Raw genomic sequence first — 144,179 nt, 5'->3', positions numbered from 1 at the left:
TGGGGTCGCCGGGGCATCAGAATCTTGGACCAGTCAAGTTTAGCGGCTGCCTTCTCCTTTGGATGAGGAGTTGGCTGCCTGTCCTTGACCGGCCTCTTCTTCTTCCCATCATTGGGGGTCTTTTTAGCCGGCTGACTCTTGGAAGAGCCTGCCTTATTGTTAATCATCTCCTTGATTTCGCCCTTGAAGGAGTTCATGAATTTCATGAGCTCATTCCGGGTGACTGGAGCTTCTCCTCTGGTCTTCCGGGTTTCCCCGTCTGACCTCCCAGTGGGCCGGCTGCTTGGGTCCGCCTGATCTAGATTTCGCTCCAGTTAATCTCTGGAACGAATGGATTTAGAGATGAGAGAACCATCTTTGGTTATGTAGGTCTCCACATCATTGTCTTCTTCTTCTTCCTCCTCCTCTGTGAATACCTCTAGCTGAGGCTGAGGGATTTCAAACCCTACCGGCTGAATAACCGGTTGCAGGTCTTCCAGGTTACCCGTCTGAGTACCCGGACGTAGAAAGGTAGAATTGAGAATTGGAACAGAATTTTGAACCATCTTGAGGTACTCTCCCCACACACGGCGCCAAATGTTTTGGGTGTTTTTGTCCCTTGGGAGAGTTACAACTCGAAGACTGGTCCTGGTGGCTTCTGTACCTGCAAAATCAACGAAGACACCGTTTGGGTGGTGCTCCGCCTCCAACGCTCAAGTTAGTCACTTGAAGAAGAGTGAAAAGTGCGGAATTTAAGGTGGGGATCTACTTGGATTCCAAGCTCAGGAGTTCTCTGATGAGAGAGAAAGTAGGGTGCAATAAATGATTGTGAATTTCTGAATGTCCCCCATTTTGGGGGAATATCTCCTTATTTATAGGGTCCTTGGGAAAAGTGCCCCTTCCTAGGATATTTTAACCTAGAACTGATGGGCTGCGCCGCCAAATAGCGGATTTTGGGGAATTGGGCCCTTGAAGGCCGCAATTCTAAGAGAGTATCTGGAGAGGCCACGTGTCAGCTGGGGATTGGTCAAGGGGTGACCTGCCAGTCTCTGACACGTGGCACCTCCTCATTGGTCCACTTGTCATGGGTGAAAATACCCCAAACAGATGGTGTAAACAGTGTATCACAATTCGCAAGGACTTGCACCTAGGGTTAGCAATGGGTCGGGTCTGGGTTGGGTCCACTAAGACCCAGACCCACAGGATTTGAAAAAATCAGACCTAGACCCAAATCCATCGGGTCTAGCGGGTCTCGGGTCCAAAACGGGTCTAACTATAATTTTTATTATTTTTTATAATTTTGTATATATATTATAAATTTATAATCATATTACTACTTCAAAATAATCAAAAACGCATTAAAAAAATGTGTTCATATTTTTGACACACAAATAATTTAATTTATTAAAAAATAAAGACAATGCAAGAAAAAAAAACGTACGACGCAAAAACTTAAGGGCTTGTTTGGCATCATTTTTGGTTTTTAATTTTCTGTTTTTTTCAAAACTAAAAACCAAAAACAGGTTTCAAAACTAAAAACCAAAAACAGGAAACAAGAAAAAGGTGTTTCCACTTTTTTGTTGCCAGTTTTCAAAAATATTATGATTTTAATAAGTTTATATAATTTTTGATTCATTATGTGGCATATATCATACTCCCTCCGTCCCCAAATGATAGTCCCTTATGGCCTATTTTTAGTCCCAAATTGATAGTCCCATTTGCTTTTTTCAAGTACCATTAATATCAATTTTTTATCAAAATTTCCTCCAATTACAACAATATTTGTGCAAATTTAACTTTCCCATGTAAATTTTGTTTTTCAATGTACTTTTATTACTTCCTCTCTCTACTATTTTACATACCCAATGTAAATTTATCTTTTCAATGTAATATAACTACTTTTATTTAAGTTTCTTAATTCCCGTGATTTTTGCCCATAAGGGACTATCATTTGGGGACGGAGGGAGTATACTTTCATATAACAAAAAACCAAAAAACAGAAAACCATAACAATGTCAAACGAACCCTAATTTCTTGGTTGTTTGCTATTTATTTGCTCACTTTCATTAAAAGTCTATCTTCTCAACCTCTAATTATGTAGTATATTAAGTGATTTTTTAAAAATTTATTACTAATATATATTTATTATTTATAAAAAATTTTAAAAAAAATTTAAATGAGTCTATGGGTCGGATCTGGCCTCTACAAATTTTTGGACCCAGACCCATTAAGCTTAGACCCAGATCCGACCTAGGCCCTAAAATATGGGTCGGGTCCAAGCGGGTCTGGGTCGGGTCCAGGACCCATTGACATCCCTACGTTGCACCTAATTCACAACTACGGAGTACCATGGAATCATGGTTCGATTAGTCCAACCGGATGTGATCTTCAAAGCCAAAAAAACCACTAATAACGTCAATTTCAACCCATTTGTCAAACGGGAAACCACTAATCACGTCGATTTCAACAGATTTTGTCACATTAAAATTTTTGCGATCGTAGAATCTGTAAATTCCCTGTGTGCTATTGTTAATTCCAAAAAAAACTTCCTAAAAACAGCAAAATTTAAACACCAAAAAAACAAACACAATTAAAACCTTTGCCTCATCCATTTCCCACTTACCACATCACATTTCCACATCCCCACTTTCTCTCTCTACACGCAGATCTCTTTCTCTCTCCTCCATTTTTCTCTCTCCTCCATTTTCATGGCGATTATGCTCGATTCTCTCCTTCTTCCTCGAGCTTCAGCTTTTCCTTCTGCTGTGTTATCTCCGATTTCTACTTCATCTTCTTCCTCACTTTCTTCTCTCAAATTACCTGAGTTCAGAGGCTTGAAGATCAGCTCCGATTTCTCAACTCGCGCTGTTAGATCGGTGAGTTCGCTCGCTAGAATCGTTCCTCGTTCTGGTCGAATCGTTTGCGAGAGCTCTGATACTGCTTTTCAATGTGAGTATGATATAATTTCTTCTTCATTTTAGTTATTGTTTTTTGGAGTTTGGATTGATTGTTGCTAGGTTTTTGGTTTGGGCGTTTACGGTGCTTTGAATGTTCTGAAATGACCTAAAATTTCAATTTCGATTCCGAATTTAGGAAATTATGGATGAGTATTCTGTGATATATGACCTAAAAATCAGTTCTAAAATGATTTACAATTTCAATTTCAAATGTAAAAATTGATCGCTGAGCATGAATATGATAATAGTGATATATGACCTAAATTTCAGTTTCAATATGGCCTGGAATTTTATTCTGAATGTAGATATGATGTGGAGCGTATACAATGAAATGTGACCTAAATGTCAGCTCTAAAATGATCGAAAATTTTCAAAGTGAAGATTGAATGGGCGAAATTTGACTTGAGATTAGAAAATGACTCAATGTCGATAATAGATGAGAATACTATGATACAATAGATTAATTCAATGTTCATGTATGCTTTAAATTTTTATTCTGAATTAATCTTGAGTTGCTATGAAAAACAAATGTCAAAGTTATGGCTTCATATTGAATATCATGTCCGTGTTTTGTATGCAAATACCACGGAGGTATTGTGTTACATTCTAAATAATTTATATCATTATAGTTACGAGTAGAAATTGGACTTAGAGATATTGTTGTAAGCATTAGGCGTCCTTTGATAGTTAGATCATCATGAGGTAGAAGGTGAAATTATTGGACTCTGGCATAGGAAGACTGAAGTTGTTGTTCGAATTGATTTGATTGAGTATAAGCTGTACATTCCACCTGGTCTGGTTTTATGAGGTTTTGATGTGATTTTGTCAGTGACAGTGTACTATAGTGAGAAGCTAATTTCCCTATCAATATTTTGACCACTTATCCTTTTCTCTCTAATTCTGATGAAAGATTCTGCAAATGACCGATTGAACTATGTGTAGTAATAACATATGTTCCTATTATTACATTCCTGCACTAGATAGCCAATAATTTATTGGAGTGTTTGGTTAGGTGTTCAACTATGATATACAATGGAATCATTAGTGCAAAGTATACTGCTAGCAAAGACACTAGACACAACAAAAAGGGCCCACATATCATAGTAAAGTAAGATGACAAAAAGATAATATTCAAATAATCTGGAATTCAAATATGAAAGAAAGAGAGAAGTATATAGAGAATAGGATCTAAGGATAGAGATAGGAGGATGGTTTTCAGTTTAGAGGATTTCAGATTAGAGTTAGGAATCATGAATTGTTGAATTGTTACTGTGGGCAGAGGAATGGCTATAGTTGAGAAGAGTGAGTTATCTTCAAGTAGTGGAATTGGTTATCAATGTGTCTGACCAAACAGCAGAGGGAATCTGATGCCTAAATCAGTTTCTGCCCCTTAGTTTTTTCATTCCAAACATGTTCTTAAAGTGAAAACATATCCTTTGGGATTTTTTGCTGAAAGAATAAAAGTGCCAAATCTTCTCCAAACTTGAAGCTTAAGTTTTGGGCACCTGAGTAGTGTTCTTCATTATATGATCAATAGTCCACCCTTCTCCAACCTGCCAACCAAGTAATTAATTATCCATTATGATTCGAAACTGAGTAGTATTCTGCGTTGGCTGTTTTCACCTTTTCTCAGAATATATATTGTAGGTACATTGTGATTGTGACTGTGACTGTAATAACTAGTAAGCTTATTGAAGTGCAATATTCAGCAGATTCCTAGGAAAATCTATTTTGGCTTGTTTAAGGCACCTGAATAGTTTTCTTCATTAGATGATCAATAGTTGCCCACCTTCTCCAATCTGCCAACCAAGTAAAATTATTTATTTATTATAATTCGAAGTTGAGTAGTATCATGTGTTGGCTATTTACACCTTTTCTCAGAATATATATTGTAGATATATTGTGATAGTGACTGTAATAAGCTTATTGGAGTGCAATACTCAGCAAGTTCCTAGGAATATCTATGGTGACCTGTTTAAAATGTTATGTATGCAGAACTTGGATGCTTATGAATGTCACAACTTTCTTTTGTTGGGCATTATGCTTTGATTAAGGACGTGCACGTTTCGTAGAATTGTAGATATAATAGTGAATGAAAACTGATTTATGAATGTGATTTGTTAGTCATACTAGCCTACTAGGAAAACGTAGTACCATTGTACTAGAAACATGGCAAATGGATGCTATTGGGGAAAGTAAATAGCAATTTTTTGGACTTCATAAATTAGAATTGTACCAATGTTAATCTTTCTTGAGCTATATGACATAGGTCACTTGAGCTATACAAGAGTTCATTTGTTCTATTACTTAATTTTTCTCTCCCTCCCTTTCAAATTAGTAGTACTGAAGGGCTACAACTTGTCTTGATTCTTGTTCTTTTCCTGCTATCTATCTTTTGTAAGGAAATGTGATAGCTCTCAAGCCAAAAAAGATATTTTATTCTTGAGTGAAGATTCTGCTTGAGCTATGGGGTGGTAAATTTACTCTTTAGAACCATTAAATTTGGGAAGTTTGGCAGACTGCAAAATCAAATTTTAAAGTATTACCTATAATTTCAATGTAATAAATAATTACATATAAAAAAAATTTGTGCTCTTTCTTAATTTAACTATGCCATATTTTACCTACAGAATACTTTTTTTTTTTTTTCACATAATATTAATATATTTAGATATCTACAATTATGAAAAAGGCATTAATGCTAGAGACTTTATAATAATATATATTAATCTTTGGAGTTATTCATTATTATGAATGCTAGAGAGAGTTTATAATAATATAAACTTATGACATGCTTGGATTGGGAGAGATGCATTATTAAGGTAATACAAGTCGAACTAAACAAAATGCAAGTAAATATAAAGGAGGAGAGAGTGATGGTGTTATTGTAAGAGAAATTATGTAGTGATGGTGTGGCGAGAGGTGAAGGAAGAAGAACTATTACCCCCATTTTGAAGGAAATGGTTACACTAGGAGAAGGGTGGGTAACTATTACTCTCATTATGAAAATAATGATTCTTCCATGTCTCTCTTTTCCTCATGTCACAACTGCTCTATTTCATTTGTAAACACCTTATCTCCCACAACACCTCTAATCACATAATTAAGTTTTTCTTAGTTTGACTTTTATTATTCCCTTAATTCATTACTCCCAATCCAAGCATAACCTTATAGGAAATAGAAAATATGAAGTAATTCCAGCTATAGTATTCATATTACTTGTAGTTACCATTTTACTCCCTTTGTTACAAGATAATATTAACAGGCCACTTTTGACTTTGATAGTTGAATCTTTTGAAATTTAAATGTAAATATCTGTTATCATAGTTTATTATATTTATATCTATCGAGTGACAGTGTTTGAAAATTATCTATGAAAGTACGCCTAGAAATCTTCAAATTACAAAATAGGATACATCTTGGGAAATATTTTGGATAAAGTTAATGATCTTTGCCCACCAAAACAAATGCTGTTTATTCTTTTGAGTCAATGTTAGTTTTTCTTTGATCAAATAGTGTTACAATGATGTTAGTTTTATACTACATATGAATCAGACAATACTTACTAGGTAATTTTTTGTTGCTCCCTTGCTATGTCGATTTGTTTAGCATACCTTACTATTTGTTATTTTACTGCTGCTAGAAGAAGGTTGAGTAAAATATTGGTGTGGCTTTGAGCCTTTGACTAGGTGATTCTTTTTACCTGTTGTAGGTCTTTGTGGGGGGGGGGGGGGGGGGGGTCTTATGGGCTGTGTATGTTTATGTTCCTCGCTCTTGATTTAATATTATCTGACTGTTGCCAGAAATAGTTTGAGTAGAGATACGCAAAGCTTTGACTAGATGTTATTTTCTTATTTTTCTACTTGTTAGAGAGGTTTATGGGGTGATTGTATTGGCTTAAGTATGATGGAGGTATAGTGCTCTTATTTGTAATATTTCTATTTCCCACTCTAAGGTTCATTTAAGCACTCAAACACGCTTCCTAAGGTTCAAAAACTAAAACTGGTTCTAAAACTGGTTCAAAAACTAGATAAATTGAAGTCACTTAATTAGGGTTAAAAAAATTTGGAAATTTTTTGTTACTAGTCTCGTTTCTTTAAACAGGCTTGAGGTGTGGAGTATGTGGAACTAAATTGGAGTCACTTAATGGGTTGCTTTAAAAATTCTTTTAAGGTTTGCCTCTCTTTTTTGGGAAAGCAACCAGTTTAGTTGAGGGTTGATGATTATAGCCTATTGGTATCTATTTGGAAACACAACTCTTTGCTTACAACAAATATCAGTGATCGATTCTTTTTTATTGCTTTTTTCCCCATCTATGCTGTACGAATTCTCTAGTATTCCTCACTAATCAAGCAAGTAACTGTGGGGGAGGGTGTGGAGACTAAAAGCTGTTTGGAACTCATTTATCCTTTCACTTGGATCCAGCAAAATACAAAATACTGTAGATTTTCTTTTGAAAAAGACATCTTTAGCTATATTGTATTGAATGTTTGAGAGTATTGCTTAATATGCCCAAGTTTCTGAGTAAAAGATATTAAGTTTTTTTAACTTTGGTTTTAGTATATACTTAAAGAAACATCAACCTGTCTTATACTTCTTTTGGATGGAGGAATGCAGTGCCTTCTGTAAATGAAGAAACCTGGAAATCCTTAGTTCTGGAATCTGATTTGCCTGTCATGGTTGAATTCTGGGCTCCATGGTGTGGGCCTTGCAGAATTGTCCAACCTGTAATTGACGAGTTATCGAAGGAGTTTGCTGGTAAGCTGAAGGTGTTCAAAGTGAACACTGATGAGAGTGCAACCATCGCATCTGATTATGGAGTCCGAAGCATTCCCACAGTTATAATCTTCAAGAATGGCGAGAAGAAAGAAGCAATTATTGGTGCTGTTCCCAAGTCTACTTTAACCTCCAGCATAGAAAAGTTCTTGTGAACGTGATTTAGTGGATGCCTATGCGGGATTCAAACTTTTCTAGTGTTTCATTTTTGCCCTTTTTTTCATCAGGTATTATATGGTAATGCAGTGCTAGAACAATAAATTTCTGGTGATCCTGTATAGTTGATGCTATTGTATTTGGGTTCCTTGGAAGATCAAGTTAAAGTTTCCGTAGTTGTGGATACTTTTGTATCTGTTCTTATTTTTGGTCTTGCCTTGCCTTACCTATTACATGCTTGCTCACAATATACCATATATTCTTTCTTGAATCTAGAATAATGTGATTAGGCAGTTGTTTTCTGAAGATCCATGCTAGATAAATTTTACTTTGTTCGCCGTTTTAGGTTTGGTTTTGCATTTGAAGGTTTTGCAGGTTTTCTAACTTCATGCTACGACCTTAGGCTAGTTCATTCTAGATTGAACTCGATGATCAAGATATTAGTAGCTCACAATCTCTCATATACTTGGTCTTTGCATTCTTGTAAGATTTTATGCAAGTGCAGTTTGTTTACTCTTTATCATATATGGGATCCAAAAACTGTGAAAGCAAAGCAACCTCAGAGTCTTGGACCTAGGAGGCTAGGAGTGCAGCTCTATTCAGCTGTTAGTGCTGTATATTTTTTTCTTTAGTAACACAGAAGTATGTAGTTTTGGACTTTTGGTCATTGAGAAACGTCGAGGGTTGTGGACTTGTGGTTTAGTATTATATCATCGTGCCTATGTGCCTTAAATCACGCCCAAATGTCTAGCTGGTATAATGTTGTGTTTTACAGGTACCGCCAAAATATATACGAAGTTATGTACGAAGTACTACGTATATTTTTCAAAGGTTATCATGCCATTTTTTTAGCATTTAAAATTTTGGACCAATGTCCAATTATGTATTAAAATGTGAAGTTAGGGACCAGTAAAGTCATTTACGTGATGGTTAAGCAGCTTATACAAGCTAATTAATCATGAACTTTGGCTTATTATTATTCCGTGTCTGCGCCATGCACAGAATTGTAATAAACTAATAACTGAACATTGTTTAAAACCTGGTTTTAAGACATAAATCAAAGTTATGATGTGTTAATATAGTTTTGTAACTAAAAGAAAACAAGTAGTTGAAAAGAATCGATTAAAGAAGGCCAAATCACTACATCGAACCTAACATAATAATTTGTAGTAAAAAAATTTAGTTACATGCGCTGAACAAAAGAAATTCAAACTACAATTATAAAATGTGCAATATTCAATCATGGCCTCATGGGGGTGGGATATGGTATGGATCACTCCTAGATTTGTCCATGGTTTTAGAGAGAATGGACTATGAAGAGATGCATACAGCATACCTAATGTAATTTTATACTCCTGAGATTAGAATGCGGATTTAGGTTGATACTTTTTGTTTTTTTTTTTTAGTTGACAAGTATCTTTATTTATTGATAAGCAAACATTATATATAAGTGGTATTTTGAATATTATATCGTGATGAATCTTATAAGATTTCACTATATTTTTCATTCATAAACACGATCAAAGGGAAGAGAAAGTATAACACAGTTACACAATAGAGCTGGTTTAATGCTATATATTTCAAGTATCATAAAAAATTCATATTAAAATTATGATATAGATTTGCTCCTTTATCTCTATCCTAATCCTAATCCCAATCCCAATCCCAATCTCATTCCCATACAGACTCCCAACTAGTGCTGAAACCCTTCACAGACCAACCCCACGACCCGAATTAACGAACTACACAATTTGGGAGAGTAGGAGGAAGGTAAGGGAATCTCATCCCTCAAATTATCACTAGTGGTCAAAATCTCACCCTCCTAAGTCCTAATACAAGGATCAAGACTTTTTTTAAAACATCAGATTAAATAACCCATTATTACATATTGTCATGTGAATCAAAAACAAAGATTAAGATAAACCCTAAAATTAATTTAACCGACATTACTACAAATAAACCCTAACATGGTTGGTGGAATAATAAAAAAATAAAAATGTTGGTGCCCCCATTTTTAAGGGCCAAAATTTCCACGCATCTTCTTTAATTATAGAGTTTGTTGGTGGGTTTACGCGGCATAAACGGTGCTCATTACTCTTTAGATTCCTTCTTTCTCTCTCCAATCTCTTCATCCTATCTCCATTTTCCTCAATCCCCATTTATCTATATTCAGATATTTTCGTTTTCCCCAATTATTTGAAAAAAAAAAAGATATTTTTTTCTGCCCCAGTTGAAAGTTGAAACCCAATAGCCAGATTATTACAGGTACATTTTCTCTAATTGTTTTTTGAATTTATTTTCCCAGTAATTTATCTGGTGTATTACCATCTGGGTTTTTGCAATTGTTGTTGTTTTATTGGATATTTGGATGCATAATACTCATTATTTTTTTTTTAATTCGTTGTATGCTTGATTGGTTTTTATTTAAGTGAATATCAGTACTTTTGTTTGATTTGGGGTTTAGATTTTCTTTGAAAATGTTTGATTTTAGCTTTATTATATGAATACTGTCGCAAAAACAGTGATTTAGAGAACATGTGATTTCTGGGTTTGACAAATTTGAAGAGATTAACACCTTTTGTTGTTCATTTGAGTGTGTTTTGTACCTTATAGAAATTGCGAACTTTCTGAGTGATTTGTTCGTTTGCAAGTTGAATTAGACTTGTGAACGAAATTAGGCAAGTGGGTTTCATATGATATCCTCTTTCACTGGCGATAGTGCAATATAATGTGGTATTGAGGAAGTAAGTTGTTGTGCATATTTTCTTAGAGAGGCGAAATTTCTTAGGATTTAGAGGTGGGTGGAGGATATGATTGAACTTTAAAGCCGGATTCAGCTGCCCGAAGGTTAGAGAGAAACTTGTTTGGTCTTGCATTGCACTCTCTCCCTTCGTAGAATGAGGTTGAAGCTTTTATTTTGACAGGCCAATACGATATCACCCTTTATATCTCGATGAAATTTTATCGATCCTGCTATCTGCTGTTGAAAGTGTTAATTGTGGTGGCCTGTTCATGTATCATTCATTCCTAAAGAGTATGTTAGAGGAACTGGTGATGTTGTATCTGGTTGATCAATATTGAAATGATTCAGAAAATGTTTGACAGAATAGAAACAATTTGATAAGGAATTTATGGTATTGTAGAAAGCAGGTGAAAAGAGTGCAGCTACGGTTTATTTCAACTTGGAGACTGTTTAGTGTAGCGAAGGGGCATGCTAATATAATAGTCCTTGCACTTTTTTTGTCCAATTGTTACCATGCGGTTAGCTATGACTGAAGTAGTTTTCTGAGTGTGGTTAGGCATTCAAGCTTCACTAGATGTGGCTGTGATCACAATGTTGTAGTGCTATTAGACTATTAGTGAAGGTTAAGGCTGTTTTGGCTGGAGCAAAAGTTCTTTCTAGTAATATTAGTATTCCTATACATCTCTGGTTTATTAAGAAGTGAGTATATCTTCTTAAACTGAATATTGTTTTCCCTCTTAAGGATAGGGTGCTGCATTTTTTCGTGTCCCTTACCTTCCTCATTTCCTTCATTCCATCACTTGCCCGCTATTTTTTGTTTTTGTTTTTCCTCTTACTTTGTCTTATAAGGAACCAAACAATTGTAAGTGAAGCTTGAAGCCTGATTTTCATTGTGTTTAAATCTTAGTCCAGAATGTTTATATGTGAACTAAATGCCAACTAAAGGAATTCAATGGATAATGTGCTATCCGTTTGATGTGACTATGTGAGAGAATAAGATTTTTCTGATTCTCTGAAGTAGCTTTTACTTAAGTTGAGCACTTTAGATTAAATTCTTAACTTGAATGTCAAATAGAAAGGTTGAACTTGACCCCCCTAGACACTGGAATACTGCCAGCTGTAGGATCCTGTCTGTCCTGTACTATCTATTGGGTTAGGATTACTTAGGAATCAGGATGTGTTCCAAAGCTGATGTATAACATTGTTTGGGATCAATGTAATACTTCAATATTCATTCAAGGTTTAAGATTGCCACCTGAATTAACTATATCCATAAGACAGAAATTCAGAAAACTTCTTTATGGGTCCTGTTCTATAGGCCTGATTTTTATAGAATTTAATTGTGTCAATAAGATATTTGCAGTGCATTGAATTCAAGTACTGATATTTACAAGGGTTGTAAATTATCCGATCAACTCAATCAAATTTAATAATGTAACAATGTTTGTTTTTGTGGATTCTATTCAGATGTTTTTCTAAAGTTTGCCTATGCTTGGCTCATATCATTATGAGTGGTGGTGTTGAGTTACCGTACAACATAAATTTTGATGGGTTTTATTTAGAACTTGAGCTCTAGAATTAAAACTTAACAAAATGACTCTGGAACTGTTGGCCTTTATTTTTCGAGCCATCATAGTAGAGTGGAGTTTTTATCATTCTAGATAAGAAATCTCTTGACTCTCTTCTTTATCTATGCTTTAGAATATTTGCTTCATTTAATCAGCTGGTCGACTTATTACCCCTGAAACCAACTATAAACTGGGGTTCGTCTTTTGATATTTATGCTAGGATAAGCTTAGTATGTTTGCAAATTTTTGCATTTGCTTTATTGCCAACATCTCAATTAATCTTGCGTCGGATGTATCTTAAGAACCTTGAAGCTCAACAAATTTATAGCGTCTGCCTAGTAATTCTAGGTCATGTCTTTTGGCATGTCTATGCTACATAGAATGTGGATGTTTTGATATTTTAAGGTTTTTTCTTGTTATACCAATGTAAAATAAATCGTAAAGGGTGTTTTCCCATCATTTTAATTTTATCAACAATCCTTATTCTGGACATCACCAAGTCAGTCTTCTTGCATGCAATTCTTTCCTCAACACATCTTTCCTGTTGATTAGCTGATTGAAGGTTACCATCGATTTTAATAGGGATGGACTTGATTCATAACTTCCAAGAATATGCTGCTGAGCGTCAATCGAGCAGAGATGCAATGGTAAGTAAAAGTTGTAATTCTGGTGTAGCTCCACCCACAGAATCTGAAAGTAGTCAAGGGTCTTTTGACTGCAATATATGCTTTGACTTGGCTCACGATCCTGTTGTCACACTCTGTGGTCACCTGTACTGCTGGGCATGTATTTTCAAGTGGCTCCACGTCCAAAGCTCCTCCTCACAGCCAACTCAACAGAAGACTTGCCCTGTCTGTAAGGCAAACATCTCACAAACTTCATTGATTCCCCTCTACTGCCATGGCCCTTCCCGAAGTGAAGATGAGGTTAGGAAGTCTCAACATGACGTTATACCTCCAAGACCTGCAGCAAATTCTCCCTCAAGTCAACATCTTCCGTCAAATCCTTTCGAATCACAACACCCAGAGTTCCGTTATGCCTCAATATCATCTTCAAATTATGTGAGTCCTACTATGGCTGGTATTCTTAATCCCACAATTGGATTACTCGGAGAGTTGGTTTACACAAGGATGCTTGGAAGCACAGGTACCAACTTGTTCACCTCTCCTCGTTCGAATTCTTATGCTATCGTTGGGCATAACAATCCTCGGATGCGGAGGCAAGAGCTTCAGCTAGATAAGTCCCTCGACAGAGTGTCAAAGTTTCTTTTGTGTTGTGTAGTCTTATGCCTGCTTCTGTTCTGAAAAATTCGAGTTTTTTGTATAGTTGTAAAGATTGTACAATACTACCACTCCATGTTATTGAGTTGTTGAAACTCCTTAGAAAGGAAGTGTAATATGAGCTTGGATCAGGTGTTAGTAATGCTTCCAACCATTCCAATGTACTGCAGGGTGTCTTTGGTTATGGAAGCGAAGTTGGCAAAAAATTTCATTTGAATATTGGTTGTGAATAATACTACTTTCCGTTGAATAAATTACTGATCATCTGTAATCCCTCTCATGAGATTGTTCTCTTATGAGGTCAATAGTTCCTTGCTCATTAGATATTCTTTGTATTGATTTTAGCCTCCAGCTCCAGTGTAAGCTAATGTGTTATGCATGAAATATAAAATGTCTACTTTTTAAAGAGAATTTCACAGAGTAGCAGTTCAAGGGTTGGTTTAAGGGTTGGAATTTGGGTTGAAAAGAGTTCAATTGGTTGGTGGGTTGGTTTGGTTATTTTTTTGACATGATTTAAATCGGTTCGGGCTATAATTGGGTCAGGTTGTAATTGAGCGGACAAATTTGGTTTCAGTTGATATGGCTAGTTTATAAACCGGATTAGCCTGTTTACATTGAGATTATGTTTATATCAGGGTTGAGTCTAAACGGGTCACATGCTGAAATGGGCTGAGCTTTACCGAGTTCAATTGGTTGGTGCCTTAGCGGGTGGGTTTGGGTTGGTGATAAAAAGTAGCAGATCAGGTGCGGTCATATTTGTATCCGGTTGAAGTGGGTCTGGGTGTAAACAGGTTTAGCCGCGTTTTATTGGGCTCAAATTCTCAATTGGGTATAAATTGTTAGTTCATTATTTGGTTTTATTAGGCTATATTTATACTTCCTTCGTTTGTTTTTTAGTTAACGTGTTTCTTTAGTCTTGTTTGTTAGTGTACAAATTCATCTCTTAACATCTTTAATTACCAATAAGAAACATTTATTAAAAGTTATTATTTTGAAAATATATATCATGATAAATTTAATAAGATCCAATTTGACTATTATTATTATTATTATTATTATTATTATATAAATTATAATACATTATCAAAGAGAATCTTGTGCATATTGTTAAACTCAAAACACGTCAATAAAAAAAGGGAGCAATTTAAGGTACACATGGTGTACAAAAGAAATCTTGTACACAAGTTTCCTATTGGTTGAATTGGAATATTCCTTTTATGTGGGCCAACTTCATTTTCATTTGAAATTCAAACTTGTTATTTAAATTTTCAACTTTTGAATTTCAAATTTTTCTATACTTTCACCTACCCAAATTAATGTTGTATATAGTTCCAAAAAAAAAATCAGATTTATTTACCCCATTTTTTTCTCTCTCCTATAGTTTCCCCTCTAATGTATCTGGGTACAAATAACTCTTGAAGAACAATATACAAAAATGAGTTTTTGAATTTCAGCTTGAAACTAATTTGTTTCAAATGGCGTGAAACTAATTTCACCGTGAAACAGTATACAAATTCAACATACCAATGATACTAATTATCAATAAAACAATTCGAATCATGATTAATTTAAATTCAATATACCAATTATTATTATTTTTGTTTGCATTTTATATTGGAAATTTTGTTTTTTACCACCTCACAAATACACGAAAATCTCTTTTACCACCTCCCAAAAAAAAAAAATTTACTTTACCACCTCATAAAAAACACGAAAATAGGTTTTACCACCACTTAACGGTTTCCATCCAAAAATTCCGTTAAGTGTGGCCCATAGTAACACGTGTCAGCATTTTATTTGTTAAAAAAAAGAGAAATAAAAAAAAAAAAAAAAAAAATCTTAAAACTACTCCAGCCACCACCGCAGCACCACCCCCGCGCCACCGCCGCCTTCCCCCCAACTCACCGCACCCCTCCCCGAAACCACCACCCGCGTCGCACCACCAGCCCCAATCCACTTGAATCCTCCCCCTCCCTTCCCCACAACCGTATCGCCTCCAAAAACCACCAAACCCAAAACTCATCCCCCCCCCCCCCAAAAAAAACGACCACAAATTTGGCCTTAAAAGGCCGAAATCGGCCAATCAAGGCCACTGAGCCCCAAAACCGGCCGATTTCGACCATTTGTGGCCAGATTCGTGGCCGTGGTGGGGATCTAAGGTTTTGGGTTTGGTTGTTTTTGGGGGCGACGCGGTTGTGGGAAAGGGAGGGGGAGGGTTCAGGTGGGTTGGGGCTGGTGGTGCGACACGGGTGGTGGTTTCGGGGAGGGTTGTGGTGAATTGGGGGGAAGGGGGTGGTGGCGTGGTGGTGGCTAGGTAGTTTTAGGTTTTTCTTTTTTTATTTTTTTCTTTTTTTTTTATTTTTTTCTTTTTTTGGCCAATAATAAAACGATACGTGGCTTTATGGGCCCACTTAACGGATTCCTAAACGGAATCAGTTCACTGGTGGTAAAACCTATTTTCGTGTTTTTTATGAGGTGGTAAAGTAAAATACTTTTTTTGGGAGGTGGTAAAAGAGATTTTCGTGTTTTTGTGAGGTGGTAAAAAACAAAATTTCCTTTTATATTTCATTCACCTATTACCCATAAATAGTAACGTCCTAATATAAATTAGTACTTTTAAATACTAATGTTACGAATAGTCAATAAAACAGTTCGAGGTCTGGTTTCTTTAAATCTGAAATTATAAAACTCCTACTACAAACCCAAAACCTTTCGGCATTTCTGAGCATCAAATTCCATAAAACAACATCTTTCCGAATTTAAACAGCATCAAAATGGTATTAACAGGATCAATTTAAATATTGGCTTACTAATTCATATCTAATTCATACAAATACAAACATTTTCTCAAAGACATACATATGGCAAAACCTCGTAAATTCTTCACCGCTTGCAAAATACATACCCACAGCCGGAGTACCACTGAATTGTTCTTCTCCGTTTTACCGATCATGAGAATCATGTTCATTTATATTGTTATTAACCTCAACCTTAATCTCTTCATTACTAATGTTAGTAACCTGAGCTTCTTCATTAATAATCGAATGACATGCATTGTTGCTTCTTCTTCTATTACATCGTTTGATTCGATCTGCATCTCCGATTGAGCTAATCACATCGTTTATCACTTCATTAAGATTAATGTTCAAACGAGGGGACATGTTTTTGCATTCCATTTCACTGCCACAATGTCAAACACACTACTGTTATTTATTTCAGATTCAACAAAATAAAAAAAAAATACTATAAAATTATATTTTAATTTAATATTGACAAAATGATACTACGTATAAAAAACGGATACTATAAAATTATTGACAGCAAATAAACCTCGATTCCATTTAACAATTGCTTCCATTACAATGGAACCCAGAAAACTCCTTCAATTAAATAACATCTCACAAGAAACAAAAGCAAAGACAACATACAAATCAATCTATTAATCTAAACGATTTACCCTTTCAATTCAATCTTTATAAAAACCTAATTTTTACCCAAAAATCATCTACTTCAAAATCAAACAATGAAAACCCTAAATTATCAAAATCATCAAACTAGGAATTTTAAACGAAATAATTCAGCAACTAACAAGATTACCTGCGAATATTTGTAACTGATTGACGAAATTAATATCCACACTTGAATAATTTCTTCACAGTTCTTCCCTTATTCAAATTGGATGTGTTTTTCGCCAAGGAATTTTGGGGGAAAAGATGAAATTTTGGGGGAGAAGATGGGAAATTTTGATGCTTAATTGGGAAATTAATGGTGTACTATCCATTAATTGTTGCCGCCCACTGAAAATTTTGCCACTCACCTTCCTCACAATGGCGCCTAGGCTGAAAATTTTGGCTCTCATCTTTCCCTCTTCTTGTTTTTCCTTTCCCTCTTCTTTTTTTAGTTTCCATTATTACATTGATGAGTTGGCGTTTTTTTATTGGTGGTGTACAAAAGGAATCTTGTACACTTAGTGTACCCCTAGCAAAAAACGAAGATAATATATTGCAAGTGTAATTTTAATAATTTTTTACCTTATACATTAACAAACGTGATAAGAAGAGTGTGTAAATAAATTATACTAGAGTACGTTTTATATCAAGTTGTTACAATAATTGAGTTTTGAATAATGTAGTACGTTTTTTTTTTTTTTTTTGAACGGTACTTCGTATAGGACTTGATTAAGTGACACCACTGATTGAAAAATGAAAGCTACTCGTACTTGGTATCTTTTAAAAGTTAAGAGTTGAAGATCATAAAGTTGATACTACTACGCATTATTCCTGAAGGAGAAGTACGTGGTGCATTATTGTCTTTTCTAAAAGAATTTATGGTGTGAATGATGGAAGTTTTGTGGACCAATTTGCTTTGATAATTATTCACAACTCACAATGTTGAAAATTTATCATACCCATGTCACATGACATCTGCCTAACTTGCTTTTGCTTCTAGTTCTTCAATAATTCCTTTCCCTTTTAGTATTTATTTATTTATTTATTTTTATTTATTTTTATCGAACTCTTTTCAATTCCCTCAACTTTCTCAGCAAGCCATCTTCACCATAAAAATCCCTTTTTATTTACTTTACTTGGTATTAGTTTGTACTCTGAATTCTTTTTGTCTCCTTTTTCTCTTATCTGGTTTGCCTTAGCAGTAAGCAGAATCTTAGCACAAGTTGTAATATGATGTTGATATTCACTTTAGAGTTTGAGAGTTTAAAAAGAAGTTTTTTGATAGCCTAATTGTTACTTTTGGTTGCAAGTCTTGCAATTGATATCAACCTTACAATTTAATTTCTTTTTCCTTAAGATTCTAAGCTTAATCACGTTATTTCTACTCATTTTAGAAGAATTAAGTTTAGTTTAGTTAGCATAGAGATTATGTAAGTTCAAATTATTTTTACAAAGATTATTTAGAGTTTTTCAAGTTTAATTATACAATTAAAGTAAATTATGATAAAGTCGAACTAATAATAATAAGATAATGTAAATTCATAAAAAGTTCAAATTAGTTTAGTGTTGACCTGATAATCAGATCGTTTGGGTTAGATCGGGTTATTTCAAGTCATTATGCTATATCGAGTCGAGTTTGGATCAATTTGGATTTCTGTTTAGGTCTATATTGATGATAAAGAGTTTGGATCAATTTGGATTTCTGTTTAGGTCTATATTAATAATAAACCAAGTCGGTTGGGGTTGGGTTTGGGTTGAGACATATGGTCAAGTTCAAATCTGGTCACTTTGTATACATCGGTTCAAGACTTTGGTCAAGTTTGGATCAAAAGTTTGAATCAGGTCATTTAGGGTCGGTTGGGTTTTTGGTCAAGGCTTTAGGTCAAAGTCAAATTGATTCATTTCTTTTGGTATATAGCAGGGATCTGTAATATGTCTCACATTTTAACCATTTTGTTATAACTCAATGGAGTATAAGGAAGGAAGTTATAAACTCAATGGAGATGAGGGGAGGAAGAAAAACAATACTCAAAATATTTTATGAGAGAAGGAAATTGAGAGCTGAACTGAACTGAAATTAAGTAAATGTGAACATGCCCTAAGTCATTATGTAAAAAATGGGTAAATAAAGTTCATTTTTTGGATTTTTAAAGTTGTGTTTAACTTTTTTTTTTTTTTAGGGGAAGTTGTGTTTAACTTCTCTTTAACTTTATTGGCTGTTTGAAAATTATTGGAAGAAAGTATTAGTACATTACTTGTACTTCGTATAGTTTCTTCTCTAGCTACTGAATTGAAATTAAGAACCCGAAAGTAATAAGACTAATAACTTAATTATTAAACGCCTTAATGCCTAATCTCGCAATAATATTCTTTAATTGATTGTATCGATCAATACTCAATTAACAGATACTTAACCAATATTTCATACATTATTCAATTCTGATTCTACTAATAAAATCTTGAACCTCTCCATCAGAAATTTACTTGTTGGACAATAATGAAAGTGATTACATGCAGAATAACGTGGACAAGTGGGTATTCTATGCCGCATTTATATTTGATGTCTAAATTCAGTTTGAGGCATCTTTATATTAAGGGTAAAAAAAAAAAAAAAAAAAAAAAAACCTCACAAATTCACAATAGCTCCATTTTGACAAAATGACAGCATAAGTAGTTAACTCGAGACATACACAAAAAACAAATAGTTGTCACAAAGCATACACTTCATATGTCACATGCGATCTCTATTCTCTATCAACTTCATTTGCTTGAGACGGTGATTGAATTTCCTGATCTCTTTCTTTACTCTCAATTACTCCCTCCGTTATATATTACTCGCCATATAGGGGTATTATTTATAACACATAAAATATTTCTTTGTTGCGAGTAATATGTAACGGAGGGAGTATATTAATTATATACTGAATTACCGAGTATGTATATTTAGCTACGTAAAGTAAAAGTTATTTAATGGATGTTTGTGACATGGGTGGTCCGACTGTACCGAAACTATGTTTTATAAACAACAATTGATCGACCATAGTATATCCGAAAAGTAGTTTATAATTAATGATATTCGGCAAGTTGATAAGGAATTATTCTCATTAATTTAAAATTGCTAAATGTATATAATATATCTAGAAAAATCAAATACTATTGCATTAAAATTAAAACCACCACATGCAAATGTTCTAACCTTGTTCTTAATTGTAACAATCTGCCGTATCTATCCGTACTCATCGAAACTTCCTTACTCACCGTACTTTAAGGAATCTTCGATTATGCGAGCAAGAAAACGCGTTTAAAATTGATTAATTAATTATTTCTCCATATTATTTATCAAATATCCATCATTCCATTTAATTTTTCTGACAAAAAATTAAAGTGCAAAATATGTAGAAAGACATATTTATTTATATAATTATAATAATAATAATTATAATATCATGATACTATTCCGTATTAAGAATGAAAAAAGAATTGTGAAATTTTAATTTTTTAATTGTTAATTCACCGACAACAACCACCATTTTTTTCCCTATAAAATGAAAGCACAAATATCAAATTAACAATACAATTAAACTGTTACATACTAATTTTGGATTAATTCTTCTTGAAGAAAATAATCTAACGTATTATTAAAATGGCTAAGAAGGTTATGGTAGTTACATGTGTTTTGGTAATTTATTCAATCTTTTTCTTAGGAATTATGTTTGAAGGTGTCAATGGTCGTCGTCATGCTAATCGTTGGTCTAATGGTCATGCTACATTTTATGGAGCTAATCAAAGTCCTGCCACTCTTGGTAAGCTTATTATTGCTATCAAATATTCATTTAAATTGTTAGAAGTATTAAAGTTTTCTAACGAAATTTAAGGCAATGAGACGTATGTAGCTAACTTGCTTGCCGTGGTTTAAACTAATCTATGTATCGTTAATTAGTCTTTTTTTGCAAATGTTGAATCGATTGATAAATACTTTTGGTAGAGCTAATGCTAGGCTATTAATCTTATTATTCAAGTACATTCAACAACTATTGACTAACTAATGATAAACATGTTGTGTTATATATGTTTATATTGATGTATTGAAAGTTTTGAAACAATTAAAGACATACTTACTATAATAATTAAACAACTAAGGTTATTATTTAGCAACATGCATGTTATATATCTGTCTTACAACTTCTTATCTCAATGAGTATTAGCAAATAATAGAATTGATTTTACAAAATAATTGTAATCGAATGCTCTTGAGGCCAATCCATACATAAAAGATATTGTATGAGTCGAATATAACAACATGATATGATTTATTAATATTTGTGATGGTAATTTTTTTTATTCACATTTTAGTGGTCTTGATGAGTTAAAACCTAGCCTTAGGATAAGCATTTTTAACTAATTTGTTGAATAATGAAAACTTAGTAGGAGGCCAATGTATGCCACGTGACACATAAATGATTTTAGGAACAATTTTTTTATAAATACAGTATAGTTATAAATATGTCAAACTAATAGCAAATAGTTCAATTCAAGCTTGCTTGAGTTATCATTTTTTACGGTGATAATTAATTAAGAAGATCACAATAATTTAAAAAATTATTATAATCACGTACAATAAATAATATATATACGAAATATTAATCCTACATTAAATTTATGATATGTATATCTTCTTAATTAATGTCTAATTTAATTTAATATTCCTACGTACTACTAGGGGGAGCTTGTGGCTACGACAACACCATTCACGCTGGATTTGGAGTCCACACAACGGCATTAAGCGGTATGTTATTTAGGAGTGGCGAGGCATGTGGAGCGTGCTACCAAGTTAAGTGTGACTATAAGGCCGATCCCAAGTGGTGCCTTCGAGGTCGAGGGGTCACCGTGACTGCCACCAACTTTTGCCCACCTAACAACCAAGGTGGGTGGTGTGACCCTCCTCGCCAACACTTTGACATGGCCATGCCTTCTTTCCTTCGTATTGCTCGACCGGGCAATGAAGGCATTATCCCCATCGTTTTCAGAAGGTATACTTAAATCTTATTTACATTATTTTTGAACACTACTTGATAATTGTAGTATATGTTGGTGCATGTTCATCTAAAATAAATGTTCCATTAATAAATGTTAGTTGGTGTGATTTGAATGAACTTATAACGTAAAAATCAAGTCCAAAAATCTAAAGGAAGATTGTAATATATACTTCCTTCGTTTTTATACTTGCAATACAGCCTTGTGGCACGCGATTTGAGGTCAAAATTATATAATGCAAATGGATAAATTATTCAATATAATTTCTACACATGTATGATACCTAACTTTACTTTAATCCTCATGTTAAAATTATTTTAATAAAATTGCTCATTAATAAAATTGCTCGTCTACTTTCACTAATCATCTCCTAAATTGCGTGCCTAAAAGGTTGCTAGTAAAAAGAAAGAGAGGAAGTATATGGTATAGAGTATTTGGTTTCCTCATCTTTTGCTTACCTACTTATGGTCTTTTAATGTACATGCATGCCTTGTGCGTACGTGCGTGGTAGTTAAAATAATTATCTAGTAACTAATTTTATATGCTTGATGAACATAAAATATAGGGTATCATGCCATAGGCGAGGCGGAGTCCGATTCACAATGAGAGGGCAAGGGAACTTCAACATGGTGATGATCTCCAACGTCGGTGGTAGCGGAGACGTGAAGGCGAGTTGGGTGAGAAGTTCCAAGGCCAAAAGATGGGTGGCTATGTCCAGGAATTGGGGTGTAAATTGGCAAAGCAGTAAAGACCTTAGGAACCAAATGCTCTCTTTCAAACTCACTTTGGTGGATGGCAAAACTATGACTTTTCACAATGTTGTGCCTTCATTTTGGAACTATGGCCAAACTTTTAGCGCAAAAAATCAATTCATGCATTAGCAAATAGCAATAAATTAAATTAACTTCCTCCGTTGTTAAAATTTTTTCTTATTTTTATAATTTGTCTTGTAAAAAAAAAAAGTTTTAAACAAGGGGAATCTTTAGAGACATACATTTATTTTATTTACTACTCTTGCAATTTTCATATTACGGAGTAAATAACTATACAAAGATTTGATTTATTTAATGGCCAGGGTTTAATTTAGTGCATAGTCCATTGAACAATCTATTTGGTACAAGATCATTGCCTCATTGGACATACCTAGTTTTCCCAGTTGCTCTTCTAATATTGTTGTTTTATATTTATCTTATTTTTATTTAAAATTTTGAAAATTTGGTGATAATTAAGCCAAAGGGAATTAGGCGAATTTCATTTGTAAGCTCTCGTGTCCTATGGTGAGACAGAATTTATTATGTAAACTCGTCATTTTGTTATGAATTTATGATGGAACGGAGAGGAAAGAAGAGAGTGAATAATGGTTTACTTGTACTCCGTAATTTTCTTTTATTACGTCAAGTAAGCAAACTATGTTATGAAAGAAAAGTAAGAACACACTAATTAAATCATTCTTTCGAAAAAAAAAACACACACTAAGGGCCTGTTTACATTTACTTAATTTCACTTCAGTTCAACTCCAATCAGTTCAGTTCAGTTCAGTTCAGCTCTAATCAGTTCAGTTCAGTTCAGCTCTTAATTTCCCTCTCTCATAAAATATTTATTTCAGCTCAATTCAGTTCAGTTCAGTTCAGCTCTAATCAGTTCAGTTATGCTCTAATCAGTTCAGTTCAGTTCAGCTTAGTTCAGTAAATGTGAACAGGCCCTTAATCACATCTAAATTTTCAAAGGATAACGCAAATACATGTAAGAAATTTAATACTTCGTATAATAAACGAAAATAAATGTAAGAAATTTAATAGTACGTTTTGATTGATTTCTCCATTTTTATTTATTTATTGTGATAATTGGAGCTCAAATGTCATTGCCACTATAGTACAAGTAGTCAAGTATATAGAAAACCTTGTACGGAGTATCATATTCCCACTACTCGAATTTGAAGAATTGAATCCATGCGTTGGTGTTTGAGAAATTCAGCCTTTTCCTATCATTGTTGTTTGAGGATTTGTTTAATCTCATCCATTGTTGCTAGGCTTTTTTGAGATTATGTTCACGTACTGTTTACACGTGTGAAAAGGCCTGATTACATTAGCACTAGACGTCTAGACCCGGTTATTAGGTGGGTCGGGTCAGGTTTAGTGCGGGTCGATTGTGGATTGGGTCAAAGAGGATCACATTTTATAGCAGATTGGGTCAAAAACGGGTCATGAGTTAATATCGGGTCGATAATGGACAGACCAACAAAATATCAATTTATATAAACCTTGAACAAAGTCATTATAAAGTAAGTATATATGAATACAAATTTAAGTATCTTATTATTTTTATATTAAAAATATTGTGGCCTTATATTGACCCTAACCAATAAGGTTCCAATCCGTTAAAGACCTAATCTATTTAAAGCCCTTTAAGCTAAGCTTGGTTTTGACCTTATTATTATTGGGCTACCCTACCTAATAACCAGCTCTAATTACTAATTAGCACCAACATGCAACGGGTGCATGTAAAAAGGATTGTTATAATATAAGATAATTCAAATAAATACCCTCTACAATGCAAATTGGAAGAAAATATTGTATTCACTGTTTCCTCTTAGGCCCTGTTTGATTCACCTTAATTTTGCTGAACTGAAATTATTTTTACTGAACTGAACTTATATTTACTGAACTGAACTTAATTTTACTGAACTGAAATTATATTTACTGAACTGAAATTATTTTTACTGATTTTCTATTATAATTCTTCTTTGAGAAAACTGAAGTTTACTGAACTAAACTTATTTTTACTGAACTGAAATTATTTTTACTGAACTGAAATTAATTTTACTGAACTGAACTTATTTTTACTGAACTGAAATTATTTTTACTTAATATTATTTTTTAAAGGTGAAAAGAACAAGGCCTTAAAAAAAGAAATATCAACTACTCCTTTCCTTCTATTACGTTCTATTTAGGTAGAAACGCAATATAATGCCATATAGTATGCGGGTAAAGTATAATAATACGGGGTAGAATATATAAAGCAAAACGAATAGAATAAATTTAAAAGGGGCGTAAGTGTAAAACAAGCAAGAACGGAGAAATTGATCAAATTGTATAAATATTAATCCTTGATTTGGGTGTACCGTATCAAATTTGTTTCCAATAGTAGTTAATCTATGATTATTAGTTTATTACACACCAAAAATAAAAAAAAAAAAATAAAAAATAAAAAGGAAAATCAAAGTGGACAATCTACATTAATTACATCTTTCCTTCAATACAATTGACGAGTGACGACCGATAGAACATAGAAGGTTTACCAAATTACATACTCTTTATACAAGTATTGAATATCTCATTTTAATAAAAGGTAATTTAATTTAAATATCTTCTTATAGAGGCAATATTGAATATCTTAACAGATATACTCTTAATAAGGAAATATTAAACATATTGATATAAATCCTTGATTTGGGTCTATGTTATTATTTCGTATCAAATTTGATTCTAATTAATAAGGAAATATTAAACATATTGATATAAATCCTTGATTTGGGTTTATGTTATTATTTCGTATCAAATTTGATTCTAATTAATAAGGAAATATTAAACATATTGATTATTTGATATAAATCCTTGATTTGGGTCTATGTTATTATTTCGTATCAAATTTGATTCTAATTAATAAGGAAATATTAAACATATTGATATAAATCCTTGATTTGGGTCTAAATTATTATTTCGTATTTGATTCTAATATATGATTTCCAAAAATCAAATAAGAAGTAATTATGGATACATTATGCTCAAGTATTTAAGGACCTTAAGTCATTAGCAATTTCAATTAACCTCTCAAATAATATAGTGATTAAAGCTATTACATTTTCCTAGAAAAAAAAACCTTTATTTTTCAATATGTCCGGAAAGACAGTTTTAGTTGCTCTATTTTTGGTGCTAGTGTTGGTGTCTATGCCCAACGGTGAGTGCAAATGTCACAAATTTACACCTCATTTTTATATATATAAATATAACGTTTTTTAAGTTTATATACATATATACATATGTGTGTGTAACGTTTTTTTTAGCATTATATGTACTTTGATTAAACATAATTGCATAAATTTAAGGCTAAACCTGTACAACACTACCTTTTATATATACAGGGTCCTAGATGCATATAAAAGTAGGTGCGCATCTAACTTTCTAAGGGTAGTTTTGTTTTTTTTTTCTTTTTTTTTCTTTTTCATTTGATGATTTTTTTTTTTACTCATATTAAGATTTTATATTTTAAAATAGATGAAAAAAAAATCCGGGTGTATAAATTTTTGTGATTGTAATTTCTTAACATGTCAAAAATGCAACATTTTCTAATTGTTATTTTATTCCGAAACACTATTGGTGAATTATTTTATGTTAATATTTCTTTATATATATGCTAAATTCTAATATTTTGGATGTATATTATATAGGTGGGCATAGCGGAAGCGAAGTCAATGTACCTTGTTTCTCTTTTCCTAACAATTGTCCTGATTGCGAGAGTTTTTGCCACTCCAAAGGTTTCCCAGGTGGTGGATTTTGTCAAGGTAGACAATGTTGTTGTAATAATTAAGGCGTGTTCATCATTAAATAAAGATTAGTTTTTTTTTTTTTTTTTTTTTTTCCCAGTTATCTTATTTAGGGCGTGTTCACCATTCAAATCGATTTAATCGATTTTAATAATACTCGTAAATTTTATATGCTTGTTATGTTTTTATTTTTGATTGATGAACCATTATAAATATTAAAATTCTTATCATTTGGGATCAATTTAAATGTTAGATGACTTATTGGCGTATATTCAAATATCAAATATCAATAATTTATACTTATATTGATCTAATAATTGAACATATTGTTTTCAAAAAAAAAAAAAAATAATTGAACATATTTGTGGTCCAAAATTTACATAGGAAGTTATTTAAAATTCAACAAATAAAAAAGAAACAAGTTGGGTGCAGTGAGGAGGTCCGAGGCCAAGAGATGGCAAAACTATTGGCACTTTGGGGGAAGGCAAAACTATGACTTTCTACAATGTTGTGCCATCGATCATTTTGGAAACACAAAGTCTTATATGTGGCTAGCTATATGGTGTAGCCACTTTACATAATTACATATATTAGTGCAAAAATTAGTTATCCAGTAGCAACAAATTATGATTCTCTTATTCTCGTCAAAAAAAAAAAAAAGAATTGTTTTGTCTCTAAAATTTCATCTTGTTGGATGGTAATAGGACTAATAGCTAGTCTTATGAAAAATTTAAACAAAAAGAATATGTAAGATATTTACTAATCTAAAAATAATGTTACATTGTTACTCTTTTTTTTTTTTTTTTTTTTTGAAGAAATGTTACATTGTTACTCCGTCTTGAATAACTATACAAAGTTGTATTCAAAAAAAAAAAAAAAAAAAAAACTATACAAAGTTTTTATTACAGTAGTCAATTTGAAGGGGTTTAATGGGCTCCGTATCCATTGAACAATTATTTAGTAGTTAGTATACGCTCAAGGGGCATACCTCTTTATTGTATTCGTAGCTTTTTTATAAAAAAAAAAATAATTTTTAATGATTTGATGTCATGTTTTTCTTTCTCCTTTAGTTTGTAATATATTTAGGAAAATGTTATACATTGCCCTAAGGGCTATATATAAGCATTAAAAGTACTTTAGAAAATTGTTTAAATTTTGAAAATCATGACAAAAACACACTGATTTGCGCGTGTTTTTGTCATGAATTCCTATTTTATACAATTTTCAAGAGTATATTTAATGCTTATATGTAACTCTTAGGGCTATATATAACATTACCCATATATTTAAGGATAGGTAGCTCTTAGTAAAATTTTTATAATAAATGATGTGTACTGCTATGTATTACGAGTACTAAATAAATGTAATATATATTGTAATGTATTATATATTTATTGCATTTTTTTCCAGTGTGGTTTAACTTTAACTAAGACGGTGGATTGCATTTTTTTTCTTTGACACAGGGATTTTACGATAATAAAATCCTTGAGGTCACCATGAATTTATTTTTATCCTTCTTATATATTTATTCATTTCTAATTTAGTTCAATTTTGGTACCCAGCTTTTATCTTTTGCTATACGACTGTACCAAGTTACCAAAAACTTGCGTCAAAGACAATGACTACGTGAGTTCTTTACAGAATAAGCCATGTACAAACAAGTCTAGCACTATCAACCTATTGCAATGTAGTCATGTAGATCCTTTTATAATCCTAACTAAAAAATATATTCACAAAAAATATTAAAAAAGATTAAAAATATATTAATAATGTCTGGGTTTGAAATTATTCACCGTAATTGGATTATAAAAGGGATCTACCCAGCCAACATTCCCACTTGTAAAGTTTTCAATTTTGAATCAGATGAGCAATTTTGATTTTAGCCAAAAATAATTAAACACATACGAAGTATATGACTGAAAGTATACATATTAGGGTTTTAATAATTGGGGGGAGAAATAAAAATTAACAAAAACAATTAATTTATACTTATAAATATAGATTAGGGTTACGTTTCAAATTAGTGAAAGGAGAGATCAATTAATATTGAAAAAACTAATAAATTATCACAATTGAATCTTCAAAGTTGTTGAAAATGTTAACCTCAAATTTCAATTTGTTTCAAGCTTTAAGACCCTGATCACTTTGGTAATGGATTAATCGGTCGTTGGACAATCACCCTAAAACCAAACAATATTTCTACCTAAACCAACCTAAGACAAGTCTAGGGTAAGTAGAGGATCGTATCCACAGGGAATGGGTAGGAACGGTTGCAATCTAGTTCGGTCACAAATTGGGGGTTTTGATTAGATAACTACTATGGAGACAAACACTAGGGGGAAATGGGAGTCGACACTAACCAAACCAATGGATCAAAACAATAGGCAAGCATGAACACAAATTGGGTGATAGAGAGGGCGGCACTCAACATTGCCTTCTTTCGAAGCCACAAAACTAAGCATTCCTAAACCAAACTCAACTAACAAGATAGGCCAACCAAGTCTTAACCATGAGAAGTAGACTACTAACTCGGATTTGTCTTTCGACCGGTCCAAGAAAGCATTAAGGCACAAGCAATTGGGATTTCTCACCTAATTGTTGCAACTAAGACTACCACATCATTAAAAAAGGAACCGTAATTTAGAGGAATTTAGCATAATCATATAAGAAAAGCTCACAACTAGACTTCATCTCTCAATGCAAGCATAAAAGTGAATACATGAGCAATAAGTGGCCATCCAATTACACATGCAATTAACCAATTCTTTAACAATCAACCATCAACCCAAAATGAACATGCAAGCACAATTAACAATCAACCCATGGCTTGGTTGGGTCTTCACCTAACCCCTAGCTAATTAATTACTCACTAATCATGGTGGAAAGCAATCTAACAATTAAATCTAGGGTTAACATGAATCCAATTAAAGTAAGAGAGAGATTAAACAAGGATGGTTGAACATGCAAGAACAATTAACAAAGATTAAGCAAGAACTAAGATTAATAAAAGATAAAATCAGAAAATTAAATATCAAAGGAGAGAGAAAGAGATTACTAATTGATGCTTCAAATTTGAGAATAATTGTTGTGGAAATTGATAGAACAAACTTCAAATAATACTTACAATGATTGAGTTTTGAGGTAAACTAATCTAATTAAAGAGGGTTTAGAGAAACTAAGGGCCTAAGAAGTCTAAAGGGAGTTAAGAAGGAAGAAGATCCATACAAATGAGCCCTCAAAAGCTATTTATAACCCCCAATTACATAGTAAACTTCGCAATAGAAAGCTCACAGAACCTATCGGAAGAGGCCTCTCCAAGGTCTAGAGAGGCCGCTCCAAAGACTAGAGAGCCCGCTCCATGTCTTGGAGAGGCCGCTCCAAACTGGGGAAAATTGGGGTAGAATGCTCCGTAGCAGGGTGGAGAGGCCTCTCCAAAAAGGTGGAGAGGCCGCTCCCCTATGTTAGAGAGGCCTCTCCTCATCTCTTCTTTCAAATCTGCCAAGTGATGCAGGAAGTTCAGCAACGAGGTGGAGAGGCCTCTCCAAATAGGTGGAGAGGCCGCGGCATAAAGTTGGAGAGGCCTCTCCTCACATAATCCTTAAAACTGCCAAGTTTGGCAGTAGCTACAGCAGCGGGGGTGGAGAGGCCTCTCCACTGACTTGGATAGGCCGCTCCTAGGGAGAGGCCGCGCCACTCTATGGAGAGGCCTCTCCACTGCACATCTCTCTTTCTTCTTGACTTGGCTCCTTTTCCTTGGCTTCTTTCCATCATCTTCTTGCTTCTAACCTTGGTTCATCATCCATAGGCTTCAATTGGTCATCTTTGGACCTAAAATATCAACTAAAACACTAACAACCCGTGAATCATAGGATACACAAAAATTGCATAAAAATAGAGTGAATAATGAACTAAGGCATCAATTCCTCACATATTCAACATTAAAAACCACTCTACAATCATACAAAATAGCATGCTATCACACTTCACCTTATTTTTGCTGAATTGAAATTATTTTTACCCCAGAACTTAAATTGTTTTTGTTGAACTTAAATTATTTTTGCTAAATTGAAATTACTTTTACTAAACTAAATTTTATTTTGCTGAACTGAAATTATTTTTACTGATTCCATGTTATATTTCTTCTTTGAACTTATCAATTTTGATTAAACTGTAACTATTTTTACTGAACTGAACTTACTTTTACTGAACTGAAATTATTTTTGCCGAACATAACTTATTTTTACTTAACTGAAATTATTTTCAATTAATATTTTTTTTAAGGTGAAGTGAACAGGGCCTAATCGTGATGAATGAAAATAAATGAAGGATGTAGGCAAAATGAGAGAGCGGGGAAGGACCAAAACAAGAAAAATCGTGATAAAAATAAAATAAGAGTAAAGTCTTTGTTTTCAATTATATACGTAGTATAATTTAATAATACACAACAATACATGACATTTATAATACATATATAGCGGTATATGTCACTAATTTCATGTATTGTATGTAGACTCTCCCAGCTCTTAGGGACACAAATAAGCATTGATTTTTTTTTTAAAATTTTTTTTTAATACTACCTCCGTTTTTTTAGTTGACACGTATTCTTTTTTGTCTTTTTGGGAAGTTAAATTTTAGTTGACACGTTCCTATTTATGGGTAAGTTTTATAACTTGCATTTCCTATTCTACCTTAGCCTTAATCAACTAACATTAAATTCAACTAATCATCCACCTTACATTACTTCCTAACGATAATTACTTATAACATTATTATTTTAGAAATGCATGACAAAATCACGCGCAAATCAAATGTAATTAATGAGCATATTTTATAATTTCTTCCATTATCAGCTTCTTATATTTAGCCCTTAAGGCTTGTGTATTATCATTTAGCCCTTAAGGCTTGTGTATTATTTTCATTTGTAAGTACACATTTGTATGTTATATTATGAATTAGAATTATTTATGAACTAATTGGCCTATTCTGATTTACTGAACTAAGTTAAACTAAACTGAACTGAAGTGATTAGAGCTGAGCTGAACTAAACTGAACTGAACTGGACTAAACTAAACTGAACTGAATAGAGCTAAAATGAATTGTTTATGAGAGAAGAAAATTAGAAACTGAGCTGATTAAAGCTGAACTAAACTAAATTGAAATTAAGCTGAGGAGAACACGCCCTAATTGATCGTAAAATGATTTATGAACTAATTAATCGTAAAATGATTTTTCATGTGACAACTGTTGGGGTTTGATGAGTCCAACTCACCGCGGAAGAAAACTCGAGCCAATACCACACTCACAATAATTATAACCATAAAGCATAATCAACTTAAACAACAAGATTATGTAGAGATTAACACCTTTAGTGCGTGCTTCGCCCACAGAAAGGGCTCTTACTTCGAAAGACCACACTCACAGTAATTACTTCCCGCTCACAAGAGGACCTCCAACGAAGTCCACCCACAAATCGAGCACTGAAAAATGGTCCAATGCTTAGGATTTAGCTAAGCCCGACCTAATTAAAACCCGAGTAATTAATTGTGTTCAAAGGTTTTCACAATGGTGAAGTGAGAAAAGCTCTCCTATCAATGTGGGACAATTGATTTTTCCATTTTATTTTAAATCAAAAATAAAATTAATAATTAAGCTACTAATAAATCAACAAGTGGCATGCTCATAAGAGAGGTTAGGTGAGGACTATTTGAGAGAGGGGGGGAGGGGACCAAACTTGCTCCCCAAGCTCTCCCCAAAAACCGCCACCTCAAGGCTCAAGCATCCAATAATCGCGCACCATGTGGCACCCCACATTTGGGCACCAAGGCACCTAAGTGTGGGTTGCTGCTGCTGCCATGCCTTCGGTCCAGCAGGCCATGCACCAATTATGCGGGCAGCTTGGCCGAGGCCCTGTTTCTAGCATGCCACGCACCATGTGCGGGCTGCTAGTTGCTGCTTGCTAACATGCCTCGCACATTTGTGCGGGCTGCTAGCCGTGGCATGCCAGCATGCCTCGCACATTGGTACGGGTTGCTAGCTGCGGCTTGCTAGCATGCCACACACTTGGTGCGGGCTGCTAGCTGGCCTTGTTAGCCAAGGTGCACTAGCACACATTACTAGCTAGCCACCTTGCTAGGCCATATGCCCCTAGCACTCGGGTTGCTCGGGGCATTCTGATGTTAGGGGTATTTTGGTTATTTTGTTGATTTATTAGTAATTTTCTCGTCTAGTGTTTTATTATTTTCGACTCAACGTGCGACGCTCGATTTCGACGCTCCAAGCTCGAATTTCCGACGTCTAATAAATATTAATTACTCGGGCGACTCATTAATTCCTTCCGAATTAATTCGTCGCGTCGGTTCGTTAGTTGCTTGGGTGTGACCCGCAGGGTTCATTCAAGATTAAGCTGTAATATTAGTTACTCCCCTCCATCCCCAAACGATAGTCCTTTATGACCTATTTTTAGTCTCAATTGATAATCCCATTTGCTTTTTTCAAGTACAATTAGTATCAATTTTTTTTATCAAAATTCCCTCCAATTGCAACAATATTTGTGCAAATTTAACTTTCCCATGTAAATTTTGTTTTTCAATGTACTTTTATTACTTTCTCTCTCTACTATTTTACATACCCAATGTAAATTTATCTTTTCAATGTAATTTTACTACTTTTATTTAAGTTTCTTAATTCCCGTGATTTTTGCCCATAAAAAACTATAATTTGGGAACGGAGGGAGTATATATTAATATTACTGATCGAAAGCGGTCTCCACCCAGGCATTTCGATCACTAAACCTTACTGAATAATTAGCTTTCTAATAATTCCGAATCCTCTATCAGAATAATACATTTGTTCGAAGAACACCATTCCTTTCAACAACAAGTCCTCACCCCTCTCCTTTTAATGCAAATATAGGCCAAGCATAAAACAAAACATAACTACGAATGAAACAAATGGTGGAAAAGTCATCCCAACTATGTCCTTCTGAGGTAAATTTTTTTTATTATTATATATATACGGTTCCTCATGTAACCTAAAGTTTTACTTTATATATGATGATCTAATAAAAAAAATCGTCACAATGTGAACAAAATACTTACGGGTAAATCGTGCATCCAAGTGTATATAACAATCTCTCTCTATAGAACTTGGTTTATCTAGATCGTAGGAGCATCAAAATAAGCAACTTTATAATAAAGTTTGTGTTGTTTGAAGAAAAAGTTTTTTTTTTTTTTTTTTTTTTTTTTTTTTTTTTTTTTTTTTTTTTGGAAAAATATAACAGAGAAGATTTGTCATTGCTTTTTTTTTAATTTTGTTGATTTGTTTTAACCTTATAGGTCTTATAAAATTATAGTGTGTCAAACTTTCGAAACTAGAAAGAAGTATTTGTTGTTTGAGGAAAATTGGAGAATCGATTTTAATTAAAAGGTCCTAAGCTAAATTGCTCAATTGAAGGTTTAACCAACAATAGTTCTTCCGTGCAAGTGTACAACAAACAGTAAGGAAATATTACTCCATATCAAATATCCTCTAAAACTAGGAAAAATTAAATATTTTGATACAAAATCTGATTTAGTCCTATAATATCTCATTTGATTCAATTAAAACTCTATATACAACCCAATAATAATAAAAAAAAAAAAATCTAATGTAACGCCATAAATAATAACCCTACAATTTGTAAGAAAAATATTATGATGAGATGGTGACTTGGAGGGCAAGTTCCACTATGGTGGAAATGATTGATCCAATGTCGAAAAATTTCGATTTCCTCTTCTCTCTGCTCCTTCAACCATTTTTGATCCACATAATCAATATTTGGAGCGGTCATATCCAAACAAAATGTACCTAAAATAATGGGAAATATGTGTTAAAATTCATTGAGATTTATAGTAAAGTCATAATAAATTTTTAAATCAAAATGTACATACCTTTAGTAGCTTTGACCGCAACTATTGTTTCAGATTGATCATCCAATATCCTAAATAAATTTTACAAAACAATTATTTGAACAAATACGTAATAATTAAGTGAGCTATACTATAGAATTTAATGAAATTTTTATCAAGTTTTTATCTTTACTTACCCCGCACTACAGAAAGGATCCCTCAGTCCGTTAGAGAAAATTATATTTCCTCCAAACCCAATGAGAGATTTTTTGATAGTCTGACAAATTAAACAAGATTAAAAAAAATAAAAAAAAATCAGTAATAATAATACCAAAATTACTAATAAATTAATTATAAATCATCCAAACACATACCTTCCTACTGAAAAACCCAATGGGTGTGTACGGCCTTGGAGTGACTCCAAACCTTGACTGGCATGATTTTTCAAATGCTTTTAAATCAAATGGTCGGGCAGGAAGCATTGTTTCCTCGTGACATCCCACCGGAAAAATCAACTCAGTACATCGCTGCACCCCAAAAAATTGAACATTATATTCGAAGAATCAAATAATTTTACAACGGGAACCCATATTACGTAATTACTAATAGATGAAATATATCTGCCATTCCCAGGCGATAGTAAAATTGGAGTATGGCTCGAAAGGGGATTCAACTTCATGAATCAAAGTATCCAAACAATCCCCTATTTTTAGTTTTGATAAAATCCCATGTGCTACACCTTGAATGGAATTTCCCCCACTACCGAAGGTAGTAATCTCTCCGCAGAGAGATCTTATCCCATGATTTCCTGGCAAGTCGTATTGAGCAGTCGAGGTGTATAACTGTGCGAGCCACTCTTTCACCTCCCCAGCCGACTTTATAGGCCTATATTTCTCATCAAATATTCAATTAGATGGTATTTTTATTTTTTTATTTTTGTTTTTACCTAATCTCTATAGTACATACAGAATAGATATACATCATACCTTATTAAAAAAAGTTTAAGGATTATACTAAATATTACCTGGTATAAAGGGCTGAGACTTGAGGATGAGCGTCATAATTACATGCTAAAAGCTACGTATAAATCAATCAAAAAATTGTTTTGTTTTTTTGGTACAAAAGAGGGGCAAAGCCCAAAAGGGAGACCAAAAGCAAACAAACACAAACAGAACAAAGAAAAACAAACCAAAAACCAAGAAACTACTAAGCAGCCCCTAAACTCTACTTGTTGACAGAAACAAGTAGAAAGAAAAATAGATACATATACGAACTTATTAGGAAAATGAACTTATTTTAAAGTCCAACTAACATGGTATTCAAATCTGTAAAAAAAAAAAAGAAAATTTCTATAATACCCCACTACTTGTATGATCACTAAGTCACTAACTAGTGAAGTAGTGAGTATGATCACTAAATGAATAAAGCTGTATTCACTAGTACTGTGAACTTGCTTGCCAATTTTTGGATACCTTATTTTCACGGGTTGTGCTAATTGACAAGGTCATAGGCTTTACACATGTGAATCCTACAAGTAGAAAGCTTTTTTTACTAGAAATGTGATTACTAATTAAGTATGTAGCATGTAGCATGTAGCATGTAGCATGTAGCATGTATAATTGTCCAAGAAATCTTCATATAGTAAGCATGTAGCATGAATTGGAATAAGCTAGATAAACTAGAAATATGTCGGTCACTTAACTTTTCAACAAATCACATTAATTAAGTATAAATGCATAATACTAAATAAATTATAATACTATCATATATAAGTTTACCTGCAAGTATTGAACGCAACACTGAGTTGTGCTAAGCCGTTGGGTTGTAACGCCAGGTTGTCGATTTCTTTCCAGGACCGACGTATTACTTCATAGCAGTTTCCGTCTATGTCCTATGAAGTTATGATAACAAACTGTTAGTTATTTTATAATATAAGCCAAGTGGCCAAGTAAACATGTATTCTAGAAAGCTTTAGTGTGACAAAAAATACCTGAAAATCTTGGCTTACGATAGTGCAATATCCATCCGGTGATGTTGTATTACCATACAACATCAGCGGAGTAGATGAAGCCAGTGCACCAATGGCAATTTCCGGATACTTTAAACGAAACCAGGTAGCCAAGGCTAATTCAAATTAAAAAAAAAAAAAAACAATACACAAGTTAAGTAAACAAAATTATAGGGCACATGGCTTAAAATATTAAATTTTTAAGAGCTGAGTACGTTCGTTGTTGAAAAAATTGTTTATGTTTGATTTTAACAATTATGAACTCTCCATTGCATGTATAAAGACATAATCAAATTAAAGGTGCAACAATAATAGAAGGGATGTCATAATTCACTAATCCAGGTAATAATTTTGTAAAAGTTGGGACAGGCCAATTACAAAACTACAAAGTTCGTTCCAAATTTTTTGATTGGATGTTTGATATACTTCTGGTTGCATCTATATATTCTTATGTTGATCTTAGAAACGCATATTTCCCTTTAAGTGATTAATTTATAATGCTATTCTATTAGAAGATGATGCGAGCTAATATTGAAAATACATATAGGTGAGCCAATTTGTTTAGTCCCATATCTCATTTTCCTAAATTAAGGTTTTATGTTGAAGAATTGGCAATAATATTGTGATCCCATATATTTATTCAAGGTAATGCATCTACACTGCCAGTACATAATATTTTCAATAAAAGTTAATGAATTACGGAGTATAAAATATGGATTAGGTTATTACGTACCTCCACCATAGCCGAAACCTGCAACTATTACTGGCGATCGATGTGCAGAGTAGTTGGCCTTCAAACTCTGAATTATATCTGCACAATCTTGTAATGCCTGGTCTGTGGTTAGGAATTTCCTAACCTGATGATCGGCCATCGCCGCTTCTATGGAGCCTAGTGGAATTGATTGGCCGTAGAAGCGATGCTTGAGGAGAAGGGGTTTTAAAGAACGAAGTTAGATATTAATTAACAAAATGTGACAAATACTTAATATATATATATTTTATTTGATGTTACTCTTTACAAGCTTAGTTTTTTATTTTTATTTATTATTTATATAAATTAACGTAAATTAAGCTATTGTAAAAAAAGAAAAATTATTTGATTGTTTTGTCTAGTCAAAGAAACGAATTCCAATTTGGTGAAATCTATTTAAAATTATTAATTACAAGCAGATTATAAATGTGAATTGTGATATCAAATTCGTCCAATAACAACATGGGATAAATACATATTTACTTTTTGTTGTCCTTGATCGACTTAGTTAAACAACTTTTTAGCTTTTACCATTTAAAACAAAAATGTTAACTAAAATTCAAAGGGGTTAATTAGTTTACCTTCTTACGTACGAGTTGAAGTGGGTATAAAGTACCATCAAATAAGTAAATAATGCCATTAAATGTTGTACTAGTATAATAATAATCTTAATTAATCAATACTAGTATAAAAATTATATCTTTAAGACTATTTAGCTAATTTAAAATTCTTAATTTTATTCATTAACAAGTTAAAAACTGTAATTGACTAGATTTGATATCATACCTCAATGTGAACTAACATCGCCTGAAACTCGGCTGCGCTTTGATTCAAAACCCCAGACTGCTTCGGCGGGTAGATTTCGCCGTGTTCTTCACCAAACAACACAAAAATGGGGGATCCTACTTGTGATCCTCCCCATAATGTATCGTCAATTAGCAACCTCTGCGTAAATAAGAGGTTGCTAGACCCAAAGTGATCCAACTTTTGGGTATAATTCAACAATTTTAACTCACCTACACCATATAAACAAAAGGAAGTATAATGATCAATTTATAGCTTTAGAGAAGCCTATTGGTATTAAAATTAAAACAATAATTTTTTTTTCTCCTATCTGAGTTCATATAATAGTTTGCTAGGTTTTTTTATTTTTTTATTTTATTATATTTTTTGTAAACCGTTAGTTCTTTAATTTGGACATAAGTTAATGAGTTAATTATGATTTTCTTAAGTTTTAGACTAACCAATTAAATTAATTGTATGTAATGCTAATTAACTTAATAATAGTCAGTCAAATACTAGACCAACCAAATTAAGAATAGAAGTTTGTGTCAAATAATAATTCAATCAAATACAGACCAAATTAATACAGTACTAGACAACCAAATACTAACAACAGTAATAATAAATGTTGATATACTAGACTAACCTTCTTTTTTTAAAAAAAAATAAATAAAAAAAATAAAATACTAGACTAACTAACTTCAGCAAGTAATACGAGTACTAGATAATCAAATTTTTACAACATCTCAACCAAAATTAAGGAAGAAAAAAAATAATATTTGAAAATTTGAAATCTTACTCATGCCCGATGATGTCCATAGAAAGGCTATAAGTATAACCACGATACGACCCACGATACAGGCAGCAACCATTTTGCTAAACTGTTACAAAACAGCAAGCATTAGGAAGAAGAAGAAGATAGAAATGTTAACTACCAAATAAATACTGAGAGCAACCAATAAATAGTTTTGTTATACTACATAAGTAAGATTAGCTATCTATTTAGAATAATAATAAGGAAATTGGTTTTTTAGACCTTTTAAATGCTTCTTTGCGATGAAACCAAACTGATGAAGGACCTTTTAAAATACTACGTTGTTGTGCGTTGGGATCTTTACGCCGGAAAGCAGGAGTTGATCAAAAGTTCGGCGTCGACCAATCTCGGGCACTAAGTGAAGGAATTGCTGCACCAAAGAAAACATACTCCGTATTTCATTTCCAGTTTCCAGTTATAGAAGTATAATTGAGTATAGTTGTGTTTCCAGTTTCCAAAAGTTATTAATCAAAGATACAGATTCAGAAATTGCATATTTGGAAGAAATTAACATTTATGAGCAAAATGGGTATTATATTTATATTTAATAAAAAAAATTCACACAATGATAAACAAGATCACCCTCTTATATAGTCTAAGTCCAACACTCTAGTCTCTACTGGTCCTATGCTTGGAGAAAGTCAGACTGAATCCAAAGTTCATATCATCAAATACTACTAGAATTATTATTGTTCAAATTATTGAGTATTTTAAGCCTTTTATTAAATTAAATCCATCCTCTTTTTTTTTCTTTTTTTTTTTTTATCTCGACAAAAAGCATTTGTCAACTTTATCATTAAGTAAAGAGGCAAATGACAAACTAGCTATAAGGTGGAAAAAAAAGGAACGTTATTAGAGCAAATTAAAGACAAGTTTCTAAAAAATTAATTAACAATCAATTACAAATTAATTATTCACTTAAATAGTTAATAATAAACTTCTAATTACTTTCCTTCAAAAAAAAAAAAAAAAAACTTCTAATTACTTTGAAATGTTTCAATCTAATAATATTATATCAATTATTATATTGAGCATGCATATTTATATACGTACTTACCCCTAGTTGGATTGGTGCGTAACGGGTTGAGATAGGAGCTAATTCTACCCCCGGAAGCTTAGCGCATACACCGAGTTCATTGTTAGGGATTTTTGTGTTTAAACAAGGGTCACAAAGAAAGCAAACAAAATATACCGGAAAAAAAAAAAAAAAAAAAAAAAAAAAAAAAAAAAAAAAAAAAACAAGTAGGATGATTACACTAAAATGTAGATAAGGTTTTGGAATTGTGATGATGAAAAATAAAATTGCAAAACACCTTAAGAGAAAAGTCAGTTTTGATATTTCCTTAAAGTTCTCTCAACATAAGTTCTTGGAACGAGCATATATATATTACGAATTAAAGTAGAAAGAACAGCCAACTATCAAAAGTCACGAAGAGAAACTACCAAACTGCGTACGATGGTTTAAGGGTGTGGACAGAAGAGTTCCCCACTTAAAAGAAAAAATTAAGACAATTTTATCTCTTAAAAGAAAAAATTAAGACAATTTTAATTTTTTTTATTAAATGAAAATTTGGGACAACTGGTAATTGAAGGTAAGCAAACTGGTGATAACTTGCACAACCGGTTTGAGTCCCCTAAATCAAACATTAGTCCTTTATTTTATCTAAAAAAACTTGCATGTTTGGATGGAAAAAATTAAACTAAGAATTAATCAAGATAAAATTAAGGTTTATTTATGATTAATGTCATTAAATTACCTGTTTTAAATTAAACTATTCATAAAAAGTAAAATAAATAAATTTGAACAAATAAAGAACTAAGAAAGTGGCGATGAATACCTTAATATGATACTCCCGGAGCGGTGTTCGTTGGTGAGCACCTTGTGATCGATTTGCCTTAGACGGTCACAGGAGTCGTCAACGCAACGTCTATTTAATTAACCAACCAACAAAAAGCGATCGATCGCTGAAGCTGAATAAAGATAATGCGCCAACAATGTCTACTGATCAACTTATAGACCACTCAGTAAAATTTCTCTTCGATATATGGGGTTTGAAAGAAAATAATTAATAAAGGATGAAAAAGTAACCTTAGATTTTGATATACAAGCTTAGCATACACTCATTTGTATGTAAAATGATAGATACTTGTATATAGTAGTAGCTAGATATTATATATTAACGTTATCCAAATAATTTGAGACGAGGAGGAAGATAGATCAAACACAAGTAAGGCTTTAATCAAAGAAAGTGATAATAGGAAGGCAAGTTTCTTCAGATTTTGTATGGAAGCTATTTGATGATGGACTTATATATATATAGAGGGGAGAATAATACATGTGACTCAATGTCTTTTTAAGAAATGATGATATTGCATATTACGTTGTTGCAACTTTGAGTAGTACTAATTGGCTACAAGCTTAAATTCAACTCAAATAATTGTGGTTTAGCTTAGCACTGGTAAAAAAAAAAAAACAAAACAAAACAAAAAACAAAAAAGAAAAGAAAATAGTAACCTAATATAGTAATCCTTAGCTTAGCACTTGTTGGAATTTTTCACGTCTCATTCTATTCTCTAAAACTTTACTTAGCTTTCACCACCCGAGTCTCTTTACATGTATGTTTACTTTATCTCCTACTAATGTGCTTTAACTCATGCTTGTTTTTCTTATAATATGTTCTACATTAGTACATTGTTCAATTAATAATCGTTACACATAATCCGTATTTGAAGTTATATTTGAATAATGAATTGTATTGGAGCAAACAATATTGATTTATTCATGTAAATTATTAATGCAAGCGGCTATAACATATTTAAAGTAGGAAGTATGTATTTTGATTAACAATAGAAAACACACTTCACCTAGTCACATGTTATGCATAACACCCATAAAACTCTTTAAAATTTGTAATTAACAACTAATTGAGTAATAATTCCAAATAATATGATGTAAATAATTTTCTTCCCATTCTTGTCTTTCACATGGTGACCAAGTGTCTTTTCCCCAAAATAAACATATTCTCTTTGTTATACATTTTCACCAAATTGGTATATGCATGCATTATTCCATGATTTGTTCCACTTGAAAATTTGATATTAATTAGATGATAGTTGTGAATTGGAGGATGTGTATTTGAATTATTTACCGTTGCACATTATTTCTTGATTTTGAAGGAATTTTTTCTTCTATTGGATTTTTCTATACTCAAATCAATTGTGTTTCATGGAAATGTTTTATACTCAAATCAATCGAGTTTTTTTTAATTAAAAAAAAGGAAGAAAGAACTTTAAAAAAAAAGGTGGTCTTAAAATACCCTAATTTAGCTTATTTGAGAAAAAACCATTTTTTTCTATACAACGTTTTTTAAAAATATCATTACTCAATTCTTTTAAAAAAAAAAATATATTATTACTGTTACAAAAAACAAAAAAAATGCAATAGTACAGTAATTAACTAGGTTAGTTCTTGCATCAAATTAAAATGGAGCATCTGCTAAGATATTCCATTAATTTACTTTTGCCCCTTTCCCCAAATGTGTTTTTGACGAAATGAACCTTCATTATACATTTTCACCATCAATCAATCAATCAATTAAATACTACTAAAAGCGAATCTAAAGACACACTTGTCAATATATTATTAAATAATTTCCCGCCAAAAGTACCTTCTAAAAAAATTATTGTTATGTAAGGAAAAAATAAATTATATCTAAATTATAACATAATTTGTTTTATATAAAATATAAATCTTTTCCTATAAGATTAAACTATCCATTATAAATTTATAATTATTACATGTATTTTAAATATTTTCTCTTACATGCTTTTATTTTTAATATACTCTATAAATTTTAATACTCAAGTCATTATATCAAAAAATTTATAATAAAATTGTCAAAAATATTTAACAACCGTGCATTGCACGGGATTTAACCTAGTTTTTCAATAAAAGCTAAACTTTGAAAAAGATACACCCATCAATTAACCTATACTAAAAGCGAATCTGAAGTGACACTTGTCACGATGTCATTAAAATTTTTCCCGCCTTTTTTTTTGCCAAATTTTAATGACTTTCATTATATATATCCTATAATAATACTTATTTCCTTTTTGACAACACATATAATCCAATCATACTCAATTAATTTTTTTTTATTATTATTTTAACATATAGTATACATACTAGAAATCTTTTAGTTACAAATATACTAACATAGATTACAATTAAGATATTGAAATATATCATTATCCAAGATTATTATAATATTATCAATTTTTTTTCCTCCAACTTAAAATTTCTTTTCATTAAAAATAGAAAAAATTACTTTGGTAGCATACTTTGTATAAATCTTAAAATTGTACATAACGTTTATAAGAAAAAATAAACAAAGTCATTTTACTATATTATACTCCTCCGTTTTTTTTTATAAGTTATAAGAGTAGTTGGATTTGCACATTTGTCGAGACACAACTTTGACCATCAATACCTTTAATTAGACACTACTATTTTGTTACATATATTTTTATTGGTTAAAATATTTTTGAATTAACACCATTCTTTTATAAAGTTTAATTATGACCGTGCATGGCACGGGACTTAACCTAGTATATCATAAAGCAAAATAGGTGAGTATACGTAAATCATAATTGTAAAATTTTGACAGATTATGTTACTAAATTTAGCACCCAATAATTCTTCACTTATTCAATATGTTGACATATTCAGTGAGTATTTTGACTTTTGTTAATAGTTGCTTTTCAATTTCATGTCCTTTAACGTAATGATTCAAACTGTAAATGATTTTATGCTTGATATTCTAATCTATTGTAGAATAGGTTGGTAGTTTGATGAAAGACTAAAGACAAATAATACGTTTCCGTTTTGAATTTCCAAAAAATGTAAATAGTGCTTTTAGGTCTTACTAATTAATTAGCCTCACATTATGTGTAATAATGATAAGTTAAAAGGGATTTTTTTTTTTTTTTAGGATCATAATTTATCATGTTGAAGAGAATACTGTAGGTACTATGTGTGTTTCTTATTGACAAAACAATTAACTAATTCGCACGCTATGAGTTAGTTAATTAGTTAACTAATTAATTAGCACGCTATGATAGCAATTGGTTGTTGGTGTAGTGGTGATTGAGACTACACTTGGTTGGGAGAACCCGTGTTCGATCCTCCGCAACAACAGTTGAAAGGGGACGTGAACCTAATCACGACACAGAACTGATCCCGGATCCGGATTAGCCCATGAGGTAAACCGGGTGGCACACCAAAAAAAATTAGCACGCTATGATTAGAGTATAGGTTGTCTTTCAAGAAAATGATGGAGCCAACTGATCTGACGTATTAGACGAAACATATTAATTGTACAAAAGTTTTATTTTATTTTTTTGCTAAATGGTTTGAATTGGAGGTATAATTTCTTACGATGGTTCTACCGTAGTCGTCAACTACGGACGACTATGATAAGAGACTAAATCTGAACCCTTGATATTTTTTATTGTTTAATCTTAGCCTTCGAATACTTTTTTTAAAAAAGATTTTAAAAATCAAAGTTACACAGTATTTAAGTCATGAAAAGTCAGCGCCCAATCAGCAAAGGGTTGTTTGGTTCATTAGTTTTAGAGGGTATTTTTTTTTCCAAGTTATAATATTATAATTTATAAATAATCATTAAAAGTTATAAAATTGAAGAAAATCATCCAAAATAAACGATTGACAAAATTCATATGTATGTCTTCATCCCCATTTTTACAGCTTCATCCATCTTCAATGGCGCACCTAATTTTTGATCAATTTTAAAGGGCCACTCCATCTTCAACCTCAAATAATCTTCATTATTTATCCAAAAATTATCAAATTACATATTTTAGAATTTGAATCAATAAGATTAATGTTAAATTATCACTGCTTTAATTTTTTATTTTAGAGTTTGTATTAATAAATTATAATTAACTGTATAAAAACTTCGATCAAAAATTACGGATTATATCTTTCGGGACTATTATTAGAATTGGAATGATTTTTGCTTAATTTTGATCAAGCATATAAATCCATGAGTAATCATCCGCCATTGTTGAATGTTGAAGCTTGAGCATGATTTTATGTTAAAAATGAACAAAAATAAATAATAAGATATTATACCAAATTAATTAGTTGTTAACTTGTAAATAATTCATTTTTTCTATTTTTTTTTATTTTGTATCACCATTGATGAGTTTTAGATATCCAAAATAAAAAATAAAAAAAAAATTAATTGATGGTTAAAAAACCAACGACAAGACAATGCAATGCTTTTTTTTTTTTTTTTTTTTTTTGAATTTAAACGAAAATACAGTTAGTTAAAAAAAAGGTTTCAAAAAAAAAAAAAAGAAAAAAAAAATGAAACAAACGTTGAAGTTTTTTGTTATTTTCCTTGAATAATGGTATTATATTTGACTAAATCTATCCTTTATTCCCATGAATAAAAAATAATTAAAAAAATCTATCCTTAATTACCTTTGCCAAAAATGGTTTGTTAAAATATTTTAGCTTATTAGCTGGTGATTTATTTGACTAAATCTATTTCTTATCATATCTGCCAAAAATAATATGTTAAAAAGATTACGAAGTATAAAATATTAAAAAGATTATCTTTTGCCAATTTTGTATTTTTATCATTTAACATTTAATAACATTTAGTTTTAGTATATAAATTTGGATTTTTTTTTTTTACTAGTTTATTTTAGCTCATTGTTCTGGTGATTGGGAGTTTGTTGTAACTTCTTAACTTTTAATTCTTGCTTTGTATAAAATAAAGAGTGTGAATGACTAAGATGAATGAGTTATGTTCTTATTAAGGGAATGTTAATTAGAGAAGCTAGTTGGTAAAATCACGGGTTAATAATTAGGTGTTTAATTGGTTTGACATAAGTCACATAACGTTTTATTAGGACTACCTATATTTAATTTGGGAATTCTCCAAATTTTTTTTAAAAGTATATTGTTGGGAACAAATGCCCTATAATTAGGACTACCTAATATTTAATTGGGAATTCCCTAAATTTTTTTAGAAGTATATTGTTGAGAACGAATGCCCTATAATTAGGACTACCTAATATTTAATTGGGAATTCCCTAAAAAATTTTAGAAGTGTATTGTTGAGAACAAATGCCCTATTATTAGGCCTACCTAATAATTAATTGGGAATTCCCCAAAAATTTTTAGAAGTATAATATTGGGAATGAATGCCCTATTATTAGGACTACCTAAATTTTAATTGGGAATTCCCTAAATTTTTTTTTTTGAAGTAATTATTGATACAAATAATTCTCATAAAATTTATGTTGAAGTGACATTTCTCGATCATTTTGAATTACAAATACACTAAATAGTCTATCAAACCATTGTAGAACATAGTATGTATGTTTGATACCAATTAATGGTTAGGCATTCTCAATGTGTTAGGGTCACAAAATAATATTGATCATAGGCTCAATTTTCAAACACTTGCCATTTACTAAGATTAAGGTCAAAACTCATTTCAAACTTAATTAATAAAATATGTTTCAAACCGACGTGTTTCAACCTATTGCATGTGATATGGTATACTTTATTCCATCAAGCCAATAAGGGTGTTGAAAAACAATAATCCTACCAAGCAAAATATAAATGGAAAATGCTATACATAACCCTTAGGAGTACACATAAGTATTAAAAACACACTAGAAAATCGTATAAATTTAAGATATCATAAAAATATAAAACTAATTACACTGATTTACGTGTATTATTTGTCATGAATTCCTAATTTTATACAATTTAAGATAAAAAAAAACTATAGGTAAAATAACTTTGGTCGTCCCTACATATATATATGTGTGTGTGTAAATATATGTGTGTGTGTGTGTTACGTAATCCCAAATAAATAAATTATGACAATTATGCCAAAAAATATGAATTTTTTTTATATAAATCTGGTTTCTTGATTTACTGACAACCATTGATTGGGTGCTCCATATTAAGTTAGGGTCTGTTCACATCTACTGAACTGAACTGAATTGATTGGAGCTGAAATGAATTGAACTGAACTGATTGGAGCTGAGCTGAACTGAACTGAACTGAATTGATTGGAGCGAAATGAACTGAACTGATTGGAGCTGAACTGAACTGAATTGTACTGAGCTAAGCTGAATTAATTAAACTGAGCTGAAATGAATATTTTATGATAGAAGGAAATTAGGAACTGAACTGAACTGATTGGAGCTAAATTAAACTAAATTGAAATTAAGTAAATGTGAACAGACCCTTGCTAACACTCAATCTGTACCACTTTTGCTATTTTCAAAAGTGGTTTAGGATGTCCCAAATAGGAATGTAGACCCAAATGTTTTGGGCATTCTCAAATTACTTTGCGTGGCAGTCCCAAATTCACATATTTTACATAAAATGAGTTGATTTTTTTTTTTTTTTTTTTTTTTTTTTATAAAAGTAAATATGGGATATTCAAATTTAAGAATACAACTAAGGGCCTGTTCTCTTGCGTTGAAATTCAGTTCAATTCAGCTGAGTTCAGTTCAGATCAATTCAGTTCAGTTCAGTTCATTTCAGCTGAGTTCAGTTCAGTTCAGTTCAGTTCAGTTCAGCTCAATTCAGTTCAGTTCAGCTGAGTTCAGTCAATGAGAACAGGCCCTAAGATAAGCTGTAATAAACTTATAAAATTTTAGATAAGATCATTTAGATTAATGAAAATTAGGTGAATACAACACATTTTTACCAATGAAATCCTATTCTAACTCAAATTATATGCAAACTATGGCGGATCAATGGTAGGACACCATCGATCCGCGTATTAATCACAAATAATATTACACTTTAACTTATAAAAAATAAAAATTTAATAAACGTGCTTCTTTTTGAATTGTGTTTCATCTTATAGGTTCAAATACTATAAATATTAAATACTACTTGTAGTAATCATATATTAAGGTACGATGAACAAGAGTTTGATTATAAGCTAATTTTTATTATCTTTAACCAAACATTATACGAGTATCATATTTTTGTAATAAAATAATTCTTATGTCATATTTTTATGATTATACGGAGTTACATCTTATTTTAGGGAAAGATTAGCTAAGGTTAGATAAATTTTGTGTGATTCTCGCTCCCTTATTCACGCTTGATACATTTTCCTTATTATTTTCTTTTATTACAAGGGTAATCAATTATTATTTGACTTGAGATACAAATAAAGACCATGGTATATATCTTTGCTAAAAAAACATTTGATAAAATATTACAATATAACATTTAAGTTGTTAGAAATATATTTTGTAATTATTGGTATATATCTTTTAGTTTCTAAAGTTATTTTTAGGTATCTTTTAGTTAGTCAACTCTAAGGTTTAGCAAATCAGTTAGCTATTTTTTTTGGTGCAGTCAGTTAGCTAATATGTAGCCTAACTTTATGCTTTTAAATTTGTATATATTCCACTGCTTATTATTAGAATGAAATACTCGTAGGCTTGCTTTCTTTCTTGGTAACTAAAATTAAAATATTATTTTTTTTGGCAAATTTTTGTAAATAACATTAAAATTTAAAAACACATGTTTATTTTGCGGCAAAATTAATAAAAATATGTACTTATACACATTTTGGTTTTTGAATATTCATATTTCATATACATATTAAAATTACAAGTATTTCTTTTTTTTTTATTATTTCGCATATATTCAAATACCCATATAAAATACATGTGTTGGGAATTATTTCAAAATAAATTAGAGAATTGGTAAAATTAATTTTAGTTTAATAAAACTAATTTCATTTTAAAATAAATAATTTCAGTTTATCAACAAAATAGGGTGAAGAGAGCAGGACTATTCATTGGCATATATGGCTAAGTTTAAAACTTGTACATATTAATGAGGGTATATATGTAAATACACATTGGCATTACACTATTCATAAGAGTAATTTTCTACTTTTTATAAGGTAGGGAAACAAAAAATATGATTAGACCGTCTCAAATAATTATATAAAGTCCCAAAATTATTTAGGGCCTGTTCTCTTACGTTGAAATTCAGTTCAGTTCAGTTCAGTTCAGTTCAGTTCAGCTCAATTCAGTTCAGTTCAGTTCAGTTCAGCTCCTAATTTCCTTCTCTTATAAAATATTCATTTCAGTTCAGTTCAGCTCAGTTCAGTTCAGTTCAGTTCAGTTCAGCTGAGTTCAGTTCAGTTCAGTTCAGCCGACTTCAGTCAATGAGAACAGCCCCTTATTTTTTTTTTAAAAAAAAAAAAAGACAACTAAGATTAATTTACCTTTAATCATCATAATTTGACGAACAAACATTGAAATCAAACGCATTTGTGAGGCCTAAGCTAACATTTTTGTCACTCTGTTTCGTATATTTTTTAATTATCCTTTTTTAGGTACCTAAAATTTTTATTGGAGTACCTAAACAAACATTTCTAAAGTTTTACGACTTACATGGATATATATGGCTAAGTTTTTTATTTTTTATTTTTTTTTTATCGAAGGATAATTATCAAAATTCATACATACAAGAATCCTACCAATATCGATTAGTCCTATTGTTTGCAATGGATTAATCTTGTGTATCATGACAAAATTCACAACCCATAGAGCATACATACATTTCGCTTTTAGATATGTCTTATTTAGTTTTGGGCGTGCATAAAATTTGAATTTTATTAGTCAAGTCATTCAAAAAATTGATAAATATATGATTTGATTATAATATAGAACACAATGGATAAATTGTTTCCCATTTTAGGTATACCTTAGTTATATTTGGGCGTACCTAAAACAAACTATTTCAATTCTGTTTTTTAAAATAATACAAAGTATCAAATTATTTCGGATAATCACATGCATCCACTTTTAGTACTTTTGACTGGATTTATTGTCACTCTATCTAACCAAGGTCTCATTAACTTAATCACATTTCTTATTTAAAGTAGAAGGACCGTATTTAAATGCTGAAAAGAGTTGCTTGGCCAATACTTTACTTCCTTATTTAGAATTAGAGGTGATCAAAATTCCAGGGCGGGTTGGGCCTTAATGTAGTATTTTGTGCCCAAACCCGTAAAAAGTAGCGGGCTTTTTGGGCTAAAACGGGCTTTTCGGACTTTTTTTGAACCAAGATCGGGTTTTAATTAAAAGTGCGCTTTTACTCTTTTAGGCTTGCCCAAACATACGTAATAAGTAACAAAAGAACACAACTAGGCGGTCCCAGATGACTATTGGTTAGTCCCAATATAAAAGGCTAAAGATTAATTAACCTTTAATCGAAAGATAATTATCGAAATTCATACACAGAAGAATCCTAGCAATTTCTATCAGTCATATTGTTTGCAACCTTATACTTCTGTATTTTGTAAAAAAAAATAAAATAAAATAAAATAAAATAAAATAAAATAAAATTAGATTGAAGCACTTTGTTTTAGGTACGCCCAAAATAACATAGGTTTACCCAAAATAGGAAACATTTAATACACATGAATCTATGTTTTAATCAAGTCTTCTCTTAGTAAATTGTCCTGATTGAAAAATACTATTCAAATTGTGGGTAAGCCCAAAAATAAATTGGGGATATCTAAAAGAAAATATAAACATATACGTAGTATATATATATATATGTGTGTGTGTGTACATGTGTATGTATATATACTAGGAACTAATCTAGGCCCTTAGATTATGTTTAATCGGACATTCCACATGTTTCCAGTGTCATTTATGGAATTTTTTTTTTAATATTTTAACTTTACAAATTAAAGTAAGGTTAATTTGTTGCAAACAATAGGATTAATAATTGAAACTTCTAGGATTCTTGCGTGTATGAATTTCGATAATAATCCTTTGATTAAGGGCAAACGTATCTTTAGCATATTATTTTAGGGCATACTAGTAATTATTGCCTGCCTAGTTGTGTTTTTTAGTACGTACTAAGGGTCTGTTCGCTTCAGCTTAATTTCAATTCAGTTCAGTTCAGCTCCAATCAGTTCAGTTCAGTTCAATTCAACTCCTAATTTCCTTCTCTCATAAAATGTTCATTTTCACTCTATTCAGTTCAGCTCCAATTAGTTCAGTTCAGTTCAACTCTAATCAGTTCAGTTTAGCTCAGTAAATGTGAATAGACCCTAAGTAGATACAAGTATATATGTTTTCGCGTATTCTTAACATAATTTAAGATAATGCGGTTTTTCAATCTAAAGAAGGATCGTTATGTAATAGGTTGGCCGAGCAACTATTTTCAGCATTTATTATTGGGCTTTCTATGTTTAATAAGAACCGTGATTAATCTAATGAGACCTTGGTTGTATCGAATCAAGAGTACTAAAAACGGATGTGAATATTCGAAATAGCCTTATATTCTACTGTATTTTATAAAATAAAAAAAATTGAACCATTTCGTTTTAGAAACGCCCAAATATAACTTAGGTATACCCAAAACGAAAAACATTTTAAACACCATACTATGTTTTAATCAATTCTTATCGTTGTCTATCATTCTAATTGAGTAATAACATTAAAAGATTGGGTACACCCAAATTAAATTAGGGAGTTGTATCTAGATACGTCCAAATATAACTTTGCTATACCCAAATGGAAAACATTATATATATATATATATATATATATATATATATATATATATATATATATATATATATATATATATATATATATGTATTAATCAAGTCTTATCAATGTCAATCGGATTGACTAATAAAATTGACCAAATTTGAACATCATAATAAGCATTTTATGTGAAGGATAATTTCATCATAAAGGTAAGATGATCAATTATTTGAGTAAGAACAAATAATAATAAAAAAAGATCAATCATGATCTTTCACTTTGTTTTAATAAAAGGAAAATATTTCGTACTACATAATCTTCTTGTAATCATGATCTTTCACTTCCAACTTTCCAAACAACACAAGTTTGGAAATGAGCACCTATCCTTCTAATCTCCTTGTAAAGTTATAAAAAACCATCTACATAATTATATATGTACAAGAAAAAAAAAAAAAAAAAAAAAGAACGTCAATACTTGTATATGTACGCACTCCCCAAATTATAAAAACTATTTATTGTGATAAAATTATTAAATAAAATTTAATTAACATATTTTGTAGAATGATAATTTATCTATAGAAAAGATTCCTCCTTTTTTTTAAAAAAAAAAAAAAAATAGAAACGATTCCTCCCTAATTATATTAAGATTTTATTATTATTTATTTACATAATTGAAACATTTAAAATATAGGGAAAGATTTTATTTGTGGAGGGTTTTTTTTATTATGGATTTTATTTGGGACTACATTTAAAATATAGGTGGATAATACTAATAATAACATTTAAAAACCCTCCACAAATGACGCCACCTCTTTGAGTTTTTTTTTTTTTTTTTTTTTTTTTTTTTTTTTTTTTTTTTTTTTTTTTTTTTTTTTAACGGCACCTCTTTTAGTTTTTTTTTTTTATTATATATCTTGTTTTATTTTTATTTTTATTTGTCTTCAACCTAAAATCATGCCAATAGCTTCAACAATGGTGGATAATACTCACAAATTCTTATGACTAATCAAAGTTAAAAGCAGAATAATATGACTAATACTAGAAATTAATCCCAAAATCATCATTAAATAAATATAAAATCAGAAACTTAATTATTAATATTCAACAATGGCGTATTAAGCTTGAAATCATATGACTGATAAAATGTTAACATGAAATCATAATATGATAAGTGATTTTGTAAACAATAATACAAATAATTAAATTGATTAAAATAGAATAATGATGAATAGCCATTGATATTATTGATTTAATATATACTTTGCTAACTAGTTGTAGATGAAGGATGAAGATTTAGGTCGAACATAAAGGTTTTAGATGTCATAGGTTGAAGATGATGTTGAAAATCATATAAAGGTTATTATACGTTGAGGTTGAAATATTTATTATTTGAAAGATATTTTTATTCAATTTTATAATAATAAAAAAAAAAAAAAACAAGCGTTTGAACAAATTTTTTTATCCAAACAAGACTTGATGACTGGTTTTTTGAGGTGTCAGATTGGACGACTAGGATTAGACAAATGATACATTAACGGTTCAGATTCAATATCTTACCGTAGTCGACCATAGTCGACCGTAGTCGTCCGTAGTTGACGACTACGCTAGAATTTTTAAATTTCTTAACTAAGTAAAATCACTCACACTTAATTGTGTTTGTTTATTTTCCTCAAAAAAAAAAAAAAAAAAAAAAAAAATTGTGTTTGTTTATCATGTTATCATCTTAGACTCACATCTTTACCTTAATTAGAAACACAAACTTCCTAGTAAATTTTACGCTTTACTTTAAATTTGCTAGCTTGGAGTCTGATGTCTTTCTTTGCACCATATAATTATTATAAGCTTATAACCACTCTTTGCTTCATCTAATTATAAGATTTAAAACTTAGTACTCTTACATAATGCCAAGTTAAAATATGTTATCATCATAATAATTATAAATCACTAATTTAGTCATAAGTTCATTTGATTAGAGCAAGTTACCCATGATCGATCACGACCCACGAAATATAAATCTTCCAAACCTATATGGCTTTACATATACTAGTACAATAGTACGAGTAGTAATTACTAACTAGTAAGTAGATTGTCATTTTCATAACTAGGTACTAATTGAGTAATTGAAAGTATCTTGCAAACTATGTCCAAATATCTTATATGTACAGATTTTTGTAAAAGGAATATGTGTCATGATATATAGTGTAGATTACACAAAGTAACTTTTTTGAGGGAAACAAAGTAACTTTTTTGAGGGAATGTATTTCCATGATCGTCAATAAGATATTTTTGACAATGATTGAATAATTAATTGACAAACAAACACATTTCTTTTGATATGAACTACATACATTACATAAAATAGATGTTGCAAGTTGCAACCTAGGTACCATATTCTGTCCTTATATAATTTAAAAAGTTACTAATTTTTTAAATTAATTCACTAGACAGCTTCAAAGGAATAGAATATGTTGTCATACTTTAAAAATGAAAGAAATATGAAGTATTAGTTTGACCCCTTTTTTTTTTAATAAGTTTGACCATTAGTTTAGTTATTGAGTATTTATTCTTCAAAATGAGGACTATTATTGACTCGATCATTTCTAATTACGGATCCAATAGTTATGAGTATTCTCTTTTTTTTTTTTTTTTTTTGAAACCACGAGAACAATTTCATTATAATAGGTCAATTTCCGCCAAAGATGTCAAGCTTTGGGGAATATTATTAATATATTAATTTAACAAGTAATTTAAAAACTAAAGTGGGATCAATAATACACACACATTTTTTTTTATGTTGAGAGAGATTATTCTAAAAAAATTAATATCATTAGTTGGTCATGAAAGAAGATAATTACAATTAGTCCTTGTTATATGACCTTGCACTCCCGCAGTACTTTTTTTTTCTATCACAAACAATACAAGATCCTTGTCTAGTGAGAAATTATAGGTGTCTCAGTGAATGTGACTTGCATCACAACTTTACCTTATGTTGAAAGCCATTGTAGCTCACTTATGAGTGTCCCACATTGGAGAAAGAGGAAAGGAGGTTTCACTTTATAAGGTAGAGGAATATCTCCTATTATTGCCAATTGGTTTTAGTATGGAAGTTCCAAAGCCTTAGCTTGTGTGTGGACCTAACTCTCCTCCTCCTAGTTCGGGTTGCCCAGACCCATTTCATATTGTTTCAAAATTTAACACCTTAATTACCCAAGCTAAGTATATACATAAAGCATGCTTTTGAATTGAAAAGAAGTAAAAAGTACCAACTATTGTAAAATGATAATCCAAAAAGGCCGAAAGTAAAAATATCAACTATTGTAAAATGATGTGAAATACTTCAATTTTAGGTAGAAAGAAATAACAGCTTGTAGCTAAGAACATGGATGATAGACTTTTTCTTTGTTTTAGGAATTTGGTACGAAAATATATGTTTGGCTAACATCTGATTTAAAAGCAGCTCTCTCATGAACAAGAGAGGATTACCAGTTTAAAGCAATGGCCGTTGTTTCCTGTTTACATCAATCTGGAAATGTATGATGAAGATCAGAATCTCACAGCAGCAATTAAAAGTAGCTGCTAATGTATTCTTGGGAAGCCTGTACAGTAATACGAATAATATTGTGCTTTAATAGTGCTCGTTTGAAAATTTAGTTATGATATTGTAATTTTGATAGCTCATACATTTAGCTATTGGAGGTTCATCTTTGGACATGCTATATAATGCAAGCAAGTAATAGTAAGAGTGAATATAATCTCCAAATCTAACCTTAATCTTTGTTTGTTAGCCTAGTTTTCCCCTGTTCCAGCAGTTCAGTGTATCTGTTGTGACTTCTTCCTGGTTTTTTAGTAATTAAGCTTCCTAATTTGCTATTGAATAATATGTGTTATGTTGCTTAAATTTGAGTTGCTTCAGAAACTATATCAAATGTATTTTGCAAGTCTTCATAAAGTAGCCTATTGATCTTTTAATCTGCACCTACATTAAGGGTTTCTAGTATCTGTAGTAACTTGTCTGAATTCCTATTCTAGAATAACAATTAGTATAAATAAAAGCCTCAATATTAACACTAAAAAAGCTATAGCTTGCAGTGATTAATTTAATTGCCTATCCTCTATAATAATCATCTAGCCATTACATTAAGTAGCAAAATTCTCTAAGAAATTGTAATATCCATCAGTTTATATATATAGATTTCTCTGTTTGTTTGTTTTTTTTTTTTTCATTTTTTATTTTATCTAAATAAAGAAGAAGATAATGATGAACAAGCTGTATAGTCAAATAAATAATAGATCAGGAAAAGTATATAATTTTCTGCTATATTATAAATAGACATCCTGATTTAAGGATGTTAATATATACATTACAGCCACTTTTTAGTGTTCTAACTGATATCATAATCATTCATATTACAAAAGGCTTCTACTTACTTAAAGTACGATGTCCAAAAGCTTACTCTTACTGCATAACATAGCTTACTACATCATTGCATGGTTATACACAGAAACGATGTTTATTGGGAACACAAGGTGAGCAAAATGTTCCTTGTAAACATCCACAAAATGCTGACTTCCTAGCTTACTTACATTTCTAAAATCCACCATTTAGTGGCAAAAGATGCTACATTTTCATAGACTTTAGTGCGATTTCACTTATGCATTACTCAAGCTGGGTGTAGTAGTGTTCTTGTTATCAGCAACAACTTGTTTAGAATTGTCCTTGAAAAGAGCTGTGCGGAGCTTCTTTCTCGGAGCATGATCTTCATCTTCTGTGTCCATGTCCATATCTGCATTCATTGGTTCTTTATCCCTTGAATTGCTTCGTGGGCGAGAAAGCTTGGCCCAAGTAGGTAGTTCTTCAGTTGATGTTGGTGATTCTGAAATAATGATGCCCTTGTTTGCTGGCTGATCTGGAATTTCAAAACAGTCTGCATCGAATGCCTGTGAGGCTAATCTGATTTCTCGAAACTGCATTGCCTCAGCAAAAGCCTCATCGAATGCTGCTGTACTGCTAGTGTTGAAATCAGCATCGATACCAGGTTCCGGCACAAGAGGCGCCTTGCCATGAGCCTCAGCTGTGGTTGCATAAGGCGGAGCATAGGGCTGCTTTGTATTGGTAGTGCAAGTCATAGGCACCATTGAAGATGGGCTTTGAGCAACTGGTTCATCATCCTCTACAGCAACACTCTTAAGAGCCCAAAGCAGTACACTGTTCATTGCAAGTTCCTAAGTAGGAGTCACTTGGATGTAAAAAGGTTTAGTGGAAAGCATTTCATGCACCACTGTGAAAGCTTCCAAATTTCCCTGTAATGGTAAACAGGCACGGTGATTAGCAAGTAGGTAAAAGGACTCATTATGTAAATGGTCTTCAGAGTTAATCTACGAAAAAAACATTTAGCCAGAAATACTATAGCGAAATTTAGGAAAAAAGAAACATAGTAGAATAATCTGAAGCAAGGAAGCAATATGTATAGTATAGGTTTCCATTGCAGTGTAAATTACATGGTGTATATTTGAATGAAGATGTAAAAGAGAATAGAGTATATTATTGTGTTCGATTCTTACAGTGCTTTTCATATTCCAAATTTCATTTGCCTTTTTCCGGAAAAGCCTTTCCATGTCATCATTAAACGCTGTGAATGACATAATCCCACTTTCATCAACAGCGTCAAACTTAAAAGTCACTCTGTACAAGTAAGTCACAAAACAGTTAGAAGTGGCAGATATTTTACTTATGCATATAGTAATGTGTGTGTTAGCCCATGAAAAACACCTGTAAGCAGCAGTGGTTTCTGGTTTTTTGCAAGAGATACAAGGGAAGGTAGTTCCTACAGGAAAGTGTGTTCTTTTTCCACAGCCTACACAGCCAATGTATGCATTCACTCTCTGTAAATCAGGGTCTGGTATAGTAACTTTGATCCATGCCACTTCATCTGGGATTGCGTTTGATGCCTACATTAATTTAAACAAACATTTCTTAAAAGCTGTATTTGGTAGAATATGTATGATTATGTAGTTATTTTCAATTTTATGTAATAAATAGAAGGCTGAACCTTTTTACTCCTCAATTCAGCTATGGTGACCACTTTTTTTTCAGCACTTGGGTACCTTACATTCAGAATCTTTTCTTGTCTATCAAGCAGAACATGCTGATATAATTTGGCCCTATAATTTTAAAGAGAACCAGTTAAATCTATGACATAAATAAATGGCTTCTTTGCTATTAATATAATCCATGCATTCACTACCATTCGCGAAGCATATATCAGCCCTTTCTCCTTTAGGATTCATAATAATCCTAGTAGACATAGTAGTGTTCAAACCAAATCCTGCATTGAAAGGGCAAAACTGTTTCAGCATAACTTCCAGATTCATAGAACACTTGCCTAAGTACATGTAATAATTTACCTCTTGTGTGGCGAGTCTTCAGCGCAGTAAAACCGACAACATTAAATCTCTCTGCCCAGTTACTCATTTCATCACAGGGTTTATCAGTCAGATCATTCCATGCAGAAATTGTTATGGCATGGTCTTGGCTGTTACATTATTCACTATATGCTATTAGCTATTCAAATGAAGTAGTTTATCAAAGCAAAAACACACGTAATAAAGATGTAATGGCCTATGATTACCTTGTGTCAGTAACAGAAATTTCGCGTACTGGACTGTCACGCCCTCGAATGTTAGATATCATTCGAGGTGCATCTTCAACAAACAAAACGACACCAATAATATCTATTTAGGCAAAAAAGTGCAAAATTATTTTAGATAACAGTGAGAGACAATAAACTAACTTTAGAGCTAAAGCGTCTATGAATGGTATTTATAGGTAGGATAATGTTACCAAATCTGCCATTTGGATTAGGTGATCTTGGAAGAGTTGACAGCGGCTGATATTTAGGCTCAATTGGACCAGCTTCTGGATTCAGACGCTGAATGATAGTTTGTTGTCCAACGGTCATCTGATATGGAAGCTCTTCAAGGTTCATTTTGTACTGTTCTTCCATATACGTAATAGGAGCCTTTGATATTTCATACTGGCCTGTCGGTTTCAGAACATCTTCATATGCATGGATCTGATCTCCAAAAAGAGCACATCGCATTTTGTTAGCCTCATGCTTATCTAGCCATAGTAATATTATGTTTTCATAGAACAATGAAACTGATTATAAAAAATGGTTTATTTATACATGAAAATATGTTAACAATAATGACCAAAAAAAAGGTAAAATAAAATTCACAACCAGCTATAGCTCATGATTCACTTTGACAAATAAACCTGACATATATAGTTCATATCTAACCCAAGACATATAAACATATTTTATCTAAACATCAAAAGATATGTTATCTATGACAGATATAGTTAGAAATCAACCTAATGTGCTCAATCTAACTCACAATATCATATTTTCAAAGGAAATACATAAATAATCTTTTTGAAAAAAAGAACAAAAAAACACCAACATCTGAACTATTTTAGTGTTGGTTTTTTACCCCTGTGGTCTTATAATTGCACATTGAATAATCTATAGATTTATATACTGATTATCCTCATTTTAATCCAAATAAGTCTGATCCTAGGGTGTGAGCAAATATATAGTGTATTACATGGAAAACAGAAAACGCTAAACTGAAAAAAGATCCAGGGAAATCAACAGTACCTTCTCATCTTCTAAGATGATTGTCTGAAATATAACACCAGGCTTCTTGGGTGATGGCTGAGGTCTTCCTTTTTCGACCACAATGACCCTAACCTTATAGTCTTTGCTCTGGGTGTTAAGATCATCTAAATAAACAGGTTCAAGCTTTACTTTCGAAGGCGTATTCATTTTCTGTACATAGGTTTAGAAACAAAGGAACGTAATTAAGGCAGATATAACTAAGAAATGCAGGAATGTGGTCTGTCATGCAAGGTAATAAATAAGTGCATCCATGCAAGATCTATTGCATTATCTAACTCTTTATTATGAAAGGTATACATATTTATCTAAAGTAAAATTTTGAATGTAGCTTAAGGCTAGCATAAGAAAGCTTGTTGTTAGCATAAAACCAAGAAAAGATGATTATTTTTGTAGCAACTGCTTGTATACTGATTGTAAACATAAACATAAAAATAAATTGCACAAAATTTATATAGATAACTGTAAAAAAAATAAAGTCTTGAATATGTACTGCACAAACAATAACAAGATAGTGATCAATTTTTAAACAAATGGCAGAAAAATAAAAGCAGTTAGTAAAATGTAGTGAAGGGTTTTTTTTTTTTTTTTCCTCTTGTTAAAGAAAACTATGTGAAATATAATGGTTTCGATATATAAGTAGAGTTGTGATTTAAATGTACATCAAGAATAGATATTAATCAAAGGAAATGGAATAAGATTTGAACTAATTGAATGCTTCAATATGTAATCATATAAGAAAGATAACATTGTGTCTGTAAAATGGAAGCTTTGATTTTGTGAATGAAAGGCAGCATATTTCGTGCTGAAAAAATAGGCTGCATGAAGTGATGAGAAAGAAGAATATACCTTTAAAGAGTATGGAATATCAGAGAATTGAACAATGAATGAAGAATAAAGATGAAGGTAGGTGGGTATTTATAGCTAAATCCTAGGTATCAAAGGTGACCTACTTTTTTTTTTCACCTGGATACTATTCTAAGCAGCAGAACTACTGTTGTTTACCCCAAATTCGTGTATCTAGAAAGTAGTATGGAGTAATATGCTGAAAAGTTAGTATTATTATAAGCAAAAACCTCTTTGTTTAGTAGTTTTAGTGGGAAAAGTACATGTATTACTTTTTACTTAAAGAATAAGGAAGCAAATTTTCTGATTTTTTGTGGCCAGAATTATGCTAAGCTCTAAGGATTAGCTGTCCAACATTATGTGAAAATGCTTACCATGAATAGTAGGGTTGACTTGTACGTACTTGCATACTTATTTTATAAGCTAATCTAAGTATAGTACTAATGCATATATGATTACTTTTTGCAAACAAAGTGATGACATTTTTAATTTGGGCTCCATCTTAAAAAGCCCAATAAATATCCCCAAAAAAAAAAAAGACCCATATTTTTTAGACATACTAAGTCTACTATAATTCTAACACTGGTCATCTAAATTAGTTCGCTACACGTATGCATTTTACTATTTGGAAGTGGGTTACAACAAGCATAAGCATCAGAATTGAATTAATGAAGCGTTTAGATAAGATATTTAATTTAAATGCTGTATGAATATCTCCCTGTTATACAGTAGGCAGCATACTCATGAATAAGCCATGTTGCATTAACTTTCTACTGTAATAACTCTAATTGTAATATAGTTTCTCTTGCAAAGGTTACCGTAAGTTTAAAGCTCATGCATTACTCACCGTACAAGTGCAAATCTGGTTTGTAAACATAGGCTCTGTCTGTAAGAAAATCAACGAACATAAAATTCAACAAGTCAGGATCTTATAAACAGCAGGAATTTATAAAGCTAAGTTCGTTTTCTAGGCCAATCATTGCTTGGAAATGCGTACCAGTAATAGGATTATGAAAAGTTTATACTAATAAAGTGAGAGCTAAAGAATCGATACATATTTCACGGCCGAAATCAAACACAATAAGCATAGTAAAAACAGTCATAAAATGGATCGAGTGCAATCTAACTATAATATGTGTGCTCTAAATTCTCTTTTATGTAGAAGATGCCTAGATACTAAAACAAGCGCACAATAGTATAAGTGTCATTAGTTCACTCTAAAGCGGTATTAGTCCTATAATAACAACAGCAGCATGCGTTCTTTAATTTCATATAGTTTTTCTGCAAGGTTATTCAAGGATAATAAAAGAAGGCCAGTAATCCATAGCGTAAAAAGAGTCGACTTAGCTTTAGTAAAGAGCACATTCCAAACATATGATCAATTGTAAATTTTCAAGGACTTTTACATTTCTCACCTACATTAGCAGCGTGGGTTGGAGAAGCAAGGCTAGGTGATATGCCGATATTATCAACAGTTCTCGCAGCTGATCCAGCAGCCTTAATAGTGAATATAACACTTTCCTGTAGATAACACTAAATTGAAATTTTGGCAAATAATTATTGTTTACTGTCAACTCATTGATACCTGGTGTTTTAGCCTTTTTAATGATCTTAATTATGATCAACATCTATTAACTAATATTATTCCGAGTCTGAAATATTCTTTTAAGTTAATGTATAATGATGTATCTAATAATGCTGAAGCTCTTCAGAATAGAAATGACTGCCAAATGCATGTTTCATGTGACTTAGCCATTTCTAGAAAAATGAGGTGCGACAAAAAAGACACATGCAATGGCAATTGCAGAACAGCATTCTGTTTCCTATTCTATCAATTATCAGCATAATCAGAACCTAACTACAAGAATCAAATTCAATCTAATATAATAAGTAACATGCAGCTCACCAAAAATTGCACTCTCCATAAATACCATATATGCTTTATAAAATCAGTATCATATAAGATTCAGTTCACGCCACAGCTTACAAATTTTGACATAGCAGCCTCACAGCAGCTGCAAATAGATATCGCAGTACATTTTTTTGCTATCCCAACAATGGTGATGATACCTTCATCCTAAACTTGCTCAATACCAAGGCATCTAAAATCTGCAGAAGAATTAACAAGAGCTGCAAAAAAATAACAAGAGGATAAACTCGATAGCTAAATTATACTAAAACACTAATTTCAAGGATCTCAAAAAAGAATCCATAAACTAAAACCTGCAAACTCTCACAAGAATAGACAAGAACTCACTGTTACTTATTTTGAGGTCTGCAACTCCAAAATCATTTGCACTGGGTGCTTACGGATTTCTGTCAGAACGTTTTCTTCATGATCTTCTCCTTTTTCCTCCGTAAAACTGAACATAACAGGATAAACAAGTAAGAACTACATCAATTTTAGAGGTGGTGTAACCTAGTTTCTGCGTAAAAGTTAGCTAGCACATTCTAGCAGGTGAATACAAGATCTAAAAGGTATACAAATCTGCATAAAAGGCATATAGCAAAATACTCAATTACCTATAGCAATAAGAACTGGTTTACATTTACCTTAGGCTTCAACATATTAACGAATTGTAAGTATTACTTTGCATTATTTTCAAGAATATCTGCTAATCGTAACAGGTCAAAGGACACTACATTGCTAACAGCAGTCGGAGAACACTTCCCTGTAGGTTTCTTTGTAAAAACACAAACGTCTTTTGCTTTTTTAGCTCGGGATAATGCGACATAAATTTGGCCATGCGAAAAGCATGGACGTGGAAGATAAATTGATACTTGATTTAGAGTTTGTCCTTGAGACTTATTAATAGTCATTGCAAAGCTCAATTTGATGGGAAATTGTTTCCTTTCAAACTGAAATGGATACCTGGCACCAGTAGAAGGTCTTAAACTCACTCTATGTAAAAATACTTCTTCTCCTTTGTAGTGGCCAACTGTGATAATACACTGAATCACATTTGGGAAAAATCTCTTGCAAATGAGTCTTGTGCCATTGCATAAGCCAGAAGAAGGGAGCAAATTTCTCAAAAGTATGACAGGGCAGTCTTCCTTCAAAATTAGCTCATGAGGACTCATCCCACCAGGACATAGCTTGTTGATGAACTCCGTCAGATAGATGTTACATGTATCATTCAAAATACCATCAAAACTCTTGTATATAACAGCTTGACCAGGAAATTGCTCAATCATAGACGTGTTAATAGAATCGACATCATCATTCATCGGCGTTAAAATTGCCTTTTCAGTAAACACTCGACTATCAAACTGTTCTTGAACAACTTCTGGAAATGTGTGGACCGTAACAGCAGAGACCAATTCTGTTAGGTTGTCCATCAAATGGACAATATCCTGTGGTAACTCGATCAGTGCATTTTCTGTCTCCTGTAATTTCCCATTGCCTAGATCAAGCAAAAACCCAGAATAAGCAGGGTCTTCTCTTGCTCTAATGTTTTCGGTAAGCCTAAATTTGATAAAGTCAGGCCACAGGTAAGAAGTTACAATACTTGCTTGAACTGCTTCCTTCATAGTTTTCTGAGGGACCACCGGTAAAACCTGCCTAAAATCACCTCCAAAAACAACAACCTTGCCACCAAATGTAAACTTGTTACTGCATATATCCTGCAACAAAAGATCCAAAGACTCAAGGTTTTGCTTCTTAGCCATGGAAGCCTCATCCCATATAATAAGTGCAGTTTCCCTTAGCAGTGCTGCTAGACTTCCTTGCTTTGGAACATCGCAGGCTAAAGAAGCTTCGCCATCAATTGGTATTTTAAACCTTGAATGAGCAGTTCTACCCGAAGGAATGTTTGCTGCAGCAATTCCAGATGTAGCCGTAGGTAAAACAATCTTGTTCATTAGTCGTAACTCTGCATACAACGCATTGTACAAAAAAGTCTTTCCAGTTCCTCCAGGACCATCAATAAAAAAGGCTCCACCCTTTTTCTGCATAACATGATCAATAATACACACAAAAGCAGCATTCTGTGCAAAGTTCAACTTAGAGCGGCAACCTAAGCATTCTTCTGGGATTGGAGCATCAAGGGCATCTAAAATGTCCTTCGTTCGTCTGAACTCAGCATCAACCTGGGAATCTAAATAGTCTAGACCAAAAAATGCAAGAGATTTACCCATGGCTTCGAGGTGTTGTTCTACAGCCCTGACAGTAAGTTGCTGGATTTTCTGCAACTGTTGTGGTAATTTATAAGAGAAGTCTTCACAAAGAAAAGAATAATATTTATCCCATAAAGCAGCAGGGTTACTTGGCTGGCAAAAAATCAGGACTGTAGCAAATAACCGCCGCAAGGCAGCAGGCATATGAGTCTCACAAGCCTCAAACAAAGTCAAATCAGCTGCATCATCGTCTTCTATAATTCCAAGTTTCAAAGCAGCTTCTCGGAAAGTTGAATACAGATGGCCATTGACAGTTCTCAAATCCTGAAATGACTTAGGGCTTCTTACATTCAGGAGTAACAGTCTCAAGAAAAACCGTTCACCCTCTACAGGATAGACAAATGCCAATCTTCCAACCGAGAATCTGTTTGTGGTCCTTTGTTTCCATTTCTTAGAACTCTGCTCCCATGTGTAGTGCTCACAAAATTCACCATATAAATATCCCAGCCCATCTTCTGAGGCTGCATTCATTGCAAAAAATTCAGTTAATTGAGTTTTTGATCGCTTTGAATTCGAAACAACAGCTTCTAATCTTTCATGAGGATGAACACAAACAGTCTGCATATTCGGTAAATGAACCTGTAAAGGCAAAACTGGAGGATGCATCTCGAATAGGTCAAAACTAAATATCCTCCATGCTGCTTCACAAGGAGATACCCATCGTCCCGATTGATACTGCTTAATCTCATCTACAACTTCGCTATTACATGACACCACATTATAAGAAATTCTATCATGGCCCTTATATACATACTTATATAAGTACTTGCCTGCTTTAATTGTTGAACACACCTCAACATTTAAATGACAATCAAAAAGCAAAGACAAATATGGATTATAGGGAATAACCCACTGATTGTCTAGCTCTGCATTTCTTATAACTACTTTCTCTCCGGTTTCTCTTCTACGATATATAGGATAGCCATCTTTACTATTAGTAGTTTCATTGCAAAATTTTTTTGGATACTTATTCTTACAACTGCGTTTAACACCACGTGTGCGCATACATGCACATTCTGGATTCAGTTCCCCACAAGGGCCATGCATCATATGTGCTAAAACAATTCGCCTAAGACTGATATTAGTTTCAGAAGGCATTTCAGCACAAACAAACCTATCATAATCAGCAGGACATTTCATCTTATATTGAGGTTTTAGGATAATCAAAAAATGAGCATGAGGCAAACCTCTTTTTTGAAACTCAACTACGTACACCATTGCAGCAACTTCTCCAAAAACCTTCCTTTCCATGATTTCTTTCTTCAGTGCAATCAATTTTGCTCTAAAAATTCGAGCAACCAAATCAGGTCTGTCTTGTGCTCTCTCCCCAGCAGATAGCTCATCCTTTATTTCTGGCCAATTAGCATTGCACGTAACTGTAACAAACAAATCTGGCTTGCCAAATCTCTGCACCAAAGTCATAGCATTTAGATACCTTTTTTTCATATCCCGAGGACCTCCAATATAGGTCGGCGGCAGTATCACCCTGCGCCCAACATTACACGCAACGGTTTCTCCGCTATCCAGCGAATCCAAAATACCTTTATATAGATCGGCTCTAATTGTTTCCTGATTGTTTCGAAAGTAATCTAGTCTCGTGTTTTCAATCTTCACATACATGTCTACTATGTATTGCTGAAAACATCTCCCTTCTCGAAGTAGCAAGTTGTTAGGCCGAATCTGCAGCTTATAAGCATAATACTCCCTAGGAGAAATAAACTTATCTGCTCTGGTATTCTTTCTTTTTGAGCCTGTATAAAAAGAACCCATAAACTTCGTCAGTGTCAAATAAACAATAGTGTATGTCTAGCATAGATCGGTAAACACAAAGAGTTTAGAGGACCTACGTATTTCTTCTTCGTTCACCAGATCTTCAGCACTATGAACAGCATAGGACATTACAGGATCTGGAATTACATTTGCTGCTCGCTTACTTGGATGAGACTTTTTTTTTAAGTCCTTGAGTCCAGCCACATTCCCCTCGAGGAAATAATAATGGATACTGCAGCGGATCATAGCAACCATAGTTATGATAGATTCGGTGAGTCCGATTAGATTTCCCAGACACCATAATATGAGGACTCGAGCTTTGGCTTGACGAAGCATCTTCTGGCCAGATAACAGCTACATCATCAACCGAAGGAGCATTATAGACACGTTGATCAAGTACAGGATTCTGATTCAGAATAATCTTCGTGTCCTCAGTAACAACACGTTCTCTTAGAGACCGAAAAAACACAGCATATGGATTCTGCTGCGACACATGCATAAGAATTTGAATCACATCTTCTCTTACTTCTGGAAAAGAACCCAGTCGGTTTTTAGCCTCATGCTGTCCATCATAGAAGTATAGCTGTAAGTATTTAGGACATTTTTTATCAGGCAATAAATTAGGGACAAAATGATACATCTGACCATGCAACTTAAAAACATAAATTCCTTTTTTCGTTTGTGCATCAAAATCTCCTCCAAGCGAACTGTATGCAAACAAATTGTTATATAGTCTAGCATATTGTCGAAAGTGAACAGCAATTTCATCCTTGGAAGTAAAGAGGTAAACAAGCTCAGGAGGGTACTCATTTGCAGCTATTTCAACATCTCCATTCCCGCAGCAAAAATGGAGGGCCTCAAACATAAATTTCTTTGCACCGCATTGAGGGCAGTGAAAAGGCATAGAAAGTCTCAAAGACTCGATCGGTAACTCGCGATCCATTGCAGCACCGAGAAGATCTATCAGAACCAACAAACAAAGTCACAATGACAACCAATCAAAATATACACTTCTAAAAAGTATAGCTTTCTGTAATTAATTACTTTCTTTAGGACGAGGCATGCATTCCTGCAGCAATCTGCACAAAAGGACTGGATCAATAACATTAGATAAAGTATTTGAGCCTTGCACATATGCATTCACAGAAACTTGTGTGTGTGTGTGTGTATGTGTGTGTCCACTCACAAAGGGCAAATATCCTTTCATTTTTTCTACAGTATAATCTCGTAACCTACAGAAGCATCCCATTAGTATAAGCAAAAGTATTTGAGCCTTGCACATATGCATCTACATAAACTTATGTGTGTGTGTGTGTGTGTCCACTCACAGAGGACAAATTTCCTTTCATTTTTTCTATAGTATAATCTCATAACCTACAGAATCATCCCAGTAATATAAGCGGCATATGCTTATTTTTGCATAAAAAAGCAAAAAAAAGGAAAGAGGCAAAAACACCCGAAAAAAAAAACCTTTCACTCTGTACCCATTTTCTTGCAAATTAGGTGGGTTCTGTGTACATTTACGTTTCTTCGGCATTCGAATCTTGCATGTATTTACATTCTGACCTTCCCTATCTGTTATACCTGAGCTGCAATGTAAATCATTTTCAGTTATGTTTCCAAACAAGGAGTTCACTAAACTATGTCATATAAATAAACCAGCTATTGTTACCCAACAAATGCTGACTGAGATGCCCTTTTTGCAGCCTGATTTACTCGTTTAGATGATCTGCGAGAAAGCTTTGGTAGGCCATAATGACAATCTAGCACACAAAACTTCCGAATCATTCTTGAGCATAAAGAGTGCAAACCAAATATATATAGAACAAAGGATGCTATATCTGATTCAGATTTATATAATACCCATGATTATAACTCAGAAACAGGTTCAATTGCTGGCTGTAGCTGGACCAGAACTAACCTCCTAAAGGATAAATCAAATACAACAACAAACAAAACGCGGTGTACCTGTTGTAAAAAAGACAGTAGCAAATGCATTTTAAAAGGTAGCTTTCGAGAAATTGTAAAAAAATGTATATATATATATATATATATATATATATATATATATATATATCAGAATCCATTAAATTCCAAATCATCATATTCATGAAGTCGAAAATACAGAATTCATTACAGCAAAAGGAATACATAAACATACGAGACAGGAACCACAATATATATATATATATATATATATATATATATATATATATATATATATATATATATATATATATATATATATATCAGAATCCATTAAATTCCAAATCATCATATTCATGAAGTCGAAAATACAGAATTCATTACAGCAAAAGGAATACATAAACATACGAGACAGGAACCACAACCTAGTTCTTAGGAATTAACTACCTTAAAGCATAAGCCACACACTAATGTGACTATTACATAAAGAAATCCTAACTACTAAGCATAAGGCCTTAAACCGATCATCCAAAACAAGCGTGCTCTAAATAACACATAGCTAATCAACCCTAGCACGCTTAAACACAGTTTCTAGATCTGGCATATCAGCAACAAAGCGCTCTGAGGACTCTACTCCTGCAGCATTCCTACAGCTTCCTTTCACAGCAACTCTACGCTTTAAAGGGCGATCTGGTGGAAGAGCGAGGACAGCTATCTGTGATTCTTCACCAGTTGGTGTTACACAGCAATCAATCTGTATACAATTACCAGGATCAGCTTCTTTAGAAGTCCTTTCTAAACACTCAACATGACCTTTTAGAAGCAAATACTTTTCCCTTATCAAGGAGCATTCAGCACTCAACTTTGCTGCAGTGCCATAGTTAGCATCAACAATCTCTAAATTAAACCGAGAAGCTATGAAAAAGGATGTTTTCTTTGCAACTCTTTGCTCAGCTGTAAATGCTTCTGCACAAGGATCACTAAAAATACATTCCATAGGAATATTACTATGAGGACAAGTTACCATCAGCCACGAAATATACCCATGGCCCTGTACCATAGTAGTCTCTATGGCAGTTGCAGTAACACCAGTTTTCCTCACCAAGACACCCAAAAACTGTGCAAAGTCAACTGAAACATGGATGTCGTGAAATGATGCATTCTCTTCTGAAATGCATTCTGCGCGTATGCGAGTAAGGTCCTCCCTCTCTTGTACCAATTCAGAGCATCTATTCTTATATAACTTCACACACAAACGATACATCCTAAGACGTTCGTGTGTGAAATCATCTACTCGGACATTAAAACGACCGATCAACTTTTTCACAGCCTTATGAGCCGCTCTCTCGCGAGACTCTTCTACAGAACAGGAATCTCCACCATAAAACAGGAACTTCGAACGTGTACTTGGTCGGCCAACCCGTACAAAGGCATTGTTCTTAGTAGCATCTATGAATCCATAAACTGGAGGTGGGAACTGGAGCCAAGCAACAATCTTTTCCAACAAAGGTTGAAAAGGGACACAGACTTTGTTCGATCGCCTAGCCATAACCTGTAATGTCAAAATTGATATTCAGGGAACAATTCAGACCAAGCAAACTGTGTTTCTTCCATAAAACACCTTCATACCGCATCCACAAAACTAACGGCTTTTGGAGTTAGACTCTAATAAAAGAGTTACCCAATCACACAGAAGAAACATCTCTAAATGCTACAAAATTGCTGAATTCAACCTAATGCACACCACTAACAAGAACTCTCCAGGTAACAGGACATCATAAAATAGACTATAGAACAAAAGCACACTAAAAAGACTATTTAATAGCAGGAGCAAAGAATACAAGCACCATAAAAAAACTATGTAATAATAGCAACAAAGAATCCTTAAAGGAATCAAAAGGCAACACGAATTTTAAAATAGGAAAAAGGAATTACCTTAGAAAATCCTGCACACTCAACAGAACACACTGACTTTTAAATGAACCAGACCACAAAACACTGCCACAAAACCTGTAATCCAAAAATGGCATTACTTAAAACATGTAAACCAAACCAAGACAAAGTACTTTAGACACAGTAAACCCTTCAAAGAGCACAATAGTCTTAAAATAGGAACTAAATCAATAACACAAACATAAAAGCACAAAAATCCAGATCAAAATCTATAATGGTAAAATGTAACACACCCTTTAAAGATCATCTTTGAGATGGTGTAATCAGTTCTAAAAAGATCTATTACAAGTTCCTGTAAGTATTCTAGAGTATTTAAATAATAGACATCCAAACAACAAAAACTAAATCAATGCCACAAACCAAATAGCAAAAAAAATTCCTACACACAAAAACTGCAATGGTAAGATTCAATCTGTCAAGAAACTCAGCCGAAAAAACGAATCGAACAGAAACCCGTAATACTAAGGTTCGATTTGTCAAGAAAATATCCAATCCGTCATTAAATTTAGAATTGATCACATTTAAAGAATAGAAACTAAATCCAACCCTTCAAAGATCACCATTCAAATGGTCAAATCGGCATCGAAAGGATGTATAAGAGCTGTTTTTAAGTAATTCAAAGGACAAAAACTAATTCAAAACCACAAACACAAAAGCACACAAGAACATAAAAGAAACAAGTAATACTAAGGTTCGATTTGTCAAGAATACGTCCAATAAGTCAAGAAATTTATAATCGATCAGGAATAAATCATAATGCCGACAATGCCACAAACCAAAGAGCAAAAAAAATTCCTACACGCAAAAACTGTAACGCTAAGATTCAATCTGTCAAGAAACTCAGGCGAAAAAACAAAATCGAACATAAGAAAACAACAGAAACCTGTAATACTAAGGACCGATTTGTCAAGAAAATATCCAATCCGTCATTAAATTTAGAATCGATCATATTTAAAGAATAGAAACTAAATCCAACCCTTCAAAGATCACCATTCACATGGTCAGATCAGCTTAGAAAAGATATCTAAGAGCTGTTTTTAAGTAATTCAAAGGACAAAAACTAATTCAAAACCACAAACACAAAAGCACACAAGAACATAAAAGAAACAAGTAACACTAAGGTTCGATTTGTCAAGAATACGTCCAATTAGTCAAGAAATTTAGAATCGATCAGGAATAAATCATAATGCCGACTACAGGGAACACTTCAATGCTAATTCCAACCAACAGTACCTAAAAGAATACCTTAGCAAACCAATTTCAAAGAACCAGTACCCACAAATGATACGATAATGTGGAAACCCTCAGCAACCTCCATCTCTATTTATAAGCCAATTAACCAACTACACCCACAAGAGTAACCCTAACCACAGGCACAACAAACTAAAGTCCGAGTTTTTTTCCCCCCACCCCCTGTTTAGAAGTACAATTGAGTGATCCCCAAGGCTAAAGCCTACCCTAAGTCTCTTCAAAAAGTACTACACAAATTACTAACTGTAGAGACCACCACAGGAGGTCTCCTCAACCTCAAATAACGGAGGATCTATATCCTAAACACACACCCAACCAAACTAAACACATTCCTAACCCACAAATCAAAGGCTAAAAAACAAACCAAACATGCAAGACAGTAAAGCAACCAAAGCAATTAAAAAGGAACAAGAACTCAAAACCATACCAGCAAATCCCAGACATGGCGCCAACCAAACCGTATTCCCTTGCAAGCCTCAGCAGCCACGGAAACCCCAAACCAAACCAAGAAAGAGCTAAACGGGAACTCCTCCAATTCAACAAGCCCAAAAAAGGAGGCCTTAGCTGGCAACAGAAGCAAACTGCAGGAAAGGCAACAGCTGTACCCTCCTTTACAAGTGGCAAGGAGAAAGCAATATAAGGGAGCAAAGGGTAATTTAGGCAATTCATTAATTTCGGGGCTGAAAATGTAATATCCTCAAAAAAAACTGTAGCAAAGTTTCCATATTTATAAGTGTTATAGATTATTAGTTTGTTTTGTCATGAATTTGATCTAGGTCGTTTGAGTTTATATAATAATAATAATAATAATAATAATAATAATAATAATAGTAGTAATAATAGTAATAATAATAATAATAATAATAAATATTTTCTAATTTTTTTTAGCAAAAAAAAAAAAAAAAAAAAAAAAAAAAAAAAAGTAAAAAGAAAAACATGAAATTTTTTGTTGAGAATTTATTAACCAAATTATGACATGTGTTAACTTTTATTCATTTATAGTATATAGTTATAGATAGATTTTAGAAATAAATTTTTCATTCAATCTTTATGCCTTTCCTTATTATAATTCTCTTAAGCACTTTAATAACGTTCTAGATATTAAGGGTTTGTTTTTTTGTCTTTTTGTTTTTAATTTATTATTATTATTATTATTATTATTATTATTATTATTTTTATACGAGCTAGATATTAAGTTGGTAGTTGATAAGGACATCTTATCGTTTTAAAAATCTTCCAAAAAATAGAAATTAAAAGGGCCTTTATATTCAAACCATCAAACATAAAGGGGGCTTCAAATTATTAAAAAAAAAAAAAAAAACATAAAGGGTTTGGAAGTTGCTTATACATGTCGTAACGTAAGTAAAATATTCTTATACATGTCGTAATGGACTCCCTTTCGATTGATTAATGAAATGCTCTGCTTGGGTTTCTTCAAAAAAAAAAAAAATGTAAGTAAAATATAACTATTAGGAAAAAGTGAAAAATACAAAGCATCTCTCCAATTCTATACTTCAAATAAATGATACCCTTGTAGAATTTGTTTTGATGCTTTATAAGAATTACAATAGGAGTAAATTCCACCACATATTAAAAACAATAAAGTCGATCAGTGTTTCTTTTATTTTTTCAACGATCAGTGTTTCATTTTACTTGTTAATTGTTAATATGACTATTTTATCTTCTAATGTGCTTGGATGCTTTTTTTTTTTTTTTTTTTTTTTTTTATTGGACTACAATCTTACATTTTCCAACTCATTTATGATTGTGTGTTGTCATGTTGAGATGGATGCCTTTTCTTTTAACCTAGAATCTAGGGTCACGTGTAAGTTCATGGCATGCATAATAATGATTGCTTCATAATAATATATTTGAAGATATTTGTTGATTGTTTTTTTTTTAATTTTTTTTTTAAGTTACCATTGTTTTTAATTTACCCTTTTTTTTTTTTTTTAAAGTTACCATTGTATTTACTATACAAATTACCCTCGATTGTATTTTAATAGAACTAACAAAAAAATATCTTATACAAAACTTATTATTAAAAGAGCATGCATAAAAATTTAGAACTCTAATAAAGAAATACAGGCAACTACAATATGATGGGAATATGGGATCAAATAAAGGTAGTAATAGTAGTCTCATACTTATCTTTCAATGCAAAGATTGAAGAGCCACAAAAAAACCCAATATTCCAACAATACTAAACTTTAGTTTGAAAGGACCCATCCCCCACCATTTACTTGAACGCCACCAATTTTCTTTTCTTGAAATATAGAAACTAGAAAATATTCTCTAAAAACTAGCTAAACTCCCACATAAATTGACAAAACAATCCGGTGACTAACTATAGACGATAATATAAAGTTTTTACCCGAAACAAAGGGCATATATTGTCTTTAGAGAAACCTACAAACGAAAACAACTAGCATTTATAGTACGAGTAGATGTATACCTTAACTACACAAAATTTGTCTAATTCTCATTTAAAATTTGCAATGGTTTCTATAATCATTTCCCTGAAAGCAGCTCCCCAAATACAACGTTTGGGGGTTCATAGTGTGTCATTTGTTGTCCCTCTTCTTGAGAAGGGACAAACAATAGTATCTGGTTATGGTATTAAGTCACAAGTTGTGACTATTCTCACCCGGCGTGACCTTGACCCTCTCTTTTTACCAAGTATTTTCCCTATAGGTGGTTTGCTCTTCAACAACAAAAGTTACTCCGTCCTTATCTCAACTGTTGTGCTAGTTCTTGTGGCGACTATAAAGAAGTACGATCTAAGAACCGTGTTTATGGTTTCAAGCAACCGAGTTTCTTCATACAAGATGTTTTTAAGTATATGCTTTTGTTTAAATATGTTGGTTTGTAAAAGCTAGTTTAGCTCATTTAAGTGTTTTGTTGATCGTTGGTAGTTTGTAATAGTTAGAATTTTGTTGTTGTACAAAAAAAAAAAAAAAATTAAAAAAAACAAAAACTACACAAAGTTATTTTTTGTTTAAAAACAAATAACAAAGAAAATAATTATACGTTCCTTTGAACCGAGGAATCAAACCCCAGACCTTGTACAACTGTATATATATTTTTTTCGGTTTTCTTAAATTAAAAAAATATATATATACATCCCTAACAATCAGTGGGTTTAATGAACCCACCATGGATCAGCACAGTGTTGGCTTTGATACACACAAACTTCTTACAAAACATTTCATATATATTTTTTATTACTAGCTTAAAGAAAGGGATCAACTTATCCAATAACTACTAGGAGTAGGATGGAGGTTGGATTAGTATTTCAAGTAATGCATGAAGTTTCTTCCAAATAAAAGTTTGAAAGACATCAACTGATCAACGATCAACCTAGTTTCATAGCTAGGTATTATTTTATTAAAAAATTGTTGCTTCCAAAAAAAATGCAACATACAAATGAATAATAATGTGCAAAAAAGAATTCTATTTACAAGTTAAATACATATTATTAAGATTATCATTTTACAAATTAATAACTTAGCTAGATTTAATTTTTTTATAATTAAATATAATGTTAATTAAATAATAGTTATTGAAAATTACCATGCTTTACTAAAAAAAAAATAATAAATAATAAAAAAAAAAAAAAAAAAAAAAATTCCATGCATGGACTTTGAAATTTGGGCTTGACAGTCATAACCCAAAAAGAGTTTAACCCATCTTGTTGGGTTTTTAACACACAATATATTTTTTAGATGGACATAACCCAAATCTCACTTTTGAACTTATCTCATTCCCTCAAATGTCAAACCAGTACAAGGATACAAGTTTGAACACTATTCCAAAGCTCAATTCTTTATCCAATTTTTTAAGTCACCAACCCATCCTAATTCCGATACTAGCCAATTTCAAGTTCCACTACTATTTTTCATTAATCAAGCCATTAATGGAAACTTAACACCTTACTGATGAGGAGGTCCCTTGCGATCCAGTGTCCCCTGCTACAACCAAATAAAGTGATTGCTTTAGAACAATAATGGTCTGTTTTTGTTCCACAACCAAATAAAACAATTTTTTAAACATATATATTAGAAACAATAACAATAATAAATATCGGGTTTGGGTCAGACTATGAATGGTAAGACTTACCGTAGTGTTCTTTGCTACCGGTCAGGTGTTCCTTTGTTCTCCGTTTCAACTCCGTGTTCTGCTTGCTCAAGGGTTTTCAACGGGGATATTTATGGGGATCATGCAATGTCTTGTGCTGGGATGGCGGGTATTAAACATCGGCACAATGTTGTTCGTGACACTCTTGTTGATATTTGTTTTCGGTCTGGAATCTCTGCTCGAAAGGAGGTTAACATTGGGTTGATTGGAGGAAACGACGGGGCTCTACGACCGGCGGATGTGCTGCTTTATTCCTGGGATAGAGGCCTTGATGTGTGTGTTGATTTGACGGGCTCTTCACCTTTGGCGCAATCGAGGTTGTCTGACTTCGTTCCTGGTCGTGTTGTGTCGGCGGCGGCTCAGCGGAAGTGGGACAAGTATGGGACGCGTTGCAGGGCTATTGGATATGGTTTTCTTCCTTTCTCCTTTTCTTCGTTGGGGGAATTAGAGAAGGATGTTGTTGCGTTGCTAAAGCGGGTTCAGGCTTTCGCTAAGACTCAGGATATTGGTGCTCGTGCAGCTGCTCACATCTTCAGCAGGATAGGGTTCGCTATAGCTAGAGGGGTGGGGGCCCAGATTGTATCTCGGCTCCTCACCAATTTCTTGTAAATTGATTGACTCTGTAGGTTTTGATTTTTGATATAATAATAATAATAATAATAATAATAATAATAATAATAATAATAATAATAATAATAATAATAATAATAATAATAAAACAATTCATATTATATGCTTCAAAAAAAAAAAATCATATTATAAGAAACAATTCATATATAAGAAAACCGAAAAATGTATACGAATTATACAAGGTCTTGGTTTTGAATCCTCGGTTCAAAGGAACATATAATCATTTTTTTACTATTTTATTTTTTAAAAAAAAATAACTTTGTCTAGTTAAGGTATACATCTACCCGTACTATAAATGCTACTTCCTCTGTTTGTTTTTACTTGACCTGTTTCTTTTATCACGCTTGCCAATGCAAAACTTTAACGATTAATAACTTTAATTCTCCATAAGTAATAGTTGTAAAATTTACATATTATGATAGCACTTACTGAGAAGAATTCAAAAAGATCTTACACGATTATGTTTTTCCTTGCATATTATTCACAAAAGACGGTCAAAGGAGAGATGATGAATAGTGTAAAAGTCAATGCGGGTCAAGTAAAAAAGAACGGCGGAAGTAGATGTTTTCGTTCATAGGTTTCTCTGAAGACAATATATGCCCTTTGTTTCGGGTAAAAACTTTATATCATTGTCTATAGTTAATTAGTTAGTCACCGGATTGCTTTGTCAATTTATGTGGGAGTTTTATTGAAAAGAAAAAAAATAAAAATAAGTTATGTGTGGTTTAGCTTTTAGAGAATATTTTCTAGTTTCTACATTTCAAGAAAAGAAAACCGGTGGAGTTCAAGTAAATAGGGTAAAGGCTACACATACAATGGTTGTATGTGGGCCATCCACATACAACCATTGTTGGCAGCATTTAATTGGTTTATATTTTGGGGCCTACTTTTTTCCTCTATTTTTCCCTCTTATTTTTTTCCAACCTTTTAACGTGGCATGCATACAATGGTATTGTATGTGGTAGCCCACATACAACCATTGTATGTGTAGCATCACTCAGTAAATAGTGGCCTTGGTGGGGATGGGTCCTTTCAAACTAAAGTTTAGTATTGTTGGAATTATTACTACCTTTATTTGATCCCATCATATTGTAGTTGCGTTCTTTATTAGAGTTCTAAGTTTTTATGCATGCTTTTTTAATAATAAGTTTTGTATAAGATATTTTTTTTTTATAATTCTATTAAAATACAGTCAAGGGTAATTTTTACGGTTTTTCTAATTCATATAAAGGTAACATTTGATTTGTAACGAACTTAATTGTTTCTTAGGGTAAAAATTATAGTAAAAACAATGGTAACTTAAAAAAAATTAAAAAACAATCAACATATATCTTCAAATATGTTATTATGAATTGAAGCAATCATTATTATGCATGCCATGAGCTTACACGCGACCCTATCTAGGATTCTAGGTTAAAAGAAAAGGCATCCATCTCAACATGACAACAGACAATCAGAAATGAGTTGGACAATGTAGGAGTTATAGTCCAAATAAGAAAAAAAGCATCCCATGCACATTAGAAGATAAAAGTAGTCATATTAACAATTAACAAGTAAAATGAAACACTGATCGTTGAAAGTAGTCATATTATTTGAAGTATGGAATTGGTGAGTTGCTTTGTATTTTTCACTTTTTCCTAATAGTTATATTTTACTTATGTTACAACTTCCAAACCCTTTATGTTGTTTTTTTTATTTGAAGCCCCCTTTATGTTTGATTGGTTTGAAAATAAAGGCCCTTTTAATTTCTATTTTTGGAAGATTTTTAAGGAACTTGACAAAAGGCCACTCCACAGAACGATAAGATGTCCTTGTCAACTACCAACTTCATTTCTAGCTTCCCTCAAAAAAAAAAAAAAAAAAAAAAAAAAAAAAAAAAAAAAACTTAATATCTAGAACGTTATTAAAGTGATTAAGAAAATTATAATAAGGAAAGGGATAAAGATTGAATGAAAAATTTATTTCTAAAATCTATCTATATACTGTAGATGAATAAAAGTTAACACATGTCATAATTTGGTTAATAAATTCTCAACAAAAAATTTCATGTTTTTCTTTCCCTTTTTTTTTAATTTTATTTGCTAAAAAAAAATTAGAAAATATTTATTTTTATTATTATTATTATATTAGATAAACTCAGACGACCTAGATCAAATTCATGACAAAACAAACTAATAATTAAATAAATTATATTGGATTTATCTTTGCACACCCTAACCATAATTTTGTTTTTCCAAAACTTCTACTAGCTGGCAGTATACACTTTATACTGATTATATGAGTTTTGATTGTAACACTATAATTAAGTTGCAAGATGCAAAATGCATGTCACATCTATCAATTTTGTTTGTATCTAAGTCACTCATTGTCAAAAAATTCCTTGTTGACAAGGACCTAAACATATGTTGACTTTCATCTAACCTTACTTATAGTCAATGAATAATTATTGGCTATAAGCCTACAAAAAAGGACATACATCTACCTTTTATCTTATGTTATTACATACGTAATAATTAAAAGATCCAAAATTTTTTGATTAGCTTGCAACTTGTAACTAGATACTATGTATGTAGTACTTTTTTCCATACTTTCCTTTTTATTTCAACTAGTAAACTAGTACATAGTACTAGTACATGACAAGCTAAGATGTCTAGCATATGGAGGATTTTACTAGCATTTGACCCCGTGAGTGATGAGCATGGCACCGTGTGGGGCTTAGCTTGCTCACTTCTGAATGATATATATTGCATTCTTCTGTTAACTAATATGGTCTTAACCCATTGGCCCATTAACTAATATACACTATAAGGCTTAGCATAAACTTTTTAAAATATTATAATTTTTTTTGAAACCTAAAATATTATAAGTTTTACTTATGAGAAAACATAAGACAACTTATTGTCTTATATTAATATTTGGAATATACAAATATTGGATGAGAGTGTAAAATTGTCCATAAATACGTAAGCATCTTACCAATTATAAATATCAAATTGAGACGACCCACGTTGAAAAATTTCTTAAGCTGTTTGATTATATATAAGAGTTAATTACTTATTGAGTAAAGTACAATAATCTAGCTTAAGATATATGCCTAAAGTTCAAATGCACTACTGTACTATCTATGATAAAATTCAGTTCAACAAGAAGTTAAATTTTCTTTTGCAAAAGTCTGTTGACTAATTATTTGGAAAGATTAAAATCAAGCCAATAATGTTCGTACTTTGTCCCATTTTATTTATTAAAGTACAAATTTTAAGGAATATCATATCATTTAGCAATAATATATCTTCTCGTCAAAAAAAAAATTAATACTTTTGATTACAATTATTTTTAATATTTAAAACTCATTATTAATACAAATCTAATAAATTAAAATTATAATGCAATTAATAGATAGCATCACAATATATAAACTACTAGCTGCATACACTACAACCAAAAAAACCTAAGAGAAAATTAATATCAACTTGCAACTTGTCCTTTGATTTTTAGCCACAAATATTCTCACATCCTAACGTAGGAAAAACAAAGTAGGGTTTTTAGCCACAATTATTCATATATTCTAATCTATTTTATTTTATTTTAGCCTAAATTCTAATCGAGTACAGTCCATTAAAAAACTTCTAAATTTTGACGTAACCTAGTACTTTTATGCATGGAATAGGTACGTAAATATTTATGGATGTAAGTAATTGAATATGACTTATTCCCCTCTTTTCAACGAAAAGAATAAAACAAATCAAGTTTCCCATAGCCATTTGGAATCAAATTCCATATAATTGGTCTCCAACCTTTGTCAAGAATATGTTTACGTTATTATTTTGTAGATTTCTAAATTTTGTTATCGAAAGTGACTAATTAATGTTGACACATTTCACACTCTACTTCGTAGTCATTGTACTTTCTACGTTATTGAAAGTCTTTTTTTATTTTTTTGGCCCTGTTTGGGAGAAAGCTGAAAGCTGAAAGCTGATTGAGTTAGCTGATTTTGACTAGCTGATTTTATTAACTGATTTAACTAACTTATTGTATTAACTGATTTTATAAAAGTGTTTGGTAAATAGTTGATAGCTTAAAGGTGATTGAGTATGTGAAATGACCAATAAGCTAATTGTGGGGTAGGTAGTTTAGATAGGATTTTAAATTAAATGAGGTTATAAGTGTCATTTCACAATAATTAATGAATAAGCTAATTAAAAAAACTCCTAAAATGAGCTTTTTCAAAAAGAGCTCATTTAGTGGAATAAGCTCTTTCAATAAGCTTACTACCAAACACTTATATTACGTTATTTGACTAGTCAATCAGCTAAAGTTAGTCGATCAAATAAGCTAATATACCCCCAATAAGCTTATTACCAAACAGGACCTTTATTTTTTAAAAACTATTCATAAAAGATTACACTATATAACATGTCTTAAAATCTATGAGAGAATTACAATTTTACATTTATCAAGTTTACTTTAGTTGACACATACATTTCACTTTCAAAACTACTCAATACACTTATTTTCAATTATGGGATTTATTAGCTAGATTTGTGTTATTGATTGTATATACCTGTAGATATTAACATTTATACTTTTATTTATGAGGAAATATAAGACAACGTTGTTGTAGATCAGAATAACCACTTCACAACCAATAGACATTTGATAATATAATTAATAACCCAATAGGTGTACATATAGTGACAAGACTGACAACGAACCCACTTGATTTAAATTACTTATATGTATTGGCATATTGGTGGTGTTATTTTAAGTCTTATTAGTCGTACATCTTTCCTCATCGAGAGACATATCATAATATGTGATTTCTTTTTTAAATACATCTTGCCTCATTAATTAGCTTAGCTACAAAAACAAAAATTACTTGTGTTGTTATGATTAAATGGATTAAGGAGTAGATATTTTAAATGGATTTAAAGGCTACCCATGTCCTAGCTAGCGAATTTTATAAAAGTTGAGAATCTAACATGGGAAATCTCAAAGTGCTGGTGTGTAGCTAAAGCTGTTGCTTTGTAAGAAGTGAGTGATCCCTCGCAAGGATCACGAACGTTTAAGGAAGAAGCAAGTGATTTCTATCCTTCCTTGTTCAAAGACTAAGCTAGCCATTCGTTTTGTCTCAATAAGTTGAGGAAGTCTTCTTTGCTTTTTGTTTTTTAATTGGATTGTACGAGACCTTGCTTGTTTCTGCCCCCGCTTCTTTCCCGGACTCCAAACAACTCACATAAAAGCTAAAGCTTACTATAATGAGTTGGCTCATCTAAAAGATTAAGTTTCTAATTAAGGTAATCATGTGATATAAATCACATGCATACATTACTTTGCATACATTAATAACACTCCTAATCTCCTATTAGGTTGTTGGGAGAGAAGCTTGTTGCGGGTTTGGTTAGATTTTCTTTTTAATAATATTGGTTCGATTAATTAAGATCATAATTTAAAATAAATCACATGCACTTAAATACAGTAAACTAAATTAATAAGATGTAATATAAATTGCATGTATGTACTAGATGTGAAATTTTATATTTGTTATTTATAAATAGGAAAAAGATAGAGTGGTTGATTTTGATTAGGTTTATCATTTCGTCCTAAATATAAAAAATAGTATTATCATAGTGTTTCACTCTATGATTCATTATTTTGATCAATAAAGTGATAGTTTTTTTTTTTTTTTTTAATCATTGTGTGAAAAATTTTAATAATTAACTAAATATATAAATTTTAAAATATGATAAATTTTCAAAACTTATTAATCTTTATAATGTATTATAATCTTTTTAACTAATTAACATAAATGAAATTTAAAATTTTACATCCACAAAGTTCACTCTACCTAACGGGTGGTTTTTTTCTTTCTACCTAAAATTGAAGGATTTCACATCATTTTACAATAGTTGATATTTTTACTTTCGGCCTTTTTGGATTATCATCTTAAAATACTTGGTACTTTTTACTTCTTTTCAAAAGCATGCTTTATGTATATACTTAGCTTGGGTAATTAAGGTAAAGTTGTGATGCAAGTCACATTCACTGAGATACCTATATCAATCACTTTTGTATACACCCGATTTTCAGTAATTTACTGTACATCGAGTTCACTTTTGTCAAATTTAGTGTCACTTTTGTCAAATTTAGTATCACTTTTGTCAAATTTATCAATGAAGCATAAATAACTCTTATATATGTCAGAGTAACTTTTGTACGTTTTAGTGTAACTTTTGCGCCTTTTATTGTCACTTTATAACGGATGTTCAGTAATTTACTGAACATCCGTTATATTTAAAAGTTTGTGTACCTATATAATTTCTTATTAGACAAGAATCTTGTATTGTTCATTTGTTTGTGATAGAAAAAAATTACAGAGTGCAAGGTCATTTAACAAGGACTAATTGTAATTATCTTCTTTCATGACCAACTAATGATATTAATTTTTTTAGAATAATCTCGCTCAACACTAAAAATAAATTTGTGTATTATTGTATTATTGATCCTACTTTAGTTTTTAAATTACTTGTTAAAATAATATATTACAGTAATAATAATCCAAAAAAAGAATGAAGTAATTAGAGAATACTCATAACTATTATATTGGATCCATAATTAGAAATGATCGAGTCAATAATAGTCCTCATTTTGAAGAATAAATACTCGATAACTAAGGGCTCGTTTGGCATTGCTGTGGTTTTCTGTTTTTTGGTTTTTTGTTTATTATAAGCATTTGATATATGTCACATAATGAATAAAAAATTATTTAAACTTATTAAAATCATAATAATTTTGAAAACTGACAACAAAAAAGTGGAAACACCTTTTTCTTGTTTCCAGTTTTTGGTTTTTAGTTTTCAAAAAAAAAGAAACTGAAAACCAAAAATGGTGTCAAACAAGCCCTAAATTAATGGTTTCAAAAAAAAAAATAATGGTCAAATTAATACTTCAAATTTCTTTCATTTTTAAAGTAATGACAACATATTCTATTCCTTTGCAGCTGTCTAGTGAATTGATATAAAAAATTAGAATAACTTTTTCAATTATATAAGGACAGAATATGGAACCTAGGTTGCAACATGCAACATCTATTTTATGTAATGTATGTAGTTCATATCAAAAGAAATGTGTTTGCTTGTCATTTAATTCGATCATTGTCAAGAATACCTTAGCTTATTGACGATCGTGTATATACATTCCCTCAAAAAGTTATTTTGTTTAATCTACACTGTATATCATGCATGATACATCTTCCTTTTACAAAAATATAGCTTGCAAGATACTTTCAATTAGTATCTAGTTATGAAAATGACAATCTACTTACTAGTTACTACTCGTACTATTGTACTAGTATATGCACTGGCGGACCTATATAGGAGCAAGGGTAGCACCCCTAAAAAAAAAAAAAAAAAAAAATCAGTAAAGCGTTTAAAATTGCTATAGCAGTTATTTAGTTTATATATTATTCCTTGTATTATATTACTAAATAACATGCGTTGGTTCGGTGGTGTTGAAGTGTGGATCAAAAGGTATATTCATGTACTAGGTTACCGGTTTGAGACCTCTAGGCAGTTTTTTGTTTTAATTTTTTTAAAATCCTTTTTTAAATGAAAACTTCTCATATATATATATATATATATATATATATATATATATATATATATATATATATATATATATATATTTTCACGGTAAACTACGGGGAGGGGGCCCCCTTCCTATCACAGGAAAGGAGGCTATGAGGAATCGAACCCCCATCACATGGGGGGGGGGGGGGGAGATGGAGGGATTCACCACCCTTCCATCTCCTCATTCCTTACTTCTCATATCTATATGAGTTACTATGTAGATATAGCTTTCTAATCTACAATACTCCCTCAATTCATATTAATTCTTCCCATTTTCATACGTATCTTGTAATTAATATATTTACGTCTACTATGCCAGTTTGCTCCATAAGTTTCTTCAAAGACATTTACTCTAATCATAGCGTGCTAATTAGTGAATTACTTAGTGAATTGCTTTCTCCAATCGTGCTAGAACAAAGATCAATCATTCTAGATTGTTTGGATAAACTATTACTTCAAAAATGTCATATCAAATTATACCCAATAATGACATCAAGCATTTCATTTGCGGCAATATTGCCCGTGAGCCGTAACAATTTGTTTTTGGAGCCCTCAAAAATAAGCAATCTTAACATCAGCCCCTTAACAAAAGATGAATCATTAGAATAAAATTTTACTTGAACAAGATAGCTGCCATTACCCAATAATGACATATTTGCGGAAATATATATTCTAATTTGCAGCACATTATAAATAGAGTGTCATGCACTCTTGAACTCTTACACTACATACCTTCACCACATAACTCTATAAAAAGCCTTCTATCGCCTATACGAGAGTGAGGAATAAAAACCAACTAAAAACTTCCCACTTTTGATGTCCCACGATTCTGATAATAACTCCATTTCTTTCTATATCGATCATTGAGCGATATTGATCACGCCCTACTACTAGTATATATATTCACAATTCGCAATTGTTGAATTACAGTCGTGTTAGTGGACCAACTCAACCAAAAGCTTAAGCTTATGGTTGAGGCCCAGGAATATGTTTTATACTCTATCACGCCCCCTCACTCGAGAGCCCGTTTGGGCTTGAAGTGTGGATGCAGCATGGGCCTCCCTCATACCCAGCGCTTAGTATTCCACTTGAAAGTGGGGGGTGGATGAGATTCGAACCCGTGACCTTTGTGTCACTCTGGCTCTGATACCATGTTAGAGGACCAACTAAACCAAAAGCTTAAGCTGATGGTTGAGGCCCAGGAATATGTTTTATACTCTATCACTCCCCCTCACATGAAAGGCCCTTTGGGCTTGAAATGTGGATGCAACACAGGCCCACCCATACCTGGTGCGAATTAATTCCACTTTGAAGGAGGGGTGGATGAGATTCGAACCCGTGACCTTTGTGTCACGCTGGCTCTTGATACCATGTTAGAGGACCAACTAAACCAGCTTCCCTTGTGGACTAGTGGTAAGAGAATGAAACCTCTGATCTGAAGTCTAGGTCCAGGGTTCAAGCATTGGCACCACCTCTCTTTCTCTCTTCTCTCTAAAAAGCTGATGGTTGAGGCCCAGGAATATGTTTTATACTCTATCAAGTCGTCGTAGCTCAAGAGGCTCGGGTTTCTGGCTTGGAAAAAGCTTCCCCTTTAGTTGTCAGCTAGCTCGTTACTCGAATTTCATATTGAAAAAGGAGGAGGCACATCAAGGTACAACGATCGGCGAACGAACGAGGTAATAACCTCCAATCCCTTCCAAATATAAGCATGCTAATTAATGTTTATTTATATCTATTATTGTTATTATGTGTATGAATTACAAGCACGTTTATTGTATTTCCTTGAATGATTATATTTTTTTCCTTGAATGATTATAAAAGTATGAAGGAATTTAGACTTTTACGCCATTAATGTGAGTTGAGAAAAATGAGTATGAACAATAGAGAGTAGTATTTTTTTTTTTTTTTTTTTTTTTTTTTTTTATCATACATATACCCTATTGTTTCTTTTTAACCATATTTGATCATTACATTATTGATTTAGTTTCACTACTCACGAGTTATACTTTTTAATTTCTGTTTTAAGCTTCTTGAAGAAGTAATAAAAATGGTGGAAATTGAATTTTTCCTAGAATATTTGTAATAATGGTAAATAGGAGTTTTTATTTTTTTTTTTATTTATTTTTTTTAATGTCGTGGGTTTTTGATTATGTAAAATATGGAAGAAAGTTTTTTTCTTTTTTTTTTATTTTTTATTATACATCTACCCAATTGTTTTTTTAATCATTACATTTTTTATTTATTCACTGGTCACGGGTAATAGTTTCTGTTTTAAGCTATTTTCTTAAAGAAATAAAAAAAAATGGTGGAAAATGCTTTTTTCTTAAAATAGTTGTAATGTTAAATAAGAGGTGTTTTTTATTTTATTTGATGTTACAAGTAGGGATGTCAGTGGGGCGGGTCTAGTAGGAGACCCGCCCCATCCCCGCCCCGATGGGGCGGGGATGGGTATAGCTTTGGCGGGTCGCGGGGCGGGGATGGGTCTAAAATCCATACCCGCCATGGGTGATGGGGCGGGGTTGGATTTTAGGCAATACCCGCCCCATCCCCGCCCCGCCCCGCCTGACCCACCCCATCCCCGCCCTGCCCCGCCTGACCCACCCCATACCCGGCCCAGCCCCGCCTGACCCATCTCATACCCGCCCCATACCCGCATTATACCCGACCCATATGTACATATATCATTAATTTATTTATTATGTATATAAAAAAAAAAAAAAAAAAAACTAATTAATGAAGTTTCTGGAAAAAGCCCACACACTCTCAATTTCTCATTCTCAAACTTTCAACCCTAGCCGTCACACACTCAGGCTCACTTTCTCCTCCATTTCTCACTTTCTCCTCCATCATCTACAGATCTACTCCTTTCCGTCAAAAAAAAAAAAAACAGATCTACTCCTCTCAGGCTGTCACCTTACTTCCACCTTTGAGGCTGTGAATCTCGTCGCCGGTAAACGAAGAATCTGACCAGAATTTCTTCCAGGTAATCTCTCTAACTCTTTCTCTTTTTTTTCCCCCAATTATTTTTTCCCTTATCATTTTATCATATGAAAAATAAATTAACTAATCAACTAAGAAATTAATTAAGAAGCCATTAGTTTGATTATGTATGAGTTCATTAAATTGATTTGCGTCTGTGAGTATGTCCTAGACTCCTAGGTAACAAAAACATTTTTTTTTTTTATGAAAAATAATTTGAATAATTTGCTATTATGTTTGATTACTTGTTTTTTGAGTTGCATGTGTCTATTTGCATTTTATTTTGTATTTGTATTTGTATGACGATAATTTGTATTTCTAGTTGCATGATATAGAATAATTTGTACTTGTATGTTCAATTATGTCTACTGTTAACCATAGATGTTGATAATTTCAAAGTATATGTTGATAATTTGTATTTGTATGGGAAATTGGGAGGTTCAAGGGTTAGATACTCCAATCATCATCTTCCCTTTCATTCTCTTCATTTGCACCAGAAATTTTACAGGAAACACTCAACTCTGCGTCCTTCTTCATTGTAGAAGAGAAAGAGAATTGAGATTGTCAATTTTTTTAAAAATAAAAAATTTGGAGATTATTTAAAAAAAAATAAAATAAAATTGTGGGGTTGATGTCCTTGATGATGCGTGATGGTCTTATTTATATGCAAGATTAACTTGGTAAAAAAGGAAAGTCATATAGATATTAGGATGGATATTATAGGATAGATATTAAAAAAGATTAACTTGATGATGCGTGATTGTCAATTTTTTTTTTTTTTTTTTTTTTTTTTTTTTTTTTTTTTTTACAAAAGTTTTGTGTTGACTTGTTGAAAGTAGTAGTTTAATTTGTTCATGATGCGTGATTGTCAATTTTTTTTACTGTTGCATCGGAGTCCGCATTTAGCACAAGTGGTCGGGTTCTTAATCCTTATCGTAGTCGGCTTTTACCGGAAGCAGTCGAAGCTTTAATGTGTACTCAAAATTGGATATGGGCTACTCTTAAAGGTAGATAGCTAAAATAACATTTTATTTAATTACTACTATTACTATTATTATTATTATTATTATTATTATTATTATTATTATTATTATTATTATTATTATTATTATTATTATTATTATTATTATTATTTTTTAATTAAGTCACATTGTTGTATTTGCAGATTGTGGAGAATTCAGGAATGATGAGTATGCCAAATTAGTGGGTGAATTAGAGGAAGAATTTGAAACATGGGATATCGATTCCGGAACAAGTGGAGTTTGCACCGAATAATGGATTTCTTATTATGTATTTTAATATTTGTAAACTTGTAGTATTTTTAATTTTGGACTTTGGACAATTTGAGTTACTGTTATTTTTTTTTTTCAATATGTGAAGTATGTACTGCATTCTTTGTATTTGAGTTGTACGCTGCTGTAGTATAGAATTTTTTTTTTTTTTTTTTTTTGTTGGAATTGATTTAAATATATTATTTGTGGTGGATTTCAGGTGGGGATTTGGTGGGTATGGGGTGGGGATTTGGTGGGTATGGGGCGGGGATTATGTGGGGCTAAAACGGGGATGGATATCCACATGGGGATGGGGCGGGGGTGGTTTTGAAGTTAGACCCGCCGGGGCGGGGATGGGGAAAGTTTCCAGACCCGCTGCGGGGATGGGGGTGGGGATGGGGATGAAAATGGGAGGCGGGGATGGGGATGGAAATGCCAAAACCCGCCCCGCCCCGCCCCGTTGACATCCCTAGTTACAAGCAATGAAGAAACAGCAAAAGCCCGTGTAAATAGGAGATGTTGATGTGTCAAAGGGACAAAGGATAAGACTAAGAGATTTAGTGGGTTTTAGAAAAAGAACGACCATTGTTTTTTTTTTTTTAAAAAAAAAAAAAAAAAATTTATATATAAAAATAAAAATAAAACAAACAATCAAACAAAGAATTCGTGGAAAAAGGAAGAAAAAAAGTTTAAATATTTTATTCAAGCTTATATTACAACTAAAACTACATAATGTAAATTATTCATTAATCATTATATTGATCGATTCATTAGGATAAATAAAAATTATCAGTTATTATACCCTTGGGCTGCCTTTACTTAGTATATATAGAAATGTTGTGATAAAATGTTGTTTGAAATTGCTGTGGCCCGAAATTTAATTATTGAAGAGCTAGGAAGAATTTTATTTTCTTCATTATAGAGATAACACATTTCAATGTTAGAAGTTTATTATCGACTAATTTATTATTAATACCGAATAATTTGTACGTAATTGATTGTTAATCAAATTTTTAGAATATTGTCTTTAATATACGCTGACCAATAAACATATTCCCGACTTAGTTTGACATTTGCCTCTTTACTTTATAATTGAATTACCTTGGCCAAAAGTTAGCTAGGCACATAGAGATGGCAGATGGTTTTATCAAGGTAACTTTAAAAATAAAAAATTTTAAAAAATATTTTTTTTTAAAAAAAAAAAAAAAAAAAAAAAAGAAATAAGTAATAAAAGGCACTTTAGAGCATCTCTAATGGTAAGCTACAAAGGCTTGTAGCTTACCTTGATACATCAAAATTTCAAGCTAATTTTTTTTTAAGCTACAAAGTGCTCCAATGGTTAGCAATAGAATATTGTAGCTTGGAAAAATAAATAAATAAATAAAATAATTTCTATCATACACATGTCATAATATAAGAGGATGAAGTTTTCTATAGAAAATCAAGCAGTGTAGCTTGTTTAAGCAACATTGCTTGATCTAGCTACATCACTATTGTCACTCCAATGGTAAGCTACATGCTTACAATTTAATTTAATTTGCAAGCAAGTCCTTTTTGTATACCATTGGAGATGCTCTAATAAGACTTAAAACACAGCATAAGAACAAATTGTGATCAAAATAACTATTCTGACTACAACAATACTGTTTTGTATCCAGATTTAAGTAATTTTTTTTCTTCTCCATTAAGCTATCTCTAAAAACCAGCATCCAATTTGAACAATGCTATTATCTTCTGATATGAACTAGGGCTTCTGATAGCTGCCATTACCCAATAATGACATATTTGCGGAAATATATATTCTAATTTGCAGCACATTGTAAATAGAGTGTCGTGCACTCGATCTTGAACTCTTACACTACCTTCACCACATAACTCTATAAAAAGCCTTCTATCGCCTATACGAGAGTGAGGAATAAAAACCAACTAAAAACTTCCCCCTTTTGATGTCCCACGATTCTGATAATAACTCCATTTCTTTCTATTTCATTGAGCGGTATTGAATCTGAGATCGCGCCCTACTACATAAAAAGCCTGCTAGGTGATCGAAATCGCTCAGGACTCACTCACCTACAATTCAACTCCACGGTACGGCCAAAAGAAAGAGCTTCGCTCGGCTGCCCCGACGACTCTTATTCATTGTCGTTAACGTTATTTAACGCCATTTAACCATCTTCTATCCATCTTTACGGTAAATTACAGTCATGGTCCCCAATAAAAGTCACTGAAATGACTAAAGTGCCCTATTGACAAACAAGTTTTGTTACTCATTTTAATCTAAATTTTGATATAACCTACTACTTTTATGCATGGAATAGTTATATAATTTATGGATGTTTATTATTAGCATGAGAACCATCAATAAGTTTATCCGTTAGACTTAATATCGTATTCATCAACTACTTTCAAATACTTGACTGGAAAAAAAATTCATTTACTTTCAAATATCGTATTAACATGAGTTCTTTTACTTACAAATAGTTGACGAAAGCACTTTTTTTTTCTTTCAGTATACGATATGAAGTTCTTTTACTTCTTCATCTGCGTATTGCTGGTATATGTTAGAGGTATTTTCTTGTATAATTTTTGCAATCTTATCTTACATATTGTTACTTGTGGTTCGTTTATTATAACTTTTTTTAAATTAATAAATTAAATGTGTAGGTGAACTCCAACTCATAAACTTCACGCAAACACTAGATCACTTCGGATACTTCCGAAGCACATTAGACCGGACATTCCAGCAGAGGGTCTACGTGAACGACACTATGTGGTCGGGGGCCAAGGCTGGTGGCCCAATCTTCGTGCTGTTCGGAAGGGAGGTCGTCGATAACGGTGATCCCGGAGTATACGACCTCCTAAACGAATGTGCCAATGAGTTCAAGGCAATGTTGGTTCATATCGAGGTAACTTATTTACCCTAAATTAGTCAATTATTCTTTTGATTACGACCATGTAAAATATATAAGAACAAAAGTAACTTATGTTGAGAAAGTAGAAAGAAATAATGGGTTAACTCGTTAAAGTAGAATGGTTAGAAAAAGCTTTGAAAAGGGGGAAAGGGACAGAAAGAAAAACAGTAAAAAAAAAAAAAAAAAAAAAATTAAAAAAAGTAATGATAATAATAATAAAATTAAAAATAAAAACTGATGAGATGAAGAATCGAAAGGGGATGAATATGAAAGCTAAATCGACATGCATACACTGATACAGACATACAGTGTACAGAGTAGCATACTTGCAATAATATTTTGGCGCCCCTTTTATGATTGGGCCTAAGGGCCGGGCCGGCCCTGCCCACACACGGTCCATTTTCCACTTCTCTAAAAAATTTGTGTAGCTACCAAGTCCTATATATGAAAACAGATATAGCATGTTAATAACGGAGTACATAATTTGACTTTTGTAGCACCCAAAAATCAAGCTTATTTATAATTTACATGTTTAGCTGTTTACTTAATTTAATGTTTGCCATTTTTTTTCCTGTCTTAGCATCGCTTCTACGGTAGTTCCGTACCGTTGGGGAAGATCGAATTAGCCATGGCTGATCACCAAGTAAGAGGGTGCCTAACAACGGAACAAGCCCTCCAAGACTTTGCGATAATAATACAAAGTCTGAAGGGCAACTTCTCCGCCTTTGCATCACCTGTTATCGTCGTCGGAAGCGGCTATGGTGGAGGTGATATTTTTTTTTATGAAATTGTTAACTTTTTTTTTTATTTTTATTGTTAATTGATCATTAATAAAACATGTTTTTGAAAACCATCATTAATAAAACATGTAAATAAATAAATAATAAAAAAAATTACAGAGTAATAATAATGCTTTATAAAACTTCCGGGCCGGGTCGGGCTGGGCCGGGCTTTATATGGGATGGGCTTTACATGGAATTTTACTTTCAACGTTAGCACTTAGCAACAAGGGTTTAGAATCTGGGAATATTTTTTGTGGGGTTCATAATTTGGGGGAAATTGGGAATCTTACTTTTTTTTTTTTTTTTTTTTGAAGGGGGAATCTTTTACTTTCAAAAAGTTTCATAGTTTGATGTTAGGCATTTCTAAAAACAAAGGAATTAGGATTAAAAAAAAAAAAAAAAAAAAAAAAAAAAAAAGCTTTATAAGAGTTACCCAATTTCAGCCCTTTTAATTTAAAATTATACCCAACCCTTTAAAACCCATTATTTAATAGCCCTTTAACAATCCGCCCCATTTAAATGTTAGATGGTTATAACCCTTTTGTAAAAGGATTGGGCTAGTGCTTTAAATGGGCCCCTGAATGGGTTAGGCCGGGAAACCAATTTCCTTTGCTCTTCTCAAATCCCACCAATTTTTTTTACCTCTTTTTGCATGAATTTAAAATTACTTCTAATCTGTGAATTAAAAACTATCATATTAATTTGAAATATTTTTTCACCTCGTAATAAATTATATATAAAAATAAAAAAAAATAAAAATAAAAATAAAAAAATTTCATTCTATTAATGTATATAGATTGTTATAGCTTAAACAAGTTAGATCAATAACACCTATTTACTTTTTTTTTTTTTTTTTTTTTTTTTTTATTTATTTATTGGTGTAGCATTAGCAGCATGGTTTCGTGTCATGTACAACAACATCGCAGTCGGATCCCTTGCCTCGTCGTCACCAATGTATCTTTACGGCAACAACACACCAAGCAATGGATTCTGTGACATCATTAGTAAGGATTTTGAGGTATATCTACTCGACTTCTAATATTAATACATTGTGCAACAATAGTTCTTTACGTATAACAAATTGGATAATTAACTATCAAAGTATTAAACATACCTGTAATTTGTTCTTAAATTTAATTTTGTTTTTGGATTGTTTTCAACTTTATTGATCATGGGCCTAGGCCATCGAAATTAGGAAATATCAAATATGAAATGTAATACTCGTATTAGTAAGTTTGGAACTATTATTATTTCTTGAAAAGAAACATGTTAGGACGTTAGTTACATATTCTCTTCAACAACGTAACTATTGCTAACTTATTAATTAAATTGAAGAAGGTTACTAATCACTACACACGGTTTAAATATGCTAACTAGTCCAAGCCATGATCGGGCTAAGAATATACAAATGGGCTTAGAAAATCTGGACCTAGTACACCATTGGTTATCCCAGCCCAGGCCTAATCTCATATGCAAACCTTGTTAGATTTAAGATGAAAGACATTACACGATAGTCAGGTCATTAATTATAAAATGAGCTGTTATGTAAATTTTATTAACTCATATTGTGTTGAGATTTTAGTATAATCAATTTAGTTACAAATTATTTTCTTGGGATTCATATTGTACATGAATATGTGAATACACTAATAACTGATTTTGTGTGGCAATTTACAATTTTCAGGATGTCGATCAAAAATGCTACCAGTTGATTAAGAAATCTTGGCAAAAAATCGATGCAATAGCTTCACGACCAAATGGCTTGAACCAACTAAGCCAGGCTTTCAACACATGCACGTAAGTATACCTTTAATCATATTCATTCCTCTTTAATATTTACATAACATTGCTTACATTGAAAAGTCATTAGTTAAGCGGCCTGATTTTGACATGTTCAACTGTAATAGAGACTTATAATTTTGATACCCGTGATTTGATCTTAAATTATTTTGATAGGCCTCTGCAATCAGCAGACGAGGCCAAAAATTGGCTAGGGCAAATGTATACAAATTCCGCCAAATACGTTGGCCCGGCTAATGTAAATATAAAAGTAATATGTAATGAAGTTCGAATGGGAGAAGATTTTGGAATCGAGGGAGTCGTCACTGCACTACAGAGTGAATTATATGTGGGAGAGCGGTGTTTCGGGAGCTACTTATTAGAAGTCGAATCACCATATGAACCTTCTTCTAATATAACAGTGGCCTGGGCATGGCAGGTAATTAAACTAGAACCAAAATATCATTTTGAGTAGACATTCGTTCTATTTAATAGATGCAACTTATGCAAGGTTTAATTTAACTTCATTATTAATAATTTTTTGAAACAGAGATGTACTGAATTAATTTTCCCTATCGGATGTGCCGACGAGACAATGTTGCCGTCTCGTCCCTTTGTACAAGCTCATTTCGATGAGGCTTGCCGATCAAGATTTGGGAAAGTGTCTCGCCCTCAATCTCCCTTGACCTTTTATGGGCGTCGGGTATGCACTATGTTACTAACACAAATTTAATTTTTTCACTAATTAATATTTTCTACATACTTACACTAACTCATTTAATTATAAACCCTTTTAGGATATCATCGAGTCATTCAAACTTGGTGGAAATATCATATTTTCCAACGGGCTTAGGGATCCATTTTCGAGAGGAGGGTACGTAATTCTTATCATTTTCTATTAAATTAATATAAATAACATTGTATTATTAATTTCGTTCACTACAAGAAAATAACCTTTTCGTAGCGATTATTTTAACCTTTAGTATCGATTGTAATTGTGACAAAAAGCTTTCCCAACGAATGGTCATTCGATACAATATCCCCCGTTGCCTTAGCCTTTAGTAGTGGTTTTCAATATCGCTGGGGTTGGCCTCAATAATCGATACGAAAAACTACATCCAATCGTGGTGATTATTGTAGCGATTACAATCGCTATAAATGATGAACTCATTTTCTTCAAAAAAAAAAAAACATGCATATGATCTTTACAAGATTCGAACATGCAACCTCAAACTCTTATATTAAATGTTTCACCAATAAGCTATGACATATTTTATGTATTCTTTGTCAAACAATATTTATATATCTAGTGTTGAAAAGGCTTTTCGTATCGATTTTTGGGATTTAGTGGCGATTGTAAATGATACGATTTCTCAAAATTATATAAATGTGTAAAAATAGTGTGAATATGTATTACTATGTTTTCCGTATCGATTTTATATGGAAAAACCATGGCGATTGTAAAATGATACGACTTCCTTAATTATTTCTCAAACATACTTGCATATTGTAGCGAATGTACAATCGCTACGAAATAATCGCTACGAAAAGCTATTTTTCTTGTAGTGGTTGACTAACATTATATTCAATCTAATTGATAGGATATTGCACGATATATCGCCAACAATTATTGCAATCAAGACAGATCAAGGTATGAGCATACAAAACCGGTTTTTTTTTTTTCCAAAATATATGTTATGATTCATATACTGTAGTATTAATTATTAATTATTAAATATTAATATAATCAATATACTATAATACATCTCTGTTTTCCAATTTAAAGGCTCCTTCTCAACGGATTTGCGGGTAGTCGGATACGACAATGTCCCAAAATGGTTGAAAAATCAAAGGGACGCTGAATTGAAGATATTTAGAAGTTGGATTGACGTATTCCATCATACACCCAGCAGTACGTCTTCCCATCGTGCCAATGCATATAAGTTACAACTTCTGGCTTTTATTTTATATTTATGTCTGTAATTACAATTAGTGGACACTTAATTATTTGTATAAAGTTAATTAAGGTTTGTTATGATAGGCCAATCTCCCCTTCCCAGGCCGAGGCCACTATTAATATTATGTACTACCTCCGTTTCACATTTTTTGCAACTTTGAATAATGATAATTGTAGTGATTGCAACATAAATATAATTTGCTTGTATTATATTCGTAGTTCACTTTGTTATACCTTGTTAGGTGTTATTACATGACACAATTATATTAATATTCATATGGGCAAATGGGCCATTGGCCCATATATATATTAATTTGTTCCTAGAGGAACTCGTTTTGGTGGTACACAACAACAAGCATTCCTACGGCAAACTGGAGTATATGTTGGGTAATTAACGCATGCATCTGTGCATTGATCAGCTGTAGCACAAGGATTTCCAAAGCAAACGTCTCCTTGATTTGGCATTATAACTCCATTGCTACCTATTTAATTAATCCAACAATAATTCACAAGAATTTAGTCATATGTAATTATGTATATATAAAAACAACAATAATATAAATTGATAAAGCACAAAAGTTCGTTTTAAATGAGAAATTTAAATTTACCTTGAGACAAAAAGAAAAGCATTAGTATTACAAAAAAAGGGACTATAGAAGACTTTCCTGCCATATTATAAAAAAATGTATAAGATTGTTATCAAGTATTATAACCTTAATCTCGACGATTGAGAAATTAAAATTTTAGTTGTGAATAAAATTGTTATTGACTTGGTGACTTATATAGTATAGGATGCATGTATTAGAGATAATATCAAAGATATATCTTGATAATATCCTTGCTGCATATATGCCATGAACAGCTAGAATATATCAATTACTGATCTTGTATATAAGTTGTAATCTTCTATTTTTGTGTAATTATTATCTCACTATTGTACATAATATCTTTGAGTCAAAGATATTATTTCTTTACTAATTAATTAGCTAGTCCTACGTGATTCTAATTGTGTAGTATATATAATTGTATCTTGCCTCTTATCATATATGCAATATTATGGAAATGTTTTATTACTCCATATAATTATTAAATATTGAAGATTTCTGTATTGGAAATAAATCGTAAATATTAAATATACAATCACTAGATATCTTTTTTTTTTTTTTTTGGAAGCATGATCACTAAAGATTTGTTTTTTTAATACATTAAAAGCTTTTTGGAAATGTAATAACTAGAGATTTTATTATTGTATTTTATAAGTGTAATAACTAGAGATTTTTTTAATTTATTGTATGGAAACAATAACTGAGCATAATCACGGGAATTTTTTTTTTTTTTTTGAGGGCTGGGAAATTTTTTTTTTTATCATCACCAGAGTTTTAATTTATTTCTTTTAATAATAAAAAGCTTAATAACTAGAGAGTAGAGATTATATTAATTTTTTTTATTGAAGTGTAATAACTAGAGATCTTATTAAGGAAAATTTGACAATTACCACCTTCTATTATGTCCATTTTAGCAATTATCACCTTTTATTTTTTTTTTAAAAAACATTACCACCTTTATTCTATTTTCAAAAATTACCATCTTCTTGCCTCCCAACTATTACATGACATCATTTTAGGCCCACTCTTTCCCTTCCCTCCTTATTTCTCTTCTAATTCTCATTCCTAATTCGATTCTCATCTCCCCTTTAACTTTTTTCCCCCAAAAAATCAAAAACACTTCAGTTCACTCGATCATCCAAATCAAAATTAACGAACAATTATTGGTGGTTTGGGGGAAAAAAGTAGAAGGAAAGATGAGAATCGAGTTAGGAATGAGAAATGGGAGGGAAATAGGGAGGGAAGGTAAAGGGTGGGCCCATAGATGACATCAAGTAGTAGTTGGGAGGCAAGAAGGTGATAACTTTGATGTTTTTGAAAAGAGAAGGTGGTAATTAAAAAATAAAAAAATAAAAAAAATAGAAGGTGGTAATCGTCAAAATTTCCTCTTATTAATACTACATTTTTTACGGCTTACCTTGTACCATAATCATAACGTAATATATTTATATCAAATATATAGGTAACCTAACTTGCCTAAAATCATCCAATCATAGAAAGTTAAAGGGCTCGTTTGGCAATGCTATGGTTTTTGGTTTCTTGCTTTCAAAATTATATGATATATGTCATATAATGAATAAAAAATTATTCAAACTTATTAAAATCATGATAACTTTTTATTCAAACTTATTAAAATCATCATTTGATGAAAGTGGAGATTATTATTTCTAAGTTTTTTTAAAAAAAAAAATTGAGAAAATTATTGTTTGCTACTATTGTCTGATGGCTCTTGTGATCGATATTCTTCTGTTTTTTTGTTTATTGGCACTCAAAATTTGGCTTAAAATTAGTTACATCATGTATATATGTTGCCGACTTGCTGCTATTTAATCCCAGTGTTACTGTTTCTTTGTAACAATGTACTCTTTTTTTTTTTTTTTTTTTGTTTATATAATATATCATATGAATAATAAATCTGTAACATAAAGTGTGGCCATGATGCAAAGGAGACAGAGAAAGTAACATATTTGCCTAGTCGGCCTTTCTCGTGTGGTCATGATAGATAACGCATGCAGACGTTTAATCCCTTAGCAAAAGATTAGTTTTATCGTATAACATATTAATTTCAGTGTTCCTTTATTTGTAAGGATGTAACATATTTGCCAGGGCATGTTCTTAAGCTGGCAATGATATACTCTTCATAATCCATTTGGAGTTTTGACCCAAAAAGTGATTAACTATTATAATCCCAATAAGCAGATTGATTACAAAGAGTATATTATTGCAAGATGGATTATAATCCATTTGGATTTTAGATTAAAATAGTAATGGGTTTATAATAGGCATAATAGCTACTAATAGAGTCAAGAGTGGGAACAATCGAACAATGATAATTTTCAATGTTAAAATTGAGAGTTAGTAATGGGTTTATAATAGCTACTAATAGTCTTAGGGCCTGTTCACATTTACTAATTTAATCCATATATTCTATTTCAATAAAGAAAGAAAAAAAGAGAGAGAGAGAGATGGAAGATAAGAACTTTTTATATTTATATATATTAGATGGAGGAATAACCAATCTTCATTATTCGCTATTTAGAGGAACTTTTGTATGATTGTTTGAGATGGAAGATAAGAACTTTTTTTGCTCCTACTTTAACTAAAAGAGCTTGTTTTAGAGGGGACTCAAGTTGTTAGTCCTTTAGATAAACATGCTAGTTGTAATAAACATGTTAGTTGTGTCTTTGAGGGTGCTAAATAAGTCGTTTAGATGCTATAAACATGTTATCGCAAAAAAAAATTGTATCCTACTTTTTTTGCGATAAACATGCTAGTTGTGTGGTGTGTGCTTTTTTGTTTTAGGTTTTAGTTTTCGTTCTGTTTTTCCTTTTAGAAGTCGTTGTGTGCTTTTTAGTTTTATTATTTTTTCTGTTTGTGTGGTGTGTTGGAGTGATATGGGGCTTGCAGATCGGTGTACCGATCTTCTGGTGCAGGATTTAAGCCGGGTTTTTTGGCTATGGGGCTTCGGTTTGATCTTCTGTTGGTTTGGGCTAAAGGGTTTTGCTTCCATGCCGATATCCGTGTTTGAATCGGAGTTGATCTTGTCTATGGTGAAGTGTACGACACCAATTTTGATTTCAGGTCGAGGAGTACGGGATTCTGAGCCAATGAAGGTTCTCGTCGGAAATTACATCATATTGCCAGACCCCCTTGCAAGAGGCTGCATAGGACAACGTTATATGAGTCAAGGGTACTTAAGAAAGTCATTCTGCGCGTGCAATTGTAGTTTCGTTTATTTCGAACTTGTAATTGGTTTGGTTGTCTTTGTATTGTTCGATTATGATCTCTTATGTAAGTGTCGTATGGCTTCTTATTAATGAATATAATCTCCCCCCTTTCAAAAAAAAAAAAAAAAAAAAAACATGCTAGTTGTGTCTTTGAGGGTGCTAAATAAGTCGTTTAGATGGTGTTGGTTTGAGTCAAATTAATTTAGAGTCATTTATTTTACTAATTAAGGGTATCATATAGAAAAATCCATAACTCAAGGATATAATGTAAAATAAACTAATAATTCAAGGTCACTTTGTAAAAATTTGAATTTAGGAGGGTACAAGGTAGAAAACCCAAAAATTCAAGGGTATTATGTAGCAAAACCCAATTTTTTATTGACTTGGTGACTTATATAATAGAACGATGGATGTTTATTATGGAAATGTTTAATTACTCCATATAAATTGTTAAATATTGAAGATTTATGTATTGAAAATAAATCATAAATGACTATATGGACTTATTTGTTAAAAAAAACCTTTTAAAAACACTATTTTACAAAAAACAACCTTTTAAAAGTTTTTTTGCAAAAGAAAACCTCATTGTAAATTTTTTTTGCTGAAGACAACCTAGTATATCTAATCCACTTAATTAACCTCTAATTTCTTCTAAAAATCACTTAACTATATAATAATTGAATTAATTTATAGATTAAAAAATAAAACCACCACCAAGGCACCAACTCGCAGGCCTCCCCCAGCTACCCACCACCGAGTCAACCCCTTCCTTTTCCCGGTTTAACCTTTACCCATTACTAACCCCTTTCCCATTACTAATCAACTAGCGTAGCTTCAATGTTCGATATCGTAGTTCCGTAAATGATATCTCATAAAATTCTAGTTTTAGGGGTCACATAAGGAACATCAAGGTAAGTTGGAAAATTAGTTTACCCTTATTCCCACGCTTTATGCTCTCTGGGTATTGCGATTTCGATAAAGGTTGGAGTAATATTAAAGGGTAATTGATATAACACCCATGTCGCAAAAAAATGTTCTTCTTTAATTCAAAGGTTCAAACCCTCATAATATTAGCAAATAAATAGTTAATTCAACAATTATAGAAATCATGAAAATACTTTGCTACGAAAACACCAATGAAATTTGTGTTTCTGATGAAAATGAAATTGAACGCCGGCTTGTAGAGTTTGGCGAGGACTATTATCGGTGTGTAGTCGCAGCAACGGTAAAGTGGAAACCGGGAAAGGGGTCCACTCGGTGATGGAGGTGGGTTGCTGTGGGTAGAGGGTCCTATGTGGCGGCTAAATTGGGGGAGGGGGCTGCTGCTAGGGGAAGGGTGAAAGGTAGGGGGTGGTGGTATTATTAAATGGATAAGTGAAAGTTAAAGGGCAATTACAAAACATTAGAAGTTAATTGAGTGAATTAGTAATACTAGGTTGTATTCAACAAAAAAATTTAACAATAAGGTTTTCTTTTGCAAAAAAACTTTTAAAAGGTTGTTTTTTGTAAAATAGTGTTTTTAAAAGGTCTTTTTTGACAAATTTTCCTTTTTTTTATTATTTTTTGTTTGGAAGTATGATCGTTATTCACTAGGAATTTGTTTTTTTATTTTCAATTAAAAAGCTTAATTACTAGAGATTTTATTAATTTTTAATATGGAAGTGCGTGTAATAGCTAGAGATTTTATTATTCAAAAAGAATTCATAATTAGTTTTGCCTTATTTAATTTTTTTGATTTTTTTTAAGCATCAACCATAATTGAATCATCAAGGGAGGAATTTCCTTAATTAGAGGCTTAAAGACATGTTATCAATCCACAATCAATTAATTAACCAATCAGAATTATTTTGACATTCTATTAACTAGTTTGCCTTTAATTTACAAGATTTGAATATATTCAATATGTGTAAAATTGGGGAAAAAAAGTTTAAAATGGAATATATTCAATATGAATAGTTTTTATAAAATGCTTAAAAAAGGAAATTGGACTAACAAATAGAACCAATTGGAGTACAATTTAAACTTCTAAAAGATATATTAACCAAATGGACCAAATATATCAATACAACAAGATATTAACAGTTTAACTTAACCAACCGATTTCTTATAGAAAGTTAACTAGAGGTTTTGTATTTTTTGGTAGTGTAATCACTGGAGAATTTATTTTTTTTGGAAGCATTATCACTAGAGATTTGGACCTAATGACAACATATTAGGTAGGTGTGTTATTGTTTCAAAATAAAAAAAAAAAAAGGTAGGTGTGTTATAAGTGGGAAAATTTGAACATTGATAGTTATTGACCCAACGATAATTATGGCTTGCAAGATAAACAACGTGGGCTTGAGTGAGAAATATTGACCCAACAATAATTATGGCCATGGTTTGGAAAAGGATTGGACTTGTTAAACTAATTTAATTTATTACAGGGCTTCCCATTTTATCCAAAAAAAAAGGTTGTTTAATTACCTTATTGCCCTCTAATATATTTTCTCGTTCCAACAATATTGCAATAAGGATGAAATTTACACATCCCAAAACACATTTTATATGTTAATTATTTATAATTGTGTAAGAGTAAAAATAAACGGAAATTTCACAAAATGCCCCTAAGTTATTTTTTTATTCACGAAATACCCATAACAATTTTCAAATTCACCGTATACACTTGAGTTTAACAAAATTGCCACCAAACGCCCTTAATGACTAACGACAGTTAAGTTCGTTTGTCATTAGGGTTAATTATGCCACCTGAAGCATGTTACTGGTTATTATTGAAATTAATTAAATAATAATTATAAAAAAAATAATTTTTTTTTTAAAAAACACCACCTCTAACCCCCACCACCACCAGCCAGGGTGGCGCCGGCTGGTGGGAGCCCAGTTTGAGATGGCGTCGGCTGGTTCAGGCGAAATCCGCACCCACCATCCTCGGCACCTTAATTAAACCCTAGATTATGATTTTAGGGTTTTTGATTTTGGGGTTTGGCGTGCTGCTTTAGGGATGGGGAGAGGCGATTTGGGTTCACCGGCTCGGCGAGGGGTTCTTAGACGCCGGCGGTAGGGTGGATATTTTTGGGAGAAAGGAGAGGGTTTTTCGATTGGGGTTTTTTGGTGTTTGTCACGGTGGGGAATAGAGGAGGGAGGGGGTTGTGGAGGGGGAGTCACGCTGGCACCGGCGCGGGGGAGGGGGTGGATGCCAGCGGTCGATTGGTAGGGGCTAGGGGGCTGGGTTGATTGGGGAAGGGAGGTGGCTAGGGTTTTTTATTTTTAAGTTTTTAGTTTTTTTTTATTATTAATTATTAATTATATTACATTAATTAATATATTCAAAAATTCAAAGAAAACCAATCCCAGCATGCCACGTGGTATATTTAGTCTTAATGACTAACGGAGGTTAACACCGTTACTTATTAAGGACATTTGGTGATAATTTTGTTAAGCTCAAGTGTATATGGTGAATTTGAAAACAGTTATCGGTATTTCATGAATAAAAAAATAACTCAGGGGCATTGGGTGAAATTTCCGTAAGTTGAAATTGTGAAAATATTTTATGAGACGAAGTTAACAAGTTCCCACATAACTATATTTTGCTTAACGTATAAATTATGTTATAAGGTCAAACTAGAGTGATCAATAGTACAAAAGTTCAATTGTTGCAATAATATTGAAATGAGGAAGAATTTAGTTTATTTAAGGATGAGAATAGGGTATGATAATATTCTTCCATTTATATCCATGAAGTTTTTTGTTTGCCACTATTGTCTGATGGCTCTTGTGATGTACTTATGCTTTTTATTTATTGGCACTCATAATTTGGCTTAAATTAGTTACATTACTAGATTAGGTTCCGTGCTATGTACGGTAATTTTTACTTATTACTTGTATTAGTTTAACACTATATATATTTACTAGGTTAGGTCCTGTGCCATGCACGATAATTTTCATTATTTATCATTAGTTTAACGCTATATTTAATTATAAAAAAATTATATCTAATTTCAAAATAAGTTGAATTTTGTAATTGCAAAATAAAAAGAAAGTTACGTCATATTAATTAAAGAAAACAAAGGGTGTATGTATTACATGTATACTTCCTCCATTCTTTTTTACTTGACCCGCTTTGACTTTTACACTATTCACCACCTCTCCTTTGACCGTCTTCTATGAATGATATGTAACAAAAATATATTCACGTGAGATCTTTTTGAATTCGTCTCGATAAGTATTATCATAATATACAACTATTATAATTTTTACTTATGGAGAATTAAAGTTATTGATTACTAAAATTTTGCATTGGCAAACATGATAAAAGAAACAGGTCAAGTAAAAAAGAACTGAGGAAGTTACTAATAAAAATGTTATAGATTACATCACAAAATTAGAAATAGGAAAATATTATTGCATAGTATATTAGTATTAAATAAAAGAGTAATATACTTGTCTAACAAATAAACACAAAGAGTGATATCTTTGTTGAATGTGTATAAACGAAATATAATTATCATATAGATAGGAAGGTAAATATTATTGCATAGTACTGTAATAAATATTCTCTAGAAAGGTTTACGAAAAAAATTCTTTTGGCAGGAAAATTTTGAACGTGGTCAGGAGATAACATGTGTCATTCTTGATTTTGCCTTTTGTATATAATTATACATAGATCATCATTAATTATTCAATCCATTGTTAAGTTATCAAAGTTACCGTTAAAAGATTTTTTGTAATTTTCACATAGAAATTATTCAGCATACACATACTATTTTGTTTGATGAAAATATTAGAATAAAACTAAAATTAAGTTTGATACATTATATGATTATTTGATGAGAGACTTTTTTTGGGTAAATATTTTGCATTTTATTCTTGTTAATTAAAAAATTTTAAATTAAGAAATAGATTATTTGAAAATATGATCATGAATATTTTAGGCTAAATCTAGTATAGAAAGTAAAAAAGATTATTGTAAAAGAAACTAAAAACACTCTTGTTATAATTGATTGCTACATAAATTCTTGCTCTAATTGTGTTTGCTACCATATGGTTATTTACATTTTGGTTAATTCTTTTTTTTTTTTTGCCTCGTTAGAAATTTACTTAAAATAGGTTTTCGGAAAAAAAAAACTAAGAACACACCAGAAGATGACACGTGTCATTTCCGGTGTGTCTTTTAGTATATAGTATTGATTGATTGATAACAATTATCAAATTGCAAAATAAGATAAAATTTCGTAATTACAATAATAAAAATAAAATTATATCATATCAAAGAAAATAGTGAAAGTATTACATGCACGCCTAATAAAATAAATATGGATTACGTCACAAAGTTATATGTAGGAAAATATTACTGCATAGTATTAAACAAAATAAAAAAAAAATATTTTGTTGGATGTTAGATAAATGGAATATAATTATCAAAGAATAAGGGAAATATTATTGAATAGTATTAGATATTCTTTATGAAGTCGCTTTGGCAAAATAAACAATTTATTTTGGCACGAAATTATTTAAAAAAGAGATGATATATGTCATTCTTGGTTTCACCTTTATTATAATATATAGTTGTAGATTTATGTGTTAAAGTCAATTTGACGCAATATAACATAATATTTTGTTATTTCGTATTATAAAATAAATCCATGTGACTGTAATCTACCAGAAAAAAAAATAGCAAATAATATTAATCTAATATATATATTTAAAGGGGAGTTTTTTCCCGAGTTTTTAAAGAGCCACGTACGTAGGATCTAATTTTCTCAGCGCGCCATGTATGATTATAAATCTTAATAGTAGCCAATTAAATAAGAGATCATTTATTTATTTTAGGGGGGGGTTTTTCCCGAGTTTTTATAGAGCCACGTAGGATCTAATTTTCTCAGCGCCCCATGTATGATTATAAATCTTTATAGTAACCAATTAAATAAGAGATTATTAATTTATTTTAGAATTAAATAATTCAAATGCCATGTAAGCAAAATTGGCGAATGGGATTTTTAAGTTTAAATTAATTAAATATTAAATATTATCTTTTAATATTAGGAATTTTTTAGAGATTATTAATTTATTTTAGGGAGAGATTTTTCCCGAGTTTTTAGAGAGCCACGTAGGATCTAATTTTCTCAGCGCCCCATGTATGATTATAAATCTTAATAGTAGATCCAATTAAATAAGAGATTATTATTTTATTTTAGATTTAAATAATTCAAATGCCATGTAAGCAAAATTGGCAAATGGGATTTTTAAGTTTAAATTAATTAAATATTAAATATTATCTTTTAATATTAGGAATTTTATCTAAATATATAACAAATTTTAGCTCATAAATACAAAAATAAAAAAAAAATTCAAACAAACCATGCATCGCACGGGCTTCATCTAGAATTAGTAATAAGAATCTTATTTCAATTATAATATATAAATTTAATATACATGAAATATAATTTTATTGACTTAAATAAGTTGTCAATTATTAAGATATAAAAAGAAAAATAAAGTTAGAATATCATATTTTTAGATAATGGTTTTTGGAGGAAAAAAACAACACCAGGAAATGACACGTGTCATTCCTGGTATTTGTTTTAGTATTATGTTATTGATTGATGATTATTGATGATTATGTTATTGATGACAAGTGATCAAACATTGGGTCGGGCTTTTACATGTAACTAGATACTATGTATGTAGTACTTTTTTCCATACTTTCCTTTTTATTTCAACTAGTAAACTAGTACATAGTACTAGTACATGACAAGCTAAGATGTCTAGCATATGGAGGATTTTACTAGCATTTGACCCCGTGAGTGATGAGCATGGCACCGTGTGGGGCTTAGCTTGCTCACTTCTGAATGATATATATTGCATTCTTCTGTTAACTAATATGGTCTTAACCCATTGGCCCATTAACTAATATACACTATAAGGCTTAGCATAAACTTTTTAAAATATTATAATTTTTTTTGAAACCTAAAATATTATAAGTTTTACTTATGAGAAAACATAAGACAACTTATTGTCTTATATTAATATTTGGAATATACAAATATTGGATGAGAGTGTAAAATTGTCCATAAATACGTAAGCATCTTACCAATTATAAATATCAAATTGAGACGACCCACGTTGAAAAATTTCTTAAGCTGTTTGATTATATATAAGAGTTAATTACTTATTGAGTAAAGTACAATAATCTAGCTTAAGATATATGCCTAAAGTTCAAATGCACTACTGTACTATCTATGATAAAATTCAGTTCAACAAGAAGTTAAATTTTCTTTTGCAAAAGTCTGTTGACTAATTATTTGGAAAGATTAAAATCAAGCCAATAATGTTCGTACTTTGTCCCATTTTATTTATTAAAGTACAAATTTTAAGGAATATCATATCATTTAGCAATAATATATCTTCTCGTCAAAAAAAAAATTAATACTTTTGATTACAATTATTTTTAATATTTAAAACTCATTATTAATACAAATCTAATAAATTAAAATTATAATGCAATTAATAGATAGCATCACAATATATAAACTACTAGCTGCATACACTACAACCAAAAAAACCTAAGAGAAAATTAATATCAACTTGCAACTTGTCCTTTGATTTTTAGCCACAAATATTCTCACATCCTAACGTAGGAAAAACAAAGTAGGGTTTTTAGCCACAATTATTCATATATTCTAATCTATTTTATTTTATTTTAGCCTAAATTCTAATCGAGTACAGTCCATTAAAAAACTTCTAAATTTTGACGTAACCTAGTACTTTTATGCATGGAATAGGTACGTAAATATTTATGGATGTAAGTAATTGAATATGACTTATTCCCCTCTTTTCAACGAAAAGAATAAAACAAATCAAGTTTCCCATAGCCATTTGGAATCAAATTCCATATAATTGGTCTCCAACCTTTGTCAAGAATATGTTTACGTTATTATTTTGTAGATTTCTAAATTTTGTTATCGAAAGTGACTAATTAATGTTGACACATTTCACACTCTACTTCGTAGTCATTGTACTTTCTACGTTATTGAAAGTCTTTTTTTATTTTTTTGGCCCTGTTTGGGAGAAAGCTGAAAGCTGAAAGCTGATTGAGTTAGCTGATTTTGACTAGCTGATTTTATTAACTGATTTAACTAACTTATTGTATTAACTGATTTTATAAAAGTGTTTGGTAAATAGTTGATAGCTTAAAGGTGATTGAGTATGTGAAATGACCAATAAGCTAATTGTGGGGTAGGTAGTTTAGATAGGATTTTAAATTAAATGAGGTTATAAGTGTCATTTCACAATAATTAATGAATAAGCTAATTAAAAAAACTCCTAAAATGAGCTTTTTCAAAAAGAGCTCATTTAGTGGAATAAGCTCTTTCAATAAGCTTACTACCAAACACTTATATTACGTTATTTGACTAGTCAATCAGCTAAAGTTAGTCGATCAAATAAGCTAATATACCCCCAATAAGCTTATTACCAAACAGGACCTTTATTTTTTAAAAACTATTCATAAAAGATTACACTATATAACATGTCTTAAAATCTATGAGAGAATTACAATTTTACATTTATCAAGTTTACTTTAGTTGACACATACATTTCACTTTCAAAACTACTCAATACACTTATTTTCAATTATGGGATTTATTAGCTAGATTTGTGTTATTGATTGTATATACCTGTAGATATTAACATTTATACTTTTATTTATGAGGAAATATAAGACAACGTTGTTGTAGATCAGAATAACCACTTCACAACCAATAGACATTTGATAATATAATTAATAACCCAATAGGTGTACATATAGTGACAAGACTGACAACGAACCCACTTGATTTAAATTACTTATATGTATTGGCATATTGGTGGTGTTATTTTAAGTCTTATTAGTCGTACATCTTTCCTCATCGAGAGACATATCATAATATGTGATTTCTTTTTTAAATACATCTTGCCTCATTAATTAGCTTAGCTACAAAAACAAAAATTACTTGTGTTGTTATGATTAAATGGATTAAGGAGTAGATATTTTAAATGGATTTAAAGGCTACCCATGTCCTAGCTAGCGAATTTTATAAAAGTTGAGAATCTAACATGGGAAATCTCAAAGTGCTGGTGTGTAGCTAAAGCTGTTGCTTTGTAAGAAGTGAGTGATCCCTCGCAAGGATCACGAACGTTTAAGGAAGAAGCAAGTGATTTCTATCCTTCCTTGTTCAAAGACTAAGCTAGCCATTCGTTTTGTCTCAATAAGTTGAGGAAGTCTTCTTTGCTTTTTGTTTTTTAATTGGATTGTACGAGACCTTGCTTGTTTCTGCCCCCGCTTCTTTCCCGGACTCCAAACAACTCACATAAAAGCTAAAGCTTACTATAATGAGTTGGCTCATCTAAAAGATTAAGTTTCTAATTAAGGTAATCATGTGATATAAATCACATGCATACATTACTTTGCATACATTAATAACACTCCTAATCTCCTATTAGGTTGTTGGGAGAGAAGCTTGTTGCGGGTTTGGTTAGATTTTCTTTTTAATAATATTGGTTCGATTAATTAAGATCATAATTTAAAATAAATCACATGCACTTAAATACAGTAAACTAAATTAATAAGATGTAATATAAATTGCATGTATGTACTAGATGTGAAATTTTATATTTGTTATTTATAAATAGGAAAAAGATAGAGTGGTTGATTTTGATTAGGTTTATCATTTCGTCCTAAATATAAAAAATAGTATTATCATAGTGTTTCACTCTATGATTCATTATTTTGATCAATAAAGTGATAGTTTTTTTTTTTTTTTTTAATCATTGTGTGAAAAATTTTAATAATTAACTAAATATATAAATTTTAAAATATGATAAATTTTCAAAACTTATTAATCTTTATAATGTATTATAATCTTTTTAACTAATTAACATAAATGAAATTTAAAATTTTACATCCACAAAGTTCACTCTACCTAACGGGTGGTTTTTTTCTTTCTACCTAAAATTGAAGGATTTCACATCATTTTACAATAGTTGATATTTTTACTTTCGGCCTTTTTGGATTATCATCTTAAAATACTTGGTACTTTTTACTTCTTTTCAAAAGCATGCTTTATGTATATACTTAGCTTGGGTAATTAAGGTAAAGTTGTGATGCAAGTCACATTCACTGAGATACCTATATCAATCACTTTTGTATACACCCGATTTTCAGTAATTTACTGTACATCGAGTTCACTTTTGTCAAATTTAGTGTCACTTTTGTCAAATTTAGTATCACTTTTGTCAAATTTATCAATGAAGCATAAATAACTCTTATATATGTCAGAGTAACTTTTGTACGTTTTAGTGTAACTTTTGCGCCTTTTATTGTCACTTTATAACGGATGTTCAGTAATTTACTGAACATCCGTTATATTTAAAAGTTTGTGTACCTATATAATTTCTTATTAGACAAGAATCTTGTATTGTTCATTTGTTTGTGATAGAAAAAAATTACAGAGTGCAAGGTCATTTAACAAGGACTAATTGTAATTATCTTCTTTCATGACCAACTAATGATATTAATTTTTTTAGAATAATCTCGCTCAACACTAAAAATAAATTTGTGTATTATTGTATTATTGATCCTACTTTAGTTTTTAAATTACTTGTTAAAATAATATATTACAGTAATAATAATCCAAAAAAAGAATGAAGTAATTAGAGAATACTCATAACTATTATATTGGATCCATAATTAGAAATGATCGAGTCAATAATAGTCCTCATTTTGAAGAATAAATACTCGATAACTAAGGGCTCGTTTGGCATTGCTGTGGTTTTCTGTTTTTTGGTTTTTTGTTTATTATAAGCATTTGATATATGTCACATAATGAATAAAAAATTATTTAAACTTATTAAAATCATAATAATTTTGAAAACTGACAACAAAAAAGTGGAAACACCTTTTTCTTGTTTCCAGTTTTTGGTTTTTAGTTTTCAAAAAAAAAGAAACTGAAAACCAAAAATGGTGTCAAACAAGCCCTAAATTAATGGTTTCAAAAAAAAAAATAATGGTCAAATTAATACTTCAAATTTCTTTCATTTTTAAAGTAATGACAACATATTCTATTCCTTTGCAGCTGTCTAGTGAATTGATATAAAAAATTAGAATAACTTTTTCAATTATATAAGGACAGAATATGGAACCTAGGTTGCAACATGCAACATCTATTTTATGTAATGTATGTAGTTCATATCAAAAGAAATGTGTTTGCTTGTCATTTAATTCGATCATTGTCAAGAATACCTTAGCTTATTGACGATCGTGTATATACATTCCCTCAAAAAGTTATTTTGTTTAATCTACACTGTATATCATGCATGATACATCTTCCTTTTACAAAAATATAGCTTGCAAGATACTTTCAATTAGTATCTAGTTATGAAAATGACAATCTACTTACTAGTTACTACTCGTACTATTGTACTAGTATATGCACTGGCGGACCTATATAGGAGCAAGGGTAGCACCCCTAAAAAAAAAAAAAAAAAAAAATCAGTAAAGCGTTTAAAATTGCTATAGCAGTTATTTAGTTTATATATTATTCCTTGTATTATATTACTAAATAACATGCGTTGGTTCGGTGGTGTTGAAGTGTGGATCAAAAGGTATATTCATGTACTAGGTTACCGGTTTGAGACCTCTAGGCAGTTTTTTGTTTTAATTTTTTTAAAATCCTTTTTTAAATGAAAACTTCTCATATATATATATATATATATATATATATATATATATATATATATATATATATATATATATATATTTTCACGGTAAACTACGGGGAGGGGGCCCCCTTCCTATCACAGGAAAGGAGGCTATGAGGAATCGAACCCCCATCACATGGGGGGGGGGGGGGGAGATGGAGGGATTCACCACCCTTCCATCTCCTCATTCCTTACTTCTCATATCTATATGAGTTACTATGTAGATATAGCTTTCTAATCTACAATACTCCCTCAATTCATATTAATTCTTCCCATTTTCATACGTATCTTGTAATTAATATATTTACGTCTACTATGCCAGTTTGCTCCATAAGTTTCTTCAAAGACATTTACTCTAATCATAGCGTGCTAATTAGTGAATTACTTAGTGAATTGCTTTCTCCAATCGTGCTAGAACAAAGATCAATCATTCTAGATTGTTTGGATAAACTATTACTTCAAAAATGTCATATCAAATTATACCCAATAATGACATCAAGCATTTCATTTGCGGCAATATTGCCCGTGAGCCGTAACAATTTGTTTTTGGAGCCCTCAAAAATAAGCAATCTTAACATCAGCCCCTTAACAAAAGATGAATCATTAGAATAAAATTTTACTTGAACAAGATAGCTGCCATTACCCAATAATGACATATTTGCGGAAATATATATTCTAATTTGCAGCACATTATAAATAGAGTGTCATGCACTCTTGAACTCTTACACTACATACCTTCACCACATAACTCTATAAAAAGCCTTCTATCGCCTATACGAGAGTGAGGAATAAAAACCAACTAAAAACTTCCCACTTTTGATGTCCCACGATTCTGATAATAACTCCATTTCTTTCTATATCGATCATTGAGCGATATTGATCACGCCCTACTACTAGTATATATATTCACAATTCGCAATTGTTGAATTACAGTCGTGTTAGTGGACCAACTCAACCAAAAGCTTAAGCTTATGGTTGAGGCCCAGGAATATGTTTTATACTCTATCACGCCCCCTCACTCGAGAGCCCGTTTGGGCTTGAAGTGTGGATGCAGCATGGGCCTCCCTCATACCCAGCGCTTAGTATTCCACTTGAAAGTGGGGGGTGGATGAGATTCGAACCCGTGACCTTTGTGTCACTCTGGCTCTGATACCATGTTAGAGGACCAACTAAACCAAAAGCTTAAGCTGATGGTTGAGGCCCAGGAATATGTTTTATACTCTATCACTCCCCCTCACATGAAAGGCCCTTTGGGCTTGAAATGTGGATGCAACACAGGCCCACCCATACCTGGTGCGAATTAATTCCACTTTGAAGGAGGGGTGGATGAGATTCGAACCCGTGACCTTTGTGTCACGCTGGCTCTTGATACCATGTTAGAGGACCAACTAAACCAGCTTCCCTTGTGGACTAGTGGTAAGAGAATGAAACCTCTGATCTGAAGTCTAGGTCCAGGGTTCAAGCATTGGCACCACCTCTCTTTCTCTCTTCTCTCTAAAAAGCTGATGGTTGAGGCCCAGGAATATGTTTTATACTCTATCAAGTCGTCGTAGCTCAAGAGGCTCGGGTTTCTGGCTTGGAAAAAGCTTCCCCTTTAGTTGTCAGCTAGCTCGTTACTCGAATTTCATATTGAAAAAGGAGGAGGCACATCAAGGTACAACGATCGGCGAACGAACGAGGTAATAACCTCCAATCCCTTCCAAATATAAGCATGCTAATTAATGTTTATTTATATCTATTATTGTTATTATGTGTATGAATTACAAGCACGTTTATTGTATTTCCTTGAATGATTATATTTTTTTCCTTGAATGATTATAAAAGTATGAAGGAATTTAGACTTTTACGCCATTAATGTGAGTTGAGAAAAATGAGTATGAACAATAGAGAGTAGTATTTTTTTTTTTTTTTTTTTTTTTTTTTTTTATCATACATATACCCTATTGTTTCTTTTTAACCATATTTGATCATTACATTATTGATTTAGTTTCACTACTCACGAGTTATACTTTTTAATTTCTGTTTTAAGCTTCTTGAAGAAGTAATAAAAATGGTGGAAATTGAATTTTTCCTAGAATATTTGTAATAATGGTAAATAGGAGTTTTTATTTTTTTTTTTATTTATTTTTTTTAATGTCGTGGGTTTTTGATTATGTAAAATATGGAAGAAAGTTTTTTTCTTTTTTTTTTATTTTTTATTATACATCTACCCAATTGTTTTTTTAATCATTACATTTTTTATTTATTCACTGGTCACGGGTAATAGTTTCTGTTTTAAGCTATTTTCTTAAAGAAATAAAAAAAAATGGTGGAAAATGCTTTTTTCTTAAAATAGTTGTAATGTTAAATAAGAGGTGTTTTTTATTTTATTTGATGTTACAAGTAGGGATGTCAGTGGGGCGGGTCTAGTAGGAGACCCGCCCCATCCCCGCCCCGATGGGGCGGGGATGGGTATAGCTTTGGCGGGTCGCGGGGCGGGGATGGGTCTAAAATCCATACCCGCCATGGGTGATGGGGCGGGGTTGGATTTTAGGCAATACCCGCCCCATCCCCGCCCCGCCCCGCCTGACCCACCCCATCCCCGCCCTGCCCCGCCTGACCCACCCCATACCCGGCCCAGCCCCGCCTGACCCATCTCATACCCGCCCCATACCCGCATTATACCCGACCCATATGTACATATATCATTAATTTATTTATTATGTATATAAAAAAAAAAAAAAAAAAAACTAATTAATGAAGTTTCTGGAAAAAGCCCACACACTCTCAATTTCTCATTCTCAAACTTTCAACCCTAGCCGTCACACACTCAGGCTCACTTTCTCCTCCATTTCTCACTTTCTCCTCCATCATCTACAGATCTACTCCTTTCCGTCAAAAAAAAAAAAAACAGATCTACTCCTCTCAGGCTGTCACCTTACTTCCACCTTTGAGGCTGTGAATCTCGTCGCCGGTAAACGAAGAATCTGACCAGAATTTCTTCCAGGTAATCTCTCTAACTCTTTCTCTTTTTTTTCCCCCAATTATTTTTTCCCTTATCATTTTATCATATGAAAAATAAATTAACTAATCAACTAAGAAATTAATTAAGAAGCCATTAGTTTGATTATGTATGAGTTCATTAAATTGATTTGCGTCTGTGAGTATGTCCTAGACTCCTAGGTAACAAAAACATTTTTTTTTTTTATGAAAAATAATTTGAATAATTTGCTATTATGTTTGATTACTTGTTTTTTGAGTTGCATGTGTCTATTTGCATTTTATTTTGTATTTGTATTTGTATGACGATAATTTGTATTTCTAGTTGCATGATATAGAATAATTTGTACTTGTATGTTCAATTATGTCTACTGTTAACCATAGATGTTGATAATTTCAAAGTATATGTTGATAATTTGTATTTGTATGGGAAATTGGGAGGTTCAAGGGTTAGATACTCCAATCATCATCTTCCCTTTCATTCTCTTCATTTGCACCAGAAATTTTACAGGAAACACTCAACTCTGCGTCCTTCTTCATTGTAGAAGAGAAAGAGAATTGAGATTGTCAATTTTTTTAAAAATAAAAAATTTGGAGATTATTTAAAAAAAAATAAAATAAAATTGTGGGGTTGATGTCCTTGATGATGCGTGATGGTCTTATTTATATGCAAGATTAACTTGGTAAAAAAGGAAAGTCATATAGATATTAGGATGGATATTATAGGATAGATATTAAAAAAGATTAACTTGATGATGCGTGATTGTCAATTTTTTTTTTTTTTTTTTTTTTTTTTTTTTTTTTTTTTTTACAAAAGTTTTGTGTTGACTTGTTGAAAGTAGTAGTTTAATTTGTTCATGATGCGTGATTGTCAATTTTTTTTACTGTTGCATCGGAGTCCGCATTTAGCACAAGTGGTCGGGTTCTTAATCCTTATCGTAGTCGGCTTTTACCGGAAGCAGTCGAAGCTTTAATGTGTACTCAAAATTGGATATGGGCTACTCTTAAAGGTAGATAGCTAAAATAACATTTTATTTAATTACTACTATTACTATTATTATTATTATTATTATTATTATTATTATTATTATTATTATTATTATTATTATTATTATTATTATTATTATTATTATTATTTTTTAATTAAGTCACATTGTTGTATTTGCAGATTGTGGAGAATTCAGGAATGATGAGTATGCCAAATTAGTGGGTGAATTAGAGGAAGAATTTGAAACATGGGATATCGATTCCGGAACAAGTGGAGTTTGCACCGAATAATGGATTTCTTATTATGTATTTTAATATTTGTAAACTTGTAGTATTTTTAATTTTGGACTTTGGACAATTTGAGTTACTGTTATTTTTTTTTTTCAATATGTGAAGTATGTACTGCATTCTTTGTATTTGAGTTGTACGCTGCTGTAGTATAGAATTTTTTTTTTTTTTTTTTTTTGTTGGAATTGATTTAAATATATTATTTGTGGTGGATTTCAGGTGGGGATTTGGTGGGTATGGGGTGGGGATTTGGTGGGTATGGGGCGGGGATTATGTGGGGCTAAAACGGGGATGGATATCCACATGGGGATGGGGCGGGGGTGGTTTTGAAGTTAGACCCGCCGGGGCGGGGATGGGGAAAGTTTCCAGACCCGCTGCGGGGATGGGGGTGGGGATGGGGATGAAAATGGGAGGCGGGGATGGGGATGGAAATGCCAAAACCCGCCCCGCCCCGCCCCGTTGACATCCCTAGTTACAAGCAATGAAGAAACAGCAAAAGCCCGTGTAAATAGGAGATGTTGATGTGTCAAAGGGACAAAGGATAAGACTAAGAGATTTAGTGGGTTTTAGAAAAAGAACGACCATTGTTTTTTTTTTTTTAAAAAAAAAAAAAAAAAATTTATATATAAAAATAAAAATAAAACAAACAATCAAACAAAGAATTCGTGGAAAAAGGAAGAAAAAAAGTTTAAATATTTTATTCAAGCTTATATTACAACTAAAACTACATAATGTAAATTATTCATTAATCATTATATTGATCGATTCATTAGGATAAATAAAAATTATCAGTTATTATACCCTTGGGCTGCCTTTACTTAGTATATATAGAAATGTTGTGATAAAATGTTGTTTGAAATTGCTGTGGCCCGAAATTTAATTATTGAAGAGCTAGGAAGAATTTTATTTTCTTCATTATAGAGATAACACATTTCAATGTTAGAAGTTTATTATCGACTAATTTATTATTAATACCGAATAATTTGTACGTAATTGATTGTTAATCAAATTTTTAGAATATTGTCTTTAATATACGCTGACCAATAAACATATTCCCGACTTAGTTTGACATTTGCCTCTTTACTTTATAATTGAATTACCTTGGCCAAAAGTTAGCTAGGCACATAGAGATGGCAGATGGTTTTATCAAGGTAACTTTAAAAATAAAAAATTTTAAAAAATATTTTTTTTTAAAAAAAAAAAAAAAAAAAAAAAAGAAATAAGTAATAAAAGGCACTTTAGAGCATCTCTAATGGTAAGCTACAAAGGCTTGTAGCTTACCTTGATACATCAAAATTTCAAGCTAATTTTTTTTTAAGCTACAAAGTGCTCCAATGGTTAGCAATAGAATATTGTAGCTTGGAAAAATAAATAAATAAATAAAATAATTTCTATCATACACATGTCATAATATAAGAGGATGAAGTTTTCTATAGAAAATCAAGCAGTGTAGCTTGTTTAAGCAACATTGCTTGATCTAGCTACATCACTATTGTCACTCCAATGGTAAGCTACATGCTTACAATTTAATTTAATTTGCAAGCAAGTCCTTTTTGTATACCATTGGAGATGCTCTAATAAGACTTAAAACACAGCATAAGAACAAATTGTGATCAAAATAACTATTCTGACTACAACAATACTGTTTTGTATCCAGATTTAAGTAATTTTTTTTCTTCTCCATTAAGCTATCTCTAAAAACCAGCATCCAATTTGAACAATGCTATTATCTTCTGATATGAACTAGGGCTTCTGATAGCTGCCATTACCCAATAATGACATATTTGCGGAAATATATATTCTAATTTGCAGCACATTGTAAATAGAGTGTCGTGCACTCGATCTTGAACTCTTACACTACCTTCACCACATAACTCTATAAAAAGCCTTCTATCGCCTATACGAGAGTGAGGAATAAAAACCAACTAAAAACTTCCCCCTTTTGATGTCCCACGATTCTGATAATAACTCCATTTCTTTCTATTTCATTGAGCGGTATTGAATCTGAGATCGCGCCCTACTACATAAAAAGCCTGCTAGGTGATCGAAATCGCTCAGGACTCACTCACCTACAATTCAACTCCACGGTACGGCCAAAAGAAAGAGCTTCGCTCGGCTGCCCCGACGACTCTTATTCATTGTCGTTAACGTTATTTAACGCCATTTAACCATCTTCTATCCATCTTTACGGTAAATTACAGTCATGGTCCCCAATAAAAGTCACTGAAATGACTAAAGTGCCCTATTGACAAACAAGTTTTGTTACTCATTTTAATCTAAATTTTGATATAACCTACTACTTTTATGCATGGAATAGTTATATAATTTATGGATGTTTATTATTAGCATGAGAACCATCAATAAGTTTATCCGTTAGACTTAATATCGTATTCATCAACTACTTTCAAATACTTGACTGGAAAAAAAATTCATTTACTTTCAAATATCGTATTAACATGAGTTCTTTTACTTACAAATAGTTGACGAAAGCACTTTTTTTTTCTTTCAGTATACGATATGAAGTTCTTTTACTTCTTCATCTGCGTATTGCTGGTATATGTTAGAGGTATTTTCTTGTATAATTTTTGCAATCTTATCTTACATATTGTTACTTGTGGTTCGTTTATTATAACTTTTTTTAAATTAATAAATTAAATGTGTAGGTGAACTCCAACTCATAAACTTCACGCAAACACTAGATCACTTCGGATACTTCCGAAGCACATTAGACCGGACATTCCAGCAGAGGGTCTACGTGAACGACACTATGTGGTCGGGGGCCAAGGCTGGTGGCCCAATCTTCGTGCTGTTCGGAAGGGAGGTCGTCGATAACGGTGATCCCGGAGTATACGACCTCCTAAACGAATGTGCCAATGAGTTCAAGGCAATGTTGGTTCATATCGAGGTAACTTATTTACCCTAAATTAGTCAATTATTCTTTTGATTACGACCATGTAAAATATATAAGAACAAAAGTAACTTATGTTGAGAAAGTAGAAAGAAATAATGGGTTAACTCGTTAAAGTAGAATGGTTAGAAAAAGCTTTGAAAAGGGGGAAAGGGACAGAAAGAAAAACAGTAAAAAAAAAAAAAAAAAAAAAATTAAAAAAAGTAATGATAATAATAATAAAATTAAAAATAAAAACTGATGAGATGAAGAATCGAAAGGGGATGAATATGAAAGCTAAATCGACATGCATACACTGATACAGACATACAGTGTACAGAGTAGCATACTTGCAATAATATTTTGGCGCCCCTTTTATGATTGGGCCTAAGGGCCGGGCCGGCCCTGCCCACACACGGTCCATTTTCCACTTCTCTAAAAAATTTGTGTAGCTACCAAGTCCTATATATGAAAACAGATATAGCATGTTAATAACGGAGTACATAATTTGACTTTTGTAGCACCCAAAAATCAAGCTTATTTATAATTTACATGTTTAGCTGTTTACTTAATTTAATGTTTGCCATTTTTTTTCCTGTCTTAGCATCGCTTCTACGGTAGTTCCGTACCGTTGGGGAAGATCGAATTAGCCATGGCTGATCACCAAGTAAGAGGGTGCCTAACAACGGAACAAGCCCTCCAAGACTTTGCGATAATAATACAAAGTCTGAAGGGCAACTTCTCCGCCTTTGCATCACCTGTTATCGTCGTCGGAAGCGGCTATGGTGGAGGTGATATTTTTTTTTATGAAATTGTTAACTTTTTTTTTTATTTTTATTGTTAATTGATCATTAATAAAACATGTTTTTGAAAACCATCATTAATAAAACATGTAAATAAATAAATAATAAAAAAAATTACAGAGTAATAATAATGCTTTATAAAACTTCCGGGCCGGGTCGGGCTGGGCCGGGCTTTATATGGGATGGGCTTTACATGGAATTTTACTTTCAACGTTAGCACTTAGCAACAAGGGTTTAGAATCTGGGAATATTTTTTGTGGGGTTCATAATTTGGGGGAAATTGGGAATCTTACTTTTTTTTTTTTTTTTTTTTGAAGGGGGAATCTTTTACTTTCAAAAAGTTTCATAGTTTGATGTTAGGCATTTCTAAAAACAAAGGAATTAGGATTAAAAAAAAAAAAAAAAAAAAAAAAAAAAAAAGCTTTATAAGAGTTACCCAATTTCAGCCCTTTTAATTTAAAATTATACCCAACCCTTTAAAACCCATTATTTAATAGCCCTTTAACAATCCGCCCCATTTAAATGTTAGATGGTTATAACCCTTTTGTAAAAGGATTGGGCTAGTGCTTTAAATGGGCCCCTGAATGGGTTAGGCCGGGAAACCAATTTCCTTTGCTCTTCTCAAATCCCACCAATTTTTTTTACCTCTTTTTGCATGAATTTAAAATTACTTCTAATCTGTGAATTAAAAACTATCATATTAATTTGAAATATTTTTTCACCTCGTAATAAATTATATATAAAAATAAAAAAAAATAAAAATAAAAATAAAAAAATTTCATTCTATTAATGTATATAGATTGTTATAGCTTAAACAAGTTAGATCAATAACACCTATTTACTTTTTTTTTTTTTTTTTTTTTTTTTTTATTTATTTATTGGTGTAGCATTAGCAGCATGGTTTCGTGTCATGTACAACAACATCGCAGTCGGATCCCTTGCCTCGTCGTCACCAATGTATCTTTACGGCAACAACACACCAAGCAATGGATTCTGTGACATCATTAGTAAGGATTTTGAGGTATATCTACTCGACTTCTAATATTAATACATTGTGCAACAATAGTTCTTTACGTATAACAAATTGGATAATTAACTATCAAAGTATTAAACATACCTGTAATTTGTTCTTAAATTTAATTTTGTTTTTGGATTGTTTTCAACTTTATTGATCATGGGCCTAGGCCATCGAAATTAGGAAATATCAAATATGAAATGTAATACTCGTATTAGTAAGTTTGGAACTATTATTATTTCTTGAAAAGAAACATGTTAGGACGTTAGTTACATATTCTCTTCAACAACGTAACTATTGCTAACTTATTAATTAAATTGAAGAAGGTTACTAATCACTACACACGGTTTAAATATGCTAACTAGTCCAAGCCATGATCGGGCTAAGAATATACAAATGGGCTTAGAAAATCTGGACCTAGTACACCATTGGTTATCCCAGCCCAGGCCTAATCTCATATGCAAACCTTGTTAGATTTAAGATGAAAGACATTACACGATAGTCAGGTCATTAATTATAAAATGAGCTGTTATGTAAATTTTATTAACTCATATTGTGTTGAGATTTTAGTATAATCAATTTAGTTACAAATTATTTTCTTGGGATTCATATTGTACATGAATATGTGAATACACTAATAACTGATTTTGTGTGGCAATTTACAATTTTCAGGATGTCGATCAAAAATGCTACCAGTTGATTAAGAAATCTTGGCAAAAAATCGATGCAATAGCTTCACGACCAAATGGCTTGAACCAACTAAGCCAGGCTTTCAACACATGCACGTAAGTATACCTTTAATCATATTCATTCCTCTTTAATATTTACATAACATTGCTTACATTGAAAAGTCATTAGTTAAGCGGCCTGATTTTGACATGTTCAACTGTAATAGAGACTTATAATTTTGATACCCGTGATTTGATCTTAAATTATTTTGATAGGCCTCTGCAATCAGCAGACGAGGCCAAAAATTGGCTAGGGCAAATGTATACAAATTCCGCCAAATACGTTGGCCCGGCTAATGTAAATATAAAAGTAATATGTAATGAAGTTCGAATGGGAGAAGATTTTGGAATCGAGGGAGTCGTCACTGCACTACAGAGTGAATTATATGTGGGAGAGCGGTGTTTCGGGAGCTACTTATTAGAAGTCGAATCACCATATGAACCTTCTTCTAATATAACAGTGGCCTGGGCATGGCAGGTAATTAAACTAGAACCAAAATATCATTTTGAGTAGACATTCGTTCTATTTAATAGATGCAACTTATGCAAGGTTTAATTTAACTTCATTATTAATAATTTTTTGAAACAGAGATGTACTGAATTAATTTTCCCTATCGGATGTGCCGACGAGACAATGTTGCCGTCTCGTCCCTTTGTACAAGCTCATTTCGATGAGGCTTGCCGATCAAGATTTGGGAAAGTGTCTCGCCCTCAATCTCCCTTGACCTTTTATGGGCGTCGGGTATGCACTATGTTACTAACACAAATTTAATTTTTTCACTAATTAATATTTTCTACATACTTACACTAACTCATTTAATTATAAACCCTTTTAGGATATCATCGAGTCATTCAAACTTGGTGGAAATATCATATTTTCCAACGGGCTTAGGGATCCATTTTCGAGAGGAGGGTACGTAATTCTTATCATTTTCTATTAAATTAATATAAATAACATTGTATTATTAATTTCGTTCACTACAAGAAAATAACCTTTTCGTAGCGATTATTTTAACCTTTAGTATCGATTGTAATTGTGACAAAAAGCTTTCCCAACGAATGGTCATTCGATACAATATCCCCCGTTGCCTTAGCCTTTAGTAGTGGTTTTCAATATCGCTGGGGTTGGCCTCAATAATCGATACGAAAAACTACATCCAATCGTGGTGATTATTGTAGCGATTACAATCGCTATAAATGATGAACTCATTTTCTTCAAAAAAAAAAAAACATGCATATGATCTTTACAAGATTCGAACATGCAACCTCAAACTCTTATATTAAATGTTTCACCAATAAGCTATGACATATTTTATGTATTCTTTGTCAAACAATATTTATATATCTAGTGTTGAAAAGGCTTTTCGTATCGATTTTTGGGATTTAGTGGCGATTGTAAATGATACGATTTCTCAAAATTATATAAATGTGTAAAAATAGTGTGAATATGTATTACTATGTTTTCCGTATCGATTTTATATGGAAAAACCATGGCGATTGTAAAATGATACGACTTCCTTAATTATTTCTCAAACATACTTGCATATTGTAGCGAATGTACAATCGCTACGAAATAATCGCTACGAAAAGCTATTTTTCTTGTAGTGGTTGACTAACATTATATTCAATCTAATTGATAGGATATTGCACGATATATCGCCAACAATTATTGCAATCAAGACAGATCAAGGTATGAGCATACAAAACCGGTTTTTTTTTTTTCCAAAATATATGTTATGATTCATATACTGTAGTATTAATTATTAATTATTAAATATTAATATAATCAATATACTATAATACATCTCTGTTTTCCAATTTAAAGGCTCCTTCTCAACGGATTTGCGGGTAGTCGGATACGACAATGTCCCAAAATGGTTGAAAAATCAAAGGGACGCTGAATTGAAGATATTTAGAAGTTGGATTGACGTATTCCATCATACACCCAGCAGTACGTCTTCCCATCGTGCCAATGCATATAAGTTACAACTTCTGGCTTTTATTTTATATTTATGTCTGTAATTACAATTAGTGGACACTTAATTATTTGTATAAAGTTAATTAAGGTTTGTTATGATAGGCCAATCTCCCCTTCCCAGGCCGAGGCCACTATTAATATTATGTACTACCTCCGTTTCACATTTTTTGCAACTTTGAATAATGATAATTGTAGTGATTGCAACATAAATATAATTTGCTTGTATTATATTCGTAGTTCACTTTGTTATACCTTGTTAGGTGTTATTACATGACACAATTATATTAATATTCATATGGGCAAATGGGCCATTGGCCCATATATATATTAATTTGTTCCTAGAGGAACTCGTTTTGGTGGTACACAACAACAAGCATTCCTACGGCAAACTGGAGTATATGTTGGGTAATTAACGCATGCATCTGTGCATTGATCAGCTGTAGCACAAGGATTTCCAAAGCAAACGTCTCCTTGATTTGGCATTATAACTCCATTGCTACCTATTTAATTAATCCAACAATAATTCACAAGAATTTAGTCATATGTAATTATGTATATATAAAAACAACAATAATATAAATTGATAAAGCACAAAAGTTCGTTTTAAATGAGAAATTTAAATTTACCTTGAGACAAAAAGAAAAGCATTAGTATTACAAAAAAAGGGACTATAGAAGACTTTCCTGCCATATTATAAAAAAATGTATAAGATTGTTATCAAGTATTATAACCTTAATCTCGACGATTGAGAAATTAAAATTTTAGTTGTGAATAAAATTGTTATTGACTTGGTGACTTATATAGTATAGGATGCATGTATTAGAGATAATATCAAAGATATATCTTGATAATATCCTTGCTGCATATATGCCATGAACAGCTAGAATATATCAATTACTGATCTTGTATATAAGTTGTAATCTTCTATTTTTGTGTAATTATTATCTCACTATTGTACATAATATCTTTGAGTCAAAGATATTATTTCTTTACTAATTAATTAGCTAGTCCTACGTGATTCTAATTGTGTAGTATATATAATTGTATCTTGCCTCTTATCATATATGCAATATTATGGAAATGTTTTATTACTCCATATAATTATTAAATATTGAAGATTTCTGTATTGGAAATAAATCGTAAATATTAAATATACAATCACTAGATATCTTTTTTTTTTTTTTTTGGAAGCATGATCACTAAAGATTTGTTTTTTTAATACATTAAAAGCTTTTTGGAAATGTAATAACTAGAGATTTTATTATTGTATTTTATAAGTGTAATAACTAGAGATTTTTTTAATTTATTGTATGGAAACAATAACTGAGCATAATCACGGGAATTTTTTTTTTTTTTTTGAGGGCTGGGAAATTTTTTTTTTTATCATCACCAGAGTTTTAATTTATTTCTTTTAATAATAAAAAGCTTAATAACTAGAGAGTAGAGATTATATTAATTTTTTTTATTGAAGTGTAATAACTAGAGATCTTATTAAGGAAAATTTGACAATTACCACCTTCTATTATGTCCATTTTAGCAATTATCACCTTTTATTTTTTTTTTAAAAAACATTACCACCTTTATTCTATTTTCAAAAATTACCATCTTCTTGCCTCCCAACTATTACATGACATCATTTTAGGCCCACTCTTTCCCTTCCCTCCTTATTTCTCTTCTAATTCTCATTCCTAATTCGATTCTCATCTCCCCTTTAACTTTTTTCCCCCAAAAAATCAAAAACACTTCAGTTCACTCGATCATCCAAATCAAAATTAACGAACAATTATTGGTGGTTTGGGGGAAAAAAGTAGAAGGAAAGATGAGAATCGAGTTAGGAATGAGAAATGGGAGGGAAATAGGGAGGGAAGGTAAAGGGTGGGCCCATAGATGACATCAAGTAGTAGTTGGGAGGCAAGAAGGTGATAACTTTGATGTTTTTGAAAAGAGAAGGTGGTAATTAAAAAATAAAAAAATAAAAAAAATAGAAGGTGGTAATCGTCAAAATTTCCTCTTATTAATACTACATTTTTTACGGCTTACCTTGTACCATAATCATAACGTAATATATTTATATCAAATATATAGGTAACCTAACTTGCCTAAAATCATCCAATCATAGAAAGTTAAAGGGCTCGTTTGGCAATGCTATGGTTTTTGGTTTCTTGCTTTCAAAATTATATGATATATGTCATATAATGAATAAAAAATTATTCAAACTTATTAAAATCATGATAACTTTTTATTCAAACTTATTAAAATCATCATTTGATGAAAGTGGAGATTATTATTTCTAAGTTTTTTTAAAAAAAAAAATTGAGAAAATTATTGTTTGCTACTATTGTCTGATGGCTCTTGTGATCGATATTCTTCTGTTTTTTTGTTTATTGGCACTCAAAATTTGGCTTAAAATTAGTTACATCATGTATATATGTTGCCGACTTGCTGCTATTTAATCCCAGTGTTACTGTTTCTTTGTAACAATGTACTCTTTTTTTTTTTTTTTTTTTGTTTATATAATATATCATATGAATAATAAATCTGTAACATAAAGTGTGGCCATGATGCAAAGGAGACAGAGAAAGTAACATATTTGCCTAGTCGGCCTTTCTCGTGTGGTCATGATAGATAACGCATGCAGACGTTTAATCCCTTAGCAAAAGATTAGTTTTATCGTATAACATATTAATTTCAGTGTTCCTTTATTTGTAAGGATGTAACATATTTGCCAGGGCATGTTCTTAAGCTGGCAATGATATACTCTTCATAATCCATTTGGAGTTTTGACCCAAAAAGTGATTAACTATTATAATCCCAATAAGCAGATTGATTACAAAGAGTATATTATTGCAAGATGGATTATAATCCATTTGGATTTTAGATTAAAATAGTAATGGGTTTATAATAGGCATAATAGCTACTAATAGAGTCAAGAGTGGGAACAATCGAACAATGATAATTTTCAATGTTAAAATTGAGAGTTAGTAATGGGTTTATAATAGCTACTAATAGTCTTAGGGCCTGTTCACATTTACTAATTTAATCCATATATTCTATTTCAATAAAGAAAGAAAAAAAGAGAGAGAGAGAGATGGAAGATAAGAACTTTTTATATTTATATATATTAGATGGAGGAATAACCAATCTTCATTATTCGCTATTTAGAGGAACTTTTGTATGATTGTTTGAGATGGAAGATAAGAACTTTTTTTGCTCCTACTTTAACTAAAAGAGCTTGTTTTAGAGGGGACTCAAGTTGTTAGTCCTTTAGATAAACATGCTAGTTGTAATAAACATGTTAGTTGTGTCTTTGAGGGTGCTAAATAAGTCGTTTAGATGCTATAAACATGTTATCGCAAAAAAAAATTGTATCCTACTTTTTTTGCGATAAACATGCTAGTTGTGTGGTGTGTGCTTTTTTGTTTTAGGTTTTAGTTTTCGTTCTGTTTTTCCTTTTAGAAGTCGTTGTGTGCTTTTTAGTTTTATTATTTTTTCTGTTTGTGTGGTGTGTTGGAGTGATATGGGGCTTGCAGATCGGTGTACCGATCTTCTGGTGCAGGATTTAAGCCGGGTTTTTTGGCTATGGGGCTTCGGTTTGATCTTCTGTTGGTTTGGGCTAAAGGGTTTTGCTTCCATGCCGATATCCGTGTTTGAATCGGAGTTGATCTTGTCTATGGTGAAGTGTACGACACCAATTTTGATTTCAGGTCGAGGAGTACGGGATTCTGAGCCAATGAAGGTTCTCGTCGGAAATTACATCATATTGCCAGACCCCCTTGCAAGAGGCTGCATAGGACAACGTTATATGAGTCAAGGGTACTTAAGAAAGTCATTCTGCGCGTGCAATTGTAGTTTCGTTTATTTCGAACTTGTAATTGGTTTGGTTGTCTTTGTATTGTTCGATTATGATCTCTTATGTAAGTGTCGTATGGCTTCTTATTAATGAATATAATCTCCCCCCTTTCAAAAAAAAAAAAAAAAAAAAAACATGCTAGTTGTGTCTTTGAGGGTGCTAAATAAGTCGTTTAGATGGTGTTGGTTTGAGTCAAATTAATTTAGAGTCATTTATTTTACTAATTAAGGGTATCATATAGAAAAATCCATAACTCAAGGATATAATGTAAAATAAACTAATAATTCAAGGTCACTTTGTAAAAATTTGAATTTAGGAGGGTACAAGGTAGAAAACCCAAAAATTCAAGGGTATTATGTAGCAAAACCCAATTTTTTATTGACTTGGTGACTTATATAATAGAACGATGGATGTTTATTATGGAAATGTTTAATTACTCCATATAAATTGTTAAATATTGAAGATTTATGTATTGAAAATAAATCATAAATGACTATATGGACTTATTTGTTAAAAAAAACCTTTTAAAAACACTATTTTACAAAAAACAACCTTTTAAAAGTTTTTTTGCAAAAGAAAACCTCATTGTAAATTTTTTTTGCTGAAGACAACCTAGTATATCTAATCCACTTAATTAACCTCTAATTTCTTCTAAAAATCACTTAACTATATAATAATTGAATTAATTTATAGATTAAAAAATAAAACCACCACCAAGGCACCAACTCGCAGGCCTCCCCCAGCTACCCACCACCGAGTCAACCCCTTCCTTTTCCCGGTTTAACCTTTACCCATTACTAACCCCTTTCCCATTACTAATCAACTAGCGTAGCTTCAATGTTCGATATCGTAGTTCCGTAAATGATATCTCATAAAATTCTAGTTTTAGGGGTCACATAAGGAACATCAAGGTAAGTTGGAAAATTAGTTTACCCTTATTCCCACGCTTTATGCTCTCTGGGTATTGCGATTTCGATAAAGGTTGGAGTAATATTAAAGGGTAATTGATATAACACCCATGTCGCAAAAAAATGTTCTTCTTTAATTCAAAGGTTCAAACCCTCATAATATTAGCAAATAAATAGTTAATTCAACAATTATAGAAATCATGAAAATACTTTGCTACGAAAACACCAATGAAATTTGTGTTTCTGATGAAAATGAAATTGAACGCCGGCTTGTAGAGTTTGGCGAGGACTATTATCGGTGTGTAGTCGCAGCAACGGTAAAGTGGAAACCGGGAAAGGGGTCCACTCGGTGATGGAGGTGGGTTGCTGTGGGTAGAGGGTCCTATGTGGCGGCTAAATTGGGGGAGGGGGCTGCTGCTAGGGGAAGGGTGAAAGGTAGGGGGTGGTGGTATTATTAAATGGATAAGTGAAAGTTAAAGGGCAATTACAAAACATTAGAAGTTAATTGAGTGAATTAGTAATACTAGGTTGTATTCAACAAAAAAATTTAACAATAAGGTTTTCTTTTGCAAAAAAACTTTTAAAAGGTTGTTTTTTGTAAAATAGTGTTTTTAAAAGGTCTTTTTTGACAAATTTTCCTTTTTTTTATTATTTTTTGTTTGGAAGTATGATCGTTATTCACTAGGAATTTGTTTTTTTATTTTCAATTAAAAAGCTTAATTACTAGAGATTTTATTAATTTTTAATATGGAAGTGCGTGTAATAGCTAGAGATTTTATTATTCAAAAAGAATTCATAATTAGTTTTGCCTTATTTAATTTTTTTGATTTTTTTTAAGCATCAACCATAATTGAATCATCAAGGGAGGAATTTCCTTAATTAGAGGCTTAAAGACATGTTATCAATCCACAATCAATTAATTAACCAATCAGAATTATTTTGACATTCTATTAACTAGTTTGCCTTTAATTTACAAGATTTGAATATATTCAATATGTGTAAAATTGGGGAAAAAAAGTTTAAAATGGAATATATTCAATATGAATAGTTTTTATAAAATGCTTAAAAAAGGAAATTGGACTAACAAATAGAACCAATTGGAGTACAATTTAAACTTCTAAAAGATATATTAACCAAATGGACCAAATATATCAATACAACAAGATATTAACAGTTTAACTTAACCAACCGATTTCTTATAGAAAGTTAACTAGAGGTTTTGTATTTTTTGGTAGTGTAATCACTGGAGAATTTATTTTTTTTGGAAGCATTATCACTAGAGATTTGGACCTAATGACAACATATTAGGTAGGTGTGTTATTGTTTCAAAATAAAAAAAAAAAAAGGTAGGTGTGTTATAAGTGGGAAAATTTGAACATTGATAGTTATTGACCCAACGATAATTATGGCTTGCAAGATAAACAACGTGGGCTTGAGTGAGAAATATTGACCCAACAATAATTATGGCCATGGTTTGGAAAAGGATTGGACTTGTTAAACTAATTTAATTTATTACAGGGCTTCCCATTTTATCCAAAAAAAAAGGTTGTTTAATTACCTTATTGCCCTCTAATATATTTTCTCGTTCCAACAATATTGCAATAAGGATGAAATTTACACATCCCAAAACACATTTTATATGTTAATTATTTATAATTGTGTAAGAGTAAAAATAAACGGAAATTTCACAAAATGCCCCTAAGTTATTTTTTTATTCACGAAATACCCATAACAATTTTCAAATTCACCGTATACACTTGAGTTTAACAAAATTGCCACCAAACGCCCTTAATGACTAACGACAGTTAAGTTCGTTTGTCATTAGGGTTAATTATGCCACCTGAAGCATGTTACTGGTTATTATTGAAATTAATTAAATAATAATTATAAAAAAAATAATTTTTTTTTTAAAAAACACCACCTCTAACCCCCACCACCACCAGCCAGGGTGGCGCCGGCTGGTGGGAGCCCAGTTTGAGATGGCGTCGGCTGGTTCAGGCGAAATCCGCACCCACCATCCTCGGCACCTTAATTAAACCCTAGATTATGATTTTAGGGTTTTTGATTTTGGGGTTTGGCGTGCTGCTTTAGGGATGGGGAGAGGCGATTTGGGTTCACCGGCTCGGCGAGGGGTTCTTAGACGCCGGCGGTAGGGTGGATATTTTTGGGAGAAAGGAGAGGGTTTTTCGATTGGGGTTTTTTGGTGTTTGTCACGGTGGGGAATAGAGGAGGGAGGGGGTTGTGGAGGGGGAGTCACGCTGGCACCGGCGCGGGGGAGGGGGTGGATGCCAGCGGTCGATTGGTAGGGGCTAGGGGGCTGGGTTGATTGGGGAAGGGAGGTGGCTAGGGTTTTTTATTTTTAAGTTTTTAGTTTTTTTTTATTATTAATTATTAATTATATTACATTAATTAATATATTCAAAAATTCAAAGAAAACCAATCCCAGCATGCCACGTGGTATATTTAGTCTTAATGACTAACGGAGGTTAACACCGTTACTTATTAAGGACATTTGGTGATAATTTTGTTAAGCTCAAGTGTATATGGTGAATTTGAAAACAGTTATCGGTATTTCATGAATAAAAAAATAACTCAGGGGCATTGGGTGAAATTTCCGTAAGTTGAAATTGTGAAAATATTTTATGAGACGAAGTTAACAAGTTCCCACATAACTATATTTTGCTTAACGTATAAATTATGTTATAAGGTCAAACTAGAGTGATCAATAGTACAAAAGTTCAATTGTTGCAATAATATTGAAATGAGGAAGAATTTAGTTTATTTAAGGATGAGAATAGGGTATGATAATATTCTTCCATTTATATCCATGAAGTTTTTTGTTTGCCACTATTGTCTGATGGCTCTTGTGATGTACTTATGCTTTTTATTTATTGGCACTCATAATTTGGCTTAAATTAGTTACATTACTAGATTAGGTTCCGTGCTATGTACGGTAATTTTTACTTATTACTTGTATTAGTTTAACACTATATATATTTACTAGGTTAGGTCCTGTGCCATGCACGATAATTTTCATTATTTATCATTAGTTTAACGCTATATTTAATTATAAAAAAATTATATCTAATTTCAAAATAAGTTGAATTTTGTAATTGCAAAATAAAAAGAAAGTTACGTCATATTAATTAAAGAAAACAAAGGGTGTATGTATTACATGTATACTTCCTCCATTCTTTTTTACTTGACCCGCTTTGACTTTTACACTATTCACCACCTCTCCTTTGACCGTCTTCTATGAATGATATGTAACAAAAATATATTCACGTGAGATCTTTTTGAATTCGTCTCGATAAGTATTATCATAATATACAACTATTATAATTTTTACTTATGGAGAATTAAAGTTATTGATTACTAAAATTTTGCATTGGCAAACATGATAAAAGAAACAGGTCAAGTAAAAAAGAACTGAGGAAGTTACTAATAAAAATGTTATAGATTACATCACAAAATTAGAAATAGGAAAATATTATTGCATAGTATATTAGTATTAAATAAAAGAGTAATATACTTGTCTAACAAATAAACACAAAGAGTGATATCTTTGTTGAATGTGTATAAACGAAATATAATTATCATATAGATAGGAAGGTAAATATTATTGCATAGTACTGTAATAAATATTCTCTAGAAAGGTTTACGAAAAAAATTCTTTTGGCAGGAAAATTTTGAACGTGGTCAGGAGATAACATGTGTCATTCTTGATTTTGCCTTTTGTATATAATTATACATAGATCATCATTAATTATTCAATCCATTGTTAAGTTATCAAAGTTACCGTTAAAAGATTTTTTGTAATTTTCACATAGAAATTATTCAGCATACACATACTATTTTGTTTGATGAAAATATTAGAATAAAACTAAAATTAAGTTTGATACATTATATGATTATTTGATGAGAGACTTTTTTTGGGTAAATATTTTGCATTTTATTCTTGTTAATTAAAAAATTTTAAATTAAGAAATAGATTATTTGAAAATATGATCATGAATATTTTAGGCTAAATCTAGTATAGAAAGTAAAAAAGATTATTGTAAAAGAAACTAAAAACACTCTTGTTATAATTGATTGCTACATAAATTCTTGCTCTAATTGTGTTTGCTACCATATGGTTATTTACATTTTGGTTAATTCTTTTTTTTTTTTTGCCTCGTTAGAAATTTACTTAAAATAGGTTTTCGGAAAAAAAAAACTAAGAACACACCAGAAGATGACACGTGTCATTTCCGGTGTGTCTTTTAGTATATAGTATTGATTGATTGATAACAATTATCAAATTGCAAAATAAGATAAAATTTCGTAATTACAATAATAAAAATAAAATTATATCATATCAAAGAAAATAGTGAAAGTATTACATGCACGCCTAATAAAATAAATATGGATTACGTCACAAAGTTATATGTAGGAAAATATTACTGCATAGTATTAAACAAAATAAAAAAAAAATATTTTGTTGGATGTTAGATAAATGGAATATAATTATCAAAGAATAAGGGAAATATTATTGAATAGTATTAGATATTCTTTATGAAGTCGCTTTGGCAAAATAAACAATTTATTTTGGCACGAAATTATTTAAAAAAGAGATGATATATGTCATTCTTGGTTTCACCTTTATTATAATATATAGTTGTAGATTTATGTGTTAAAGTCAATTTGACGCAATATAACATAATATTTTGTTATTTCGTATTATAAAATAAATCCATGTGACTGTAATCTACCAGAAAAAAAAATAGCAAATAATATTAATCTAATATATATATTTAAAGGGGAGTTTTTTCCCGAGTTTTTAAAGAGCCACGTACGTAGGATCTAATTTTCTCAGCGCGCCATGTATGATTATAAATCTTAATAGTAGCCAATTAAATAAGAGATCATTTATTTATTTTAGGGGGGGGTTTTTCCCGAGTTTTTATAGAGCCACGTAGGATCTAATTTTCTCAGCGCCCCATGTATGATTATAAATCTTTATAGTAACCAATTAAATAAGAGATTATTAATTTATTTTAGAATTAAATAATTCAAATGCCATGTAAGCAAAATTGGCGAATGGGATTTTTAAGTTTAAATTAATTAAATATTAAATATTATCTTTTAATATTAGGAATTTTTTAGAGATTATTAATTTATTTTAGGGAGAGATTTTTCCCGAGTTTTTAGAGAGCCACGTAGGATCTAATTTTCTCAGCGCCCCATGTATGATTATAAATCTTAATAGTAGATCCAATTAAATAAGAGATTATTATTTTATTTTAGATTTAAATAATTCAAATGCCATGTAAGCAAAATTGGCAAATGGGATTTTTAAGTTTAAATTAATTAAATATTAAATATTATCTTTTAATATTAGGAATTTTATCTAAATATATAACAAATTTTAGCTCATAAATACAAAAATAAAAAAAAAATTCAAACAAACCATGCATCGCACGGGCTTCATCTAGAATTAGTAATAAGAATCTTATTTCAATTATAATATATAAATTTAATATACATGAAATATAATTTTATTGACTTAAATAAGTTGTCAATTATTAAGATATAAAAAGAAAAATAAAGTTAGAATATCATATTTTTAGATAATGGTTTTTGGAGGAAAAAAACAACACCAGGAAATGACACGTGTCATTCCTGGTATTTGTTTTAGTATTATGTTATTGATTGATGATTATTGATGATTATGTTATTGATGACAAGTGATCAAACATTGGGTCGGGCTTTTACATGTAACTAGATACTATGTATGTAGTACTTTTTTCCATACTTTCCTTTTTATTTCAACTAGTAAACTAGTACATAGTACTAGTACATGACAAGCTAAGATGTCTAGCATATGGAGGATTTTACTAGCATTTGACCCCGTGAGTGATGAGCATGGCACCGTGTGGGGCTTAGCTTGCTCACTTCTGAATGATATATATTGCATTCTTCTGTTAACTAATATGGTCTTAACCCATTGGCCCATTAACTAATATACACTATAAGGCTTAGCATAAACTTTTTAAAATATTATAATTTTTTTTGAAACCTAAAATATTATAAGTTTTACTTATGAGAAAACATAAGACAACTTATTGTCTTATATTAATATTTGGAATATACAAATATTGGATGAGAGTGTAAAATTGTCCATAAATACGTAAGCATCTTACCAATTATAAATATCAAATTGAGACGACCCACGTTGAAAAATTTCTTAAGCTGTTTGATTATATATAAGAGTTAATTACTTATTGAGTAAAGTACAATAATCTAGCTTAAGATATATGCCTAAAGTTCAAATGCACTACTGTACTATCTATGATAAAATTCAGTTCAACAAGAAGTTAAATTTTCTTTTGCAAAAGTCTGTTGACTAATTATTTGGAAAGATTAAAATCAAGCCAATAATGTTCGTACTTTGTCCCATTTTATTTATTAAAGTACAAATTTTAAGGAATATCATATCATTTAGCAATAATATATCTTCTCGTCAAAAAAAAAATTAATACTTTTGATTACAATTATTTTTAATATTTAAAACTCATTATTAATACAAATCTAATAAATTAAAATTATAATGCAATTAATAGATAGCATCACAATATATAAACTACTAGCTGCATACACTACAACCAAAAAAACCTAAGAGAAAATTAATATCAACTTGCAACTTGTCCTTTGATTTTTAGCCACAAATATTCTCACATCCTAACGTAGGAAAAACAAAGTAGGGTTTTTAGCCACAATTATTCATATATTCTAATCTATTTTATTTTATTTTAGCCTAAATTCTAATCGAGTACAGTCCATTAAAAAACTTCTAAATTTTGACGTAACCTAGTACTTTTATGCATGGAATAGGTACGTAAATATTTATGGATGTAAGTAATTGAATATGACTTATTCCCCTCTTTTCAACGAAAAGAATAAAACAAATCAAGTTTCCCATAGCCATTTGGAATCAAATTCCATATAATTGGTCTCCAACCTTTGTCAAGAATATGTTTACGTTATTATTTTGTAGATTTCTAAATTTTGTTATCGAAAGTGACTAATTAATGTTGACACATTTCACACTCTACTTCGTAGTCATTGTACTTTCTACGTTATTGAAAGTCTTTTTTTATTTTTTTGGCCCTGTTTGGGAGAAAGCTGAAAGCTGAAAGCTGATTGAGTTAGCTGATTTTGACTAGCTGATTTTATTAACTGATTTAACTAACTTATTGTATTAACTGATTTTATAAAAGTGTTTGGTAAATAGTTGATAGCTTAAAGGTGATTGAGTATGTGAAATGACCAATAAGCTAATTGTGGGGTAGGTAGTTTAGATAGGATTTTAAATTAAATGAGGTTATAAGTGTCATTTCACAATAATTAATGAATAAGCTAATTAAAAAAACTCCTAAAATGAGCTTTTTCAAAAAGAGCTCATTTAGTGGAATAAGCTCTTTCAATAAGCTTACTACCAAACACTTATATTACGTTATTTGACTAGTCAATCAGCTAAAGTTAGTCGATCAAATAAGCTAATATACCCCCAATAAGCTTATTACCAAACAGGACCTTTATTTTTTAAAAACTATTCATAAAAGATTACACTATATAACATGTCTTAAAATCTATGAGAGAATTACAATTTTACATTTATCAAGTTTACTTTAGTTGACACATACATTTCACTTTCAAAACTACTCAATACACTTATTTTCAATTATGGGATTTATTAGCTAGATTTGTGTTATTGATTGTATATACCTGTAGATATTAACATTTATACTTTTATTTATGAGGAAATATAAGACAACGTTGTTGTAGATCAGAATAACCACTTCACAACCAATAGACATTTGATAATATAATTAATAACCCAATAGGTGTACATATAGTGACAAGACTGACAACGAACCCACTTGATTTAAATTACTTATATGTATTGGCATATTGGTGGTGTTATTTTAAGTCTTATTAGTCGTACATCTTTCCTCATCGAGAGACATATCATAATATGTGATTTCTTTTTTAAATACATCTTGCCTCATTAATTAGCTTAGCTACAAAAACAAAAATTACTTGTGTTGTTATGATTAAATGGATTAAGGAGTAGATATTTTAAATGGATTTAAAGGCTACCCATGTCCTAGCTAGCGAATTTTATAAAAGTTGAGAATCTAACATGGGAAATCTCAAAGTGCTGGTGTGTAGCTAAAGCTGTTGCTTTGTAAGAAGTGAGTGATCCCTCGCAAGGATCACGAACGTTTAAGGAAGAAGCAAGTGATTTCTATCCTTCCTTGTTCAAAGACTAAGCTAGCCATTCGTTTTGTCTCAATAAGTTGAGGAAGTCTTCTTTGCTTTTTGTTTTTTAATTGGATTGTACGAGACCTTGCTTGTTTCTGCCCCCGCTTCTTTCCCGGACTCCAAACAACTCACATAAAAGCTAAAGCTTACTATAATGAGTTGGCTCATCTAAAAGATTAAGTTTCTAATTAAGGTAATCATGTGATATAAATCACATGCATACATTACTTTGCATACATTAATAACACTCCTAATCTCCTATTAGGTTGTTGGGAGAGAAGCTTGTTGCGGGTTTGGTTAGATTTTCTTTTTAATAATATTGGTTCGATTAATTAAGATCATAATTTAAAATAAATCACATGCACTTAAATACAGTAAACTAAATTAATAAGATGTAATATAAATTGCATGTATGTACTAGATGTGAAATTTTATATTTGTTATTTATAAATAGGAAAAAGATAGAGTGGTTGATTTTGATTAGGTTTATCATTTCGTCCTAAATATAAAAAATAGTATTATCATAGTGTTTCACTCTATGATTCATTATTTTGATCAATAAAGTGATAGTTTTTTTTTTTTTTTTTAATCATTGTGTGAAAAATTTTAATAATTAACTAAATATATAAATTTTAAAATATGATAAATTTTCAAAACTTATTAATCTTTATAATGTATTATAATCTTTTTAACTAATTAACATAAATGAAATTTAAAATTTTACATCCACAAAGTTCACTCTACCTAACGGGTGGTTTTTTTCTTTCTACCTAAAATTGAAGGATTTCACATCATTTTACAATAGTTGATATTTTTACTTTCGGCCTTTTTGGATTATCATCTTAAAATACTTGGTACTTTTTACTTCTTTTCAAAAGCATGCTTTATGTATATACTTAGCTTGGGTAATTAAGGTAAAGTTGTGATGCAAGTCACATTCACTGAGATACCTATATCAATCACTTTTGTATACACCCGATTTTCAGTAATTTACTGTACATCGAGTTCACTTTTGTCAAATTTAGTGTCACTTTTGTCAAATTTAGTATCACTTTTGTCAAATTTATCAATGAAGCATAAATAACTCTTATATATGTCAGAGTAACTTTTGTACGTTTTAGTGTAACTTTTGCGCCTTTTATTGTCACTTTATAACGGATGTTCAGTAATTTACTGAACATCCGTTATATTTAAAAGTTTGTGTACCTATATAATTTCTTATTAGACAAGAATCTTGTATTGTTCATTTGTTTGTGATAGAAAAAAATTACAGAGTGCAAGGTCATTTAACAAGGACTAATTGTAATTATCTTCTTTCATGACCAACTAATGATATTAATTTTTTTAGAATAATCTCGCTCAACACTAAAAATAAATTTGTGTATTATTGTATTATTGATCCTACTTTAGTTTTTAAATTACTTGTTAAAATAATATATTACAGTAATAATAATCCAAAAAAAGAATGAAGTAATTAGAGAATACTCATAACTATTATATTGGATCCATAATTAGAAATGATCGAGTCAATAATAGTCCTCATTTTGAAGAATAAATACTCGATAACTAAGGGCTCGTTTGGCATTGCTGTGGTTTTCTGTTTTTTGGTTTTTTGTTTATTATAAGCATTTGATATATGTCACATAATGAATAAAAAATTATTTAAACTTATTAAAATCATAATAATTTTGAAAACTGACAACAAAAAAGTGGAAACACCTTTTTCTTGTTTCCAGTTTTTGGTTTTTAGTTTTCAAAAAAAAAGAAACTGAAAACCAAAAATGGTGTCAAACAAGCCCTAAATTAATGGTTTCAAAAAAAAAAATAATGGTCAAATTAATACTTCAAATTTCTTTCATTTTTAAAGTAATGACAACATATTCTATTCCTTTGCAGCTGTCTAGTGAATTGATATAAAAAATTAGAATAACTTTTTCAATTATATAAGGACAGAATATGGAACCTAGGTTGCAACATGCAACATCTATTTTATGTAATGTATGTAGTTCATATCAAAAGAAATGTGTTTGCTTGTCATTTAATTCGATCATTGTCAAGAATACCTTAGCTTATTGACGATCGTGTATATACATTCCCTCAAAAAGTTATTTTGTTTAATCTACACTGTATATCATGCATGATACATCTTCCTTTTACAAAAATATAGCTTGCAAGATACTTTCAATTAGTATCTAGTTATGAAAATGACAATCTACTTACTAGTTACTACTCGTACTATTGTACTAGTATATGCACTGGCGGACCTATATAGGAGCAAGGGTAGCACCCCTAAAAAAAAAAAAAAAAAAAAATCAGTAAAGCGTTTAAAATTGCTATAGCAGTTATTTAGTTTATATATTATTCCTTGTATTATATTACTAAATAACATGCGTTGGTTCGGTGGTGTTGAAGTGTGGATCAAAAGGTATATTCATGTACTAGGTTACCGGTTTGAGACCTCTAGGCAGTTTTTTGTTTTAATTTTTTTAAAATCCTTTTTTAAATGAAAACTTCTCATATATATATATATATATATATATATATATATATATATATATATATATATATATATATATATATTTTCACGGTAAACTACGGGGAGGGGGCCCCCTTCCTATCACAGGAAAGGAGGCTATGAGGAATCGAACCCCCATCACATGGGGGGGGGGGGGGGAGATGGAGGGATTCACCACCCTTCCATCTCCTCATTCCTTACTTCTCATATCTATATGAGTTACTATGTAGATATAGCTTTCTAATCTACAATACTCCCTCAATTCATATTAATTCTTCCCATTTTCATACGTATCTTGTAATTAATATATTTACGTCTACTATGCCAGTTTGCTCCATAAGTTTCTTCAAAGACATTTACTCTAATCATAGCGTGCTAATTAGTGAATTACTTAGTGAATTGCTTTCTCCAATCGTGCTAGAACAAAGATCAATCATTCTAGATTGTTTGGATAAACTATTACTTCAAAAATGTCATATCAAATTATACCCAATAATGACATCAAGCATTTCATTTGCGGCAATATTGCCCGTGAGCCGTAACAATTTGTTTTTGGAGCCCTCAAAAATAAGCAATCTTAACATCAGCCCCTTAACAAAAGATGAATCATTAGAATAAAATTTTACTTGAACAAGATAGCTGCCATTACCCAATAATGACATATTTGCGGAAATATATATTCTAATTTGCAGCACATTATAAATAGAGTGTCATGCACTCTTGAACTCTTACACTACATACCTTCACCACATAACTCTATAAAAAGCCTTCTATCGCCTATACGAGAGTGAGGAATAAAAACCAACTAAAAACTTCCCACTTTTGATGTCCCACGATTCTGATAATAACTCCATTTCTTTCTATATCGATCATTGAGCGATATTGATCACGCCCTACTACTAGTATATATATTCACAATTCGCAATTGTTGAATTACAGTCGTGTTAGTGGACCAACTCAACCAAAAGCTTAAGCTTATGGTTGAGGCCCAGGAATATGTTTTATACTCTATCACGCCCCCTCACTCGAGAGCCCGTTTGGGCTTGAAGTGTGGATGCAGCATGGGCCTCCCTCATACCCAGCGCTTAGTATTCCACTTGAAAGTGGGGGGTGGATGAGATTCGAACCCGTGACCTTTGTGTCACTCTGGCTCTGATACCATGTTAGAGGACCAACTAAACCAAAAGCTTAAGCTGATGGTTGAGGCCCAGGAATATGTTTTATACTCTATCACTCCCCCTCACATGAAAGGCCCTTTGGGCTTGAAATGTGGATGCAACACAGGCCCACCCATACCTGGTGCGAATTAATTCCACTTTGAAGGAGGGGTGGATGAGATTCGAACCCGTGACCTTTGTGTCACGCTGGCTCTTGATACCATGTTAGAGGACCAACTAAACCAGCTTCCCTTGTGGACTAGTGGTAAGAGAATGAAACCTCTGAAGTCTAGGTCCAGGGTTCAAGCATTGGCACCACCTCTCTTTCTCTCTTCTCTCTAAAAAGCTGATGGTTGAGGCCCAGGAATATGTTTTATACTCTATCAAGTCGTCGTAGCTCAAGAGGCTCGGGTTTCTGGCTTGGAAAAAGCTTCCCCTTTAGTTGTCAGCTAGCTCGTTACTCGAATTTCATATTGAAAAAGGAGGAGGCACATCAAGGTACAACGATCGGCGAACGAACGAGGTAATAACCTCCAATCCCTTCCAAATATAAGCATGCTAATTAATGTTTATTTATATCTATTATTGTTATTATGTGTATGAATTACAAGCACGTTTATTGTATTTCCTTGAATGATTATATTTTTTTCCTTGAATGATTATAAAAGTATGAAGGAATTTAGACTTTTACGCCATTAATGTGAGTTGAGAAAAATGAGTATGAACAATAGAGAGTAGTATTTTTTTTTTTTTTTTTTTTTTTTTTTTTTATCATACATATACCCTATTGTTTCTTTTTAACCATATTTGATCATTACATTATTGATTTAGTTTCACTACTCACGAGTTATACTTTTTAATTTCTGTTTTAAGCTTCTTGAAGAAGTAATAAAAATGGTGGAAATTGAATTTTTCCTAGAATATTTGTAATAATGGTAAATAGGAGTTTTTATTTTTTTTTTTATTTATTTTTTTTAATGTCGTGGGTTTTTGATTATGTAAAATATGGAAGAAAGTTTTTTTCTTTTTTTTTTATTTTTTATTATACATCTACCCAATTGTTTTTTTAATCATTACATTTTTTATTTATTCACTGGTCACGGGTAATAGTTTCTGTTTTAAGCTATTTTCTTAAAGAAATAAAAAAAAATGGTGGAAAATGCTTTTTTCTTAAAATAGTTGTAATGTTAAATAAGAGGTGTTTTTTATTTTATTTGATGTTACAAGTAGGGATGTCAGTGGGGCGGGTCTAGTAGGAGACCCGCCCCATCCCCGCCCCGATGGGGCGGGGATGGGTATAGCTTTGGCGGGTCGCGGGGCGGGGATGGGTCTAAAATCCATACCCGCCATGGGTGATGGGGCGGGGTTGGATTTTAGGCAATACCCGCCCCATCCCCGCCCCGCCCCGCCTGACCCACCCCATCCCCGCCCTGCCCCGCCTGACCCACCCCATACCCGGCCCAGCCCCGCCTGACCCATCTCATACCCGCCCCATACCCGCATTATACCCGACCCATATGTACATATATCATTAATTTATTTATTATGTATATAAAAAAAAAAAAAAAAAAAACTAATTAATGAAGTTTCTGGAAAAAGCCCACACACTCTCAATTTCTCATTCTCAAACTTTCAACCCTAGCCGTCACACACTCAGGCTCACTTTCTCCTCCATTTCTCACTTTCTCCTCCATCATCTACAGATCTACTCCTTTCCGTCAAAAAAAAAAAAAACAGATCTACTCCTCTCAGGCTGTCACCTTACTTCCACCTTTGAGGCTGTGAATCTCGTCGCCGGTAAACGAAGAATCTGACCAGAATTTCTTCCAGGTAATCTCTCTAACTCTTTCTCTTTTTTTTCCCCCAATTATTTTTTCCCTTATCATTTTATCATATGAAAAATAAATTAACTAATCAACTAAGAAATTAATTAAGAAGCCATTAGTTTGATTATGTATGAGTTCATTAAATTGATTTGCGTCTGTGAGTATGTCCTAGACTCCTAGGTAACAAAAACATTTTTTTTTTTTATGAAAAATAATTTGAATAATTTGCTATTATGTTTGATTACTTGTTTTTTGAGTTGCATGTGTCTATTTGCATTTTATTTTGTATTTGTATTTGTATGACGATAATTTGTATTTCTAGTTGCATGATATAGAATAATTTGTACTTGTATGTTCAATTATGTCTACTGTTAACCATAGATGTTGATAATTTCAAAGTATATGTTGATAATTTGTATTTGTATGGGAAATTGGGAGGTTCAAGGGTTAGATACTCCAATCATCATCTTCCCTTTCATTCTCTTCATTTGCACCAGAAATTTTACAGGAAACACTCAACTCTGCGTCCTTCTTCATTGTAGAAGAGAAAGAGAATTGAGATTGTCAATTTTTTTAAAAATAAAAAATTTGGAGATTATTTAAAAAAAAATAAAATAAAATTGTGGGGTTGATGTCCTTGATGATGCGTGATGGTCTTATTTATATGCAAGATTAACTTGGTAAAAAAGGAAAGTCATATAGATATTAGGATGGATATTATAGGATAGATATTAAAAAAGATTAACTTGATGATGCGTGATTGTCAATTTTTTTTTTTTTTTTTTTTTTTTTTTTTTTTTTTTTTTTACAAAAGTTTTGTGTTGACTTGTTGAAAGTAGTAGTTTAATTTGTTCATGATGCGTGATTGTCAATTTTTTTTACTGTTGCATCGGAGTCCGCATTTAGCACAAGTGGTCGGGTTCTTAATCCTTATCGTAGTCGGCTTTTACCGGAAGCAGTCGAAGCTTTAATGTGTACTCAAAATTGGATATGGGCTACTCTTAAAGGTAGATAGCTAAAATAACATTTTATTTAATTACTACTATTACTATTATTATTATTATTATTATTATTATTATTATTATTATTATTATTATTATTATTATTATTATTATTATTATTATTATTATTATTTTTTAATTAAGTCACATTGTTGTATTTGCAGATTGTGGAGAATTCAGGAATGATGAGTATGCCAAATTAGTGGGTGAATTAGAGGAAGAATTTGAAACATGGGATATCGATTCCGGAACAAGTGGAGTTTGCACCGAATAATGGATTTCTTATTATGTATTTTAATATTTGTAAACTTGTAGTATTTTTAATTTTGGACTTTGGACAATTTGAGTTACTGTTATTTTTTTTTTTCAATATGTGAAGTATGTACTGCATTCTTTGTATTTGAGTTGTACGCTGCTGTAGTATAGAATTTTTTTTTTTTTTTTTTTTTGTTGGAATTGATTTAAATATATTATTTGTGGTGGATTTCAGGTGGGGATTTGGTGGGTATGGGGTGGGGATTTGGTGGGTATGGGGCGGGGATTATGTGGGGCTAAAACGGGGATGGATATCCACATGGGGATGGGGCGGGGGTGGTTTTGAAGTTAGACCCGCCGGGGCGGGGATGGGGAAAGTTTCCAGACCCGCTGCGGGGATGGGGGTGGGGATGGGGATGAAAATGGGAGGCGGGGATGGGGATGGAAATGCCAAAACCCGCCCCGCCCCGCCCCGTTGACATCCCTAGTTACAAGCAATGAAGAAACAGCAAAAGCCCGTGTAAATAGGAGATGTTGATGTGTCAAAGGGACAAAGGATAAGACTAAGAGATTTAGTGGGTTTTAGAAAAAGAACGACCATTGTTTTTTTTTTTTAAAAAAAAAAAAAAAAAAATTTATATATAAAAATAAAAATAAAACAAACAATCAAACAAAGAATTCGTGGAAAAAGGAAGAAAAAAAGTTTAAATATTTTATTCAAGCTTATATTACAACTAAAACTACATAATGTAAATTATTCATTAATCATTATATTGATCGATTCATTAGGATAAATAAAAATTATCAGTTATTATACCCTTGGGCTGCCTTTACTTAGTATATATAGAAATGTTGTGATAAAATGTTGTTTGAAATTGCTGTGGCCCGAAATTTAATTATTGAAGAGCTAGGAAGAATTTTATTTTCTTCATTATAGAGATAACACATTTCAATGTTAGAAGTTTATTATCGACTAATTTATTATTAATACCGAATAATTTGTACGTAATTGATTGTTAATCAAATTTTTAGAATATTGTCTTTAATATACGCTGACCAATAAACATATTCCCGACTTAGTTTGACATTTGCCTCTTTACTTTATAATTGAATTACCTTGGCCAAAAGTTAGCTAGGCACATAGAGATGGCAGATGGTTTTATCAAGGTAACTTTAAAAATAAAAAATTTTAAAAAATATTTTTTTTTAAAAAAAAAAAAAAAAAAAAAAAAGAAATAAGTAATAAAAGGCACTTTAGAGCATCTCTAATGGTAAGCTACAAAGGCTTGTAGCTTACCTTGATACATCAAAATTTCAAGCTAATTTTTTTTTAAGCTACAAAGTGCTCCAATGGTTAGCAATAGAATATTGTAGCTTGGAAAAATAAATAAATAAATAAAATAATTTCTATCATACACATGTCATAATATAAGAGGATGAAGTTTTCTATAGAAAATCAAGCAGTGTAGCTTGTTTAAGCAACATTGCTTGATCTAGCTACATCACTATTGTCACTCCAATGGTAAGCTACATGCTTACAATTTAATTTAATTTGCAAGCAAGTCCTTTTTGTATACCATTGGAGATGCTCTAATAAGACTTAAAACACAGCATAAGAACAAATTGTGATCAAAATAACTATTCTGACTACAACAATACTGTTTTGTATCCAGATTTAAGTAATTTTTTTTCTTCTCCATTAAGCTATCTCTAAAAACCAGCATCCAATTTGAACAATGCTATTATCTTCTGATATGAACTAGGGCTTCTGATAGCTGCCATTACCCAATAATGACATATTTGCGGAAATATATATTCTAATTTGCAGCACATTGTAAATAGAGTGTCGTGCACTCGATCTTGAACTCTTACACTACCTTCACCACATAACTCTATAAAAAGCCTTCTATCGCCTATACGAGAGTGAGGAATAAAAACCAACTAAAAACTTCCCCCTTTTGATGTCCCACGATTCTGATAATAACTCCATTTCTTTCTATTTCATTGAGCGGTATTGAATCTGAGATCGCGCCCTACTACATAAAAAGCCTGCTAGGTGATCGAAATCGCTCAGGACTCACTCACCTACAATTCAACTCCACGGTACGGCCAAAAGAAAGAGCTTCGCTC

The 144,179-nt window shown here is 31.6% G+C and overlaps 6 protein-coding genes and 3 long non-coding RNA genes across 9 annotated transcripts; 8 read left to right on the top strand and 1 right to left on the bottom strand.

The window, feature by feature from the left end:
• Positions 1–2,521: 2,521 nt before the first annotated feature.
• LOC145605351 (uncharacterized) lies at positions 2,522–8,072 on the top strand. The gene is made up of 2 exons (XM_081661388.1): positions 2,522–2,928; positions 7,554–8,072. Exons 1-2 carry the CDS (start codon positions 2,688–2,690, stop codon positions 7,865–7,867), a joined length of 555 nt encoding a protein of 184 aa, XP_081517514.1. The 5' UTR covers positions 2,522–2,687; the 3' UTR covers positions 7,868–8,072.
• A 1,795-nt stretch (positions 8,073–9,867) lies between these two features.
• On the top strand, positions 9,868–13,741 carry LOC145605683 (E3 ubiquitin-protein ligase RMA3-like). Its single transcript, XM_081661755.1, has 2 exons — positions 9,868–10,133; positions 12,762–13,741. The coding sequence occupies exon 2, from the start codon at positions 12,764–12,766 to the stop codon at positions 13,481–13,483; it is 720 nt and encodes a 239-aa protein (XP_081517881.1). The 5' UTR covers positions 9,868–10,133; positions 12,762–12,763; the 3' UTR covers positions 13,484–13,741.
• A 6,765-nt stretch (positions 13,742–20,506) lies between these two features.
• LOC145606070 (expansin-A12-like) lies at positions 20,507–22,936 on the top strand. Its single transcript, XM_081662130.1, has 3 exons — positions 20,507–20,711; positions 21,629–21,938; positions 22,508–22,936. Exons 1-3 carry the CDS (start codon positions 20,552–20,554, stop codon positions 22,821–22,823), a joined length of 786 nt encoding a protein of 261 aa, XP_081518256.1. The 5' UTR covers positions 20,507–20,551; the 3' UTR covers positions 22,824–22,936.
• A 10,909-nt stretch (positions 22,937–33,845) lies between these two features.
• Positions 33,846–38,785, bottom strand: LOC145604252 (uncharacterized). The gene is made up of 10 exons (XM_081660187.1): positions 38,713–38,785; positions 37,917–38,146; positions 37,113–37,299; positions 36,362–36,495; positions 36,150–36,262; positions 34,996–35,256; positions 34,746–34,902; positions 34,569–34,648; positions 34,414–34,463; positions 33,846–34,330 (listed from the first exon to the last, which is right to left on the bottom strand). Exons 1-10 carry the CDS (start codon positions 38,783–38,785, stop codon positions 34,128–34,130), a joined length of 1,488 nt encoding a protein of 495 aa, XP_081516313.1. The 3' UTR covers positions 33,846–34,127.
• Positions 38,786–84,732: 45,947 nt separating this feature from the next.
• LOC145605547 (uncharacterized) lies at positions 84,733–87,740 on the top strand. Its single transcript, XR_014105093.1, has 2 exons — positions 84,733–87,303; positions 87,462–87,740. It is a non-coding gene; the product is annotated as an uncharacterized LOC145605547 (long non-coding RNA).
• Positions 87,741–90,311: 2,571 nt separating this feature from the next.
• On the top strand, positions 90,312–95,147 carry LOC145605766 (uncharacterized). The gene is made up of 9 exons (XM_081661831.1): positions 90,312–90,473; positions 91,060–91,246; positions 92,146–92,279; positions 92,946–93,058; positions 93,218–93,479; positions 93,591–93,743; positions 93,838–93,914; positions 94,642–94,691; positions 94,827–95,147. Exons 1-9 carry the CDS (start codon positions 90,336–90,338, stop codon positions 95,021–95,023), a joined length of 1,311 nt encoding a protein of 436 aa, XP_081517957.1. The 5' UTR covers positions 90,312–90,335; the 3' UTR covers positions 95,024–95,147.
• Positions 95,148–111,983: 16,836 nt separating this feature from the next.
• On the top strand, positions 111,984–114,988 carry LOC145605556 (uncharacterized). Its single transcript, XR_014105094.1, has 2 exons — positions 111,984–114,554; positions 114,713–114,988. It is a non-coding gene; the product is annotated as an uncharacterized LOC145605556 (long non-coding RNA).
• A 2,574-nt stretch (positions 114,989–117,562) lies between these two features.
• LOC145605767 (uncharacterized) lies at positions 117,563–122,398 on the top strand. Its single transcript, XM_081661832.1, has 9 exons — positions 117,563–117,724; positions 118,311–118,497; positions 119,397–119,530; positions 120,197–120,309; positions 120,469–120,730; positions 120,842–120,994; positions 121,089–121,165; positions 121,893–121,942; positions 122,078–122,398. Exons 1-9 carry the CDS (start codon positions 117,587–117,589, stop codon positions 122,272–122,274), a joined length of 1,311 nt encoding a protein of 436 aa, XP_081517958.1. The 5' UTR covers positions 117,563–117,586; the 3' UTR covers positions 122,275–122,398.
• A 16,874-nt stretch (positions 122,399–139,272) lies between these two features.
• Positions 139,273–142,237, top strand: LOC145605623 (uncharacterized). Its single transcript, XR_014105119.1, has 2 exons — positions 139,273–141,800; positions 141,959–142,237. It is a non-coding gene; the product is annotated as an uncharacterized LOC145605623 (long non-coding RNA).
• Positions 142,238–144,179: the final 1,942 nt, after the last annotated feature.

The sequence above is a fragment of the Chenopodium album genome, chromosome 22 (genome assembly GCF_948465745.1).
Source record: "Chenopodium album chromosome 22, dcCheAlbu1.1, whole genome shotgun sequence".
Taxonomy (NCBI): Eukaryota; Viridiplantae; Streptophyta; class Magnoliopsida; order Caryophyllales; family Amaranthaceae; genus Chenopodium; species Chenopodium album.
The sequence above is the reverse complement of the archived record's forward strand: the minus strand, read 5'-3'. Positions and strand labels throughout refer to the sequence as shown.

Bases quoted from the DNA above. Each gene is read 5' to 3' on its own strand.
- LOC145605351 (XM_081661388.1), top strand. From the start codon at position 2,688: ATGGCGATTATGCTCGATTCTCTCCTTCTTCCTCGAGCTTCAGCTTTT. The intron at 2,929-7,553 runs GTGAGTATGATA...GGAGGAATGCAG, and splicing joins CTCTGATACTGCTTTTCAAT to TGCCTTCTGTAAATGAAGAA.
- LOC145605683 (XM_081661755.1), top strand. From the start codon at position 12,764: ATGGACTTGATTCATAACTTCCAAGAATATGCTGCTGAGCGTCAATCG.
- LOC145606070 (XM_081662130.1), top strand. From the start codon at position 20,552: ATGGCTAAGAAGGTTATGGTAGTTACATGTGTTTTGGTAATTTATTCA. The intron at 20,712-21,628 runs GTAAGCTTATTA...ACGTACTACTAG, and splicing joins TCAAAGTCCTGCCACTCTTG to GGGGAGCTTGTGGCTACGAC. The intron at 21,939-22,507 runs GTATACTTAAAT...CATAAAATATAG, and splicing joins ATCCCCATCGTTTTCAGAAG to GGTATCATGCCATAGGCGAG.
- LOC145604252 (XM_081660187.1), bottom strand. From the start codon at position 38,785: ATGGTTGCTGCCTGTATCGTGGGTCGTATCGTGGTTATACTTATAGCC. The intron at 37,300-37,916 runs GTATGATATCAA...CTTCTCCTCAAG, and splicing joins CGATGTTAGTTCACATTGAG to CATCGCTTCTACGGCCAATC. The intron at 34,649-34,745 runs GTATGTGTTTGG...TTAATTTGTCAG, and splicing joins TTGGGTTTTTCAGTAGGAAG to ACTATCAAAAAATCTCTCAT.
- LOC145605766 (XM_081661831.1), top strand. From the start codon at position 90,336: ATGTGGTCGGGGGCCAAGGCTGGTGGCCCAATCTTCGTGCTGTTCGGA. The intron at 93,059-93,217 runs GTAAGTATACCT...TTATTTTGATAG, and splicing joins CAGGCTTTCAACACATGCAC to GCCTCTGCAATCAGCAGACG. The intron at 94,692-94,826 runs GTATGAGCATAC...TCCAATTTAAAG, and splicing joins TGCAATCAAGACAGATCAAG to GCTCCTTCTCAACGGATTTG.
- LOC145605767 (XM_081661832.1), top strand. From the start codon at position 117,587: ATGTGGTCGGGGGCCAAGGCTGGTGGCCCAATCTTCGTGCTGTTCGGA. The intron at 118,498-119,396 runs GTGATATTTTTT...TTATTGGTGTAG, and splicing joins CGGAAGCGGCTATGGTGGAG to CATTAGCAGCATGGTTTCGT. The intron at 120,310-120,468 runs GTAAGTATACCT...TTATTTTGATAG, and splicing joins CAGGCTTTCAACACATGCAC to GCCTCTGCAATCAGCAGACG.